Here is a 144,179-nt window from a genome sequence, read left to right as displayed (position 1 = left end):
AATCAGAGACAGAAAAGTTCATGAAGGTCCCACACATAGGGGGTCGGACATACATATTTCATGGAATTGCCCTATTTGTTTTCATGATTTTTTTGTCAAGCATTTGTTCGGGAGGGAGAGCTTACCCTCAATTTGGAGAGGTTTCTGTCGCTTGGAGCACTGGCCATCAACTGGCTTGGTTTTACAACATCTAAAAGGGAAGACAAGAAACACAAAATTAACATAAATGATTGATATCCTCCCACTTAATTAATTCCCTGCTCGCATTCCGGTTTGTTTCACATCTAAACAGATATTACAACAGTCATTAACCTGAAACAATATGGACAGGACAACATCTTAGTTTACGTTGTAAGTTGAATTTTTTGCACTGTAGCTCCAAATCTATTTTAAAATGAGGCTGTTTTTAAAATACTTAATTCTCATTTATTTACATTTTGTTTTTAAATTGTTGTATACAAAATATATGTCTATTTTGCATAACTTCAATATCTATGTTTTATAGTCCACTACTTATAATGCCCTTTTTGGCCTTAGACTAGTACTCTTTTCTATTTTTTTCCCTCTCTGTTATTGGTCGATTGTTTAAAAACTCTGTTTCCCCCATTTGGTCATTGGCCACTTATCTCTTGCCTTTTCATGGGTTTACTTAATACAGGAACCCCCTGTATGGATTGTTTTGCACTCGAATGTGCACCAGTGCACTTCTCATGTTTTGAGCCAGGGAGAGTGTCCAGTGACTCATTATACTGGCGCTAGCAGGGGCGTTCGTGACACTAGAGAAGATGCCTGCAGAAGAAGTTTGAATCTGAGATGTAGAAGTATTGACCCTCACGCCACCTTGAACGTATGTGTATACACACAAGAGGACTGAAGATGCCTTGAAGTCAACCTGATTTCGGTCCACCTCTGGAGGTGGTTTGAGGTCGCCTTTGAGGCGGCGTGACGCCGCCTTCTCGTATGTGTAAACACAAAGTGGACTAATGGCGGCTTTCGGAAGTCACATGATCATTGGCTTGCGCAATAGTTGGGATACGTCGCTTTAAATTGCATTGACCTCAGTATCTGCTTGTAAGTTGTATTTTCGCCAGGAATTTGAACATCGAAAACAAACTTCCCGTACAAATAATCAAAATTATTTTGTTTGTTTTGTGATCGATTTTGCTTCAATTGAGTCCTGGAGTGATTTGGTTTAATGAGCTTCTAGACATCATCAAACTTCATGATGATATGGATCTTAGGAGTACCAATCACTGCAGCCGATGAAATTGTCTATCTTCTCACAGACTTGATTCCAGTGTCTGCTCAGATTGAACTGGACAGACTCCTCCTCCTTGGGTTAGTTCTATCAATTGATCGCTGTCGGTTTGAGTTTAGAATCTTCCTTCATGCCTCGGAGTAATCAACTCCAACCATCCGGATGTTTGCTGACACTCTGTCCAAATATCATCTCCCGCCACTTGTAGATCTAATTACAGATCCACCACAATACAACAAGTGGAAGCGCATCATCAACATAGCAGTGAGGAGAAATGTTGATAAGGATTTAGAGCAAACCATCCTTTTGAAATCCAGTCTTTCAGTCTGGGTAGGTAATCTACCTATGGATGTCAAGGACCACTACCCAAGAAACCCTCCATCCTCCTTGATAAGAAAGGCCCTGACAGTGAGAGCACAGCTTCTTTCTTCCACCTACCTTCTTCAAACTAGACTTAACAAGATTGCAAAGACCACTGACTCAACTTGCCAGCACTGTCATAGTGCAGACGAAACACTAGAACACTTTACAGACACATGTCCCCATTCCAACTCGATTCACTTTGAGTTATAATCTCCTTACTCAAGGAATCTCTGAAAGACTGCCCAGATGTGATCTCTTCTTATAACGCAGCAAACCCTACTCTGTTCACTTGTGTTGTGCTTCTTCCTCCTGTATCTGATCCACCAGTTTCTATCAAAGACTGCCTGCTCCTTAAGACCTTATTTTTTATCTATAAACTTCATGTGTCGATTGAAATCTAGTGATACATGCTAAGAACGTGCATATAGCCACGATTAAACTACAAGAACCACGTCTTTACAATGATAATCGACTTGTCCTGTCTTAACCCTTGGATGATTATTAACATTGGATGCTATTGCCTTCGTAGGGCTGATCTCTGAAAGCAGCGGAGGGAGAAAACCAGGAGGAGGGAGAAAACCAGGAAGAGGAAGATGAAGTAGATCTAATGAAAATCACCGAATTTGAAATTGAACACCGCGCAAAAAGAAATAATCATTGTTGATATGAACTGATGAGGCGTGCCCCAACGTCAAACTCATGAAAGTCTCTCCGCAGACAGGCCCTGCCGCAGGCGCCAGTACCGTATGTGTACAAGGGGGTTGTCGGGCCGCCTTGAAGGCGGCGTCAAGCTGACTTTCTGCTATGTGTAAACACACTTTTGATTTTTTTTTTGGCGGCTTGATGCCGACGTGAGGCCGACTCAATGAAACGGGCCCGTTTGTAAATAGGGTCTAAATTGATTTATATATACCAGTACTCATTATGTAAAGCGTGATTAACGATCTGCTTGAAGAGCGTCAGTTAATTCTTTGCGCTTTGTTGAGGAGAAGATTTGTTGAATGTCCATGGTCACTTGAACTCACTTCAGTTTCTCAACTTTAGGAATGAGATTTGGAAGGCCAGAAAAGCTGACCTGATAGTAATACAAGTTCATATGTTACTAGAGTTTAATAGAAGACTTTGATTGCTTTGTTATATTTACAACTTTATTGATTGCTGTAATGTGAACAAAATAATTTGCTATGATTTCAATTTAATTGTGTATTTCTTGTGTAACCTTAAATGAATAATTAAAAATCAGTGCAAACAAACTTTATTTTGTTCTCATATTTATGTATATTGCTCATATTTGTGTACATTTGTAATAATAATAATAACAATATGCTCCATTTGTATAACGCAGCTACTATAATTGCATAGTATCATATTATTACCACGGCTGTAGCTGAGCCGCCATATAGGCGCTAAAGCATTCAAGGAATGAATCCTGCCGGGTACCCATGCACCTCACCTGAGTCGAGTGCAACACAATGTGAATAAATTTCTTGCTGAAGGAAAACATGCCATGGCTGGGATTCGAACCCACGTCCCTCTGATTGAAAGACGAGTCATAACCACTAGACCACTGTCAGGGAAGAAATTTATTTAATTTAATTCCTTTGATTAGACTCATGTTCTGAGTTTATAAAGATAGTTCATGTGTTGTGAATATTTAAACCTAGGTAAAAATGTACATATGTTTTGAATATTTCAAAAGCAAGCGTTGGCAACGTTTGATACCCCCCCCCCCTTAGAGTACAAGATTAGGTGGATGCCATATTTTGTTCAAGTGTTAGAAATATTTTGTATTATGTAAGCATTTTCATACAGGTGTCATAAATAGTTAATACTGTGCTTTAGCATTGATGAATATAGGTGTACAGATGCACAGGAAGTCTTTTGTTATAAAGAATGTATTGCTTTATGCACTCAAATTCTTTGAATTACTTTATAGAAATTTTAGTTAGTCCTAGTAACGGTAGGGTATATTAGGAGGTTAATTTCAGTGATTCAGAAAGAACCACCAAGCTAGAATAGACTACAGATGTTACTCTAGGCAGTCGAAGTTAGAACTGAGGGACTACGTGGGTGACGAGATAACGACCCCAGCTGCCGCCAGTTCTCCACCGACATGATTCGTCAACACTCATGTCATTATTGGGGGCTCGATCTCGTCCACTAATTCATTGAAGCCACATCTCTGATCTGGGGACTACTCATCGAGGGGCAACAGTCTGCGGAGGCAGAGTGGAAGAGACATCGCAAGCTGCGGAGGCCAGGAACTGGACCGACCACCAGGGCCAAGTGGGGCATGTCAGGCCAGATGAGATGATGGGGGCTCACATCAACTATTATCATTAAGTTCAGTTATGTTTTGTTATCCATATCCATGTATATTTTCATGTGAATCATTGTAAAAGAAATAAAAGGAGACCACAGAATGATTTAAGAGCTTTGATTAAATCTTTTACTAACTGTAATCCTCAGTTTTACGTATTCCTTATTTGGCGTCAAGCAGCGGTAGATAAATAATTTAAAAAAGTCACTTCTCACGTGACAACCACGACGCCCCCACATCTACGTTATAGGACTTCTGCAAGGACATCCGATCACACATATTGTATAATAATAATAGGCATTTATATAGCGCCATCAATCTAGAAATAATCTATTCCGAGGTGCATTGTTTATCATTATTATTACCCCGGCTTTAGCTTTAGTATACTGAAGGAAAAATCTTGGGAATAATTAATTAGCGTTGTACTGACCAGTGAGTAGTCTAGGAAGTGTACTGATTTCATTACTATCACATATAAGCCTATCTAATATATCATTGAGTTTTTTACTATTATAAGAATGGGCTGAAATTAACAAGAATAAATGATGAAAGGAATTTATCATATTTATTTGTCCTCTTGCTTAGTACTAAAGGAAGAGACAAAGTGTATTTATGTCATGATTTGTGCAACATCCATTCTTCAGCCACCATGGATTCTGTTGCTCTTGATTTTGATAGCAACAGTGTATTATGTAATGATTCTTTTAACTGTGTGATTGTATAGATTCTATAGATTTTGTAATTACCATATACTGTTAATAACATTAAAGGTCAAGTCCACCCCAGAAAAATGTTGATTTGAATCAATGGAGAAAAATCAGACAAGCACAATGCTGAAAATTTCATCAAAATCGGATGTAAAATAAGAAAGTTATGACATTTCAAAGTTTCGCTTATTTTTCACAAAATAGTTATATGAACGAGTCAGTTACATCCAAATGAGAGTCGATGATGTCACTCAATCACTATTTCTTTTGTTTTTTATTGTTTGAATTATACAATATTTCAATTTTAACGAATTTGACAATTAGGACCTCCTTGCCTGAACCACAAAATGTTAAAATAATGGAATTCCACGTATTCAGGGAGGAATGAAACTTCATTTCACATGACAATGACGAGAAAATCAAAATATTTCATATAATAAAATACAAAAGAAATAGTGAGTGATGTCATCAGTTCCCTCATTATGCATACCGACCGAGATGTGCATATAACTGTCTTGTGAAATGAAGGGAAACTTTAAAATGTCATAACTTTCTTATTTTACATCCGATTTTGATGAAATTTTCAGCGTTATGCTTGTTGGATTTTTCTCTTTTTATTCAAATCAAGTTTTTGTTGGGGTGGACTTGTCCTTTAATTACTTCTAATATGAAGCGCATTTTCAAAAGTTACAAAGCAATGTTGTTTTTGGATGACGTCAAATATTAAAAGAAACCAAGCACCCCAGCCCTGGTGTCTTAATTTATTCATGTATCCACGTAATAGCTCCCGGTACCTATCTGCATGCTCGAGTACCCACCTTAGACTACATTGTTCCACTGTGGGTGACACTTTGTTTCATACAGTGGGTCAGTGGTTGGTGTCGTGTTGTGGGTGCTAAAGCATGTAGACAGGGTATATTTATTTATTGATATACTTATATTACATGTATGTATTATTTTGAGGTATTTATACTAGTTTGTGATTATTTTCTGTTTCAATGCACTTTTTGTTAAGAAGAGTCCGAGGACAATTTTTGTGTTTTCAATCATTGAACATGACAATACAATAATTGAATTGTGTTGTCATCACCATGAACCCTTTCATTATAACAAACCAGTGAGTAGAGGCCAACCTCAAGGTCAAATTTTGCTTATCTTGGCTTGAGTATGTACAACTTCTTTGGTGGCCTCTAGACTCCTTGCCTTGACTACATCTCTGCCTGGATAAATAAACAAATGAATGCACTAACGTGTGCGTCGACCCACAACATATGCAAACTGGCCTATCCCCCATTCCATGCAGCTCAAAAAAGTTTGATGATTAGGTCTTAGCATTATTTTAAATTGGCCCGGCCGTCCGGAGTTTCCCAGTTGCCGCAGTACCATTTCACTCAGTGTGTGATTTCAAGTTCGGTGTTGGTGTTGAGAGCGTAAAAAGGCCGCTGAACCAAGCTCCAACACCGAGCTGGGTTCAGAGGAATGATACCGATTGCGTTATCGATAGCACATGACGTCACGCTCCTGCGCTGCTAAATCTTCTCAACTTCACGCGAGAAGTCTCGACGACGAAAATGAAATCGGAGAGAAATGCATTAAATTCTCATCGTACAGAATACCAATGTTTTAATTAATTCAAGAATTCGAAAGAGTGAGCATTATTCTTCATCAAAATATAAACAGCTTAAATGATTTGTACTCATCTTAACTGTAAAAGCTAATTTTACGGGGATGTTTTATCGTGTTCGCCGCCTGTTCTCGAGCTTGAGATTGCCAACACCAACACCAACACCGAACTTGAAATCATGATTTTCCCAATCCCTGGGGGTTGGTGTTGGTGAATGGGGAAATTGCACGTAGATCGTCAACACCAGCCGCTGTGCTGGGTTCAGCAGACGACATTCAACACCAGCATTCAACACAAACTGCCGGAAATACGTCATATTTTCCGAGGTCAATCCCAACACCAGCCTGATTTCAAGTACGGTGTTGTGGCTGGTGTTGGTGTTGTCACAACACCAACACCAGATTTCAACACCGTACTTGAAATCACCCAGTATGTTTGCCAATGCCAATGGCAATCGCAATGCCAATGCTGCATGCTGATTGTTGTTTAGACAGGTGGCAACCGTCTATTTCGAGGAGTTTTTTAACATTTTTTTAAAAATTTCTCTGTATTTGGTGAATGGACCCAACGGAGTTCAGCGGAACAACCAACATAAAAAATAAAAGAGACCGAAGCTTTTAAAGTTTTTTTTGTCTAGTTGTTGTTGAAATTTGATCCGGAAATTTGAGTCTAGACTAGGTCTAGGGCCTATAATAAAGCTATACTGAATACTCACTTGCACGAATCCATCCTTCGATCATTCCTTGCGCCATCGATCCAGCCCCAATGAAACCGATCTTGAGATTTGCTAACGCCATGGTAAAGTTGTGTCGAATTAGCTGTCTTGTCAACGTCGTCGTGTCCTTTCTCGGAGTTCAGCTCAGCTCATCAGCAGCTAGTCATGTGTCAACATACTTTACAAGCCTTGTGTCCCCCGCCCCGGCTCTGGCGGCGCCGGCCCCAGACTTGATGGGCTTGGCGATCGCCCGTCGTGCGCCCGACTTGCATAGTCGCATACTGTGCACACGTGGTTGGCCGGCAAGGGGGCGTGTCAAACATGCAGATACTTTCTCGAGTCACAGAGATACGATCTTACGTATACGTAAGCGCGCTCCCGAAGGGAGCTAGAGAGGGAACTCTTTCCGCGCGTTTTTATTTCCCATAGGTTTTGTACATAGCCAACATGGCTGCCGGCGGACAATTTGAAGGTTGATTTTGGAGGGTCAATGTTTTATTCATGAGAATGACGTCAAAATACGCATAATGCACTTGTATGATTGGCTTAAACGCTAATGTTTTATTCATGTACTCATGCATTAAACATTTTTTCCCGTCCCACAATTCCCTACGATATCTGTGCGAAGTGTCGTTCTTTTGGACTCTGCGAATTTGAAGTTTCTGAAACGAAATACCTAGACTAGTTATCTGTTTATAGAATTGATGTTCGAAATCATGGTTTCTGAGTGAACTTCATTGGAGCAGAAAATCTTGGAGGGAACATCAGTACTATTCTAATGACATTCCATAGGAATAAAAGTAAGTTACGCTCATTTTCATGTTTTGATCTCACTAATGTGTTTGCCGGGGTTCGGGGCTCATCCTGTATTACGTACCGGTACTACCGGTATGTAAACCTCAATTTCAATATTTCTTTTGCCTGACTTCCAAATAAGTGTGATCATTGAGTTTCAAAAAATATTATATCTAGGGGTCTATAGTTTGTCGTAGATCTAGACATTCATCGGAATGCTTCATGTAGGTCCAAAGTAAACCTGTATTTCAGTTTTATTGTGATTAGACAATTATCAGGGGTAGATGTGGACTTGTTTCCGACCTCCTGTTTTTTAGTAACGAAAAACTGTCGATTTTAGGCCTATTCAGAGCTGGATCCGGCCTTTGATATCGCCGGTGCTAGCCGGCTTGCGAGATTGTCGATGTAGTTATGGGGTATGAAAATAGCGGGGACGGACTAGGCCCAAACTTCAAGCTTGAAAGTTGAAGTTTAGGCCTAGTCCGTCCCCGCTATTTCATCTTCATATGAATAAGTATAATTCTCAGCAGTTTCTTTTATTCAGGAACGTTTTACTTCAGAATAATCAGTGTTGAAATACGATTGACTTAGCATTAGTGTCTGTTATTAGTGTTATTAAGTGTTACACTTAGTCTTAGATTTGAATGAAATGGCGTAGCCTACCCTAGACCTAAATCAAGTCTATTTGAACAGGATACCCTGGGCCTGGCCTGGGATGGTAATTTGAAAACGTTCTTAGTGTTTACTTCATTCAAATGTGATGTGATTCTTAAGTTATACAGGCCCAGCATAGACCAGATTCAGCTATATTATACAGCTGTAGAAATATGTGGTTGGAATCATTTTACTTTTATAAATAGTGAGGTAGGCCTATGCCTCTATGCGATAGAGAATAAAGTTTCGGGTCCAGATAACTTTTTTGTTCAAGTTTGGAATATTCATACATAGACCTGGGATATGGACAGCTGGAAATTTCAAAAATATTGATTAAGAAGAGTAATTTTCTTTATCTCTAAAACTCTCAAATTTAAATTGTCAATTGCAGATCCAATTGGACCAAGTTCTTAGCAGTTCACACCTAGTCAGAAGTACAAAATTGAGAACCATGCCGATCAGCTATAATTACAATCTAATGAGGAACAGGATATCTGAATGGAAAAATTGCAAGGTATGCTTACTGTTTTGATAATATACAGGCTGTATCTAAGCTCATCACCCCCCCCCCCCAAAAAAAAAAAAAAAAAAAAAAAATATTCCCCCCTTTTTGGGAGGGGGTGGGCTATGGCCAATTGTGCTGAAACATGATGCGATATCTGTTTGAATTCAGATTCACCAGTATTTCCATTTTAACACTGCATACTGCATCCTGTCTATACATGCATTCGCATAAAAAAAACAAAATATTAATAGTTATTACAAAATTCTGATAAATATTTGAATTAATTTGCACTCTTTATTTTCAAAACATACTGTAGATAGTTATATTGATATATGAATTTATCTGGATGTGGGATGAAAGTGACTGCATGTGCTAAGCTTGTTTTATCACTGAAGAGTATAAAATAGAGTTTACATCTTTTTTTTAATAAACTGGACTAGATGAGTAAGAATAATTTACAGCTTATTTTGTTCTTTTCTCTTTTTACCATGCAGGTTTCCCACTTCCCAAGCTGTTTAAGTACTGGTATCGCAACATAAGTGCCAAGAAGAGATATGAAGGCCAAGTTAATAAAAAGTATTTACTTCATTGCAATAGCACATTAAAAATGAATTAATTTGAAATATTAATAAAGCATTGAATGTTACTTAAACTACACATCTGTAGAAAAGAGTGCGGTACAAGTTCAGGTTCATCACAGGGGCCTCGGAACGGTTATCAAAGTTGGGGGCTGACCATGCAAAAAATCACAATCGTATGGTCAATTTTACGTTTTTGTACATGGTTTTGGAAAAAAGTGGGGGGCTTCCACGGCCCCTGCATCACCGGGCAATGACATTGAAGTATAGAAGTTTTGGTACAAAATTTCACACAAAATACAAGTAAGAAATATTTTTCCAACTGGCAAATGTATCACCTTTTAATGATATTTTGTACTTCTACTAGTTCTTAGTAGTTTTCATGAAAATGAATATTATTTTCCAGTTTAAAAGCCTATTCAATATTAGAATAGGTCTTCTTTTAGTGACATACTTAGGGTTGTAAGACCAAAAATATTGTATTTTGAAATAAAAATCATGCATAGCTAAATGATAATAAAGGTGATCAGAAGATTAAGAAATAATGTTAGTATCACTCCTGGGGCCCATTTCATAAACAAGTTATTACTATTGCAATCTTGTCATTATGACAATTATGGTAAAAGGGCTGAGCAAGAAATTAAGGTTTTTATGTTACCTAAAACAGGCTGGGGGCAAAGTTTCCATGATTACAAGTCTTCAGTGGCATAACTATGGGGGGGGGGGGAGGGGCACTTGCCCCCCCCCCCCAATTAGCTGACAAAAAAACGAGGAAAAGGAGAGAGGAAGAGAAACGTAGTGGGAAAGAAAAAATAATTGTTCATTATAATGTTATATTATATTATAATTATGTTATGTTATATTACATAGAAACATTTTTTCATAACTTTATGAAACATAATTTGCTCATGGCCTATGTCTTCATTGTTCCTGGTGCGCGCACTGTCTGTTTAACAAGATATATAATCATGTTGTACTAAAACCTCCCGTTTTCAAGTCAATATATACCAAATATATTTCGTCGCACTTCTAGTTATTATTGTTTCATGTAAAATAGTATGCTTCTTTTTCATGACTACTTAAAGTGATTGCCCCATTTTAAGGTCGTAATATAAAATATTTCCTGTCCGTGCTTATGTTCGCATTAGTGGATTGGTGAGATATGTCTTGGCTTCAGTTCTTAAAATGTCCCCTTTTCTGACATTTTCAGCTCGCGCTTCACGCTCGCATCATTTGGTTAGTGAAATACGTATGATCTTCGTGAATTCCTACAAACAAGCCTTAAAATGCCCCTCTTCAGGTCTGAATTTCCTAAATTTTCAGCTCGCACATTGCGCTCGCAATATTTAATTAGTGAGATGCGTATGTTAATAATCATGATTAAAATGACTACAAGTGCTTCATATGTGTTTAAATGTAATTCTAACAAAATCAGCAAGCGCTTGGCACTCGCATCGGATGACTATGGTGAAATATGTATACGGATTCCTAAAATATAGTCCTTAAAATCTCCCTCTTTGGGCTCAAATGCTCAATATATACAAAAATATCAGCTCGCGCTTCGCGCTCGCATTGTTTAGCAAGGCAGGTACGTATCATGATTAAAAATTTGATTAGAATGTCCCTTTTTAGGTCTGAATATCAAAAATTTTGAGCTCGCGCTTCGCGCTCGCATTATTTGACCAGTGAGATACATCCGTTTAATGGCACTGTCCTTAAAAATGTCTATTAGGTCAATATACCTGGCAACTGAGCGCGCTTCGCGCACTCACTAAGTGACTCAAAATTGTTGCTGGTGACCCACGGTAGGCCACTGCAAGTCTTCATAAATTATGTAGGGTTATTAAGTTGCATTTATTGTTATCTTCATTTTCAAAAAATGTGAAATGGGTTACCACTGCAACAATAATATATAAATAGACTATATTTAAAAAATAGATTGAATTCTAACCACAGTGACAGTAGACAAATCAAATTTTGTTAATGATTCGCTAATGTATTGATTGAGGAAGGAAGGCACTCTTTAGGTAGATTCTGGCATTGTGCCCCCCCCCCTTATGAGGAGTGCTCTCACATCGGTAGACTATTTCTTGTCAGCAAATTTGAAAGGAATTCACCAATTTTTTTGAGTGACAAACTTTTGTGGAAAAAAAAAAACAAATATCAAAGATTTTTATGCACTTTTGTGGAATATTAACTATAAGGCTCATCGAGATCCTTTGAATGAAAAATTAACAAACATTGTACAATGTAGAAAAATGTACTTAATCCTGTTTTTGTACGTTTATATACCCACCCCATACTATACCCCTACCCAGTAACAGCCCTTTTTAGCTATGCATTGCCTTCATTTTTTAAAATACAATTTAATGCTTGGTAGACGCTTATTATTATTTTTATGTTAATGTCAATGTTTGAGAAAATAGATTCCTTAATAAACATGTTAATTTTGAATTGAATTTTTTGATCTTGGTAATTTTCATTTATCAATTAAGTGTGATGATATATTGCTTCTGAGCTGTTATGCACAAATGGCACAAGATGTTGCACTGTACTGAAATGTGATGATGCCACTGTTACATGAGATCAAACAGCAGTCAATTAAAATATTATTCAAGAGAAATAAGGATAAGAGTTGGAAAGAAAGTAAAATGACAGGATAATTATTTGCTTGTATGCATATAGTTATGTCAGTTTCTGAGAGAGAGAGACAGAAAGAGATGGGGGGGGGGGGGGCGAAAGTTCAGTTTGTTTTGAAAGAAGCAATTATAAGACCTTACTGTTCATAACGGGGGGGGGGGGGGCTAATTATTTCTCAACATTTTTTAAACCTGCATATAAAATGTATTTTTTCTTTCCACATGAAAATTACACCAGATTCATTTTCAGTTAAAAATAAAAAAGAAATACCCTATAGCCTACGATCGGTTTGCTCTCTTGCCTATTTAATTTTGAGAACCCCCTCCCCCCTAAAATATGGTATATACCTAGGTCATGATTATTGATGTTTGACATAGAAGTCGCCATTTAAAATTAAGTGCTCCGAGGACTGCTATTCATAATAGGACTTATATTGGAGACTACAATTATGGAAAAGAATTTGATTTGTTATTATCTTTGTTTATATTATGAAAAGAGGTTCATTTCGTTTTCTGCAATAAAAAGAAAAAAGGGTTCCAGAAACTTAAAGAGATGTCATCGTATATGGCAACATTTTCTTTGGGAACCTCCTCTGTAATACTTTTTAGCAAAGATCCTGGCCATTTGCAGCTAAAACAAAGCAAAGATACAGTAATAATCGTAACAAGCAATAACAAATAGATCATTAAAATAGATGAATAATAAAACTCTGAGGAGGAAAAAAACGAATGATCTGACATGATGTAATCACTTACAGACACCATAAACGATATTAATCAGGTCGCGCATTATGCTAATTAGTGACAAAATACTAATTTACATATTTTTACGCTATGCGCGAAGAACGTTCCGTGACCACGCCTTCATTTCGCTGGTGTACCAAAACAGTGGCGGTGTCCATAGGCTTGTATACGAAAAATGGGAGCAGTGTGCACTTTTGACCCTCCGAAATTTTCTTCAATTCTGACCGGATGCAGAAGCGGAGTTTCACCCCCCTGTCTCGAGTCGTTTATAGCGCCCCCTATCATCAAGGCCTATAATAATGTACCAAAATGGGGAGCGTTTCATCAGCATTTTTGTCTGCATGCAAGTTGTATAGGATCTAACAACTAATGATGACAACTATCATTGATTTTGATCAGCTGAGAACTTAAGCACTGTTACTATGGTAACTATCGGATATTATGGGACTTTTTGGATAAAACTAGTCCTTTCATGAAACGCTCCCCAGATTTATGAATAATCTAATTTAGTAGTTTCGAAAAACGCAATTAACTCTTTAAAAAAATATTTTTTTTCTTCTCTTTTTAGGTGATAAACTCTTTCTTTAGAGTTAATTGCTTCCTGTTAAGACAAGATTATATTTTATTCCCTCTGTCGACCCCCTCTCGTGGTATGAGAGAACAGCAAACAAAAGTTATAAAACAAAATTATATGTAGGCCGTATGCGTACAATCTTCACAATAAAACGAACTGGTCGTTTCAATACCACTTCACTTGGAGTACGAACTGAACTAATAAAAGTATATAGGCCTACCACACGAATTAAGAAAATATTCTTCTGTTATCAGAGGACGGTAGTCGGCAGTGTGAAGGCGGGTTTTTTATACATATATATTTTATATATATCAGCCAGTTCCTATATAGTTCCATTTGGCGCATGTTCCGAAGAAGGTAATTTGAACTCAAAATGGCATGGTGGTTTAATTTTCAATGAGATAAGCACAAACTTTGATGTCTTGATTATCAATTATATTCTTTTGGATTGTACTTTTCATTAGATCCACTGGAAAACAACAATATTCACAAAGCACAATTTAAAATGTTACCTTTTACATATCGGTACTCTGTATTCTCATTTTGCAATATTGTGATCTTTTATCTTCTTGTTATTCTTCTTCAACTTTTTTTTTTTTTTTTTTTTTTTTTTCTTTTTCATTGTTTTCTTCTTCTCCATCTTCTTTTTCTTCTCCTTCTCCTCCTCCTTCTTCTCCCCTTCTCCTTCTTCCATCTTCTTCTCCTCCTCCTTCTTCTTCTTCTTGCCCCCTGCGGGTTCGGGGATTAAAGAATAGACCCGCTGTATTCTCTGCATGTCGTAAGAGGCGACTAAAAGAGACGGTCTCTTTGCCGTGGACTGCGACCCGTGTTGGGGGAGAAAGGGATCCTGATGATTGAGTGGATGGTGTGACTGCGGTCCTCCTGAAACAACACGTCATTTTGGCCCTGGATTCTCCTAGTCGGGAGGTTTTATAGGCCTGGTTAAAATCAATCGGCTGGTGGTGTTCAGCCCTAAGATGCTATTTTAACTGGTTTATTTCTTGTTGTCTCTCGATGTGTATTTTTGGGTTCTGTGTTGTTTGATCTCAAGCGATGTGATAGTTTGAACTTGGATTCTTTTGACACTACTTTCAATTTACTTTGGTATAGTATCTTAGAAGGCAACTGCTTAAACAGGTCAATCAGGGTGGATTTTGGTTTGCTCTGAGTATAGCACTGCTGTATCTCTGGCGTCAGTATAAGTGATTATCCTTATATATATATATGACGTCCCCTTGTTGGACTCCGATGGTGGGTGGGGAGCAATGGTGCTGAATTAAAAAAAGAATAGTATGGCTAATTTCAACAAACAATCCAATAAGCGGAGTAGAAGTAATTCCAATGATGGTACTGAGCCAGTTAACTTCCCACGTTTTCTGGTCATTCAGGGTAGTGATCCAAATAAACCACTCAAACTATCGCCATTTGCTATAAATAAAGGTGTCGAGTCATTAGCTGGACCTGTGAAATCAATCAAAAGGTTAAGATCAGGTGATATTCTGGTGGAAGTCGAGAGAGCTGGTCAGGCGAGTAATTTACTCAAGACCGACAAATTTGTCAATATTCCTATTAAAGTCTCACCACATAAGACCTTAAACTCGTGTAAAGGGGTAGTTCGCTGCCCTGAACTTAGAGACTGCGACGATGATGAAATTCTTGAGGAACTTGCTGATCAGCAAGTAATCGATGTCCATAGAATAACAGTCAATCAGAATGGAATTAAGAAACCAACCAATACCTTGTTTCTAACCTTTAACAGATCTACCATTCCTCCATATATCAAGGTTGGCTATTTGCGAGTAAAGGTGGATATTTACATCCCAAACCCCATTCGATGCTTCAAGTGCCAAAAATTTGGCCATTTCAGAAGCTATTGTCAACTGAATGAGTGTTGTGAGAATTGTGGCAAGGATGATCATACTGGCTCTTCCTGCCAAGTTCCATCAAAGTGTACTAACTGTGGTGGCAGTCATCCTGCTAATTCTCGGTCGTGTCCAAAGTGGATCGAGGAGAAAAGAATCCAAGAATTGAAAGCTTTGGGTAACCTATCCTATCCTGAAGCACGGAAGCTGTATCAAACACAACATACTCAAAGTTGTTCATACGCAGATAAGGCCAAACAAAGCACTGGAGGAACTAATCAACAATCTAAAGTAACTCAACAGCCTAAGGCTACAGCTACTACCCAAACTGACATAACTTGGTTAAATGGTGATTTCCCTGTGACTCTTGAAAATAATAAAGCAACAAATACAGAGAAACCTAAATCTCTAACTAAAAAACAAGATCAACAGAAGAAGGGGCAGACTAAGACTAAGGATGGTCGCCGAAGTCGAAGTCTCTCACGGGATCCTCCCACTAGAAATACTTCAAGTAATCAAGAAACTAAAAAACCATCAACTAAAGTGAAAAGTAAACCTCAGATAAATGTATCAAAACCAAAGTTAACTGACTCAGTAGTAACTAAAAATAAATATGATGTATTATCAATTGAGAGAGATGATGATATGGATATTTCTCCAATTCATCAACCCTCCTCTAAAATTAAATTGGTTCAAAAATTAGATAATACGTAAATGTATTATCATGGGAAGGAAAAAGCCGTTGTTCAATGGAACTGTCGAGGAGTAAAACCTAATTATGAGGAAATCAAATGTCTTTTAATTAATCATAATCCATATGTTATGTGTTTACAAGAAACATTTTTGAGAGATTCAGATAATATTTCATTTAGGGGTTATGATATGTTTAATAAAACTAGTACTTCTTTGATAGATGGTAGACCTATTGGAGGTTCATCAATATTGATTAAGAAAGGAGTTCCACATGAAGCTCTTGAACTTCATACTAATCTACAAGCTGTTGCAGCTAAGATAACCCTCCACTGCACTTTTACAATATGTTCCATATATATTCCACCTAGACATGAGCTTTCAGAAGCTGAATTAGTTAGACTAGTTAACCAGCTTCCTGTACCTTTTTTGTTAGTAGGGGATTTTAATGCTCACAGTTCCCTTTGGGGCTGTCAGAACTCAAATAGATTAGGTAATATTGTTGAGCTAATGCTTGAACATTTTGATTTATGTCTTTTAAATGATGATTCTCCTACATATCTTCATCCAGCTTCTGGTTCCATGACGGCTATCGATATATCTATTTGTTCACCTAATATTTTTATGGATTTCCAATGGAAAGTCCATAGTGAACAATGTGGTAGCGATCACTTCCCTATTCTTATTGAAATTGTAAGACCTTTGCCAGAGGAAAAAGTTCCTAAATGGCAACTTCACAAAGCAAATTGGGATGCTTTCTCAAATCAGTGTTCATTAAATATTAACAATGATAATTTTCAGGATACAGAGGATCCTCTTGCTTTGTTTTCTCATACATTACTTGATATAGCTACCAATACGATACCAAAATCTGGTTCTTCTCATCGTAAACATAATCCTTGGTTTAATGCTGAATGTAAAGAAGCTGTTAAATGTCGTAAAAAGGCCTTAAGGAAATTTAAAAAATACCCAAATAATAACAATTTGCGAAAATATCGAGAAACAAGAGCAAAGACACGCAATATTATCAAGAAAAATAAACGTCAATCTTGGAAAAATTATGTTTCTAAACTGAATATTCATACTCCCATTAATAAAGTGTGGGAAATGGTGAGGAAAATATGTGGAAAACATCTGAGTAATTCTGTATCGTATTTAACTAAATCGGATGGTGATAAATGTACAGAAAGGACAGATATTGTTAATTTACTGGCAGAGGAATTCGAACATAACTCATCATCTAATCATTACTCTCCTACATTTCAGATTTATAAAAATCAAGCAGAAAGTCAGGAACTCAATTTTTTATCAAATAATGTAAAGGATTATAATATCCCATTTACTATCTCTGAGTTGAAAAACTCACTCGGTAAATGTCATGATACTGCAACTGGTCCAGATGAAATTCATTATCAATTTTTAAAACATCTACCAGAAGCATCTCTTTTAGTTCTATTAGATATATTTAACAAAATTTGGAGAACAGGTGACTTCCCAGATTCGTGGCGGGAAGCTATCATTATTCCTATTCCGAAACCTGGTAAGGACACATCTAAGCCTACAAATTATCGTCCCATCTCTTTGACTAGTTGTCTTTGTAAAACCATGGAAAGAATGATTAATGCCCGATTAGTTTGGTTCTTGGAGAAGCGTGGTTTGATTTCAAAGTTTCAAAGTGGTTTTCGTCATAATCGAAGCACTGTTGATCAACTTATTCGACTTGAATCTTTCATTCGTGATGGCATTATTCGAGGTCACCATGTGGTATCTGTCTTTTTTGATCTTGAAAAGGCCTATGATACTACTTGGAAGTATGGAATTATGAGAGACCTTTTCAATCTTGGGTTGAGGGGCAGGTTGCCCATTTTCATTCAGAATTTTCTTTCGAATCGTGTGTTTCGAGTCCGCCTTGGGTCAACTTTTTCAGAATTACACAATCAGGAAATGGGTGTTCCTCAAGGTAGCATACTTTCTGTTACTTTGTTCTTATTGAAGATCAATAGCATTGTTGACGTTGTAAACCCTAGGTTTGATAAGTCCTTGTTTGTGGACGACTTTTGTATTTCTTGTTCGTCACAAAGTATGTCGACCATTGAAACAGTATTACAAAATTGTCTAAATAGAATTGAAAGGTGGGCAGATGAGAATGGTTTCCGCTTTTCAAAAACCAAGACAGTTTGTGTACATTTTTGTACTAAACGATCAGTACATCCAGATCCTAAAGTTAGAATAAATGGCTCTATCATTCCTGTAGTTCAACAAACTAAATACCTAGGCTTAATCTTTGATAATAAATTCAATTTTAAAGCTCATATTGATTATGTAAGACAAAAGTGTCATAAAGCTTTAAATCTTTTGAAGGTTGTGTCCAAAATGGATTGGGGTGCTGATCGCATTGTCCTTCTCCGTTTATATAGATCTTTAGTTAGATCTAAGCTTGATTATGGCAGTGCAGTTTATAGTTCCGCCCGAAAGTCATATCTTGAAAAATTGAAACCCATACAGAATCAAGGACTTCGACTTTGTCTAGGAGCATTTCGTACATCTCCTATGGAGAGTCTTTATGTGGAGGCTAATGAACCCCCCTTACATCTAAGATACGAAAAACTCTCTTTACACTATGCGATAAAGTTAAAAAATAACTCCCATAATCCGACATATGATTGTACATTCACGCCACGATATATTAATTTTTATACTAGTAAACCATCAGCCATCAAAACTTTTGGTTTACGTACTAAAGAAGCTTTAACACATATACTGGATGCTACTAACGTAGCTCCTTCCTTGATATCTAATATTCCACCATGGATGATTGCTGAACCAGTAATTGATTTTACACTAAGAACATATAAAAAGGGTTTTACAAGTGATTTAGTTTTCCTAAATAAATTTGGAGAAATAAGACATAAATATCGTAATTATCGTGCAATCTATACAGATGGATCAAAACACCAGAATAAAGTAGGTGCGGCTTGTATCAGTGGTGCTATACAAAGACAAGTTAGATTGCCAGATAGTTCTTCCATATATACTGCTGAGTTATTAGCTTTGAAAATGGCTTTAGGTGTTGTAGAAAACTGTGTCGGTAGACTTTTTGTTATTTATACAGATTTTTTGTCTTCTTTAACGGCATTACAAAATAGAAATCATAAACATCCTTATATTGTTCAGTTATTGGAAATTCTGTATAAACTTAATACACTAGGTAAACGAATAATATTTGTTTGGATACCAAGCCATACAGGTATTCAAGGTAATGAAAAAGCTGATAAGTTAGCTAAAGAAGCTTTAGATCTGGATATAACAGAAATACAGATACCTTACACTGATCTAAAATCAAAGGTTAATACTTATATTAGAAATAAATGGCAAACATCATGGGATCTAAATCCTAATAATAAACTCCATCAACACCAACCAAGACTTGAATCACAAAATACTCTTCCATTAGCTAAACGAAGGGAAGACATTGTATTGACCCGTGCTCGTATTGGACATTCTCACTTAACACATGCATATTTATTTGCAGGAGAAAATCCACCTCAATGCATATCATGTAATTGTACACTTACAGTAAAACACATCCTCATTGAATGTGCTGATTTTGCACATATTCGTACTAACTTTTATGATGTTCCTGACCTTAAGATATTATTTAGAGATATTTCACGATTATGTATTGTAAATTTCCTAAAGGAGATCAATCTGTTTATTAGATTTTAGGTGGGAAACTGTTCGATTCCCAATCACAACAGGTATACCCTTGGGCAAGGTATTTTATTCCAATTGTCTAGTCTTTCGGAGGAGACTCTAAGCCGTCGGTCCCGTGTAAGGGAGAGTCACACCATTTGCACGTTAAAAAACCTACTCCTCTTTTCGTAAAGAGTAGGGAAGTTATCCCGGGGAAGTAGTTAACATATTAATTTATTGCTGATAATCACTTATTTATAATTCTGTTCCTTTGTAAAGTTGCATTAGGGTAATTGTACTGTATTATAGTAACCTTTCCAGATTAACTGTCCGACACTTATATGACACGCATGTGTTGATAGTGTCGTTAAATTTTTATCAATCAATCAATCTTCTTCTTCTTCTTCCCCTTCTTCTTCAGTTCTTCTTTTCTTCTCCTTCTTCTTCATCTTCTCTTCTTCTTCTTTTTTTTTCTTCTTCTTCCTCTTCTTCTTCTTTTTTTTTTCTTTTTCTTCTTCTTCTTCTTCCTCCTCTTCCTCTTCTTCTTTTTCGTCTTCTTTTGTTTAAATTATGGGTGTGTTTTACATTACTCTTTATTTATCGTAAATAAATGTCTGGTTCAATACGCACGTAGTACCTTATTTATTGCATTCAGTCTGTGATAATTTGTGTACTTTAAATAATTCAACTGTTTTGAGACTGTACATTTTTAATAGTTGTATATCCATTATGTGCAATTGAGTCATTGTAACTGCGATGCATGATTTAATAAAATATCATACCATACCATACATGCCATATTAAACAGGCGTCCATTTACTTGGCGACTGGTATTTTACACAGACTTAGCCAAATAAGTGCAGCTGCATGCTATGCAGTAAAAGTAGACGTGGAACACATTGACATGCTATTCTAGTCACTGTCTTCGCAATTTCTGCGTCGTGATGAGAAATGCTTCCGTACAGAGAGGAAAGGTCATCACTTGCCCATGATCTAACTACAAACTATTAATTCTAATTTTTTATATCGGCAATAAACTACAGGGCAGGGGCGGCGCCTTGTTATAAATTTGATTTATTAATTTCCGTTACACATTGATTTTGCACATAATAATTATAAACATATTAAAGTCGATAATTACAAGACACAATAATTGTCAGTAGTTTGCAACACAATTATAAATGTAGTGAACACGATGCAAAAACAGAATTACTACAGTAAATTCTTGTATTTCAAAGTATTCCATCATAAATTATCATTTCACATAAAAGAAAGTAGTGGGTGGATCATTCATATGGGCGTACAGATGGGGGGGGGGGGCTCTTTCATGACCAAGAAAAAAAATGAAAGGGATAAGGGTAAAATATATCATTTTTGTGATAAAAATAGTTTTTTGCTCGCTCTCTTCACTAACTCGCAATTTCGTATCAATTTTACGCGATACGCCATATCGAGCCGCCTCAAAATTCATTACGCCACTGACGACGTCTTACGTATATTAATTCATTCAATTTGCTAATAGAATCACATATCTTAAAGCAAACTGGCAATTTTGATAGAAATTCAAATGAATAGGGGCACTACTAGTTTCTATATCCGATATTTTAACATATTCTATATAAATTTAGTACAAGAAATTAATCGAAATGATTGTGTAGGATCTTCACTTTAAGTAAAATCCATTCACCTTTGTAAATTGCATGTTTCACATACTTTTAAGCGTATATGCAAACATTCCCTGTTTTGTAAAAAAAAATACGAGGTACGCGCATTCCAAAGCTTGCACGCCTTATCGATTTTCTGAACAACCAATCATATTTGGTTTATAAACTACTAACAAATGACAGCTTTTGTTTGTGGTCAACAAACTTTCGTTCAACCAATCATTTTTATTATGAGGCGTGGCTTGATCGGAACCTTTTCTGTGGAAACCACAGAGATATACTTTTTATATATCTATGGTTGTAACGTGTTTTGCCTCACTTCTTCTTGTCATCTTGAAGAGTGCATTTCGTGATATCAGACGTGGATATAGTCACCTATACTAAACCACGTGGTTCATGTCTTGAACCCCGGTCTTGAACCACTATTGGATTTACTTAACTCTAATTGTTTGAGTTCTAACGTCACTTCTGCATTGACTTTGGATTTTATATTATCTCTAGATTACTTTATTCGTTTTCTGATCTTCGCTTGCTATTTTCGCTGACAATATAGCGCTACGAGTTTCATATGATTTGTGCACTAACTTTGGACTTAACTTTTGCAGTGATTTTGAGATCATCCGCGAGTTAACAAGAGCTAGCTCGAAGTTATTCGCGTTGCGATCTGGTATAGTGACCTCAACGACTACTTAAGTCGATCAGTTACTGGTTACCATGGTTACTATATAGTATAGTTCTACTGGATATCCTGACTTTTTAAGTCGAGTTTTTGATGGCGGATCTCATTCTGGACAAATTGAAGGCACGGGTGTTGGTGAGTACATCAAGTAGAGAAATAATTTTCCTCCGAGAACACAACAATATTATTCACATCCTATAAAAATTTTATTGAATTTTGATATATAGAAATCTCGTAGATAGTTACAATTGGGAAATTTGTCAAACGAATTTTGTTAGTTTTTTTTTTATTGAAAAATATGTAAACTTGGGGTAGAGATCCTGTAGTAATTTAAAAGAAATTAATTCAAATGACTGTTGAAAATTGATTTTTTTAAAATTCGCAAGTCCCGTAAAAGTTTGGACTTTCATACCGAATTTTTTGTGTCTGTTTTTTAAGTGAAGTTAGGTAAACTCGTAGTTCCAACGTCAAGAATATAAATGCACAAACCCCAAACCATCACAAATACGACAACAAAATAATTTCAATGGGGAGGCGAGCTGATCAACACTGTCATTATCTTTGTGTTATAAATAGCTAGTCTTAAAATACAGGCCTACCTTTTGGGATAATTTTTTAAACAGAATGAATAAGCTAATATATTTTATTTTTAAGGAGGGAAGAGGAATGGGGAAAAATACTTATTTTGGTAGATGACGCGATATGAATGTATTGAGTAGTGAACTGGTGTGTTATCATCATAAAGATATATTACTAGTTTGCATTAGTATATATATCTATGGTTATCATTCAAGTGGACCTATATTCTAGGGCCCCGTCTTACAAAGAGTTTCGATTTTTCTTATCAACCTCAACTGTATGGAAATCCATCAAAGTCATTATTTTTTTTTGTTCAGAAAATTTGCACAAAGTCCATTGCATACAAAAAGAAGCACACTAAATTTTCGAGAAAACAATGTATGAATATACAGCATAATCTATATTTTGAACAAACATGCATTTTCATATGTTGACGTTGCTGGCTTTCCATAGTTGCGATTGATCCGATTAATCATAACTCTTTGTAAGACGGTGCCCCGGGACTATACATTGCTTAGAATAGATAGATAGATAGATAAATGATATTTATTGTGATAAAATTCAATTAGCAGCCAAGGGCTGTATTACATGAATTTGTACAGAGTAAAATTTCATTAAACAAACAAGCAAAACAGTAAAAAAACAACAACAACAAAGTATACCAATGTACAATATTGGAAAGGGGATATACACATGCTGCATTATGGATGTTATGGGTTATAGGAACCTGCATGGTCAGATACAATGGCGTACCTAGCATATTTCGTAGTAGGCATGGACGTATAGGCACATTTTTTTCAAGGGGGGGGGGGCTGATAATCATTGCCCGAATATCAACTTCAGTTTTTAATTTTCGAGCGAGCGAAAAGAGCGAACATTTTTAAGAAAAAAAATTATCATTTAGCCTTTTTACATGATGTGAAACGTGCAGAAATTATACACTAGGTCATAAAATTACCAATACACGAGGATAGTTGGGCACCTCGCAGTCCTCGTTGACCTGCATTTTGCAGCCCACCCCCCCATACACATTTGGATGTGTAGGTCTGGAAGTGGCACTGAAGGTGGGAAAGGTTACCCAGGGGCTGCCTAATAAAACAGTTGGGATCTTGCGACTACTGATATTTGCTATCGGGCGATAGCACTTTATTGTCGAAATTAATTCTTTTTTTGGTATACAGCGCGTCCCCAAAAAAATGTCCCTCTTATATGGGGCTAAATTACTTCAAAAAATAAAAATTATTCTCAATGAAATGTATTTAACTAGGATGCTCATCTCATGTTCTAACTTCTATAAAAATGTCATTGGTCTCGCTTCAGTGGTTTTGAATACACAGTCTATTATGTAAAAGTGGTGCTTTTCAGCCCATTCCAAGTTTGCATGCATGCAGCACTACTGTGTGTTCTGCACTTTCTAGCATATCAACCCCCTTTGACCATACTGACCAAGGAATTCCCTGATCTGACCAGGGAAATCTCCATGATCTAACCAGGCTCATCAAATCACAACTTTGAGCATGTTTAGAAGGGCAAAAACAATATTTGACAGCTCATTTCATGTTTGAAAATGGGAGATGCACAATGATTAAAGACAACGGGTCATGTCTGTTTCATGCCTAATTCATGCTTAAGACTGCATTTTTTTTATTAATGTTTTTTTTAGTTAATAAGCTACTGTGGTCAAGTTAATTCAATGTAACTTTTTAAATGAAAAAAAATCAAAATTTTCTCTGGTAAAGTTCCTTTTTCGTAAAGGGTGTTTAACTTGCGGATTCCCCTTTATTTTTGAGCTTATTTTACTCATCCATCATTCACATTTTCTTTCAAGTTGGTGCACTGATTCCCCTTATCAATCATCAAAAAACTTTATTTTTTTATATTTCTTGCTCTTCTGAACATGCCCAAGTTTATAATTTGATGAGCCTGGATATGATTAGGGAAATGTCCCTGCTCAGATGGATGTAAAAATGGGGGTTAACATGCCATAGACAATGCAGATATGCATCAATGCTGCAAACTTGGAATGGGCTAAAATGCACCACTGTTACGTAACAGAGTGTGTATTCAAAACCGCTGAAGCGAGACCAATGAAATTTTCATAGAAGTTAGATCATGAAATGAGCTTTCTACTCATGAACATTTATTTGAGAATACTACCACATTTTAGAATTGATTCAGTCCTATGTCAGAGGGACATTTTTTTTGGGACGCGCTGTATCATTCCAGAAATGAAATGTATTGGATCGTGATCGATATATTTCTAATCAAGAGGTAATTGCAATGTTTATATTAAAATACTTCTTTTATTCCTCTTTGAAGGTGTTACATTATGTTCCCAATTCTGCTCATTTGGAGACGTTATAAAAGAGGTATTTTACAATGAAATTAGTTGTATTCATGTGTTGATTTGCATTTGTTTTATTTCCATATACACCGTTAAAAACAAAAATAAATGCATCCATTCACTCATAAAAAATAAATATGAACGTGAAAATATATGCGACAGTAACATGATAATTATATTACTAGATATGGGGAAAATCACTCACTCACTGGCAGGAATGTCAGAAGGTTGAGGGAATTGAAATTGGAAAAAGATAGATAGGCGGACGAAGGGATCGGGTATATAGGATAGAAAGGGGGGGGGGGGGCGGTAATAACCAGAGGAATGTGTAAGCAGGGGTATAGCTAGGCCTTTTCCAGTGGGGGGGGGGGGGGGGTGGAGGACCTTGATTACCGACAGATATCAGTACCGATTACTGACGTCCGACGACCAGAACTCATCTATATCCAACCAAGGGGCAGATTCTGGATTTTCAAGGGGGACATTATTGTTTACAAAAAATTTGACAAGCCCCACCCCAAAAAATTATTCACTTTCACTGACACGTGCCTAACAATTTACACTAAAATAATACACATAAAAATAATAATTGCGAGCGCGAGCTGATTTTTTTCTGAAAATCTGGACCCAAAACGATACATTTTGTGCACTTAATTATGAAAAGGATGGGTATCTTTCTTAATAAATTATGCGAGCGCGAGCTAAAAATTTTGATATTCCTTACTGGACCCTAGGCATTCTAAGCAGTTTTACAGGATGGGTATCTAAACAGTCGTGCGGGCGCGAAGCGCGAGCTAAAACTTTTGATATTCCGACTTAAGAACTGGATATTCTAAGCACTTTTAGTAACCATGAGCAAATTGGTTTCTAAGAAAAATTAATTGATGCGAGCGCGAAGAGCGAGCTGAAAATTTGAGATATTTCCCCTGAAAACTGGACATTCTAAGCACCTTTTTTTTAAAAACTATGAACAAGATGGTAGTTAAAAACAATTAAAGGGGAATCCAACCCAAATAAAAACTTGTTTTTATAAGGAAAAGAAAAATCAGACAAGTTGATAGGTGAAAGTTTGAACAATATTGGACAAACAACAAGAAAGTTATGAATTTTTAAAAGTTATAAATTTTGGTAATCACTATACCCATGGAGACTTCAAATTGGCCGCATATGGGAAGTCATAGTGATGTAAGGCAAGGACTACTCTTCCATGTACTCCAATACATATTATGGCTAAAATGTCATTTTCCCCAAAAGTTTTATTTCAAATTATATTTTTCTTTCATGAGGACATAAAACAATATACTCCCTGGGTTATATTTAGATTACTGCCCAAGGGGAATGGGTACTTAGGAGAAAACCACAAAATCCTGATAATAAAGTACATGGCCTATGGGAAAGTTGTCCTTGCCCCTTGTCATAATTTACTTACTCAGTTGCCAATTTGAAATCTACATAGTATTAGTGATCTCAATTTTAAAGCAGCTATAACTTTCTTATAGCTTGTCCGATTTCTTTCAAACTTTCACCATTCTGTTTAATTTATTTTTCTCCTTCCCTACACAACATTTTATAGCCAAGGCTGGATTCCCCTTTAATTGGTGTGAGCGCGAAGCGCGAGCTGAAAATTTTTTATATTTCGACCTGAAAACTTTACATTCTAAGCACTTCATTTAATTATGAACAAGATGGAATTTTATGCGAGTGCGAAGCTCGAGTTGAAATTCCAACCTAAGAACTTGATATTCTAAGCAATTTCAGTAACCGTAAACAAATTGGTTTCTAATGATATATTTTTGATATTTTTTTTATATTCCGACCTAAAAACTGGAAATTCTAAGCACTTCTTTTAACTATGAACAGGATGGATATATACCTAAACAGTTATATGTGAGCACGAAGCGCCAGCTGAAATATTTGATGTTCAGGCCTAAGAACTGGATATTATAAGCACTTTTTGTAACTGTGAACAAATTGGTTTCTAACTAATTAATTGACGCGAAGTGCGAGCTGAAAATTTTTGATATTTCAACCTGAAAACTAGACATTTATCTTAGGTATCCAACTAAAAAAATTGATGCGAGCGCGTAGCGCGAGCGAATTTTTTATTGTTATAACTATATTACCTAAAAGTTGTTCTCTACATTTTTCCTGTCCCTGGTCAGCCCAGTCGGTCCTCACTATCGGTATACAGAGAGCTCTAAAAGTCGTATTGCGTAAAAATCACAATTTACCGATAAAAGTGTACAGTTTAATTGACATTTACCGACAAAGATGGTGGAAGTAAAAAACGAATCAGTTGGAACAGCCCCGTGTGCCCGACAGTTTATTTTTTTTTCCCGACAGTCTGCAGTCCAGTTTCTGTTCTCTTAAACTCTTTCTTCTTTTCCCCTTCCCCCTTTTTTCTCTCTTTCATTTTTCCTCTTTTCTTTCCATTTTTTCGCTTCCTCTTTTTTGTTGTTGCTTGTGACTCGTCAGGGGGGGGGGGGGCAGACTGCCCCTTGCCCCCTCTTAGGTACGCTAGTGGTCAGATATGAGAAATTGATGACTTGAGGAGGTGGAATACAAAGCTCAGGTTCCGTATTAGCTTTAATGCCAATTGTGTCTATCTTGTGTAGTTTTTGTCGCTGCATGATTTCAATTTACTTGCTCGGGAATCGATATAAGAATCTCCTGTTGCATCGATGAAGATCTCTTTCGCAGTATCTTCCACGGCCTATGAATAAAAAAGAAAGAAAATTAAGATCTTTATTCCTGTGATATTACATTCTTGCCTTTACTATATTAAAGGGGATACGTAGAAGAGACAAAAGTGACAACATTAACTACTTGTTTTGTACTGTTTCCAATGTAAACTAATAATGTGTATATGCTGCATGCTTTTTTATTTTCTGTTTCTTTTTTTCTTATTTATTTTTCAAAATTACATTGTTTATCTCTGATTTGTTACACTAAATCATAAAGACCCAATAAAAACATTTTTTTTAAGAAAAGAAAATTAGATTTAATGATAAATTAGTAAAATATGCAAGCCATACAAGGCATATTTATGTTTTTTAACGACAACCCCGGTTCATGTTAACAAACAACCCTGATCCGATGCTCGATGCTGTATGATAAACGCCTTGCTGAAGGACGCAAGTTTCAAGATGGGATCGAACCTCGGACCTTGAGGTTCAGAGTTCGAAGACTTATCCAATTCGTCTAATGCATATTCGTCCAATTGGCATTACTATCATTACTACTACATTACTACTATCATTATTTTGGTCTACCATCAGTTCGTCTACTCACCACATGGTCTACTTTCATTTAGTCTAATGCCAGTTGGTCCAATAACCATTTAGTCCATATACCATTTGGTCTAATTAAACTAAAGTGTTAATTGTGCAAAATAAGAAATGAGTATTAGACCAGCTGGTTTTTAGACGGAATGGTAATGACGAACTGGTGTATAGACGAAGTATTGATTGGACCAAATGGTTATTGGACCAAATAGTTTTTAGACGAAATATTGATAGACGGAATGGCATTAGACTAAATGAAGGTAGACAATGTGGTGAGTGGACGAGTTGGCAGTGGACAAATTGGCAATAAATATTTACCGACTTACCCACTGAGCCAGTACAATACATCTTGATTTTAAATAGATCATAATTTGAGGATGATATACTCAATATAATGACATGACGTTTTTGGTCACTATATACAAAGACGCTTAAATGGGCAGTTCATGCGTTACGGACATAACACATGGAACTCGTGAAATAGAATTCTGCCCAAAAGACCATAGTTTTTACATGCATTGCAAGGTTTGAAATTAGGGCGGATTTTATTCTTTACTGACCCCCCATAATGTCGTGTCCATAACACAATTTTTTTTTTTTTATCTTAATGGCTTTTTAAGTACACGTTATATCGGTTTATAGAGAGTACCGAAGCGATGGCGTCAATTGCCATGGTATCATGGCGGCCTGGTTCTAAACAAAATAATGAACCCGGAGTGAAAGCGTGTGTTTCTAAGAGGACAAAATGGCTGCTATCGGAATTTGATCGCGTGCAACCTATTTTTTCATACGAGCCAAAGTCATTTGCAAATACAAATTTGTACAGACGATCGTCAGCTGCGACTCTGTTTAGAACCAGGGGGGCGTTTCATGAAAGGACTTGTCGGACGTTTTATCCGACAAGTCCCATTTTATCCGACAGTTACCATAGTAACAGTACCTCTCAGCCAATCAACATCAGAGAAAGATGTCAGATCTGACCACTTGTCGGATGAAAATGTTGATGAAACACTCCCCAGGCCGCCATGATACATTCATATTGTCTATTATGAAAGAGATTTTGTGTGCAATGCTCTACAGCAATAATTGAAATGATATATTTCAACAAACAAGAAACCTAAAAATCAGAAAGAAGAACCTTGTAAGAAAAAAAATCGAATTCTGGAAAAAAAACAAAAAAAAAACAAGAAGACGTATTGATAATTGTCCCGTTTTAGTTACGGAAATCTAAAAAACGTATTGTCTTTCTTAAGAGTTGCAAGCATTATCAATGAACGTAAAACGCAAAGAAAGATTATAAAGACACATCCTATCGGAAAAAAGGAAAGAAAAGATGTTAAAAAAAGAAAGAAAGAATGAATGAAAAGAATACGGAGCCCGAGAGGGGACATGCATGAACATTTTTTTTTAATAAGTCGTTCCCACCACTTATAAGTCGTTCCCACCACTTATAAGTCGTTCCCACCACTTATAAGTCGTTCCCACCACTTATAAGTCGTTCCCACCACTTATAAGTCGTTACCACCACTTATAAGTCGTTCCCACCACTTATAAGTCGTTCCCACCACTTATAAGTCGTTCCCACCACTTATAAGTCGTTCCCACCACTTATAAGTCGTTCCCACCACTTATAAGTCGTTCCCACCACTTATAAGTCGTTACCACCACTTATAAGTCGTTCCCACCACTTATAAGTCGTTCCCACCACTTATAAGTCGTTCCCACCACTTATTTATAACTACCACGTGATGGCATATAATTATGAAGAAGGGAGCAGTACGCCGCGCCCGCTAACTCCAGGAAGCTCCGACGCCGACGCCGAAGCTCTCAAACCAAGCCTGGCGAAAATCATCGAAATCGATGGATATAGCGCCAACGTCAACAGACCCGGGTACCCAACATTATAACAACAACAAGAAGAAGACCGGCATTCGATATTCGATATTCAAACTGTGAAGTTGGTTTGATATTCAGGTTCGATATTCAAACGCGTGTGAAGTTGGACCAATATTCGATATTCGATATTCAAAAATTAGGGGTCTTGAAAGCTAACTAGGGGGTTAAACAGGTGCAGCACGTCTCGGGCAACCATAACAACACTGTCACTGGCCTGCCCTAGTAAGAGGACATTCAGGGGACAAACGTCAGTGAATAAAAGGGCAGAAAATTGTTATTTTTTTTCTTTTCGAGGGGCCCCCACATCCCGACGGCCTACCCAGGGCAACCATGTATCCTATCTTGTAGAACTGGACTCGGGCAATAAGATAAGCACTAGCTTGACCCGGCGCATGCACATTTAGGGGGCTCAAATTAACAAAATTAAGGGGAATAAAGGGCTATTTATCGCATTTTTTCAATAAAAAAAAACATTTTTTTCTAGGGGCCCCCAGGGATATCCCGACGGCCTAGCTAGGGTAACCACATATACTATCTTGTAGAACTTGACTCGGGCAAAAAGATAAGCACTAACTTGACCCAGCGCATGCACATTTAGGGGGCTCAAATTAACAAAATTAAAGGAATAAAGGGCAATTTATTGCATTTTTTCAATTTAAAAAGTATTTTTTGCAAGGGGCCCCCAGGGATATCCCGACGGGCTAGCAAGGGTAACCACGTATCCTATCTTGTAGAACTGAACTCGGGCAACAAGATAAGCACTAGTTTAACCCGGCGCATGCACATTTAGGGGGCTCAAATTAACAAAATTAAAGGAATAAAGGGCTTTTTATCGCATTTTTTCAATTAAAATAAACTATTTTTTCAAGAAGCCCCGAGGGATATCCCGACGGTCTAGCCAGGGTTACCACGTATCCTAACATTTAGAACTGGACTCGGGCAACCAGATACACACTAGCTTGACCCAGCGCATGCACATTTGGGGGGGGGTAAATTAACAAGGAATACGGGCTATTTCAAGCATGGGGAACCACGGTCCCCCCCATCCGTTAGGGTTGCCGCCAATGGGTAGAGTAAAAAACAACAAAGAAAGAGAGAAGACAAAAATAAAAGAGAGAGAAGCGAAAGGGAGAGATAGGAAAGAATAGGAGGGGGAAAGGGAGAGAAAGAGAATGGAGGGGTCATATTATTGTATGACCAGGATATTTTATGATTATGCCCTGAACATTAGGGCGAAGCTCAATGCGAGATTAGAACAAAAAAGAGGGGGCACACCATGGCGCACGCAGCAAATATTTGCTTAATAATAAGTCTCGAGCGAGCGAAGTGAGCGAAAAAAAATCACCTGTAATTTTGAGATTGATTTTGACATGGAATGCAGAAAATGACATCATATCTTTCATCTTCCTTTTCTTTCTTTCCTTTTATTATTTCTTTTTTGTTCTCGGTTGTAGAACTTTTTTTGGGGGGGGGGGGGCAGTGCTATGCGGTTCGGGTCCGGGGCAATGACGGCACCAGGGTTTTTAACCTAGGATGAGGCAAACAAACATTTTGGGGCCGGGGGGATGACACACATTTTTAAAAAAAATCGAGCGAGAGTTGCGAGTTAATTTTATTTTATATGCAGTCCCTACTGAATGAAAAAGGGACCTGTTAAGGATCAGCTGTTTCCATTAATTGGGTTATGAAGATGATATCTCACCAAATAAATAGTGCGAGCGCGAAGCGCGAGCCGAAAATTTTTGATATCCGGGATGATACCTGGCCGTTCTAAGCTTTTTTTTAAATTATGAACTGAATGGCTATCTAATTCGCTGAAAATATATCATTTATGAAAATTATGAATTCGCAGGATTCAAATTCAAATTCAAATTCAAATTCATTTATTTCACTTCCATCAAACAAAAACAAATTGTATACCATATATAAAACATAAATATTTGTATCCGTTGCAAACAAAATTAATTATACATATGTAGTGAAAAAAAAAACACTTAGACGATTTGGGCAACACATTGTAGGTTTTAAATATATATACTATTTTTCAATAGAAATTAAATTAAGATGGAAATGGAGGGACCCACTAAAAAGCAATGCTTGTACAATGTGGGCCCCTCAAGAAATAGATAACACAACAAATAACAAAATAACAAAGTATAAATACAGATAATCAAATGAGAAAAGAATGAATAAATGAGAGGGAAATACTCACAAAATAAATACAAAGTAATAAAAAATATACAGTTTGGTGAAGGACAAAACAACCCGTCCTAAAAATATCTACCCTTCCCACCCCCCCCCCCCCAGAAAAACTTGAGAAGAAAAAAAAGGGGGAGAATGCCCTGAGAAGATGGATGGGTGCTGCTGTACGTAGATAGAACACATGCCGTCGTGGACTCAAGCAAACTGGATTCAATGATGTGTATAAGAGGAGAAAAAATATATAAAATAACCTGGAAAGAATATAATGCACGAAAAATGTGATTGATGCCGTTAAACAAATAACCGGTAGGAAGGCGGATAAGCGGACTGGAGAGGAGAAAATAGAGGAGAGGATAGACACAATAATGAGCACATCTGAGAAGGACTTGTGTCAGATTTTTTTAATAAAAAAAAGGATAATAATTTTATGTTTTAATTTTAGTTTAAAGTAATAATGATGATGACTTGACATAATAATGATGATGACTTGACAGAAATGATGAATTAAAATTAATTTGGGAGTATATTATAAGGTTTTAATAGAGATAATTTGAATTTAGTCTTAAAAGAGTTCAAAGATTTTGCATTTGTTATATCATTATGAAGTGAGTTCCATAACTTCGGTCCATCGTATATAAATGTGTTCTGAGCCCGCAAGGTTCTTAAAAGTGGTAAATGAAATTCACCCAATCGCCTTGTTGGATAGTTGTGAATGGATTGATTTTTTGGAAACATTGAATTGAATACATTTGGGAGGTTGTTGTTGTTATAGTTATACATAAACTGACCGAGATTAAACAAATATAAGTCCTTAATTTTCAATATTCTATGTTAAAAAAATAATGGGTCAGTATGAGACAAATATGCCGTGTGACATATAATACGTAGAGACTTCTTTTGTAATAGGAGTAATTTGTCTAAGAGTGTTTGTTGTGTGTTACCCCACGCTAAAATTCCATAATTTAAATAAGGCAATATAAGGGATGAATATAATGTAAGCAGGGACGATAATGGTAAACAAAATTTAAGCTTGTTAATTATACCAATGTTGCGTGAAATAGTTTTACATATGTTATCTATGTGAAATTTCCATGAGAGCTTATTATCGACTGTTATTCCAAGAAACTTAATATGGGATACATTTTCCAAGGGAGTTCCATCCAAAATAATATCAACAGGAAGTGTATTTATGGAGTTGCTAAACAACATGTATTTTGTTTTTTGAAGATTTAGTGACAATTTATTTGCTCTTATCCATTCGGTAACATTTTCTAGTTCAGAGTTGATTATATTAGCAAGGTGAAGAGGATTTTTATGTGAAAAAAATAAGTTAGAGTCGTCCGCAAAGAGAATGAAAGAAAGAACGTCTGATGATCTACAAAAATCATTAATATAAACTATAAACAAAATCGGGCCTAAAATACTACCCTGGGGAACTCCACAATTATTTTTTTTCATTTGAGAATTGCAACCGCGTTTAAAAAGACATATTGCTTCCTATTCAAGAGGTAGCTCCTGAACCACTCCAAGGCCTTCCCACGCACTCCATAATGATGTAATTTGTTAAGTAAAATATCATGATTAATGGTGTCGAAGGCCTTGGAGAAGTCCAGGAACAAACCAATTAAATGAGAAGATTTATCGATTGAATGTGCCGCTTTTTCAATGAAACTTAATAAAGCATGTGTGGTGCTATGCTTTTCCCTAAATCCAAATTGGGAATTTGAAAGAATATTATTTGATTTGAAAAAATTTACAGTTCTTTTATAAATAATCTTTTCAAGTATTTTCGACAATGTAGATAACAAAGAAATAGGGCGATAATTATTAACATCTAATTTATCACCCTTTTTAAACAAGGGAATGACTTTTGCAATTTTCATGCTCTCGGGGACAATGCCGTTAAGAAGTGACAGATTGAAAATATGAGTTAGGGGATCCGCAATTGACGATATTACCCCCTTAAGAAGAAAATTATTGATGTCATCATGTCCTGTACTTTTTTTAGAACTAAAATCAGAGACAATATTAATTATCTCCTGATTATAAGTTGGAGCGAGAAACATTGAACTAGAATTTGGTGGGCCTAAAAATTCAGAAAAGTGTTTTGTTGCGGGAGGAATATTACTTGCAAGATTTTCCCCAATTGAAGAAAAGTGATTATTCAGGATACTACAAATTTGGTGGGAATCTTCAAAAATAACATCGCCAGATCTAATTTTTGTAATATTAGATTTGTTATTTGATATATTCATTGCTTGTTTTAAAACTTTCCAAGTATTTTGCATATCACGCTTGTAAAGTTGTAACTGGTTTGTAAAATATCTTTTCTTTTCTAAACGTATAATTTTTGTCAATGTATTTTTGTAAGAAGTATATTTAAGTTTGGATTGCTCAGAGCGTTTCATTTTATGTTTATAATACAAATTATTCTTCCTATTTATCGAACGCAAGAGCGATTTGGAAATCCATGGGAGCTTCGGTGATTTTTTTGTAGTTAGATGTCTTATCTCTAAGTTTTGGAATATGAGTGTCAAAGTGTAAATTAAAAATGTTCATAAAATTTTCAAAGGACAAGTTTACGTCATTATTATCAAAGACACAAGACCAATCAACATCGTCTAAACTAGCACCCAGACGAGCTATATTTTCGTGTGTTATTCTTCGTTTTAATGGACGGCTATATATGTTATTGAATCTGTCTTTTAAAGAGAAATTAGTCGAGACAGGGAAGTGATCAGTGATATCAGAGAGTAATATGAAGGAATCGGGTGGGGGAAGAACGTTACAGAAAATATTATCAATAAGAGAAGCGGATTCATTGACTATGCGTGTGGGTTTAGATATTAAAGGTAAGTAAGAAGCGGATAAAAATGTTTCCAAAAAATCTTGTGTGACATTATTTTGTTTTAATAAATCAATATTAAAATCGCCCATTATAAAGCAATTTTTATTATCAAAAATTGGATTTTTAACTAAGTCTGAGAGATGATCTAAAAATGATTTAATATTCGAACTCGGAGGCCTGTATATAACACCTATGATAATGTTTTTGCTGTTAGGGATAGTAATTTCAATAAAAAGAGATTCAATTGTATCAGTCATGCTGTTAAGTTCGTCTCGAACTACATAATCATAGGATTGTGAAACATATAACGCAACGCCCCCACCCATCCTATTTTGTCTGTTGTTAACTAAAAGATCATATCCATCGAGAGCGAATGGAAGGCTTGAATCATGAGAAAGCCATGTTTCGGTTAGACCTACTACTGAAAATGTTTGCATGGTGGGATTATTCAAAAGTAACCGTAATTCATCAAAGTGTTTATTAATGCTCCTAATATTAAGGTGTATAAGAGAAAAAGAGGAGTTATCAAATTCCTTAACAACATTATTAAACTGGTTGTGGGTGACGTATTCAGAACATGGACTTTGAAATTGGTTATCAGTGTCAAAATCATAATTCAACTCTTGTGACGATGAATTAAATTTGTCTGTAACATGATTTTCAAAGGAAGTAACATAGGGATTTATGTTTGATTCACCTTCTACTAATGGTGGTCTAAACAGGTCAAGAAAGTCATCATCGTTAATTGAATTGAATGGTGTATCTACCGAATTTGCCATATTAAAGAAAAATCAGAAAACGCATTTTTTTGTTTAGATGACATTAAAATGTCTATAACAGGAACAGTGAAATCTGAAATACAAGTCCCGGTCAGGAACAGATACAATGAGAAGAGGTACTGAAGCAAAAACGAACAGAAAGGGAACTTACAACATACAAAGCACGATACACAAAGGCGGTTCAAGGAACCTACGAGCGTGATGAGAGAAGAGGCAAAGGAAGTCCGCTTATTGTGTATTGAAGGGTGAGCAAGCCGCAGTTTTGAGCATGTGCATTGTCCGTTGCTTGAGCCCACGAAGGCACCTGTAGAGGGCAGTAGAGAGCAAAATAATGGTAAATTAAAATGACGTATCATGTATAAGGGATGTTCAAGCGAGAACCCGATTTCACAAAACGAAAATATATACTTTTTTGAAATTACACCCTGTTATAAGTATGGAGCAGAAATGAATTAATATGAATCATACGCATTCAATAGCAAAGTGTTTATTCATATCTTAAGACAATGGAAAAATAAGAACTCTGACTTTGAAAACAAAGTTAATTAAGGTCAGATGTAAATGGATAAAGTGGAAAAAAAAATTGCATTTAATGATGGCAAAATATGTGGAAGGAGAGAAAAGTTAATACAAAATAATGTGAATACAACAATGATACTGACTGCATAAAGGCCCTGGTTCATAATGGTCATGGTGTGAACGCACTGATCTGTTTAGCGTTAATTGAGTTATTTGGGTTATTTGGGAGGAAGAGAGTCCCTCCTTTATCATGTAGACAAATGACAAATGACTTATCTAACCAAATGGCGACAGTTTGAGGCGTGAATCGAAGCAAATTCTTCATAGTAATATCGGGACAGTGTATTTGCATAAAAAGAAAGGAAAAGATCGAGGCTTTAGGTTAATTACGAGAAAATATTTGTATCGTAAGTAATCGGTGCAAGGTGGTACCATTATTGACACAATAATACACTTCTGAACTATGCAGTGACTGTTTTAAATCAGGTCGTGCAGGCGTGAAGGGAGACTGACGCCTATAAGGAGATTAATTCGGCTTAATTAATTCGATTAATTTTCGCGCGGGAAATCCTCCGGTATTGATACCCATACCGGAGAGGGCAGTGGCGTCTGCAATACACAACATAATCACGTGTGACGTAGTCTCCAGTCCCGTACCTGTTCGGCCTGGGTAGCTAGAAGAGATGTTGAATTGAATGTAAAAACAAATTAGGAGCGTTGAACTATCTGTGCCATTCAGGACTCACAGCAATGGAATTTCCTTTATTGTTGTATTTATCTAACAAGGCATGAAACAGATAGGCGACCAAAATCACAAAGAGATTACTTATTAAAAAAAAGAAATTGAATTAACTTTGGTGAGCGAGACTTTATAATGATCAAAAATATTATAAAATAGCCCAGAAGATGAATGAACCATGCTATACCAAATAATCAATATAGAAACAATGAATTTTTACTAAACATAAGTTGAATTTTATGTAAAAGGGGAGAAAAGAAAGAAAAATCATTTATCATGTACATTTAAGATTTACGACGAGGTTCAGGTGTTTCCACTATATTGAAGTGGAAAGAATAATGTCTATTAAAGCCAAAATTTATGTTCAAGGCTTACCAAACCAATGTGTTGTCATATAGATAAAAGTCATGAGCACAATTAGGATAATGTATCTTGCTAAAACGAATAATGAAAACTCTAATAATATTGGATTTTTAAGCCCCATGTGAAAAGATAATCATTAATAACTGCGAGCGCGTAGCGCGAGCTACATTTTGAATTTTATATAATGGCCTGAAAGATTTATGTTAGTGACTAAAATTGTTGGGAGCTAAATGCTGTGACGGTGAATGGATGAGAAAATTGTGAAAATTTAAAGAACTAAAAACATTTTTGGAGAATTATATACATTTTTTTTCCTTCAAATTTCGGGGGGGGGGGGGGGGGGGGCTCAATGGGGCATCCCCATTCGGTGGCGCCATGCACTGGTCTGGGGCGGAGCCCCCGGAACCTCGTGATATTTTTAAACATTGCAGATGGCCATTTTTTATCAAATCGCGGGTACATACACCACATATTATATTAAGTTCAACGCAGTTGAGGATAATAAACAAAATATGTTGAGGCAGCACACCAAAGCAAATGTGGAATAATTAATTTTGAAAAAGTAGCCAGCGAGCGAAGCAAGCCAGAAAATTTTGGCCTTTAAAATTATTTTGAAATTAAATTCTAATTATGTGATAGTAGCTTTGGAAATTTAGTCGATCAATCAATCAATAGATTTGGAATTAGTCACGCGATATCGTCTAAAAGAGACATTTTAGTTCATTAAAATTTATTGGAGGGGTATAACTCCTTGCTAACTAAATAAATTGAAGGCTAAACATGCAAAATAAAATGTCTCATGAGAATCATTCGAAGATCATAGGAGCTTTATACTCATATTTTATATCATGACAATACGTTTTGTATCGATATACGCCCCCATCTTTTCTCCAAGAATTGACGATCTACAACAGAAAGCTAAAGATATTCATTCGACCCAACCCATTCTCATTTTTTTTTTGGTAAGTTGATTACAAAAAAGAGTATGTATATTGATTAGACTGATTATATAAACAAAGAATGAGCAACCACTGAACAAATTTTGTGCAAATGAAAGAAAAATACAGGTGTCACTAAGATTTCGGAACTATTTTATTGGCGGAGGAATTAGGACTTAGTATAATACTAGTAGATGAATAAGATCTGCTCATGAGATGCTTTAACGAGTTGCCCCCTAAATGTGCATGCGCCGGGTCAAGCTAGTGTTTATCTGGTTGCCCGAGTCGAGTTCTACAAGTTAGGATACGTGGTTACCCTTGCTAGGCCGTCGGGATATCCCTGGGGGCCCCTTGAAAAAATACTTTTTAAATTAAAAAAATGCAATAAATAGCCCTTTATTCCTTTAATTTTGTTAATTTGAGCCCCCTAAATGTGCATGCGCCGGGTCAAGCTAGTGTTTATCTGGTTGCCCGAGTCCAGTTCTACAAGATAGGATACATGGTTGCCCTGGGTAGGCCGTCGGGATGTGGGGGCCCCTCGAAAAGAAAAATAACAATTTTCTGCCCTTTTATTCACTGACGTTTGTCCCCTGAATGTCCTCTTACTAGGGCAGGCCAGTGACAGTGTTGTTATGGTTGCCCGAGACGTGCTGCACCTGTTTAACCCCCTAGTTAGCTTTCAAGACCCCTAATTTTTGAATATCGAATATCGAATATTGGTCCAACTTCACACGCGTTTGAATATCGAACCTGAATATCAAACCAACTTCACAGTTTGAATATCGAATATCGAATGCCGGTCTTCTTCTTGTTGTTGTTATAATGTTGGGTACCCGGGTCTGTTGACGTTGGCGCTATATCCATCGATTTCGATGATTTTCGCCAGGCTTGGTTTGAGAGCTTCGGCGTCGGCGTCGGAGCTTCCTGGAGTTAGCGGGCGCGGCGTACTGCTCCCTTCTTCATAATTATATGCCATCACGTGGTAGTTATAAATAAGTGGTGGGAACGACTTATAAGTGGTGGGAACGACTTATAAGTGGTGGGAACGACTTATAAGTGGTGGGAACGACTTATTAAAAAAAAATGTTCATGCATGTCCCCTCTCGGGCTCCGTAAAAGAATAAAAGAAAAGAAAAATAATAATAATATAGGGTATTTATATTGCGCACATATCTACCTTGTTAGGTGGATATAAAAAAGAAAGAAGGAAGGAAGGAATGAATGAAGGATAGAAAGAAGGACGGAAAAAAGAAAGAAGGAAAAGTAAGAAGGACGAAAGGAGAGAGGTAAAAAGAAACAGAAAGTAACAAAGAAAAGAAAAAAAAAGAAATAATTAAAGAAAGCAACAACAAAAAAGGAAAGAAAGAATGAAAGAAAGAATCGAAGAAACATATAAAGAATGAAAGAGAGAAATATAAAAAAATATGGAAATAAAAGAAGGAATGCAGGAAGGAAGGAATGAAGTAATTACCTTTGATGACTGGTATCTAAAATGGGGTTTCTCTGCGGTGGCCGCTTCGATGACGATCTCAGCGATTTCCTCAGGCTGTTGCATCGGATGACCGTGGTACTCGCTCTCGACTTCGAAGTACCTGACTAGGCGTTTATCGAGGTCATCGATGTCTGGAGTCTGCAAGATATGTTCTACACCTCCCATCCCACTGGATATTATCGTCTCTCGGATAGGGGTGTCAACGGGACCAGGCTCAATAACACTTACCCTTTGTATAATAATAATAATAATAAAAAGAGGATCGGAAAGATCAAAATAAATTATCCTAAAAATGCATAATCGGAAAGATTGGAAAGATTAAATGAAATCATTATATAAAATGCACAATCGAGTAAAGAATATAATTAATCTAACCGCATTTATTAAGATCAATAAGATGTATGTATTTCTATATTGCTTTATTGTATACCCACCCACAGTCACGTTTCCAAATTGTAATGAGTTATAAGACAGATGACAGGGGCCGCGGCACGTAAGGGGGATGGGCATATGCATATCATTAATTAAAATCACAAGTTGATGTTAATTTTCACGTTTTGTACAGTTGTGGTTACTGAAAGGGTGTGTGTGTGTGTGTGTGGGGGGGGGGTCTTAAAGGGATGGTCCGGGCTGAAAGTATTTATAGCGTAATAAATGGAGTAGAATTCACTGAGCAAAATGCTGAAAATTTCATCAAAATCGGATAACAAATAACAAAGTTATTGAATTTTAAAGTTTAGCAATATTTTGTGAAAATAGTCGTCATGAATATTCATTAGGTGGACTGATGATGTAACATCCCCACTTGTTCTTTTGTATTTTATTATATGAAATTAGGTTCATTCAAATTTTTTCTTCCAAGAACTAGAAAAATTGGATTGACAAATGATTTAGTGCGTTAGATATTTTTTGCTGCAACTTATTTCATTATAAGGGAGACATATTATTCACACAAGTATGAAATAATGAAAAAAATATGGTTTTATGTAATTACATAAGAAAACGGAAAGTGGAGATGTGACATCATCAGCCAACCTAATGAATATTCATGACTACTGTTTTCCCAGAATATTGCTAAACTTTAAACTTCAATAACTTTATTATTTTTTATCCGATTTTGATGAAATTTTCGGCATTTCGCTCAGTGAATTCTACTCTACGTATTAGGATATAAATATTTTCAGCCCGGACCATCCCTTTAAGCCCCAATCCGCCCACAACCTTCCCCGTTCCGTTGGCTCATCAGCTTCAAAGTAATCGTGGTACCCTATTCTCAAAACTGAGGTGCTAGATCACAATATAAAAAGGATCGATCAGTAAGCGCTTAAAAATTAGTTAAATACTCATTTGTGAAACTAGAATACTGGGAATACTATTATTATTATTATTCATTACTAGACTAATATTTATTTTTATGTTTATTTATTCTTAAACCTACCATATGTCGAAGAAGCGACCGATAATAGCTGTCTCCTGACTGAAAGCTTCAATAGCTTGCTTAGTTGCTGCATATAATCCCAAATAAGGGTTACCTTTATGTAAGAATTAGGAATGATAGGAAAGATAAAACATTTTATATTTTCTTGTGCATTTTGGCCGATGCGCACAGGCTAAGGCTCACACCCACAGTTTTAGAGTTGTGTGTCAAGGCCTGTGCGATTTTAAAGGGATACTCCGGGCTGAAAATAATTATAAATTATCTAAGTAGAGTAAAATTAACCTAGCAAAACGCTTAAAATTTCATCAAAATCTGTTCATAAATAGCGAAGTTATTTAATTATAAAGTTGAGCATTGTTTTGTGAAAACGATTATGGACGTGATCATGAATTTGGTGGGCTGATTATGTCACATCCCCACTTTGCATTTTCTTATGTTATCACATGAAATCGTGGGTATATGACATCAGTTTGCTCATTGAATATCTATGAACACCCAATTCTATGCATGTGTTATTTCGGTGAAACAGTTCAGAACTGTTTCACCGAAATAATGCACATCAATCAAATGTCATAACTTTGTTATTCCTTGTCAGATTTTGATAAAATGTTCATTGTTTTGTTTTTATCTGTTCAAATCATATTGTTTTCAGCCTGGAGTTCCCCCTTTAACAGAGACTTGGAAGTGATAATAGCCACCTTTCGCAATCATCACGGACGCTAATATTAGGGTCCCCTAACACAAAAGTTAACGCTTGAGCATACACTTGATTTTTAAGATTGATTGTACATTATAGTCAATAGAATCAAACGTAGAACATTGCTAAGCTTTGTGTTACAGGGGGGTTACAGGCCCTACAGATCTGCTTTTCGTGTGCAAAATTCTTTCCCGCGACACCCGCACCATACATGCAAGTCATGCATGTACATTACGACTGATGTCTGGAGATATTCGAAATGCAGGACCTACAATAGACTATGACATGGATAAGAAAGTGGTTTTTCAAACAAATCGAGTACATATTGAGTGAGGAAAAAGTTACTGAATTAAGGCTTAGATATAGATCATTACAGTCCATCGAATCGATATTGCATTTAATGTGGATTATTGGTGGATCTCTGGCAATTGATTCCATGGGTAAAATCACCTCTCCAGCCGAAACCATTTTGCATGCGTTGATTATGTACACAGCATGTATACGTCTGAACACGTGCCAGCCGAAATTGCGGGTTTTTTTCTTTTGTTTACTCCCACACAAAGATATGCCTCTAGCACACAATGTAATGGGCATTATGTTTTACTTTCCCCAGAAATGGGGGATTAGATTCGAATTCCCGGGGGACCACTTCCATTGATGAGTGGATACCAGGCACGACCATGCAGTTTCGAAAAGCACCCTAAACAAGGGAAGCAAGGCTTTTCCAGATTATGAAAATGCATCTCTTGACAAGTATTTAGCTTGTGAAACCCTACAAGTATTGAAAACATATCCTCCTTTTCAGTATTTTAAACATCGTTTTTGACACCCTTATAACATTACATAGGCCTATACGTAACGTACTTGCCCACTCTTTCCCTTTTTACGCGTAGTCGCGCCTGGTATCCACTCTTCAATGGAAGTGGGCCCCTCGGGCGGCCTCTCGAGCTCTGGGAGGAACCAAATGTGGCTTTGGAAAATCGTCCTAAATCGGATATATCGCTGTTACCATAGTAGCAACCAGAATTTTGCACACGAAACGCAGATTGAATGTTTCCGTTCCAGATGCGAAACGAAAAAAAAATCTCATGTCACACAATTTGCATTGCAGGACAGAGTTTTACGACCATAACGACGGGCCCAAAAGTCTCTTCCAAAATCAACTACCGTCGCAAATAAGCGTTCGCGTTCTCCAACGAAAGGTCGGGAATATAAAAGTAAGGCAACGCGATTGTTTAAGTGTGATGCTCTTTGAGAAGTGGATGTGTATTTCTTTGAATCATTTTCCTATCAATATATTTTAACGTTTTATTCATTTTATAAAAATATCTACTCGTTTAATGTGGAATGATATTTGCTATTTCGCTCAACTCCTTCTGGTGGAGAGAGTTAGGTGAGGAAGAATTATATTAGAGAATTCCCAACTTACAAAATATTCCATTGTTACTTGAAATGTTGATAATGCGACCGGACCTCTGTTTCTTCATCCCCGGAAGTATTTCCTTTGTGACACGGAAGTTACCGAAGAAATTGATGTCGAATAATTTCTTGGCTTGTTCAACCGAAGCCGTCTCTGAAACGTTTATCATCGCCACTCCTGCGTTGTTCACTTACGAACAAAGAAAAAGATAAATTAAAGGGGTTCTCCTGGCAGAAAAAAATATGATTTGAACAAATAAAGTAAAAACTAACAAAACACTGACAAAAACCGGACAAAGAATAGCAAAGTTATAATATTTCAAAGTTTTGCATTATTTCGGCAAAACAATTCTATGCATTTCTTCATGAATGTGCAGTTACCAAGATGCCTTGAGCACATAATCAATGTGGATTTGGCGCTTTATAAATACTCTGTATTATCATTATTATTATATTCCCACTTATTCTTTTGTATATCATGAAATTATATTTATTAAAATTTTGTAGTTCGAGAATGACAGAAATTTGATTGACTTCTGATTTCATGCAAACAGCATTAGACAAAGTAAAGTGGTGACATGACTCGATCAACACACCTGATAACGGTGTGCTTAATAACTGTTTTCAAAAATATTGTTTAACTATAAAATCCAATATCTTTGTTATTAAATAAGACAGTGATGATATGAGGGCTTTTCTCAGTAATTTTTTTTAACTCTATATATTTAGTTAGATATAGGCCTATTTATTTTCATTCCGGAGTCCCCCTTTGAAAAAAGGCTTACGTGGAACAAAAATTGACATGATCACTTTAGGGACCCGTTGTGGATAAAGTTGAGTTTAAACGAAAGTCCAATAATCAGTGGCAAGTCCCGAATGGTCGCTTTTGATTGGCTGAAAGTCAAGGAACGTATATTTTTTTTCAGAGTTGTTTGATTGCAACTTTTTGTGCAAAAGACAGAGACCATCAAGACTGACTGCGTCAGTGCCATACAATATCAATCATTAGAAATAATAATAATAACCATGATAGTAATGAATAGCTAGAATTATTAACGCTTTTTATCTGAGGATTACAAGCGCCGCTATTATTACCCCGGCTTTAGCTCGGGCTATCAGTTTTTCAACGGCGCTCGGTGCACTCAAGGAATCAATCCAGCCAGGTACCACTTCACCTCACGAGTGAAGCACAGTGAGGGTGAATTTGTTGCTGGAGTAAAATACGCCATGTCAGGGATTCGAACCCGCGACACTCTGTTTGAAAAGCGGGCGTCAAAACCACTAGACCACGACGAACTCACACTAATATCTTATTCGAAAGAGTTTTAAACATTAATGACTGAGTATAATGATTCGAGTCCAACGACATTGAATCTGAGTAAGAAAAAAAGTAGTCTCAATTTAGTGGTCACTCTTCACTCTTGGTTATACCAAGCCACTATGTCTCATACATAATTAAATGGGGGGGGGGGGGTGGGACGGCGAGGGCAGAGCGCCCCCGACACAAATTTGATAACCTATTTCTGGCTTGTGTACAAACATTTCGTGGTTTTGTTTTTGCTTCTGGAAATGGCGACAACGTTTGACTTTTCTTTCTTTCCTTTTTATTTTTTTACTGTCAGAAAATGTTGGCCCCCTCCCCTTACCCCCAACGAGGTTTTAAGGTATACGCCATTGGGCCTCGGTGCCTTCGGTATGTTTGAGGATTCAGAGAAAACAGCTGTTCATCTAAATCCGTTATCAATGGACTCACTGGTAACATTATAATTTGTACATGTATATACATGTGGTATTTAAAGTCGCACGTTCCTGGGATTCAAGAGGGCACTGTTCTACATACGTACGCGCTGCAGACGGCGCTAGCTACCAATTATGGACTCCAACTTTTAATATACGACGCTTACGTACAGTATATCATGTTCTGAATGCAATTCTCCTCTCGCGTATACGCTTCGGCTGCTGTACGAATATCTTTGTAGGTTTGCCCCTCCCCCTTTGATGCGTGAAGTGACGTCAACAGATGTTTGGGCCAACGAAAAGCAGCAGAAAGTATATTTGTACGGTGCATTATTGTGTACATGTGCGGCGCGACTGGCTGATGATTGACAGCTGCATGCACATTACGTCGATGATTCGTTATGAAGATGGCGGCGAGTACAGGATAGTCCAGCAGCGCACTCTTGAATCCCGGGAACGTGCACCTTTAAACCGCGAAAATCTTATTTTTACCGAGAATATCTATCCGTCCTTGTTGCTTCATCACCGTGGCAACTGCATCCCTTACTGACTCATCGTTGGTGATATCCATTTGGATCGGAAACAACGTCTGATCCAGAATCTGCTTTCCATCAACGGCTTCTTGAAATCGTGTTTCTTCTTCAAAGACCTTTAGTATTGTAGCATAAACTAGGAACCGTTTGGATGGATCTTTGGCGAGTGTTGCAGCTGTAGTCAGCCCGATGCCAGACGAGCATCCCGTTATGAAAACCACAAGCGGCATCCTTTTACTTTATATTTTGTCATAAGCAGTATAGGCTAATTGATATATAATCTTAAGGTTTTCTATGCAAGGCTGTGTTTGCTGAAAATATTCATTCTATACCGACACGGTATCGTGAACCCCATGCAAGTGACACTATATAGATAGGCGTCCCTTCTATTAATTTGCATAATATACACCAAGGCCCATATTATAGGCCTATAACGTTTTGAACTTTGCTCTTCTCAATTGCATGTGACTGGACTCGCGATAACGTCATACATGAATATGCGACTGATCTGAACTGCAATGTGAATCTACACAGTGTAAATAAATTCAATTCAATAAACCCGGGGGGTGGGGGGCAGTCAAATGTATTTCTGTACGCATGCGTAATCAAATTATTTCCAAACACCCCCTAAACGATTTTTTTTCTCTTTGTGCAAAATAACCCCCTAAACAAGTTTTTCGCGGGCTTCATTTACACATTTTGGCCCCTAAACAAGTTGTCGCCAGAATATGACCCCTAAAAAAAAGCTTTGGGGAAAAAAATACCCTAAAGACGTTTGACCCCGCGATTTACCATTGACCAGTTTTTTAAAACCACCTTTTTTTAAAATCGGTGTTTTTATACCCTTAACGAGTGCACGCGCGGCCCGCGTCCAAAACCGACCCCCCCCCCTTTATCATGTTTATACGCATTTTTCGGGCACGCATGTGTACAGCAATATATTTGACTGCCCCCCCCCCCCCCGGAATAAACTGTCATTTCATCCAATTTGGCTATATTGGTACATATAAATGTACATCCTTTTGTGAATTTTTTTTTTCATACTAAAAATCAAAATAATTGTTCTATATTAAAGCCAGACCCTCCGAAAAACCCTCACGTACATGTCGGTACCCGGCACATGTCGTGGTTATAATCCTGTCAGCTATGAATGCACGAAATGCTCTTCCATAGTAAGCCACAAGAGGACTGACGGCTTTTTTTTATCTTTGCAGTTTTTATTCGTCACAAAAACAATCAAAGTATACGAAACATATCGTTGCACTTCAATCAAACAGAACATTGATACAAACTGTGTATAAGTACATACAACATATCCTAAATAAATTGTGTACTCAGAATAAAAACTTGTACCCTAGTCCTGCCGACAGGACGATCCATTAACCGAAAAAGAAAAGGGGTACGGTAATATCCGTCGGTCCACTGTCTTCCTGGCGGCATCACCGGGGGTATAAGCGCAACCCAAAAAATATGCCATTTTCATGTATTGACATTGACCGAAAGTATGACAAAAAAACACCATCACTACAACATGAACAGAAGATAAAACAAACTCACTAAAAGAGGATTAACACAAAATACTAATCTGCAGTGGTTACAACTTATGCAATGGAAAAATACTTGTTTATATTTTGCCATTTTACATTGTGTTTATTGAGTTTGTTTTTCTTTTTTGCAATAATTTCCTCAGTAACTTTATAAGATAAAAGATAATAATTAAATTGTTTCAAACTAGGGAGAGTCTCTTGGTTTTTACATCGCAAAATGAATTGTTTACCAAGTAAAATTAGAAAATTAAATGCTAAGGTGGATTGACTTAATGGTTCTAGTAATCCAAATAAAATAGTATCTCGTGAAAGGAAATAATTAGGATTAAAATCAGTCACTCTCATACGCAACGCATTCCAAAAGGATGCTATTTTAGGGCATGCAAAAAACAAATGGTCCAATGTCTCGGGTGTCGCATTGCAAAAAGAGCATAATGCATTGGTTTTCTTTCCTATTTTTGTGAGCCATTCATTTGTAGGTATTAAGTTATTTAAAATTTCATAGTGTGTGATTCGAAATCTGGCGTCAATAGTGATTCGTAATGGAAAAGTGAACAATTTGGAAGTATGTTGCCTATCGATGTTGTAAAGTTGATTAAAGCGAGTAAACACCTTGGAGGTTTCGGAGTTATTAATATTTAAAAAAGTGCGATAAAATTGCTTGGTCGATATATTCTGACGGCTTTTACATTCTCTCCGGGTAGCCCGATAACGAAGATAGTGCCTTACCGAATTAAAATACCAGGCCACCGACTGGATTTCGAATTAGTTCGCACTACTCACTGATCACTTTCTCGTCCTTAGATTTACGGATACTGTAAAAACGTTGCTTTTTTAAATCCGTCACTCTAACAGAAAATTAAACCATTTTTTAAAAACAAACTTATTTTCAAGCTTTAAACAACTTGTTTAAAACTTAATAATTGTGAATGACGAGGTTTAACGACTTGCTTACACTCTTAAAGATGTTGGGCAAAAAAGGCCAAATTTTTAACCATCACTGGGCAATATACTGTCCACGCAACTATTTGTTAAAATCTGCCCAAATCGGGTTATAAAAACTAATCATTGGATAATAAATTTGCTCAATTGGATTGCCCAGAATATTATGTATTTTTACCAACATACATTACCCAATACAGTGGACAGTATGTTGCCCAGCATCTTAAGTGTGCACCGACTGGATTTTGAATTAGTTCGCCGGATGGTTAGTGTGACAGCATTCAAGGTACACGAATGAAACACAGACAAAGGCTTCTACGGGAGCTTCGAGACTTTATTCTTGACTCATCTCATTTCGATTAATCATCTTCAAACTTTGATATAGCTCCAAAAGCTCCGTGAAAACTGTATCAATGAAACATACAAAAAGGCATCATAAATACATTGTATACACTTATGTGTGATCATCTGATAATTCACTCTTTCTTCAAGCAACAAACTAAACAATTATTGTGAAATGTGCTTATAATCTGATAATAAAATGTGTATATTGACACATTGATTTACACAACAATTAGAGTTACCACTATACTATCAATAACTTCAGGTGTATCTTTGTGTTTTAAATATGAAGCTACCATATCTTGACTTTCTGCTGACCTACATATAGTGTAACCTTTCTGGTCATTAATTCCACAAAACAAATCCTGAATTATCTTATTTTCAGTAAACTAATATCAAATTCAGTGAACATACATGAATCTCCTATTCATCACTATGTCATCTTCAAATGTGAGGATCTAATGTATAAGCTATAGACTTGATCTTATTTCTTGCTTACACAATCTTATAACACACATGTGAATGTATAATTGTTATGTAATCTACATGCACAGTAGCTGGATTTAGAACCTAAAATAATTCAACTTATTTTCATCTTTAACATTTATCATTTCATAAAATAAAGACTTCCTATGAGACACTAACCTCTTTGCCTCCTTATTGTATCAAATCAATAACCAGGTTTCCAGAATTCACTGGAACTTGGATGATTGTGTCACCTCAAACCTGTCAGTTCTTCCATGTTTACATACAGTGATTGGTGCAATGGAAAACACTGTCCTAGAGAGAACACTAGCTGGCGCTATGTCAATAAATGCCTAGCACAAGCAATATTGATAATGACATATATGCACTGTGCTATATACATGACCAAAGGTTTTTATAAAACATAACCAGTGATAAATGTTATATCATCATGGAAATATGAAATATATAAAATAATGTTTCTGCAATATTTCACATCAATATCAAATGAGAAATCATATATTTTTCAATCAACTTTCACAACATGGCTCCTTTAAATTTCACAAATTTACCCAACAACTATGGGCTTGAAAAATGAATAGATTTATGCTACTTTCCGTTTAACGTATCCAACGCATAACATTTCTGGACACGACATCAATCTGCAAAAGTACCATAATGTTTGCTGGACAAATGCATACAAAGAAAATACCAATTTACCGAATTGACTAACAACGAACTCTTCATTTTACTGTTAATTGAAAAACATCCATTCACAATTGTGTTTACTTACACATGGCTGTAGCCCATAGATACTTAATCTTTTCTCCACATATCAGAAAATACTTAATGTAGATAAATCAACCTTAATAAAAAACGACATTTGTTTTTATCATTTTTCCACGTATCAAAAATGCATCAACTAGGCCTATGATTAATTTAATCAAATTTGATAAGACCTTTGAATTTAAAATAAAACAAATTTTGACTCAAATACTCTGCTTCATTTGCATAAATTCATTGTTCGATACCATATTTCTCGACAATGGGAATCAGATAAAAGTCTGATAAAAATTTATAAAATGAACTGTTTATATGAATTCTGTCTTTCAAACTCAAGTTACGTACAGTTTTTCAGGTCATAGATACATGTACTTGAATGGCATAAATGGTGAAAATATTTGCCCTGATAATAACAAATTGTAATATATATGTAACATACCAATATAGATACTTTATTTTACAATATTTTCTATACCTTGATTTCTTTGAAAAATTACCAAAAAAAAAAACAACAATATACATTCCTGTACTTTGGAAATACCAGTCTTGATTTTAGACTCTTGAGTGAAATAAACATATATAGTCTTTAAATTCAGACCTTTTGCTGTTTCAAATTGTATCCTTAGTCTTTAAATTCAGACCCTGTAAGTGGAATAGATAAAACATATAGTCTGGGTTTCAGACACATATCAAATTAATACTGTTCAGTCTGGTCCATTCAAATATTAGTCTATAGTTCAGACCCAATTCAGCGATTTTCTAATTCAAGCGTTCAAGGCTCCTTGGCTAGGAATCTACCTGGTCTTCATATGAAAGTAACAGTACTAGTTTGTGAATAGGGCGATATAAGTAATTCACTGAAGTAGTTCGCTTTCCTGATGCTGCTAGTTTTCGATCGCCTACTGCTACCTTCACTTTGCGAACGCGATTGTCTTCAGATTCATAACTTTCGACGATTCTCCCAAGTGGCCATAAGTTTCGAGGTAACTGATCATCTTTGATGATTACGACATCACCAACTTTCATATTACGACGAGTATGAGTCCATTTCTTTCGTGATTGCAGTTGGTTCAAGAACTCTTTTTTCCATCGGATCCAAAACTCATTACAAAGGTGCTGAACCCTCCTCCAGCGCTTCTTCAGGTAAACATCTTCACGAAGAAACCTCCCAGGTGGTGGCAGAATAACCTTCGTCTTTTGGGTCAGTAGATGGTTTGGAGTTAGTGGTTCTGGGTGGTTGGGCTCATTGAGGAATTCCACAGCCAAAGGACGACTGTTGACGATAGCAGCTGCTTCACAGAGCAAGGTACGAAGCGAGTCGTCATCAAGTTGGTGACCATTTCGATGCAGTAGTGCATCGAGTATGGTGCGTACTGAACGAATCTGTCTTTCCCATGCCCCTCCCATATGACTCGAGGCTGGGAAATTGAACTTGAAATCAAAGTAGTCACAGCCCTCTGTAAGCAGGATAGATGCCACTTTCGTTTGGTCCACTTCTTTCCATGCTTTTGAGAGTTCAGTCGCTGCACCAGTAAAGTTTGTCCCTCTGTCTGATCTCAACTGCCTGATAGGACCACGTATAGAAACGAAACGTCGTAATCCATTTATGAAGGCATCAGTAGTCATTGAATTTAGCGTTTCTATGTGAATTGCTCTTGATGCCATGCAAGTAAAGATGAGGCCATACCTTTTCAACTCTTTTCTGCCTTCTTTAATAGTCCACGGGCCAAAACAATCTACACCACAGTAAGTAAATGGAGGACTAGGTGTAAGCCGATCTTTGGGAAGATCAGCCATCTTCTGACTTTGGACTGGTTGACGGAGTTTACGGCAGGTCACACATCTGGAGATAAACTTGGACACAAAGTGACTGCAACCAAGGATCCAGTATCCCTTAGCTCGGACGTGGTTGATTGTCATACCTCTCCCCTGGTGAGCTATTTCTGCATGGCAATGGGCAACTAGGAGCTCTGTAATATGACACTGTGGGAGAATGGCAGGATGCTTAAGCTCGAATGGTCCCTCAACCCTTGTCAGTCTACCTCCAACTCTAAGAATTCCTTCAGTGTCTATGAAGGGATCCAACTGATGTAGACGGCTCTTAGACTTGACGAGACGTCTGCCCTTCCGAGTAGCTCCTTCTATGCCACCCAATGTCCGTAGCTCGTCTTCGAAAGCATCTTTCTGAATATGTCGTATGATTTCTGTCTCAGCATTGACAAGTAGTTCGGTGGACAGAGGTTGAATGGCGATCTTGGCTTTATGTGAATCCTTTTGCTTTTCCTGGCGGCATCTCTGGAGGTAAAGCTTGAGACGAAGACAGTTGGCTACTGCCCTCTTGACTTGATGCCAGGTAGAGAATCGTCTGAGTCTCTCAAGATCAAATTTCTCTGCATGCTTGATTGTAGCATGGGAGCGCTTCACCTCAGGGTCGTTCGGAAGAATTGTGCTTTCATCTTTATTCATCTCATCTTCGACGTCATCCTTCCACAAGAACCCTGGGCCAATCAGCCACTTCGTCATCTCTTGTTGGTCAACTCTAATCCCTCTAGATGCCTGGTCAGCTGGGTTATCTTTGGTTTCCACATAATTCCACTGAGATGGTGATGAAGCATCTCTGATTTGTTTCACCCTATTAGCAACGAATACGTGGAAACGTCTTGTCTCATTCTTAACGTAACCGAGCACAACTCTACTGTCCGTCCAAAAGACTTCTTTGTCGATTGTGAGACCCAGTTCCGTTTTAAGAAACAGGCTTGCTTTGACTGAGAGCAAGGCTGCAGTTAGCTCGAGTCTTGGAATTGTAGGTGTCTTTACAGGAGCAACTCTGGACTTTCCAATAACTAGAGCACAGTGTACATCACCCTTCTCATTTATCAGTCTCAAGTAGGTGCATTGACCATAGCCTATGCTGCTGGCATCTGAGAAATGATGGAGTTCCACCCTCTGGATCGCACCAAAGTTGTTAGGCTTGAAACATCGATTGATTGAGAGACTCTCCACCTTTACAATGTCGTTCTTCCATCTCTCCCATCTTGCTTGGAGGTCAGCACTCAGGAGATCATCCCATTCGGCACCACCTTTGCATAATTCTTGAAGAATTAATTTGCCGGGAAGAATAACTGGAGCTAGTAGACCTAGAGGGTCATACACCGACATCACAGTTGCTAAGATTCCACGTCTGGTCGAAGGCTTCGGGTCAAATGTTATCCGAAACTGAAATGTGTCTGATTCCACACACCACTGTACTCCTAACGCTTTCTGGATTGGTAAGTCATTGTGGAATAATTCTTTGGTTGTTAGATCTTTGGCTCTTTCTGCTTCAGGCACATCTTCAATCACCTTTCGAGAGTTGGAGATAAATTTGTGTAAGTGTATCCCACCTTTCTCACATAACTCTCTTGTTCTCACGATCAGGTCAGTAGCCTTCTCAGCTGTAGGGACCGACTTCAAACCATCATCGACGTAAAAGTCATGATGCACAAAGTCTTTTACGTCTTTTCCAAATTGCTGTTCATGATCTGTTGCTATCTGTTTGAGGCAGAAATTTGAACAGCCTGGCGATGATGAAGCTCCGAAAAGGTGTACTCTCATACGCAGATCACATACAGGTTGTCGATAGTCTCCGTCCTTCCACCATAAAAATCGAAGATAGTCACGGTGATCACTTCTGACTTGAAACTGATAGAACATCTCCTGTATGTCACAACTAAAGGCCACATAATCAGTACGGAATCTACATAATACTCCTACTAGATTATTTGTCAGATCTGGGCCGGTTAACAGATGATGGTTCAGTGCCTCACCGTTGCACTGTGCACTGCAATCAAAAACCACACGAAGCTTGTTGGGTTGCTGCACTCCGTGGTGAGGGATGTACCAAAATGTGTCAGCTTCCCTAGATGAGTTTGGAACATATTCTGCATAACCCTTCTCTATTAGTGATCGAATCTTTTGAGTATAAAGCTTGTGATACTCAGAGTCCTTTTCAAATTTTCTCTTTAAGCTGCCTAACCTCTTCAAAGCCATATTTCTGTTGTTCGGCAGCTTAGGATGTGTTTCCTTGAAAGGAAGGGGTGTTTCATAGTGTCCATCGTCTGTGACGCGAATCTGCTCCTCCATCAGTCTCAGAAACTTGGTATCATTCTGAGAGTAAGGCCGTTGTGCTCTTTCAGGAGCAAAATCTGCTTCTAAGAGCCTGATGACTTGATGCGGTGCTATCTCCTCTCTAACTGTGGATTGGCATGAGAACAAGACTTCGGTAGGATGACCGTCTAGCTGCACCTCCTCAGGAAGGACCTTCACCATGGTACGATGGCTTATACCTATTGGGTCATTTTCTTTACAGTCATGATCCACCATGCCTATGACACTCCATCCCAGGTCAGTCTGCATTGCGAAAGGTCCTCCATGTACCGGTGGGGGAATGACAGCTCGAGGAGCAAGTGCAGTAGGACAATCATAGCCTATAAGTAAGGCTATCTCACAATCCATCAATGGCGATAGGTGATCTTTAATGGACTCCAGATAGGTGAGATTCTCGACGACTTCAGGCGTGGGAATGTGAGTTCTATTTGCCGGCATGATATCACGGGTATAAGATGGTGGTAACATAATCTCCTTTTCACCATTTAAGGCCCTCACCTTGAGACCTTTAATCTTCTCGCTTGCAACTCTTTCCTCAGCCTTGGACATTGTTGAGAGGAGTAGGTTGACCTCTGTACCCGTAACTCCCATTTTTTCCTTCGTCCTTCGAAGGATAAACGTCGTGTCAGATTGGGTATCAAGCATTGCGTATACCAACAACTCCTTTGGCGTTGAAGTATGGGATAACCATACTGGAACAATAGAAGAGGTTTTTGAAGTATGGGAGCTACTCTTGTTGCTTGATGCATGGGACGAATGAGATTCCTCTGTCTCATGCAGAGAGTCATCTTCTTTAGATTGTCGCTTACTACTCCAATTATCATCATGAAGTGCTGTAGGATGTCTTTTCTTACACCTCGAACAAGTGCTCTTATAGCGACATTCCTTCGATCTATGACCAGGCTTAAGACATCCGAAGCACAGATTACACTTATGGACAAATTTTCTCTTCTCTTCCATAGGCTGCGATGCGAAAGAAGTACACTCTGCCAGACGGTGCTGTCCTTTGCAAAAAAGACAGGCAAATTTCTTCTTGCTTCCTTCATCTTTCTTCTGTACGCCAGTAGATAGAGTCCTAGCTTTAGACGATGGTTTCTTTTCCTGAACAGACATTACTGATACACTTGCTACCTCTGCTTCTTCTACGATAAAGTTCACAAAGACAGGGAATGGAGGGAATGAGTTCGTATCTCTTCTCCATTGAACAACCTTCCGACCCCATCTAAACGTGAGCCAGTCTGGAAGCTTCGACAGTAGCTTTCTGTTCTCCCTCTCATCGTCTAGGTGGTTCAAATGATGTACAACCTGAGATGCAGCAAGACATTGACGGAGAAAATCACCATATCTTCGGAGGCCATCTGAATCCCTTGCACCTATCTTAGGCCATGCATCTAGCTTGTCCCGAAATGCATTGGACAGGACAAACGTGTCTCCATAACGTTTGTCCAATTCCTGTCTTGCGATTGTGTAAGCATGGTCGTTACTAAGGAGTGAGTATCCCTGAACTAACTCAAAGGGACGGCCCTTTAGGTACTTCAACAAGTAGTAAAACTTGTCTTCTGGCAAAATTTCTTTCTTTTCAATGAGCATGTCATAAGCTCTCTTCCAAGCCGGATACTGTAGGGGGCTTCCATCAAAGACTGGTGGCTCTGGAATAGGGAGTCGATTGAGTCGCATCTGGTCAATCAGACATGATGTGAGGAATTCTGGGTCTTGATGAAGCTCTTGTACAGGATTTGCAGGCTCCTCAAATGTTTGTTGTTGTCTAGGTCTGAGATCTTCGTTTGGAATTGGTTTGTCGGCATTGACTTTCTTTTCAACCCCGTTTTCTTGACGTACTTTATCACTTTGAACGTCATCTGTATTGTTGGGTTGTAACTGTTGATCAAGCCATTGTTGACATCTACGTTTCGATGAAGAACTTGACGTAGACAATCTCAAACTTCCTTGGGCGGCTCTCACTCTATCGTACGTTTGTTTCATTAGAACTGAATGTTCTTCCTCTAGCTCATCAAGTTTTGCTTCACTGTTTTCCTCTTTAGAAAGCATCTTTGCAGCTGTAGAAAATTCTTCTTGAGCTGTTATAGCATCATCCGTAATTGCCTGCAGAGCATCTCTATGGGATTTTATGGCATTAACTTCTGCGTCTTCATCTGTAAGAAGAGCCCTTAATTTCGTTGATGATCTTCTCCATGAAGTAATGCAGCTTTTCCATTTCTTTTCTTTCACTTCTAACTGCCATTGCAATCCCTTATTGGTAGGTTGACGAATTCGCTTGTCACCTCCGACTGCTCCAGGTTCAGATAAGCTTTCCTCGCGATGAGTAGACATTTTCAGATGACTTCCGTTGATTATAATTGTGAAGACAGACTGACTCTTTAAAGGCGATAGAATTCAAACTTCAGCATGGCGAGAGATTTCATTCTTCAGAATGGGTAGACCTTTCACTCTTCAGAGTGGCAGAGTTTTCACTGTGACAGCATTCAAGGTACACGAATGAAACACAGACAAAGGCTTCTACGGGAGCTTCGAGACTTTATTCTTGACTCATCTCATTTCGATTAATCATCTTCAAACTTTGATATAGCTCCAAAAGCTCCGTGAAAACTGTATCAATGAAACATACAAAAAGGCATCATAAATACATTGTATACACTTATGTGTGATCATCTGATAATTCACTCTTTCTTCAAGCAACAAACTAAACAATTATTGTGAAATGTGCTTATAATCTGATAATAAAATGTGTATATTGACACATTGATTTACACAACAATTAGAGTTACCACTATACTATCAATAACTTCAGGTGTATCTTTGTGTTTTAAATATGAAGCTACCATATCTTGACTTTCTGCTGACCTACATATAGTGTAACCTTTCTGGTCATTAATTCCACAAAACAAATCCTGAATTATCTTATTTTCAGTAAACTAATATCAAATTCAGTGAACATACATGAATCTCCTATTCATCACTATGTCATCTTCAAATGTGAGGATCTAATGTATAAGCTATAGACTTGATCTTATTTCTTGCTTACACAATCTTATAACACACATGTGAATGTATAATTGTTATGTAATCTACATGCACAGTAGCTGGATTTAGAACCTAAAATAATTCAACTTATTTTCATCTTTAACATTTATCATTTCATAAAATAAAGACTTCCTATGAGACACTAACCTCTTTGCCTCCTTATTGTATCAAATCAATAACCAGGTTTCCAGAATTCACTGGAACTTGGATGATTGTGTCACCTCAAACCTGTCAGTTCTTCCATGTTTACATACAGTGATTGGTGCAATGGAAAACACTGTCCTAGAGAGAACACTAGCTGGCGCTATGTCAATAAATGCCTAGCACAAGCAATATTGATAATGACATATATGCACTGTGCTATATACATGACCAAAGGTTTTTATAAAACATAACCAGTGATAAATGTTATATCATCATGGAAATATGAAATATATAAAATAATGTTTCTGCAATATTTCACATCAATATCAAATGAGAAATCATATATTTTTCAATCAACTTTCACAACAGTTAGACCACCGCACTACTCACTGATCTATTTCTCATCTTTAGATTTACGGATACTGTAAAAACGTTGCTTAAAATAGCAAGTCTGTTACTCTGACAACAAGTTAAACCATTTTTTTAAACAACTTATTTTCAAGCTTTAATCAACGGGTTTAAAACTTATAAACAATAGTTGTGAGAAACGAGGTTGAACAACGTGCTTAAACTTTTAGATAGCGTTGGAACGATACATAAAACCATCATAGCTGAAAACCGGTACTAATTTGCTCCAGTGACAATTGCTCCGATGGAAAATCTGCAAGTTAACTAGCCAAACCCAACCTCCAAAACTCTATACCTTAATCCACATCTTGACATTATTCTGAACCAATAAAACTCTATTGCAATCCTATCTCTAACCCCTTCTAAGATATTGAGACCGGAGCAAATGGCGAAATGTCGCGTCACCAGGCATCCGATTACAACACATACGGGTTAATAACACATTTGGTGCTATGTCAGATACAGTGAAACCAGACGGGAAAGAAAGATCTTGAACAGGTATCGTGAAGATTTTAAATTTTCTTTGTATTTAAATGTCATTAGACAACTTAGTGACAATAAAGAGATGTGCTACTTTTCTGGAGGGTGTTTTGTTTTAATAAAATGTATGAAACGTATGCACTCTCAAATATTATCGGTCAAAATAGCCAATGTGTTGCGTGTCCGACCGACTAAAATGGTCAAAACCTTTCGTTTGTTTTTTAACAACTTGTTTAAAACGTTAAGTAACTTGTTAATGATTTTTAAAGAATAGTTGTTATGAATGGTTAAGGATATACCAGAATATTTATCGGTTGGACCCCTATTCACCCTCAAATTGGTTACTTTGACCAACACCTTTTCAAATAGTTTGGGATGCACGCCTATTCAACTCTATAATCTCTTATTCCCTTGTTAATATCAGAGAGAAAAGTTATTTTGGATGAATATGGCCATGACTGAATTTTCCTCCTCTGTCTACGTTATTCCCAATGCAGATGAAATATGTGCCATCCAAAGATGTAATTAATCATTATATGCCTGTCAATATTGCCATGTTCATGTTAAATCTAAAATCTAAATTAAATTCACAAAAAACATTCTGCGATGAATACAACAGGAATAAGCGCAAATCCCCTCAACAGTTTACTAAATGACGATTTCAAAGTTTAATCCTTTAATGATTGACTCAAAATATTACAGATCTTTACATTACTTACAGTATACACGAATTAATTGATAAATACATTGATGTTAAAATTTGCTCAATCAAATGTGATCTTGTTGTTTTATTACTAATATTAAATTTGCGTATAGTTTTCATGATAACTAATCAGAGTTATATGATATAGTAATCTAACATTATACATGTTATAATGTTAATCAAAATCTGCATATTTCAACATCTGTGCTTCAAACTGGCTGGCGCGAAAATATTTACAAGATCTTTCTCACACATCAGCTCATAGCATGCGACTATCATATACCTTAAAACCCCCAAAAAACGTTTCGACAACGACGGTGCAAAGAATTTCTCAGCGGCGACACTACGCTTTTGAATAATTTACCATTGAATATAAGAACTTCAACATTCTTGTATAGGATGGTGAACTTAAATGATAGTTCACCTTTTCTTAAGAACAATATCAGTTCTTGACACTATGATACTGATCCAGAATGTCTTATTATTTATTTTGTGTGTGCCACATGATAGAATATATTTTTGAATACAGCCATGTTTACGTTTATGAATGCATGAGCTGATCATTAAAAAAATATTACTGCAATATCTCTCTTACGAGCTATGGTACCAAGGCTACAATCTTGTGTAATAGAGGGCTTCCGATAGAGGTACTCCTACGTTTCTTAGCCATTCCCCACCATCATGTTCAGTTCCATGAAGCTCGTCTCGCCATCTACCTCCTGGTAGGTAGACATCGCGAGAAAGAGTACCATTTTCGACAATCGGTGCGACCAACATGTCGTCACCTACTAGGAACTGATCATCGCTGAGGAGGGCGTTTTCATCGGTCGGGGCGATCCACCAAAGAGGTCGGATCATAGGTTTTCCTTCAGGAATAGCTTCCGTTTCTGCCAAATCAACTAGTATCGGTGTAATGACGTTCTCGTGGAAACTTGTCCATCTGCGAGATATCTCGACCACTTCCGGGTCATCCTCGTATTGCCATGGTGATATTGAATACTGCATGGACGGCATGAATGCTGTGATCTGTAGCCATCGGATGAAAAGTTCTTTGTCAGGTAGATAGGTCTCCCGAAAGCCCCCCTCATATACATTACCTCCTATCATATCGGCCAAGACGTATGGATATCCTAAAACACTGAAGGACAAGGCAGATGTTATGAGAGTTTTTAGACCATTGTTCCAACCCCACTGGGAATCTTTGTCCATCATTCTAACAAAGATCGGTTGGTCTTGTGTCTCAAAGCCTACTCGCACTTCAATCTGTCTTCCCAGTTGAGCCGCAAGCTTTACCCATTCCGTGGTGTACTCACATGGATTGACGATTGGGACCATTGTCTTGTGGTACCCTAAATAGTTTGTTTCACCAGCATCAAACTTAAATGAGTCGATACCATAGACGGAACGGACTTCCTCAAGCCTGTTGACAAACCAGGTGACCGCTTCGGGATTCGTGACATCAAGCATTCCAGCTTGAATTCCTGCCCACCATCTGATCAAAGCCGTAGACCCATCTTCGTTTTTCACCCAGAACCCATTCTCGTCACCTTCGGTGTATGCGTCCGTGTTGGAATTCGCAAAAGGTGTAACCCAGAGCGTGACTCTGAAGTTCTTGTCATGGAGGTCCGTGATCATCTGGACGGGATCGGGAAACTGGTCTTCGTCGAAGAAAAAATCCCCGTAATTTCTTCCAGCATACCCGTCATCGATTTCTATCTGGCTGTTGTTGAATCCATTGGAGATGATTTCGTCTGCGAAACCTAAGACGAGCGACTGGTTGACAGTTGTCTTGTACCTTGCCCATGTTGACCAAATTGGCGAACGCATCATTCGGATGTCAGGTAAACCTGATGGTTTCTTCACGTACCTTTGCGTCATGTAGTCATGAATAACCCTGGTGTTCTCACCAGCGCAGATCGTGTAATCCAGAAACGGCTTCGGAGAATCTTCCGTACTTGGGTAGTAAGAGTTTTTGAATTCTCCTTTGAAACACACCAAGCCGTCATCGTCGTAGTTCAAGCTCACGTGAAGCGGCGAATTATGCGATGCCCGAATGGCCACTCCCTTTGACGACAGCCAGTACCTCTCGAGCACCGAACCATAGTCATTATAATTGGCGTACATATCACCGGAGACATACATGGTCATAGATTCGTTCCATTCGTTGATGGGCCAGTGTTGGAAGAACCTATTGGCGCTACCGAACCAATGGGCATCGCCGAGCTCGTAGCAGTCTTGGAGGACGACGTCGGGCGTCATGGCTTGCCAACTCACGCGGTTACATATAATGTCATCTGGTGTTTCTTGTCGGATCTCTAACCTTGCTTTATTCTCCCACTCGAAACACTGAATTACATTCTGGGAAAGAACAAAGAGGAAAAATAGATTAAGTTAAGATTGTTTGGTTGGTTTTATTCACGATTAAAAAAAATACATAAATATAAACTAAATAAGCATTACATGATCAAATAATTATATACAATATAACAATAATATAAAATAACAATACATGTAATACAAAATTATATATCGCAGGGATAGACTGGTTATCAACCTCTTCTTCCCGGGGTCCCTATAATGTTATCAAGGATAATAATAGCTGTCCTTTGTCGGAAGATTATAACAATTACAACTTTTGATCTAATTTAGAAAATTGAATTACATAAAGAATTAAGCGATGAACAAATGCTACAACGGCACTATATTTTTGTGATTGAAAGTTTAAGAATAATTGTCAAATGTGATTTATAATATTCATCCTTGCTTTGAATTTTAGACGGGCTATGCCGGTTTTCTCGTATGTAGATATTGCTGATCATAGGGGATGCATACAATCACCTCTTATTCTAGAGGTAATCCGCGAGAGCCATGTAAATTTCATCGAAGTACCATGGTAATATTGAATTATTTTGGCTGGTAGATGTTAATCTTTTCATAACAGAAAAGGAATTTTAGAGAAAGCGATCATATTAGCCTATACCTCCCCTTCGCTCGTGCACTCGTCACCGGAACCGTCTAGCGTTACCCCAACCTGCCCGACGAGTACGACGTCGTCCCCGTGTCTGATCTCCACATGACCATCGGTGACGGGGGTAAACACCGGTCCTTCCGAGGTGTCAATGAGCACCCCACACAGGATCGCCGCAATAAGACCTCCTGCACCCAACACCAATCCAATGACCAGCATCAACGTCCGATTCGATGCCATGATCGACGGGTGACGAGTCGTCTTTTGGATACACCCAAATGATAAAGAATGCTACTGTACCGTTGCTATAATCTGGGTGAAATAGTGACATAGAAATAGAACTTCAGAAGAGTTATGTTTGCTTCTGATTCAAATAGTTGTAAAACACGATGCCCAATTTTGAGGGAATATTTGCCCCTGTTGATCAAGTCCAGCAATGATTGTTGATAATAATTTTGGTATGTTTACATCGGATGGCCTACAATCTGATAGTGGTTCTTCCTTGGCATTGCGTTTGACAAAAGTATTAAATAACCCCAGTTGTTAAGATTTAAAAAATGGGTTCGTACAGAATCCAATAAAGTGACCACACAAGTGTATGTATGTATGAAGGACAAATGATGTGCCATGAAGGATTCTGTGATTGCTTAGACATGAGCAAACCAAGCATGAAATTTCAGCACGATGTCGGGTCTTTTCCAAGCAATAATAATAATATACTATCCCACATGTACTTATCTGTGCTGGTGATCGCTTATTCATAAAACTATAAACGGCGTATAATCAAATTGTAATATCAATTTTGCAGCCATACCATGAGGAAAGTTCTGCACAAATGAAGAATTGTGCTATATTATATCATCGGGTTTTGTGTCATTAAGTTTGAGCTAGATTAATTCTGAATTTAATTACGCTCGACTATCGAAGATGGTAAATATATTCGGGAGCAGTGATAATTAAAATCAAATGAACAACAAGCTAACCCCTTGCATAAACCAATATAAATAAGAATTTATCACATTAATGATTTTATTAACGAACTCGATGAAACCATCATCATATGTAATTAGCTCCATGACGACGGTGGCCTCGAGTAGGTAAGCTATGAATGAAATATGAAAAAAAGTTTAACAACCAAGGCTTACCTCCACGTGACATGTAATTAATGAAGCTCGTTAATCCTTCATAATTTCCTGAATAAACCGGCAAGCCTATAGTCACTCGACACTTAACCCAGGTGAAACAAAGTATATAGCATCTTTGCAATATAGAGTAGTATAGTTCATGTGAATGACCTTTGTTCGGGCAGTCTTATGAGTTTGTTATTTTACGGTTATGTGTGTACAAAGTTTGACAAATAGGTTTGTCAAACAAGGCAATTGTATGGAACGATAACGTTTTAAGATATATTTCGAAATGGATGAAGGGGAGTTGGTAAAAACGGATATATAGATAGCCAGATTAATATATTGATAGATATATAGATAGATGAATGAATATTGATGTTTGCATGCAGGCTCTGCCGCGATTTTCGTCACCCTTCCCCCGTCGGAAGCTGTACAAAGTTCAAAATTCCCGGGGATATGGGATAGTGGGCGTACGTTCCCCATCCTTCTGAAATTGGCGCCCATGGACGGATGAGTGACCAGATAAAAAAGAAGAATGGCATGAGAACGAGAATGAGGGAAGAGAGAGGGGGGAGGAGGCAAGGCGGGGCGGGCGGGGGGGGGGGGGGAAGGTGCAGCGTGCAGAAGCAACATGAATAGAAGAGGAGAAGGATGGTGTTTCAAAATTACTTTATTCCAGCTCAACCTCTCAAAATAATGAGAGAATTCCATGTTTAAATATAAACTTATTCAATAATGGAAAATATGAATTTGTTGACACAAAACATACTTGTTAATGGTAATGTATTTAACTGTTTAATGACTGTTTTGACAATGCAGACGGAGCGTATGATCATGATACATTTCCTTCATCTGTTGGATTTATTATGTGTCATGTGAAGCTTTTCATTTAGTGCATATATACATGAACTGACTGGGTAGGGTAAAGTCCAATTGACGATAATTAAATATTGCGTCTCATTATACAATGAATGCACAAGTTAAATAATTGTCTTAAACATGGCACCCTTTTTGTGTTACATGAAATATTAAATTTTTTTATTCGGAGGGAGGTGGATATTTGCTTTCATGTGACGTCAAAAAAATAACGTATGGGTAACTCTGTATGATTATTTTTTTCTATCTCATTAATCTCTTGCTTTATTAAAATCAGCTTGAAGTGAAAATGTACCTTAGCAATTCAGCTGTAATAATAATGGGTGGTCACGTGTCACTGACCACCAGGGTCCCGTTTCACAAATACTTGTTTTAATAGCAAATGCACAATTTCTATTTAAAAAATACTATCAGCCAATCAGATTGAAGGATTTCAGTAGCTTTTATGTGTTATTGCATTAAAAAAATATTATATCACATTTTGTGATAGTCGATTACAATCCACTAAAGCTTAAAAATTGCACATCTAAAATAACGTTGCCTGGTATACAGATTGCACATTATATTTGATTTACCTGTCGGGTTGTAGCAGTGTCCCGATATAAAAAAGAATTTACCCGACAAAAAAAAAGAAGTATAAAAATATGTAAAAAATAATAGGATAAGTCTAAAAAGTCTAGGTTTAAAGACAATTAATGAAAGGGGCGTGGCAGGGGTGTTTATATAAGCACACATCCAGTTGCGTAGTTAGATATCATTTGGAGTGGGCTTGTTATTAGGATTCGGTGCATTTTTTCGCGCAGTTTTCGAGAGAGCGAAGCGAGTGCGTAAAAAATTCCAAGAAGAAGAAGAAAAGTAAAAAGAATAAAAAAAACATCAATGATTAACTTTGCAATATATTCTGGGTGAAACAAATTTAGATCGGGCGTACAGTAAAGAACATTTGATTGAATGTATGATGTTAAATAAATAAATTGATTAAACGTAAAATGCAACTTTCGTGAAAATCTTCGAATGCCCCCAACCCCGCGGCATTATACGCAGCGATCATGACTAATATTAGCATGTTAACGGTTTGTATCATTCCAAGCCATGTCTTGCCTAGATTATGACATTTGTACTTCTTCTGTTTCATGTATTTAGAGTGTCAAATTGTTGAATTGACTTTGTTGTGTTGACTTTCAAAGATCACACTGATGCCAGGGTATGTAGAACGATCTTATTTGCGTTTCGTGCGTTCTCCGCTCTTCATACATGCATATTAGCTGTCTCCTGGTATTCACTTTTCAAGATATTTATTCTGTGTTGACGGCGCTACCTGGGATGCCCTATAAATGAAAATGAAATGAAAAATGAAAATCCATAATTTATTGTTCGAAATAGACATGAAATGAAATACTCCGAAAATTTGCTTTGCCCAATTGATCGTGGGCCCGGCAGCCGCTGTGCAGCGCCAGATCGACGAGGCTCTATCCCTTTGATCGTTGAACGCCAAACAGGGTAGCAGCAGGTAGCAGGGTAGCAGGTAAAAATGTTTGAAAAGAAAAAAAGGAGTATCAAAAGGAGTTCTGGGTAGTTTAACAGTAGTAGTAGTAGTAGTAGTAGTAGTAGTAATGAATGATGATGATGATGATGATAATAATAATAATAATAATGATAGTGCTAATAATATGACTTGCAAAGCGCAAGTCTAAAAAGTTAAAATGCAAAAGTTAAAAAATGCACCGAATCCTAATCCAAGCCCACTCCAAATGCTATCTAACTACGCCACTGGATGTGTGCTTATATAAACACCCCTGTCACGCCCCTTTCATTAATAGTCTTTGAACCTAGACTTTTTAGACCTAGACTTTTTAGACTTATCCTAATAATATGACTTGTTAATAATATGACTTGCAAAGCGCAACTGTAGCGACAGTTGATTGAAGAGTTGTCGACTGGAGTCGTGTGACTTGGACTTGACTAACGACTCAAGTCGCCATTTTGCTGATTTGCGACTTAAGTTGCTAATGCCAAAACGATTTGGGACTTGACTTGGACGTTCAACAAATGACTTGGGACTTGACTTTGACTTGGAGAAAATGACTTAATGATAATTAATATAAGTAATTACATAATACGGTACATTTTGTAGACAAATTATGGTACATAATTTCAATAGAAAAAAAGGGTCTGCGGAAATGAGATATTCACTCAAAAGCATAGATGGCGCATGAAACTGGCGCCATCATAGGTCGCCACCAAAGGCTACACAGTGCACCTCTGTATTCTGTTTGTACTTCTCTTTAGAAATTGGAAGCTATTTGCATATCGTTGTCTCTCCATTCTTTTTACCTCCATGGAAAAAAACACAATATTCAATTGAGAACATGGCGTTACCTTTAGTAAAGGTTTGTTTGTATTTATTTCCATATAAAATATATACATGCTCAATTTAACATAACGTACATATCATATGGAGGATGGCCCATTTCAGCGGTATAAATAAAATACCACTGTTCTTCCATGGGGGTAATCAACATATTTTGGAAAGTGTTGACGCCCTCTACATTTGTTGGCTTTTCTATCGAAATACACTGGCCCTTTCCCCTTTTATATCTATGAAAGTTCTCAATTATATAAAAGTTCGACCATCAAGTCAAATTTCGGCCTTATCTACTGTTTTTAGATAGACTTTAGATCAAGGCATTGTTTACAATCACAAAGTTATTATCAAAATATCCCGGGGAGCGTGTCATATCAGACGTTTTATCCGACAAGTCCGGACTTGTGTTTTTATGGATGAAAGAAAAGAAAAGAATCAAATTCATATGAACACTTTCAAGATATCTGTATCTGACAAAAAAGAAGATCTGCTGAGGAGACTAATAATAACACTCGAAGTATTAACTCTTTGAACGCTGAATTAATTTTGGGGATAATAATGACAATTGTTTCCATGTTATTTTCTTTAGTTTAAGATTTCCATATTGCACCATTGATACTTATCATTCCATAGATGTTATCTAAGAACTTCTGTCTTTTATTAGGTTATCTAATTTGCAGTTAGGGAAGAACATCAGCGTGCAAAGGGTTAACCGAAAAGAATGAGTTGGGCGAGGGTGGGGAAGTAAAGAAGAGGGGGGGGGGGGAGGAGGAGAGGGTGAAAGAGAAACACCCACTTAAACCCACTCCCACCCTCTCACACACCTCCACACACTCGTATATAGTTTAGTGATACATCACCAGCTTCTATACAAGCAAACAAAAATAGGAATACCGCCACGTATACAGAGCATATAATATTCTCATTAATATATCTCTTTTTTCATATCTAACATGCATATATTGCTCTTATTCACAACATTGCAGAAAGACATCAATTATTACGCAGAGAAAATGTCAAAATATGCACATTTCTTGAATCATTCCTTAGAACATTCCTCTCACTAGGATTCCCTACATAACGTGTGTTATGAGTTTCTAAGATCAAAATCATAAAGAAATATGTGTAATAAACTGTTAAAAACATGAGAATAAGTGATTTCGATCCTCTACGATAGCCAATCATTTATTTTTTTCCTGCTGGGGGAGGGGGCAAGGCATCATTAAAAAAAAGACACTCGAAAGCAATGGAGCGAAATGACCGAGCTTGCTTTAATTTTGCATATTTCAAAGCGTAATTGAAGAATTTTGTGGTATTTTGGGGGAAATGTTCAGCAAAACAAATATGTTTCAAAAGTTCGGTGAGGGGGGGGGGGAGGTCATATTTATCTTGATATCCCTTCCGTTTGACAGTCTGCTCTCCTTTCACTTTATCTTTAGAGTACTTTTCAGAGTATTTTTCATGTCTATTTCGAATAAAATATGGAAAAATCAGGATTTATCTCCACGCTTTCTCTCCACAATCCGCCTCTACATGAAACCCCTTTCGTTTTATTAACAGACGTGCATTTATTTGGAATTTCTAAAATTTAAAGACCCAGACCAGACCCAAAAGTGAAATTGACAAATCATATACCAATCGAAAGCTTATATATACTACTTAACCTTAAAAGGACTGGGGGCCATGATGACCCCCTCAACGCTTCGCGCGATATTTCCGAAACGCAAAAAGATAGCACCGCAAAATTTTATGCATTTTATTAAAGTCTCGCGCAACTTTTGAGACCAAATTCGCGACATACGGGTATAGCATCGTAACGCAACGTGACTTTTTACGAGACAAGATCATGCCGAAAATAAAAAGGCTCATTTTTACACTTTGTGTACAAAGTCTATGGGAGATGAAATTCATAAACGGGAGATTATTTTTCATTCTAATCGGTCTGCTTAATTAATTTAGGGTTTAATTTAGTTGGTAAATGGTCTATAATAATTTTCATTGAAAAAGCAATGAAAAACGAAGATGAAAAAACACAGAATTACATAAAACATTCTAAAAACAAAAAATACAAAAAATGACATCGGAAAAAAAAATTGAAGAGAAATTGGGTGTGAAATTTCCAATAATGTTTTTTTCACGAATAAATTTGCATATTTTATTCATAATAAATATTTTTAAAAAGATTTTTTATATACCGGCTTGTAGTTTACGTGGTAAAAAATGTGCGTGCCAAATTTCGGCGCGATCGCGCGAACGGCGGCCGAGATCAGAAGGGGGGGGGGGCATCATGGCCCCCTAATCCTCAATGCATCTCAAATAGCCCAGTCCTTTTTGGGGTTAACACAGATATGCAAGCTTTTCGCGGTTTCATCGCTTTCTTGCTGAGTATTTTGCTTCAGACGAGCTCCAATTGTCTGGTTTCGAAGGTAGGCATCTTAGACGTGCTACGGGCCTCGAGCCCGTGACGTCATGATGTGTTAGAAGCTTGCATTTCTGTGTTAAGTAATTAACAAGCTTTCGACCAATTTCCAGTAACTATCAATTATGACACAAAACTCCAAGCATCACATTTATTAAATCGCTTTATTACTTCAAGATGTGATTATCTTGATAATGAATGTTTAGAAAACTTTATTACTTCAAAGTTGTGAATATCTTGATAAGAATGTTTTGAAAACATAACATATAGTTTGGTGTTGAGAGGTAAAGTCTCCTTTGAGAACTATATATATATATTTGTTCTGAATGATAACAAACATTCAATGTACAATCTCACAATATAATATAAAGAGTAACTGAATTCTAAAATGAATACTTCTCACATCCGCTTATAGTCCACATCAACAATGCAGGAGCTTTAGATTTACGATGCAACTTCCATGACGAACGTGATTATTGGTCAAAGATTTACATGCGCGGGACAAGGAGTAGCTGATACGCATGCGCATGATTCTATTCTTGAGAAATAACCACGTCGAGGGTGCAGCGTCGCAGATCTAAAGCAACCTATACAAACAATGACGCTGAAATATATATATATTCTGGGTTATGATAGTTCTTCATACATCTCCAATGTCTTCTCGACGTCATCGGATTCAGTAATGTTGTGTCCGCACATATTCTACACAGACACAGAGATTCTCAGAACATTAAGTAATAGAAACGTTTTGCATATTTTCTCAACACGAGTACATTTCAAGAAAAGCACAAAATTAAGTTTTAAAGGAAACTAATCACTCGGTGTTCGTACTTGTTCATACATCATCTAGCTTTGATAATAGTATGCATATCGAGAAGCGTGTCGAAATGAATCTTGAAACATCGCACTTTTCAAACCCAAATTTTAAGAAACCTGTGCAAAGAGAATTCAGTACTTTGTTTGAGATTTGTAAATACAATCTAAGTAATCTTAACTTAAATACATGAAAAAAGATATATACATGGTAATGCTGTCATGTAAGCAAAAGAGATAATTAGAATTCGGCCCTGTATTTATTGTTTGGAGGATCTACAGTATAGTACTGAGTTGAATCAACATTTGCAAGGAAGTACAAGCAGTATAATCAATCTCGAACTGATTTTCATCTTTATGAATACCATCAGAATTTTAAATAGTAGGCACTGATTGAATATTAGGATGAATATGATAGTGTACAGATCAGTGATAGTAGGAAGCAGACTGACAAACTTTGTGGAAAGCCTTAATGAGAAATCCATACAAATGTAATCATGATATGCTTCGAAATATTAGTTCAATCAAAATAGTCTGTGATGTTTCGCACACAGGAATAAATCAATGCGCGCGTGGAACAAACCACGAAATGCATCACTCTTACTCGTATGACCTTGAAATGACGCATTTTCTGTCATTTTCGGAATTAAATGTCGTAAAAGAAAGCGTTGCACCCCTTGCACCAAACATGCCAAAGGCCCAATATTATCGGCACCTTCTTTCCCAATTCAAACTTAGTTGGCGCTATTTAAAAAGCTAAATGTACTTGAAGGCACTGTCATTATTTTGTGAATTGGTAAATAACGCGGTGTTATATAGTAAATAACGTAGCTATAACTCTCGGATTTATTATGATTTTTGTGATTTTTTCCCCCATTCAATTCATTTACAAAGAAAAAGTAAAATCAAATAATATATCACTTTCGAAGTACTGGGGAGCGCTTCATTAACATTTTCGTCCGACAAGTTGTCAGGTCTGACAACTTTCCTTGGTTATGATTGGCCGAGAGGCACTGTTACCATAGTAACTATCGGATAAAACAGGAATTTTCCGGCAAGTCCTATCATGAAACACTCCCCCGATATCAATATTTCTATCTCTACAAATTACAACAGACCAAGTCTGTAGTTGGTCCACTCTAGCGTATAAAATATTACTTGTTATAAATGGCAACTGCAAATACTGAAAACACTTCATCATGCCTTGTCATATATACAGAGTTTGATTTCATTTCATCGATTGCTTTACAATCCCCCAAAATCTGGAGCAAGTGAGAGTATTATCACAATTATTACATTCACTGTTTTACAAAGTAATTGAATGACGTGAAACATGAGGAACCTATTAAAAAGCTTAGCATATAGATTCCCAGAAGGAAAAAAATGAATGATTAAAAAAAACTCTTGACGCAATAAAATAAATGAATGAGATGAAGAAGAATAAATACACTATATAGAGGTGTGCACGATAGTCACTCGAGTAAAGCGTTTACACCTACATATTTTTTTTTCAGGCTACATTACAAGGATACAATGAAGGCCCAAATGTAGGTAAATGTTCTGAGAGTAACTATAGTACGAGTTTTCTATGTTAAAAACACATTAATTGATTATTTCTATGTTATTTTTCTTTCTTGAAATCTTACGATTATTCTTTTATTTACATCAGAGGTCGCTTGAACAAACGTCTTCTATATAAAATATGTCAGCTATATTTCATACACAGAAAACAGCGTTTATTAACAGTACTGCAAGACTTCTACACCAAATTATGTATAATTTAGTTCAGATGCCTGATGACATCTTATTATATAGGGAGAATAATTCAATCAATTCAAGTTCACACTCTTCTCAAAAGGAAATGACCCTATAGACCTATCTATTTTGAGGTCAAATGTAAAATACACATATTCAGGGGCCATGTTCCTTTCTGGTACCATTCTTAAACGAGTGTGATATCAATTAAATGTTATAATGTACATACAAAATGAACATAATCACATATAAATTGATGAACAGGATTAAGTGACCCTCTCAGTCTCTAGGTTTAGAGGCCTTTATAGAAGTATTGAATTTTATCACTGCTTATTTCAATCTTAACAATTAACTTCCCTGCACATTAACAACAACAAAATAACCTAGAAATTACTTTGGTATCTGATTAGCTTAGAAGTCAAAACTCCTCCCTTCCTTAAATCGTTATAAACTAAAAGCGACTGAAGAGCATATGAAGGGCAAGAGCTATCAAGAGCAGCGCCCTCATCGGTGAGATGGTAACTGCACCACCTCCATCTCCTGGACTGGGTGTCGTGTCGCCGCCGGCTGGAGCGCTCGGTCTGCTGTAATAGATTGTGCGGTCAAACAGAGGGTGAGTGAGGCGGTAGTTGTCGACGATAGGTAGGTCAGTGCCATTAACGTTCTTCTGGTCGCCATATACGGTGCGGAATTTGTCAAGCTAGACAAAAAAGATAGAAATATAAACCGGTCCATCATTAAATGAAGCAGTCATCATCAGTTATTAATAACATAAAGTTGAAGGTGATCTTCAGCTAACTGCTTAGAGTAGGCCTACCTCTGTAAAGAAACCTCTGTCATTTCGTATTCACTGAATGACAAAATGGACATTTTCAAGCTCGGTGATAACCTGTTGGTGTCTAATTGGCATTGGACTCATTCCAAATTAGCACAGTGCCGAACATAGCATGAATTTAGTCTTAGGAATCTTAGTGGAAGTCGAGCCAAAACACGATGTGGATCAAACCTACATCAGATAGAAGAGCAATAGAGAGGGCAATCTGAATTGTGCTTCAAGTACTTATGCTAAATTTCACTGATGAAACAGAAATTTAGTTTTTCACATTCTCCAATAACTTATGTGTAGGTTTTATGGTAAAATCAGCAAGATTTTTTTTCTCGCTCGGTCGTTATATTATAAGCTTGCATGTTTGTTGTAGTGTTGTGTCACACCCAGCTCAACCTTGATTCATTTCCCATTCCTGCAATCCTAGCCCTATCTTTAAGTTTAAATTTGCAGATCTATACTTTCAATTATATCAATTACTTAAAACACATCTATTCACCTTATAATTTAATTATCCACTTGTATTAACTGAATCATCATTATCAATATGTTGTATTTTTTCATTTTTGGCTTAGATCTTATATAGATGTTTATATAATATTAAGCAAACATTCTTAGTAATGTTTTTGTAAATCAAACAGTCATATCTGTCTAAAGTTTCCTCCAGTTTTTTTTGCTCCGTAACATTAAGTTTGTCAGTTTGTACTTAATAATAAAATAGAAAGTCAAAAGGGGCCTAAGCTTTAGATCCTAGCAGAATCTTTGTCGGAGGCAAAATAGGTTCGAAAGCTTAGGCCCCTTTTGACTTTCTAATTTACTCCATTGGCTCTCTTTTATTAGATAAGCAGTTTTCAGCAGCTTCTTTTTGCCATTAATAATAAAATGTAAGACAATTTGTATTTATGTCATTAATTTTTATGATTTTACATAGCGCCATGTGCGTCATGCCTGGTGGATATGTGGGCTTTAAAAGAATCCACCATTATTATCATTATTATTATTATTATTATTATTATTATCATTATTATTATTATTATCATTATTATCATTATCATTATTATTATTATCATTATCATTATTATCATTATTATTATTATCATTATTATTATCATTATCATTATCATTATTATTATTATCATTATCATTACCATTATTATCATTATTATCATTATTATTATTATCATAATTATCATTATTATTATCATTATTATTATTAATTCACCAATGTGCCGTGAAAAAAAGTCTCACAAAAAAAACCTCTCATCTCGCAATACTGCTTTACGCCTACGAGTTACCACCGTCCCCTCGATGAAATTATCTGGCCACGCGACAAACACCAAGTCCCTGTTCTTATACTAACCTGTTCTTGAGAAATTTTGATGGTATCTTCAAAAACAGTCCAGATGACGGATTCGTAGCAGTTTGGTATTGTCAAAGAGCCGTTGTATCGGTAGAACCTGGAGAGGTCGAAGGGAAAGACGGAACGGATCGGGAACGATGGAAGGTTTCCAATACCAAGAGATGTGTCGCCTGATGAGTAGTTAGAGATCTGGTCGAAGTAAGCTATGAAATTATCGAAGGCGGGATTATTGTCCTCTCCAATCTGGAAAAAGAGAAATCAAAGAGATATGATTACTCCTAATGATGCGAGGATTATGTTATTTTATGATCACGAATTTTTAAGCTGCTGTATTCATTATTTCTCACAACCAAATAAGAACAAACACAGTGATATTATCAAGATTCAGTGTAAATCAAAAGTGACAGGATATTTGCAAATCTAGTCATACATTATCGATGGTGAAGGAAAAAATAACTTGGGAAATCAGACCGGCTATCACAGAGCGAGCTTCAAGTGATAGCAGTAGGATAACAGAACGGGAAGGACTGGAGGGAGGTGGAAGAAAAGGAGAACGAGGAGGAGGAGGAGGATGAGATGAATATAGGAGAAGGAAACGGCAGAAAAAAAAACCATCTCACCTCAATGAACGCACCCAGGGCGGCGACGGCGTTCCATTCCAAGCTCGTCAAAGCGGCCACGACATCACTGTATCTGGACTTGTCGTAGTGAACCATGTGTAACTAAATGAATGAGAATATTGGCTTAGAAGCAATTACGATAGGTAGCTATAGGCCAATCTAGACACTTATCAACGAAACAAGCCAAGATATATATTTTGTTGCTTTAGTAGCCCCCCCCCCTCATCATGGGATTATTTCCAGATAATACCGCATAAAACATCATTATCGCTCAAAATATATTTTCTATTAAACTCCCATGTCAGAAATATATATATGTTTTCCGTAATTGTTGATTCAAAGAAAAGATTCACACATGTTAATCCTTGACAAAGACAAAAAAAAACCTCGGTAGAAAGGAACAGAGTGAGAGAAATTCTACAATTTTCCTTGGCCATAATATGCGTGGATCCCATCCAATGTGGCCCATGTAGTCACACCCATGATGGGATGGGGGAGGTGGCCATTATGATCTTGGATGGCCGCACCAATTAGTGGCCTGGGGAGCGTTTCATGAAAGGACTTGTCAGACGTTTTATCCGACAAGTCCTGTTTTATCCGACAGTTACCATAGTAACAGTGCCTCTCAGCCAATCAGAATCAAGGAAAGATGTCAGAACTGACAACTTGTCGGATAAAAATGTTGATGAAACACTCCCCAGGGGATGGATACACCCATTTCTGCCTTCGATGACCACACACATAGCAGCCTGGAGTGGCCACACCCAGGATTATGGCCTGGAGTGACCACACCCATTAAGGCCTGGGATTGGCCACACACATTATTACGCTCACCTCAGCAGGGTATGCTGTACCATCAACATTATGTTCAGAGCCTTGAGTGTTGACAGATCCCCAATGGAAATGGAACTGGGTAGCAGTGTAAGTAGTAGGGAGGCCTCCTCCAGAAAGATTGTATAAATGTTGAAGCTCATCGTGCAATCTGACCGTTACTACATGATAGGTAACAAATGAAGATTTTTGAACATTTCCTTATGAATGAAATGTTGCGGAGTTGGTACCTTTACATAAATACAGAATTAATGCTTGTCAATTTGACGAGACATTGTCATTCTACAAAAAACAATCACCGTAGGTTGCGCATCATGCGTAGGCCGCATTCAGCGTACAATCAGAAAAGAGACATATTCATAGGCTTAACCAAATTGAGTCTTTGAACCAAATTAAAGGAGCTTAGATTTGGAGCGATCAGTTTCCAAGAATGACGGTTAAGCCACAAGGGAGGGTGGATGAATTTATATCTTTCGTTAGCCTGGTTTCGTTTGAAAAGAGTAATAACTTTGGATATCATTGGCGCATGATTTTGTGATAATGAACATTGTAGATTCGTAGGATGTGTCCAAAACTAATCAGGTAAACCAAAAGTAAGGTGGGCCCGCAAACAGAGCCCTGTGGTAAACGGTAGTTAGAGGTATCTTTGGTTTGCCATATCATTCATGTAGATGACCACTAGCTTCGGACCAAAGGAACGAATAAACCTAAAACAAAAATTTATATTTCCATTTCCATTTTAAATGTAATGCTTTTGATTACGATTTAATTATAGGAATTGTTTATAATAATTATTTTAATGGTCAACATCATTTACATTATGGTAATCATTGCTATTATTCAAGTTAACTGGCTCCATGAAAGGCCAGCAGCAATATAATATTGCAGCTGAATATGACGGCCAGCCGTATGTTTTACGTTATCCTTACCATTTCTTACTCTTCAGTATTGCAACCTTGACCTTTATCATTTCATGTTATATGTATTTTGTATTTGTTATTTGATATACGGAAATAAACATACAAACAAAAAGTAATTTCATATACAAGTTCCCATCCGTCAAAATCAGTCCACGCATTTTTTCTTTGAATGAGAGCGCCGTTAAAAACCAAATTAAGAAAAAATACAACAGCAATAAGTGCAGTAAATGCATTTAATTCCTTACTTCCATGCCCGTTGTTGTCCATATCCAAGTTTGGGTTAGTAGCTGAGTAATCATCCAGTACGAAGGTACCAAGGTCAGTAGGGACGGCGATATTGGTGATGATATCGATGGGAGACTGATGAGTACCGTTGCAGTAGCTACCAGGAATGGTGTCCCATTCCGTGCGACCAAGAGTCCCAAGGTAGGACCAACCTAAAAAGAACAATCATAGAAATAAATGATTAGATTTTCATTTGAAACATGGATCCATTTACATCTGAAATTTGTCCACATGGTCCTGCACTAATCCCAGGTGAGATGAATTGGCACCTAGCTGGCACCGGTTTATTTCCAATTCGTCTAATGCAATTTCGTCCAATTGCCAACTCGTCTACTATCATTTGGTCTATCATCAGTTCGTCCACTATCCACATGGTCTAATTGCCAATGCGCCCACTCACCATTTCGTCTAATAACCGGTTGGTCCAATAGCCAATTAGTCCATATACCATTTTGTCTAAATGGACTAGGTGTTAATTTTGCAAAATGAATGATAATAAAATGGATATTAGACCAACTGGTTATGAGACGAAATGGTCATAGACGAAATGGTGATTAGACGAAGTGATGATTGGACCAAATAGTTATTGGACCTAATGGTTGTTAGACGAAATGTTGGACGGAATGGTATTAGACTAAATGAAAGTAGACCATGTGGCGAGTGGACAAGTTGGCAGTAGACAATTTACTGGCAATTTACCTCGGTACCTATAAATCAATTTGAATTCCTGAATGCACTGAGCGCTGCTAATGAAACGGTAGCTCGAGCTGTATGACGCCCTGGTAATGATACTTGCGCCTCGTACCCTTTGAAAAAAAAAGCGCTACGTAAGTCCAACTTCTATCATTTCTTGTGTATGTTACTGGTTGTGTCATTCAAAAAGTGTAATTTTTAAGATACCGTTCCGGTTCAGTGACAAGAAACAGCCACGTTGCTAAGTTTGAGAAAGCGCCTTAAAGACCGTCTGGATGATCTCTTTCGCCATCGGTCTTGCCACTTTTATTAACTGGATCGCTCTAGTAGGATCAATTTTTATGCTTATCGTTTGGGATACATTGCTTTGAAGAAGACCCTGACTGAGAAAGTAGTTTATCAGATTCTAGAAAGATGTAAGAGAATGTATATAAAATCCTGATCATCCTGGAAACTTTACATGGCCGAGTGAGATAACACGCATAGTACTACCATAGATCTATGGTACTACAAAAAAACGAATATTTTGAATGTTTATGCTGTATAGCAGTTACAGTAGCACTAAGATGTTCTACTCCTCCTCCTCCTAGTAGTAGTTGACGTGTAAATGTTGAAATATAGCAGAAACATGGGCATCGATGATATCTAATGGTAGTAGTAGAAAAGAGTTTTAGAAGAAGTGGTTGGTAGTGTCTGCAACAACAGCAGTGCTACAGTGGTGGTGGTGGTGATGGTGTATGAAGATGGTGGCGATTTCGGCAATGGTCTGATGGTGGTAGATGTGTTTTTTTTTCTATACGTGTGCATCTAGTTTAGATTATACTTCTAAGTACGATAATAACTATTCATTATAAAGGGGAGGGCAAATTACGTTTTTATAAAAATAAAAGTATATATCATATCTTAATTATAATCGTGATATCTGGAAGTCACAACTTGCAAATACTGCATTCGTAGAAAAAAAGATGGAAAGGTGCAAAGGGGTCCAAGTACGACAAACGGAGGTGAAAAATAGTTCAAAGCATTGGTCTCGAACCAGACAAAATGCTGCTTTAGTCATTAACGGTTCACCAAGAGTTTGCATTCCCAATTCGTCTTCCCTCTTTAATCATTTCCAAGAACTTCAAGGAATCCCATTCATTCATTCATTCAAACCCACTCATGACTGGCGAAAAGGTTAATTAGATATTAAAAGACGATTGGGTCTAGTGAATCTTCAATAGACCGAATACATCACAGGGACGCGGAATCGCATATGGTCTACTTGCCGATATGGAACATGTCACCGTATTGTGTCGTTTTAGTGTGTGTGATTGATAACTAAAAGACTTCCTGGGATGAACCCAAGCTCCTTGGACGAACTAATAAGTCACTAACCATGCCAACTGAATCGAGTTCAACGCCGTTCATTTTGGATCGGGCGTCGCGCGACCTGTCGGTCGGTAACTGAGTCAGGGGCGTGTCTCATCATCTGTACGTCGGGTGTGTGTGCGTCTGTGTGTGTAGGGCGGTTGTATGTGCGTGGTGGAATGAGTGTGTACATGTAAAGAAAGGAGTGTCGCGACTTGTTGGTCTGTAACTGGGTCAGGGGCATGTCTGTGCGTCAGGTGTGTGGGTGTGTAGGGGGTGTGTGTATACGTGGGTGAATGTGAGGGTGTGTGTTTATCGCCGTTCATTTCCATCGAGTGTCGCCACTTGTCAGTCTGTAACTGGATAGGGGTACTCTAACAGCTTTGCGTCGGGTGTGTGTGTGTGCGTTAGTGAATGTGTGGGACCATGGACCTACGTAATGAAAAAGAAGTATTGGTGTTTATGTAAATATGAGAATGTTTGCATGCCTGTGCGCGTGTGTGCGTTAAGGCTCATATTCATATTTCTTTACTCACTTTATGTCTTATTTTTATTACTTTATTCTTTACTGATCATGATTGTGCTCATCTGTTCATGGTCAACGTAAAATGTAATTCATAAGAAGATAAAGTCATCCTGGCTTTGCATGAGACGGGCGCGATTGTTATAATGTGTGATACCATTGCAAAGTAAACTTCTCACAAGTAGACTATTCATATTCATAACAAAGTGAATGGTAAGCTCTTTATGACGGAGAAGAGGGAAGGCGGGGGGGGGGGGGGGGGTGTCCAGGTAATCTTTCTTCTTTCAGACAATCATTTTTTTTTCATTTCTGTTTTGATTCATCAAATCTTGGCATTTCAGGGGCAAGCAAAATAAGCTCCATTGACAATAATCTGATGACCAGAACAGATGCACAGAGACCTATATTTTTGCTGGGTCATTTTAATAATTTATTTTTCTCAGCAACTCTCAATTGAACCGAGGATGAACTGTATGATATTCATTTATACAGTTGTGCTCAAATGTTAGTGAACCCCACCACGAAATGCACTCCTCCATGCTGAGTGTTGAATTTAGACAACAACACCACAATGTTCGGCGAGACCAGAAAAAAATACTTTATTTAATGTAATATTTTATCATCTGACTTCACAATTTAGTATCTAAAACATAGCGGAACTCGAACACTTTAAATATGTTAATTTTTGGAGGGATTTACTAACTTTCGAGCACAACTGTATATATTTTTTAATTTGAATTTCAAATTCCCATTAAGGGAATTTCTGCCAGCAAAATATCATTATAATAATTATCATGAAAAAGAAATTATATTCATATATACATTCATATGTGTAGAAATATACAGTGCGTCCCAGAAAAAACGAAACCGAGATTTAGCGATGATTTATCATAACTTAATCATAAATAAAATAGACAAATGACCTACCAATGTAAAGCTTAGAATCTCCTCTTTCATCTGGTATTATTTAGATTATTCCTCATTCACGCATGAGTGAGCAAAAACAATTCGAAGAAAGGACGCCAAAAACTCATTTGGCGGGGGGTATCTGAATTTCAAAAAGAAAATCACATGACAAAAATGTTCAATATCTGCTCTTTTCTTTGATACCTTAATCACAGAAAATGGTCAAGACGTAAACAAGTTATGATCCCTCGAAACAATGCTTGTTTTTCCATAATTTCATTAAATAAACGTGTTTTCACCGGTTTCCCACAGAAGCTATCACACGGTAACAAAAGACTTATATTAATGCATGGTTGATCGTCAACAAAACGGAGTGTGGAGTGAGTTTGGACGCTTGCCTGTAAAACCTTTTCATTTTATGAAATTATTGAAATTCAAGCCTTATTTCAAATAACCAGAACTTTATTATTTCTTGACCATTTTCTGTAATTGAGGTATCAAATTAAAGAGCAGATATTGAACTTTTTAAAAATATGGTTTTCATTTGAAAACCCAGATACGGCCCGCCAAGTGACTTTTTGGTATCCCCTTTTCAAATTGTTTTTGCTCACTCATGCGTGAATGAGAAATAAACTAAGTAATACCAGATAAAAGAGGAGATTCTAAGCTTTACATTGGTAGGTCATTTGTCTATTTTATTTATGATTAAGTTATGATAAATCATCGCTAAATCTCGGTTTCGTTTTTTCTGGGACGCACTGTATATACAAATCCGTGGATTCATTTTACTAGAGGTTTAAAAATGTGCGCGATGGACAGAGCATATGATTTTGCCATAACTTGGTCAATTCTGCTACCGTCAATTTCACGCAGATGGCGATCTTCCGGTCAGTTCAGTCTCTGCCTCAAGATCGCCAACAGCATGACCAGCGTGGGACTGACGGTAACACACGCACACACGTATCCAAACAAATACACCAGCACAAATACACCTCACAGCAAAGTATTGGAATTATCTGCATGTCAATTAATCAATCATAAATGTATTAAAGTCTTTATTGAAGCCTCGCCTCTCCGTCATGTTCACCTACGAGTAACATCATGAACATGTTTGACGAAGCTGTGCATCCTCAAATTTCGATGAATTTAGGGCATGATGGCCGCCCGAGTCAAAAGACACCAGGGCTCACAGGCCTAATTCATTTCCCATAGACTCGTGTGTTAAAGTGGCACTTAAAAATAATTCATAAAAAATAAGGAGGAAATTCGAGGGTTGAATGTTTACTACCAGTGGATAGGATAAATGTCTGACATTCCATATCTGACCAGAAAAGGGTACCTCGACCGGCTCATTTTAAAAATAAATCAGCATTTATGAAGACTACACCTGACGGGACCAAATTCATCACTTGAGAGAGTAAAATGACCCTAATTCTTCCGCCAGTAAAAATATAGTTCCGCAGTGGTGATATATCTTTCCAATTTGGAAAAAGTTCAGTAGGTACCCTTCCTAGAATCAGTGTTAGATTGTCAGTCATATTCATTCATTTTTGTCAATCAGCAATATCAAATTAAAAAATTGAGCAATGGGTTGGCTTGAATGAATATCTATGGCCTGCCAGTTGTGATTAGGCCCGTGCAACCACCAGAGAGACCGCCGCAGACAGACGACACAACAACTCCTAGACGGAGCTAACTCGACACATATCTATACTACATGTCGACAACACATCGACACTTAAAACGTCGCTGACACAAAATCCCAGTGTGTCGCCGACGCCATACCGGCACCATGCCCCCATGCCAACGCGTATGGACAACATTTCGGCAACAAATCGACATCACGCCATAACATAACAATAACACTACTTCTTGCGTTAAGCACATCAACATTGATTGGTAGGCAAATCAACACGTTGCCGACACCACAATGACACCCATCGAAAGCGTATCGACAACGCCAATCGCCAATGCTGTACAACAACATAATTGGTACCATGGGCCCGACTACATGTACATGTTGGTACCAAATGCACACCAAAGACGGCGAAATTATCGGTGTTCTATAGTGTATAGTGTTGATTACGCCTTGTGCTCGATATAAGGCAACAAATGGGAAATTTTTTGTTTTGTTTATTGGACTTAATTCAGTCTCCACATCGACCTTCCAGGAATCAACCAGCATTTGCCACAATTACGTGAGGTATTAATATTGGCAAGCTTTTCCTTTTGTTTTCACGTAAGTTCACCTTGGTATGTCAGTCATGGATGAACTACTGCATGTCTTTCATCAACCCTTTGGCTGGCTACACGAGAAAGCGTTTTGTTTGCCACTTAGCTAATCTGGAGAATATCAAAAGGATTGGGGGTGGCTGATATGAAGTGGACAGAAACTGTCGAACCCCTCCCATCACCTATTACATTTCCTTAACCAACAAAATTGAAATTTTATACGTGTTTTGTGTTTTATTGTAATTGATCAGACAAGAAGGCAAGTTTCATGAACTTACAATTATTGTGACTTAGCCATTTAGGTAACTGAGAGCATGAACGCCCAAGCATACCAGGGGCCCATTGCAGAAAGACTTGCGTTAAAACGCAAGTCAAAAAATCAATCGCAAGTCCAAAATGCGCGCTGTTGATTGGTTGAAAATCAAGTTGCGCGTGATTTTTGGAGTTGCGATTGATTGCAACTCTTTCTGCAACGGGCGCCATTTCTTTATTGGCTAGATGGTTTATTATTATGTTAACAAGGTTGAAGGGGGAGGGGTCCACTCATGATTCCAAAATTATTTTGTCATGATTATAATTCTTGACATAATGAATGATATGACTGTTCCCATTACTAAACATTTTTTAAGGACAAATGCGCAATCGTGCCAGGTCGACGGTCCGCGGTTCATCTTCATTTTAGAACTATTATCGAGAGAACAAAAGACAAAACGAGATGGGAAGGTCAGTATTATCTCATGATTTATTCAAATGTTGAAGAGCAAAGAGCGTGACAAGCTCTTCCATTTTCATGCTCCAGCCATACCAACGAAACCGACTCCAAACCGACCGATGGTACGTCACTGGACATAACATAATAGCTTTGATCGGTCTGGAGTCAATTGCATTTGTATGACTGGGGCATTGTTCATTTATCAGTATTTTATATCGCCTTATATCATTGCTGACATGTTCTAAGAGCATTGACAACCATGTTGGGAGTGGCATGTGTGTTTCATGAAGCTGTCCGGAATTTACGAGCGACTTAACGACTGGTGACCCTTTCTTATGAACTTAATCAACATCAGTGGAAATCTGGTGTGTAACATTAAGCACAAGAAAGGATCACCAGTCGTTCGTAAAGTCGCTCGTAACTTACGGACATCTTCTAGGAATCTAGGGGCTTTCACAATTGCCCGTGTGATCGTTTGGTCTCAATTATGTTGTACGCAATCCAAACGGTTGCAGTCAGTCGCACCGATTGTGATGGGGGCTTTCATGACACACCCACCAGCTATACAATAATTAGTCATTGTAATACGACGTTTACAATAATAGTTAGTTCGGGGCAATTAGAGAGCACAGTTCAAAGTGGGGTCATGGTAATGCACTGTGTATTTTAATGGTGCACATCAGTAGGTAATCGTAAGGACCGATTTGCTAAGGATTTGAAGGGGAAGATTATTATATAGATATTTGCGCATATCATGGATATAAAAATGGTACGACTCAACACTATTAGACGAGTAACCCACGCGCTCAAAATTCATCCCATCTCAAAAGAGTAAACGTAAGCAACACAGAAACCGTTCCGTCTATGTCATAAACACGGCAAAAAAAATTAATTAATTAAAAATCGACTCAATAAGGCACTGCATCTTGACGTATTACGCCGCACTTTCACCAGTGTACAATGAAAATGTATATCAAACTAGTAATCCGAATGTACGCCTATTTCATTTATGAAAATGTCATTTATTCTTTTTCCTCACAGATGATATTAACAATTGTGCCTCAGGAAAAAGACTCTGTTTTACTATCAGTTACACATAAAGTGGACCCACATAAAGAAAAATGAGTGTACGATGTGAACTTAACTACACGTAGCTTATTTCATGAACATTCATGTTTTGAAAATCTTTCAACACTAAAAAATATTAATTAGATTTCGATGCTTTAAAATTAATTCAAACGCTCCACAATATTTGCTTGTAATACTCAAAAGCTAACTCATATCACATTATTAGAGAAATATACAATTTTAAATTCAAATCACAGGTATTGAAAGTTAAATGTTAACAGCGCCATCAATCGAAGAACATGTGGCAGTTAATTTCTTTGCATGCAGATGGACGAATACGGGAAAGAAAGAGAAATGGCAGGAATAGGGCCTATATTTTCCGGGTAATCACCGGTGCACCTTTGGGAGCAGATTATCAAACTATCACGAAAGACAGGCAAGACAGCTGAAAAGTACTCCGCCCCGGCCAAAATAAAACCCCAAAATAATTGCTCTTCAACTTCAAGTAGCCGTTCGTGACTAACTAGGGTTACACTGTCGGAAAGGCACCTTGCGCGATCCATAATATTCATTTTCAATCAAGAATAAGTTTGCAGAACACTTGCAAACCTTCATCCAATTTGAACGAATTCCTTGATCTGTGGTAAACTGCCCGACCCTCTTTTAGAGGCCTCAGTGACACCCATCACCCCACCCATAATGATCGATACTGCGTAGCTAAATAGCGCGATCGAATTGTCTGGATCAGAGTCGCAGCTTCATAGGTGTGGCCGTGCCAGCAGATGAATCGAAAAGGGGGGGGGGGGGGGTGGAGTGTACCAAAGAAGGGTAAAAACACTTTCAATTGCTTATGCAATGAGCCCGCTGCTTTGTCAATGCAAACAATGTTTTTGACCCCCCCCCCCGTTCGAAATTACCAAAGAAAACAAGCCAAATCGGTCTATGTATATACCCACCATCGGATGTATGTCTCCGGGAGTCGATTCAAAGTGATAGATCTCTTGGAGAAATATCGACCAACTGCTTTTTGAGTCTGTATTCATAAAAAGAGGTCATACAATTCTGGATGGGACTCAAGGTATTTTCTTTCTATTCAAGAGTTTTGCACACGGGGTTATTTATTGGTTTTGACCATTCATACCTTATCGTGGAAAACATGCTTCAGATAATTATGGTCGTTCCCGAATCTACCGTTCGTTGTACAGACGAAAAAAAGAAAAGGTAGAAATAGAAAGATATTGTGAGAGAGAGACAGAGAATGGGGGGGGGGGGTGGTGGAAAGATAGAGAGAGGTATATAACGGGGTGCATTTTCGACCAAGTGAATTATTCACTACTCATTACTTGAATATCGCAATAATCATGTTACTGCTACCAGCAAAGCAAGTTTTTTCCTCTCAAAATTATAGTTTCTAAAAAGGGTTAATTCATTATCTGTATCATTCATTAATATTCATTGTAAAACTTTATTTCAAGAGTAGCTGTTTAGAACGTACAATCAACGAGAAACCATATTTATGACATTCACCATTAATCAGTTCGACCCCCTTTGAAGGGGAAAGTTCACCCTGACGAAAAGTTTAATGTAAAAATAGCAGAAAAAATATTGAATATTGGTAAAGGTCTGAGGAAAATCCATTAAAGATTAAGAAAGTTATTTGAATTTCAATTTGGCGATCTGTGACTTCATAGACGAGCAGCTGAACCCCATGTTATGTACTATAAAATGCATAAATTTCAATCTTAAATGGTTCATGATGACGGCTTGTTTAAGAGCAGGTGTGAAATAATTTGTTGATGTACTAAAAGTACAATAAAGCCCATTTTCCCTTTTTTTTTGGGGGGGGGGGGGGACGACGACATTTCACTGATTTTTAAAATCAACGATACATAATAAGCTGCTAGCATGTGACGTCACAAATCAAATAATTGAAATTCTAATAGCTTTCAAAATCGTTGATATGGACTTCCGCAAATATTTTGGTAACATTATTTTCTGCTAATTTTACAATAAACTTTTTGTCAGGGTGAACTTCCCCTTTAAAAGCCCCACATACTTATAATTCCCGCTAAATATTCAACGCAGAGCGGGGCATTTTGAAAACATTAGAAAGACGGGTGTGACATGTCACTCCGATTGCAGAAAGAGATACTATTCCGTACACAACACTACCCCCATTACGTAACGTCTTGTCGTTGGGAAAGAATAAACCATTGACATGATTGAGAAGATTACATAAAGAGGTAAATCTTCTTATTCTTCCTGCGCTCGATATAAGTATAGAGCTAGCTCTATGATATAAGGAACCATTATGCAATCATATTACACAGTCCATACACTCTAAAATATCACGCTTTCAAGAACGAGGTTGCAAAAGGTTAAAGGACAAGTCCACCCCAACAAAAAGTTGATTTGAATAAAAAGAGAAAAACCCAACATGCATAACACTGAAAATTTCATCAAAATCGGATGTAAAATAAGAAAGTTATGACATTTTAAAGTTTCGCTTTAATTTCACAAAACAGTTATATGCACATCCTGGTCGATATGCAAATGAGGAGACTGATGACGTCATCCACTCACTATTTCTTTTGTATTTTATTATATGAAATATGAAATATTCGAATTTTCTCATCATTGTCAAGTGAAACAACGATTAATTCCTCCCTGAACACGTGGAATTAGCATTGTTTAATATTATATGGTTAAGTCAAGTTGGTCCTTATTGTCAAATTTGTAAAAAATGAAATATTGTATAATTCAAACAATAAAAAACAAAAGAAATAGTGAGTGATAGACATCATCGACTGACTCATTTGCATGTCACTAAGTTGTAAAAAATAAGCGAAGCTTTAAAATTCCATAACTTTCTTATTTTACATCCGATTTGATGAAATTTTCAGCGTTATGCTAGTTTGATTTTTCTCTATTTATTCAAATCAACATCTTTTAGGGGTGGGCTTGTCCTTTAAGATGGACAATATTGAAATTTTGACAATTGTATTTCTGGAAAAAAGGGTCTTACAATGCAGAGTGTAGGTGTAAGTCTAGGTTCGGAAATGCGGCCAATCATTGGGACCTTGTAACTGAACTGTATCTCACATACACGCCGTGTTCAGATTATCCCCCGCTTACCGGGACATCCCCCCAGAGTGTGTGTGTGTGGCGCTGTGATTGTTCCAGGTGCCATGAGCCTAATTACATCAGGAGGGCTTAAGATATTCGTTCGACCCAACCCATTCGATTTTTTTCAATTTGATATTGCTGATTGACAAAAGTGTATGAATATGATTCAAAATCTAACACTGATTCTAGAAATGGTAACTACTGAACTTCCTTTGCCCAAATTGGGAAGATATATCAATGATTTGGAACTATTTTTTGACTGGCGGAAGAATTGGGGCTATTATACTGTTTCAGGTGATGAATTTGATCCCATCATAGTTATCTTCATAAATGGCGATTTATTTTTGAAATGAGCTGGCTACGATACCCTTCTCTGGTCAGATATGGAATGTCAGATATATATCCTATCCAAAGGTAGTAAAGATTCGACCCTCTAATTTCACTTTTATTTTTCATGAATTTTTCTTAAAGGGGAATCCAGCCTTGGCCATAAAATGTTGTGTTGGGAAGGAGAAAAATAAATTAAACAGAATGGTGAAAGTTTGAAAGAAATCGGACAAGCAATAAGAAAGTTATAGCTGCTTTAAAATTGAGATCTCTAATACTATGTAGATTTCAAATTGGCAACTGGGTAAGTAAATTATGACAAGGGGCAAGGACATCTTTCCCATAGGCCATGTACTTTATTATCAGGGATTTGTGGTTTTATCCTAAGTACCCATTCCCCTGGGGCAGTAATCTATATATAACCCAGGTAGTATAATGTTTTATGTCCTCATGAAAGAAAAATATAATTTGAAATAAAACTTTTGGGAAAAATGACATTTTAGCCATAATATGTATTGGAGTACATGGAAGAGTAGTCCTTGCCTTACATCACTATGACATCCCATATGTGGCCAATTTGAAGTCTCCATGGGTATAGTGATTACCAATATATACAACTTAAAAAAAACATAACTTTCTTGTTGTTTGTCCAATATTGTTCAAACTTTCACCTATCATCTTGTCTCATTTTTCTTTTCCTTTACGCGCGTGACACATCCAGTCATTTAATTTTTTCAACATCCTGTAGTTTCTTTGTGATTTGAGTCAATCTTTTAAACATGCCCATGAACAACATGTGTAAATAAACTGGGAAGTTTGTCCCATCACAATGGCATATTGGTCTCCATTTTGTGACTTTCTGTTTCTGTTTGGATTCAGAAACTATTAACGTGAGGGGTTGTTTAGCCTCTCCGTGATTGAACCAATTCTTAATTATTGACATGTGCTATAATAGCGACTATCAAGGAAGCTAGTCTGTGTAAAAATATTGTTCATTTTGACAGAGAGCAATTCGTGCAGTGCCCTCGTAAAAGTTTGATCAGTTTCTTTCCGAACGGGGGTTTATGTTTATGAGTGAATGGAACACGGACGCTTCTCTTGTGCCGCCAAAGGATGCGATTTCCCCCCGTTTTTTGTTCATATTCTTTTTGTGTTTTTGTATGTTTGCGAGAATTAAAAAGGAGTGGTTTTGATCATTGGCCTTATTTGCAATTTCCTGTTTTTTCACTGAAAAAAAATACTTATACTAAATTAATGTACAGTGTAAACTTAGCGTATGTGTAATGGAAAAAAAATTGATGCTTTTTTAAAGGCCAATTCTTATACTTTATTGGGGGGGGGTCCCAAATTGGGGTGATAATGGCTGGAGGATTAGTTCAAAACGCAGCTAAATGAGGCCGATTTCTTGGTTGTAGAATAATCAGGGTCATACAGAGTGAGAAAAAAACCATGGCCGTACTAGCCGAGTTCATGGCTTCGGGCATATGGGAGTTGAACCGTGGTTTCGACAGAGGCCGAACAAAAAGATCATCTGCTTTCACGATGAAAATACAAAAGATGGTGTACGTGTCCAACATCAATCATGTTCAGTGACGAAGTTCAAAGGTTTAAGAGTTTAAACCATATGAATCAGACGGACAATCGCCATTCCGTTACTGTCTAACGAGTCTTGACGATGACGATTATGCTTCAACGGCAATATGGCTATTATTAAAAACAAATCTTTTAAAGTATTTAATTTCTTTGCCATGGGAGCATTCTTCCATTTGATACCCGCATTTGAATAGGTTGTTTGTTTGTATTTTTGCGAAACGCTGCATGAGATCCTTTTGATCTTAGTTTTCCAAAGGAAATGAAAAAATGTAGTTTGTCCTCCCAAATTGACGATCATAAACAAAAACAAAACAAGTTCACCAGACGTTATCTTTTGCCCTTTCTTTTTGCGTCGCCCTACTTTTCTTAATCGGCCGAAAATTCAGAGATTCCTTAAACTGAAATCACATCAACCTCGCAATTCTTGTACGGTGAGTCGAAAACGAAGGTTCTTGATTTTGTGAATGTTACGTACTTTTGAGATTATAACAACACACTGACTGTGCCTATGATACGCAAGTAAAAAAAAAGAGATATTTTATAAAATGTTTAATTAACAGCTACTGAAGTTAATTATCCTAAGCTTTTATAGTAAATGTATCTGTATCTAAGCCTATATTATCTTAACTCAAAGTTTTACGAATTTGGACAGGGGGGGGGGGGGCGGGGGTGTTCACACACTGATGCAGGCAGATCAGCTCCTAGCCTATACTATAGGCGAAGGCTGCAGTTATTGTCTTTGCTGTTATGCTGAACGTAAGCGATACGTCTGCTATGGCGAAGAATACGCATTGTGGCAGCGTTATATATTTATTCATTTATTTGTATATTCATTTATTTATCTATTCAATTATTCAACATATGTATACAGGAATAAAAGAAACATTCGATTCAGCTAGGCTGTTTTTCATCGATGTCCTGTTAAAGCACAAAATATACATACCTACATACATAAAAATAATTTCCAGTTATAACAATAGAGATCTCAAAAATAAGTAAATTACAGTATAGAGTAAAAGCTGAAGTAGATTTAAAAATGATTATGTCAGACCAGTATTGGATTAAAAAGAAAGAAAGAACAGCACACTAATCACAGACAAAGCACGCACTCTGTATAACTTTGGAGATCTCTTGGGTATAACACACACCGTCACGCAACATTAAAGGAAAATGAAACGATTGAAACGAGATTGCTTGTGTGAAAACAGACGAATTAAAGAAACAGATGAACGAGATTTTGAGAAAAATTGCATAAAAATAAGTAGATTATGAGCATTTGAACCTTAGATCATTAATATAATAATGTAGATCCTCCAGTTGGCAATGCGACAAAGATGTGTGATGTCACATGTGAACTACTTTCCCATTACTTTTCTATATATTTCATCTAAACTGCCTCTTATCATATCTATTGTATTCATGTATTCTTTCTATAGGAGGGCATGTAATCCAGATTTTTAAAGAATACATTATGGATAAAAAGTTTGTATCACCATAAGATTGAGCATAAAACATACATTTTGGGGGTATTTTATAGTCTATCACAGAGAAAGATGTTCACATGTGGCATCTAAAATATTTGTCGCATTGCCAATAGGAAGATCTCCATAGCATTTGTGATCGCAATATTCAAATGCTCATAACTTTCTCATTATTTGTCCGATATTTCTAAAACTTTCTTTCATCTTATTCTTTGATTTGTCTCTTTCCGCAGAAGCCCACTTGTTCCAAAGGTTTAATTCCCCTTTAAAGCACAACCTCTCTTGATCCCCCTCTCTATCTGCGCCCCCTCATTCTATATCCCATTCTCGTCCCAACTCTACCTTATATTTGGTCACACGTAAGACACTCCCACACGCAATCAATGGATTCTCAATAAAAACATGCAAATCAGCCACACACATGAATCCTCAACGGTGAATTTTTTTTTTTTAATGTATGAAAAAACAGGTGTGGAGAAAAACCGGGGGAGTGGTCTGGCTACCATTCGAATCTTGAGGAGTTATCAAATAATTTTAAACAAGGCAAAAGCAATTTTGTGTCTCGCCCACTTATGAAAATGACCAGAAATATCGTGATTTGCGAGGGCACGCAAGATAATTATATCGAAACTGCATTGTGAAATGACTGGGATGGAATAACACTTGTCATAAGAGCCTTACACGTAAACTTTAATGTTGACCTGAAAATGACCTTACCATGTGACCTCCGACTGCAGCATAACATGCAGGTCCCCCAAGTCCATCTACCATCCAAGTTTGGTTGAAAAGCGACTTACGGATGCGGAGTTAGGTGTCATAAGAGAGTCTTGCATGTAAACTATAACGTTGACCTAAAATGACCTTTGACCTTACCATGTGACCTCTGACTGCAGCATAACATGCAGGTCCCCCAAGTCCATCTACCATCCAAGTTTGGTTGAAAAGTGACTTATGGTTGGGTAGTTAGGTGTCATAAGAGAGTCTTGCATGTAAACTTTAACGTTGACCTGAAAATGACCTTTGACCTTACCATGTGACCTCTGACTGCAGCATAACATGCAGGTCCCCCAAGTCCATCTACCATCCAAGTTTGGTTAAAATGCGACTTACGGTTGCGGAGTTAGGTATCATAAGAGAGTCTTGCATGTAAACTTTAACGTTGACCTGAAAATGACCTTTGACCTTACCATGTGACCTCTGACTGCAGCATAACATGCAGGTCCCCCAAGTCCATCTACCATCCAAGTTTGGTTAAAATGCGACTTACGGTTGCGGAGTTAGGTATCATAAGAGAGTCTTGCATGTAAACTTTAACGTTGACCTGAAAATGACCTTTGACCTTACCATGTGACCTATGACTGCAGCATAACATGCAGGTCCCCCAAGTCCATCTACCATCCAAGTTGGTTGAAAAGCGACTTACGGTTGCGGAGTTAGGTGTCATAAGAGAGTCTTGCATGTAAACTTTAACGTTGACCTGAAAATGACCTTTGACCTTACCATGTGACCTATGACTGCAGCATAACATGCAGGTCCCCCAAGTCCATCTACCATCCAAGTTTGGTTGAAAATCGACTTACGGTTGTGGAGTTATGTGTCATTAAGTTTGTGACGGACGGACGACAGACGACGGACGACGGACGGACGACATTTTGATCCCTAAGTCTCGCCTTCACCTCCGGTGGGCGAGACAAAAAATGTATGTAATGGAAAAAAGGAGATGAAAAAAAAACTTCATTCGAATTATTAGGGTTAAGATCTCTATTGTTAGAATTGGATCCCTAAGTTGTTTAACTAAAATAATAATTAAATAATTAATAAATAGCCATACCCCTGTACAAAAAAGGGAACATAACAGATATGACTGACTAAAGATGCTAAAAGAGCATCTTGAGTCAGTTAACCATGCAACCGATGATGGTGGGGGGGGGGGGGGGGGGTTAAGGAGGAGAAAGACGGAGGGAGATAAAAAAATTATGGAGAGCAGAGACAGATCTTGGAATTTCAATAAGGGGCGGCAGCGGCGAGGGAGTGGATGAACCAAGCGAGAGAGGGTTTGTGATTAGAAGGACTGAAGGAGAAGGGGCCGGGGTGATCTCCCTTCCACGACAGGGTCGTTTGAAGACATCATGCAGGAGTGGCATCTCAAAAAGAATATTTTTAAAGGAAGACCTTTCCCCAAAACCAATGGACTTTTAAACAAATTCATGCACAGGTCACATTTTTGAGAACATGTTAAAATTCAAGCTGTCAGTTTGATATCATTTGGTATGATTGAACCAGTTATGGATTACTGCTGTAAAACTTAAAAATGTACCATCTCTTTGTATTAGATATATATCATTGTTCGCAGTCATCTTTGTTATTGAGGCTTCTTGAGTGATCAGGAAACAATATGAAAGGCAAATATGGAATATCCAAACTTTGGTTCAAATAAAAAGAGTAGTAAACTCTTTGAAGTATTCATTCTTAAGTTTATGAGAATTGAAGATGTGGGAAACTAGACATATTTATCATGACCATACCTTAGCAAGATTCATTCTCAGGGAAGTGAGAAGGGCACCGCATGCCTGTTGCTGTCTGAGCGCAGCCCATACACGTCTTGATATGATGTCATTCGGATACGATTGGCGGCCCTGCTATAGCGGCGCCGCGCTCGGCTAATGGTAGCCACGCACGTGCTGCACAAAGAAAACGTGGGGGAAGAAGAGAAAGTATACGTATATAGTAAGTACCTGAAAATACTAAAAGCGTGCAAGCAAGTCTAAGTCTACTGATGATTAAAGTTGCAAGGGTGGGCGTCTACCATTGGAGAGAAAGGGAGAAGGGTAGGGAGGGGGAGAAAGAGAAAGAGAGGGGGCATTTACATAACAATTCATGTGCGTGTTTTTACATAAAAATTAACGGAAAGGAAACATTGGAGTGTCACTGTTATTATCTATTTTAAGGTGCTCCCTTTGAGTTTCAGGCTCCATTATATTCTTGAACTATTTAAAAGACGATGGAGTACGAAGTACTTCTTGATGCACGAACAGAAATCACAAGTTCGGTCACGGTGGTCTTTCAATAGAAAGTCTCGTAAATACTCATGAAATTCGCCATCGTGGTGATAGGGGATTATCATAGAACACAAAAAATAGAAAATAAAGAAGTCCTAAATTACCACATTTACGATTACTTCTGGTGGCTCTTTGCGGCATTATTATCTATATTCTCCTTGAAGAAGTGGATAATGAGCAAAACACCGCACGCGTAATGACTGTCACGTGTTATTTTCTGAAGAATCCAGAAAGTGGGTAAAATGGACAGAGATTGTTAAGGGGTGCTAGGTAGTGTGTTTGTGGCTGGCATAAAGGGCATAAAGAGTAATTGCAGTAGTAACCAGGGATTTGTTATGCGGCAACCGTCTAGACTTTTAAGCAGTATGAAGATGGCGTTTAATGCATGGGGAGATAGGTGGAAGTGGTAACTGGTTAGTTAACAGAAGAAAAAAAGGGCGTAGACCGAAGAAGAAAGAGAGAGAAAATATAGAGAAATATCATAGGTCAGAGCATGGACCTATTACGAAATAGGTCCATGGTCAGAGCAAGGACTCCTTGGTCAGAGCATGGAGCCTTTAAACACAGGAGATCCTTCTTCCAATTCCTCTGTTAATCATCTGTAATAGCTCCATGGTCAGAGAGAGACATTGCGTTACGTAAAATAAAAGTAGTGAAGGCGAGTGAGGGAAAGAGAGAAAGAGAGTTTGGGAGAGAGATCTACACATACATGACATAGGGGTTGCGAGTGGAGACAAGGAGTAAAAATAATGATGTGTGTGTGTGTGGGTGCGTGAGTATGTGTGTGAGAGAGAGCGTGTGTTTATGTGAGGATTCATGTGTGCGTGGGTGTGTGTGTGTTCGTATTGGCTGGTGTTGGTGAGATATGCATATGCTCTTTGCCAAGATAGCCCCTTCTAAACTTACCCCCCACACACACACACACACAGACACGCACACGCACACCCTTCACACAACACCCTCTCACCATCTCCTACGAACGCATGCTCCCTATTCACAAATACACACACTCACACCACATCACACGAACCCTCATCCACACACTCACCACCCCCACAATATTCACACAAACACAATATAAAATACAAACAAACGCTTCAAAATCCACCATGAATACAATACATATCTTCAAAGTGTATCAATATTTGTTAGCATTTCCAAAGAAAACTCAAGTTGTTATTGGAGAAGAGCTGTTGCATTACAAAAAAGTGGAAATAGTGTAAAGTATTGTGTTACAAGAGACACTTATCACGCTACATTAAAGTAAAGTGTGTATTGATGTGTCAATATTCACTTCTCTGTGACTTTCCGCTAAATTCCCTAATGAATGAGCACATAGCTTTTATCACTACCTTGACCTATTAATCGCAACTTAAAGGTAAAGTCCATCCCAGAAAAATATTGATTTGAATAAATAGAGAAAAATCAAACTGGCATAATGCTGAAAATTTCATCAAAATCGGATGTAAAATGAGAAAGTTATGACATTTTTAAGTCTCGCTTATTTTATTTTATTTTTATTTTTTTTACAAAACAGTGATATGCACAACTCAGTGACATGCAAATGAGACAGTCGACGATGTCCCCCACTCATTAATTATTTTGTTTATTGTTTGAATTATACAATATTTCTTTTTTTTTACAGATTTGACAATAAGGACCAACTTGACTGATTGACTTGACTGTATAGTATTAAACAATGTTAATTTCACATGTTCAGGGAGGAATTAATAATTTATTTAAATTGACAGTGAGAAAATTCATATTTCATTTAATAAAATACAAAAGATATATGAGTGGATGACGCCATCAGTCTCCTCATTTGCATACCGGCCAAGATGTGCATATAACTGTTTTGTGAAATTAAGAGAAAGTAAAAAAATATCACAACTTTCTTATTTCACATTCGATTTATATCAAATTTTCTGTTTTATGCTTGTTTTGATTTTTCTCTTTTTATTCAAATCTACTTTATATTGGGGTGGACTTGTCCTTTAAAGAGGTTTCTCACGCTCGGCTGAAAACTGATTCCACCAAACATGACGAATACAGAAAGAATTGATACCTCTTTTGGGAGATTTACGAAAATCGCATCCCACGATGGTAATCGTACACATTTAAAGTTGTGAACTTTGGACATTTATATATTAATGTTAAGGAGTTTGGAGCAAAAGTCAAGTAATAAGATTTCAGATGAAAAGAGCCATAAAAATATAGAGGTTTTCGGAAGTAAAGACCACATGATAGAATAAACATCGTCATCTCTCTTAACTACATTGAAAAGGAATAGGGCCTATTAGTTTCTTGACCATTTGGCATCTACCAAAATCTCGACGCCATTCGACCCCTTGCGTATATATACAGAGTGAGTCAGAAAAAATGTCCCACTTTTGTAAAGTTGAATTGTTTAAAATATAAATATTTAATCATTAGTTTCATGTTATGTCTTCATAGAGGTATCCTCCCAGTACATTCAGGTACCTTTTTCATTTGATCCCCTGCACGCATGACTGAACAGCGGAGAATCTTTAGAAGACTGTCAGATCTCACTTGCGCCAAGTTACAGGGTGGGGAATAAAACACTCTTTTGAACCAAGACAGTCCGACAGACTGAAACACACACACACAAACACACACACGTACGCACACACAAACACACATGCACACACACTGGCAGGCCCACTCAAACATGCACACGCACGCACACACACACAGACACACAAGCACATAATTACTGCAAACGTCGGTGAATAAAAACACAAACAATTAAAAGGGAATTTTTGCTACTGTAAAAAGAGGCTCAAGTGACTGCCGCCAAATGAGGCAAGCCCTTTTATAGGCAAGTGCAACAAAAGCACAGACATCCATTGTAAATTTTCATTGTTAACCAACAAAGGACATAACCAGCATATTGGATTTATGTGCACTTGATGATGATGATGATCAAGATCAAGATCAAGAGGATGACAATGAGGATGATGATGATGACATGATGGTGGTAGTGAATGTGTTTTAAGGGGAAAGATTGTCGGAAATTGCCACTTAAACATTCAGCGATCTTGCTAAAAATCAATGCTTAATCAGAAAAGAGAAAATTATGAACCAGTTATTACCATGTGTGTTGTGTGTGTTCGTGTGTGTGTGTGTGTGTGAGCATGCCAGTCTGTCTGTCTTTGTCTAAAGCACTGTTTTATTCATCACCCAGTAACCTGGCGCAAGTGAGATCTGACAGTCTTCTAAAGATTGTCCGATTTCAGTCATGCGTGCACGGGATCAAATGAAAATGGTACCTGAATGTACTTGGAGGATACCTCTATCAAGACATATCATGAAACTAATGATTAAATATTCATATTTTAAACAATTCAACTTTACAAAAGTGGGACATTTTTTCTGACTCACTCTGTAGTTTACGATTTTTGAAATGATAGTCATTTTTAATAAAGCCTATATCTTAAAGGAAAGTAGTAAACTTAAAAAAATAGTTGTAAGTTTCAGAATAAGTGTATAGGAACACTAATAAAGCTTCCATTTTGGTAATCTGAGCGAATCTGAGCGAATCCGAGACACAGTCATGATCCCCTGGAGGGTAATTTATAATACTTAAAGCCAAGGACCTGTTGCGTTAGTAGGAATTTGGTCTACCAAGGATCATTTCAATTTTACAACCGAGGACGAGTCTGGGGATTTTTAAGCTGTATCGCTACTATTCACAAGCAAATGGAATTTGAGACCGTTTGCAAGGCTCTTTGAACCGAGGACGCCATTGGTTCGCTGTGTGTGAAGTTTGTGTATGAGTCCTCGGTTGTAGTGTGTGTAAGTGCGTAGGCCTCCACGTATACACATATACCATAGAGCTCTATGCATATACTGAACCTGTACAATTTAATCGACAAACTAGTACATCATTGCATATAAAACCTCATGCACTGTCGAAAGTTCAGTCACCAGTAGCAAATCTGGTTTTTCTTCTTAATGCATATAATGATATACTGGGTACATACAGAATTCCGCCTCTACAACATTCTCAAACAAATCCTCTTCGACCTGAACATTCGACTGAGTTAACCTCTTTGTAATGTGAAGCGTGTTACGCTCAACTCTGTGTTTGGAAAGGTTGCATAGCATGTAATTCGAGAGACACGTTTTGCTGTCACGTACTTAATTTTTATTTTTTTATCTACGCGTGTGGGCGAGCTCTGAGTACGAGTGTTTGGGGCTCTGCGTATACATAAAAAAAAACATAATTCAAAATATAAGAGAACCAAAACATTTCGTTATAAGATTCATCACAACAAAATAAACGAAAAGTGCTGCGGAGGGATTTGAACCCCGGACCTAGTGGTTCAAAGTCCGGAGAATTATCCACTGAGCCACAACACCTCTACAGTGTTGATAATGTGTTATTTGACTTGTGTATTAACAGCTGCAATTGATTAGATTGTTTTTTTAAATAATATTTTCTAGATTATGTATGTATAAATTTTATTTGAAGTTAACGAATAATAAAGATTACTACATAAATATCAGCATTTTAATGATTACGTTATATATCGTCGTTATTATGTAAGCTTTCGTGATAATATTTATCACTGCAATTAAGTAAGCTTTTGTGATAACGTCTTTTCTCAGGATCAGACCGACTATTATCTGTATCCTAAGCTTCCTACAACCAATCAAATTTGGAACAAATTATGCGCATTGCCCAACATACCAATGATCATTCAATCAGAATCGTTGTTAGGAATTGAGTGAAAAAGTGAATATGTATTACTCAAATGGCAGTCCCAACCTTTCGGAAATTAGCGGGGGGGGGGGGGGGGCTCTATCCACGAAAGTTTGGATTACGCGATTCCTCGACGGTTTGGAGTAAGTCTTACTAGAGAAATTTCAATCACATTTTTTATTGTGACATAATAAAAAAAGTTTATTTAATAAGGTCATTGGAATCATAGATTTTTAGCGCCTTTTTTTCGGGGGGGGGGGTTGAATTTCTTGCCTTATCGATTAGTTGTGGGTTTTTTCAGGAATACCAAATCGCTTACCATGTTGATGATAATCCTTGATGAGCTTGAAAACATTTGAATATTTAACTTTGGTAAAAAATTAAACACAGTTAAGGACTGATTGCACATACGATTTAAATATGAATTGTATCTTATCTTCTGATATGACAATGGCCTCCACCCTTCAAAAGTAATTTCCGCTCGGGCTGACAGCGGCTGATTCATGTGAATGTTCTTATGAAAAGTTTACTGTTGTACGATATGTCATCTGCGAATTGATATTATGGTGTTTCAATAGGCGCCTAAATCGAAAAGAAAATTGTCACGTTTGGTATTAAACCCTCAGGAGATGCTCTTTTTCTCCAAAGTTTTTTTTCTGAGTCAAATGGAGGTCATAACTTTGCTAAGTTGAAAGGTCAAAGGTCAGACGTCGGGTCCGACTCTCGTCAGTCCCATCGGGATAGACTTGGCAGTACAAAATGAAAATGGCCTTTTAATGGGTAATACACAAGTATTTTAATGCCACCTGTGGGACGAGTTTCTGATAAAAGCTGAATATCAAAACCATATTGCCTAGTCTGTATTCGCAGACAGCATGTTTCCGTGGTCATCTTGCAAACAGAGTGACATCGAGGTCTGATCCTCCTGTTTGAGTAGTACTATCAAGAAGAGTAAATACATTGGCCCGTATTCTGAACTCGGGTTTGAATTAAACTCCGGTTTAAAGTTGTAGAACTATGGAGAGCCTATTAGAGCACAAATCCCTAACAGTACACTTTCAATATATTAACACATATGACACCCAAATTGTTCATAATTGTCTGGAAATGATAACTGAAGTATTTTCCTTCATTATGAAAGCAAAAGTAAACAAAATAGTAAACATAAGATATATACAATATAAACAGAATTTTTGAACTTTTGGCTCCCCATAATTTTAACACAGAGTTAGACCATGGTCTAAGCAAGACCTGACTTTAGAATACGGGCCATCGATTTTACATTGACTGTTTTGCATACACCCGTAAATCAAAGATATTTCAAGCTTATGTCAATTAGGTCCACATTACATAATGGAAGGTAAGCGAAATAATAGCCTTATTTTGTTCCAGAGTTAAACTTTTTCAAGTTTTAAGAAATAAGAGTTAGTTCTAATAAAGCCCTCATTTAACACGAGCTGTGCAAAAATTGATTCATTCGATGGCATAACACATTATTCTCTCTGTATGGAATAAAAATTAAATAATTAATTATTTTCATCTCATTTCAGTTTCATTTCATTTTGTTGTAAAAGAAACCTCATGATAAAGACGGGCGGTTCCTTCAAAACTGAAAAGAATGGAATTGACGAAAGCGGGAACTCCCGCGCGAGACCACGCCTTATAGTCTTTTATTTAGGGCACAAGAGAAGAATGCTGCATACTATTTCAGAACACGGTGGTATTAAACGTCACGTGACTAAAGTCTGGAATTTATTCTCTAAAACACGGTTCATGATGGGGACAGGTTGATGATACGATCAGCAGATAACTTCTGTACAAATTGAGGGAGGGTGTCTCTGTAAAGACGGGGTTACGCATGGACCTATATGGTTTACGTGTGCAAACTTTAGCATTTGAATAAAAGGGAGAAAGAGAGAGGGGAAGAATGAAAGAGAACGTGAGAGAAGAGTATGGAGGGTTGGGATGGGGTCTGGGGGAGGTGGTGAGAGGGGGGGGGGGTGTGGAGGCGAATGACACTATACACAAGTACAGGTTGTTTAGACAAAAGTTCAAATTTTCCTATACAATATGAGTTCTTACATGTCATCAAAGCCGTTTTCGACAAGCACAATCAAAATCCCTTTGACAGTTTGAAGGTAATATTCGTACAGCAGTTTAAATCCTTGTTTGTTTAGAACTATCCATTTTGACACGGTTATGAGGCCACGAAATCTGATGGAACCATCATTGACCGGTCAAATAGAATAGAGAAGATCTATTGTGACTTACAATGAATGGCAGTATCATAATATTATGAGAATGGGGAATGCCATGAAATAGGCCTAAACCGTTCCCCCAATGAAGTTTGTCAACCGCTCCTAGAACTTACATGAAGTTTAAAGCAAATACGAACCAGCAGGGCTATAGCAGCCTTGTAGTTGTGTATAAGCATCTCACTATTGGTCCTCAGATACATATATCTTTGTGGCTAACACAGGAAGCGACATGTGGTACCACACAATAAATAATGGACCTAGCGTCCATGAATAAACAGACTATTTTTTTAACTAATTTTCTTAACTTCATAATGATAACACCAACATACAATCTTATTTTATTGTTTGACAGATATTATTCAAATTCTGTGAACATTTTATTTTCTGTTAACAGTACCATGGACCTATAATAGGTCCATGCCAGCACCAACGTTTATCTTTTATCGGTATGATTTCTAAACAGGTACATCATTTATCCGCATACATGCATGCTCGGAGACGAGGACCGTCCTGTCACTGCTAAACATTCTCATAAATACGTCGGTACTAAAAACGAGAATAGCTGGTGGAGACTCTATCGCATACATCATCTTGTCATTTATCTTTCAACCTTTAAGGATAAAAAGTCAAGTGGTTATATTGACTGCAAATTTATTATATACAAAACTGACATCGGCGATACTATGAACAGTTCAGGCAACACTTTCTATACTTTGCTTGTTAAGAATATTACGTTCGGACAATAAACATTGTATGACCGGTGAATTGTTATTGTGATTGTTATTACCTTAAGTAAATAAAATAATAATATGAATTGCAGACGCATGAAGGCATCACAAAACATCAAAAATAAAAAATTTATTTCCCCGTAACTCAGCAGGTACCGTCATTGAAATAAGTAATGGGTGTCGTCTTTATATAGGATCTAGTTGATGCAGGAGGCTCAAATTATGTGTGGAAATAGAGCTATATTGCAGCTCGTAGAAGGTTGTTATAGGATTTGATTTTGCCTTGCTACGTATAATTTGTTTTTCTTAAAGGTTTACTTTTCATTAAATCAATGACCAGTGCATCTTGTTTATTACGGTTTTTCATCGAGGATAGGTCGGACCTGGTCGGCTCTAAAGTCTGTTCCCGACCCCCGACCCAAATACTGCTATCAAATCTACAAGAAATAGAAATAATAATGAGCAACAATGATTATAACAATAGTATTCATTCTAATAACAACGATAGTAGATAACGTGAGAAACCAAACCAAAAGATTACGATCTCCAACGAAAAGAATTTATATTGCAATAATCCTCATCGACATAAACATGATAAAATAATGTTTACAGATTTGCCACTTAACTGTGATTTCACTAAAGGATTACATACATTGTGTTTCTATAAAACGAAATGACAATGGATTCTTCTTTTTCGATTGATTAAGTTCTGCATTAACAGAATGTCAGACTTTGGCCTAGCTCTATGGAAAGACTCTGTCAAAAGCAGAGATTAAAGAATTACCGACCATGTCGTTCTCTATTATTTGAGCATTAACAATCTTACTTAAACAAAGAGGAAAACGTGTATTTTGAATTTACAGACGAATCTTCAACGTCGTATAGTTCATTGACTTGAATTGAATATGGAGTGAAATAAATATTTTGTTTCTCAGTTGTGTGTGTGCGCGTGAGACACGTGTCGGTATGTGTTCGGCGTGTGTGCGTTAGGTATGAGAGTGAGGATGATGGACTGAGAGGGTGTGTGTGTGTGTGTGTGTGTGTGGAAAGAAACCCAACATGCATGAATTCCACACCCTTCCCAAGCAATACATTTCAATTTCAATGCAACTCATTCGGTTTGAAGCCTCATTGTTTTCTTTATTTACACTTCCAATCAACCAAGTTATTCCTGTTTTTAATAATAGCAGGTTTTGCTTTCATGGTCCCAAGACGGCAAGGCCATCATAATCATATCGAATATTACATGAGTATACAAAGGCAGTTGTTTTGCTGACATCATGAAACGTGAGCTATTCCCTGTTTACAAATTTTTTGGTTGCAGTCTTGCAACTCCTAACAAAAGGTATCGTTATTTTTTTCTTTTGAGTTTTTAAAAAGAACAAAATTCATCCAATCATTGAAAAGGAAAACAATAAATACAGATCCCGAGATTTCCGCAAACATGAATCCACTAAAAACACTGTCTGCCTTTTGTTATGAAATTCCAGCGGTACAAAAGGAACCTGAGGAAAGGTGGTGATACTATATGTCGTCTACTATCGTTTTAGTAACTATAGGCTACATCTGTCCCAACCGCTTAGTAGTTTTGGTTTATGGTTGATGAGCCTTGTTTCTTTGAAATACAATTTGTGCGTATACTGTGTTATCATTCAATTAGCATTATTTGTTCAGTTGATAATGGTTAGGCCTTGACATGTTATACTCAATGTCAGTCAAATGAAATTATATAATCGAAAATGACGCGCTGTTTTCAATGCCGACCTTTACCCCATGCAGTCTCCGTCTGTCTCTCTTTCTGTTTCTCTCTCTCTCTTGTTCACCCTACTCGAAAGTCTGATCTAATTTTAAGACATGCATGCTATTGTCTGATAGTGATACACATGATACACGTGGTTGGCTAATTAAGGCCAAGAAAACTGTAATTAAGTTTGAAGGTTCAAATGATATTCAGGAAGGGCTACACAACAAAGGCATCGTAACCATTGAAGAAAGTCAGAAAGAGAGATAAATTCAAGTGAAAATTAGACACAAAGAGGACTGAAATATTCACGGTCTTATCCAATGATAGTAAGATATATTATATATAAACCTTACACATTCAAGACATTTTTACTGTGTTATAACAAAAAAAAAAAGTTCGATGTTTCTTTGCACGTTAGTTGGTCTCGACCCGACCGGGAATACAAAACGCACGGGCCAAAATGTCGAAGAATATGATGAGTGAATGGGGGAGGAGAGATAAGAGGTTTCATTTCAACCAATTGTTACCTTGTAAGAAATTGGATTCCAACGCCCGAAGAGAAAGGGATTTAAGCACCCCCCGCCCAAAACCTTGTGTAAAATAAATATGCATCGGCATGATAGGTATCGGTGAAAGTATGAATTTCCTAGGTTCCACGTTGCGGCAGTGTGTTTTGTTCAACTTCTGCGTGGGATAGTTCCCCATCCCCCATACTCTCAAACATTTTCTTTTCTTACAAACTTAAATCTCATATCGTATTATTCATCACAAGTAGACCATAAAGGAAAAAGAATTGCATTCAATAAAATCACATAGAGAAAGAATGCAAATATTTCGTCTTTGACAAGGTAAACACAAATGAAATATTGTCAGAAGAAAACCCCGTCAAAGTTATGGTGGGAAACAATAGAAAATCCCGTCAAAAACATTATTTCCCACCATAACATTGACGGGACTTTTTCTTCTGACAATACCGTATGGGCACCAGTATTCAACCTAGCATAATTCAAAGATTTTGACATATTCCCCCAAATATTTAGAAATAGGGAATTTATCTTAATTTCATACCTTTGTTATTTCCAGGGTAACCTGTTGTCGGTACTTTCTTTATCAATCTGTCGACTGAGCGCGCGGAGGATCGAATTATGTGGCGATGGCCTTTTGCACTGAATGGCACTTGTATTCAACCTAGTGAGGATAGATAGCGAATCTTATAATGGTTTAGATCGCTAAATTAGATCTAGATCGTAAGTCTCTGGCTTTGATTAATTCCCTGTTTGGTCTCATCTCAAATGGTCTAGTCCATAGTCGGATGGGACGAGGGCAGATTGAGAGACAGGGCCATCTTTCATTGCTAGGTTGAATACTAGTGCCGACGGGTTGAATACTAGTGCCAAAAACCATCGCCGTATAATTCGATCGCCCGCGCACACAGTCGACGGGTTGAAGAAAAAAATAACGGAAAAAGAATAACCAGCATTTGCTCTTGAAAATAAGACGGGTCTGAAATTCAGGTAAATTTTATATTTCTATATATTTGAGGAAACTCTCCAAACGGGTTGAATACTAGTGCCCTTACGGTATATAAAACAAAAAAAATACTACTTTTTCACCGTAGGTCTTTATTCTTGAAAGAACCCAGAACATAATCCACGGTACCCTATATATGTAGGTATTAAAGCAAAACTAACTGAATTTTATCCATTTTACGCAAATGAAAGGCCTACTGCATGGGAAATCCTTTACCAGCTTTTTATGCCATGCAGCACAGACTTGGCGTGATGTTGCATTGATTGTTGTTGCAAATGCTCACCAGACGGTTGAAAATTAGACATGTGAGAGTCTAGTCTGACATTTCACTTGACAGCAGCGTCCGCATGCCTGTATTTGTTTCTACAACTGCTTCTGTAAAAGCCCAAGACATCACGTGAACAGGGAGATAGGATGGATGGAGGGAGTCGAGATAAGAGGCAGTGAGAAGGAGAAGGAATTAGGAGCGAGAATGATAGAGAAGATGTTGGGGGTGATAGGGGCTGCGTTTGATATGAATAGAGTGAATAATAGGGAATAGACAAGAGGGAAAACAGGAGAAAAATGGAGTAAGAAAGCGTGGGAGGAGGCAGTATAGAATAGTAAAATACAATGAGAAAGAGGGTGCAATAAAAGAGTTGCAATAAGCACCTCTAAAGATTGTGCTTTATCATAGAGAGGGGGTTAAGGGAGGGGTGTTTGTAAAGGAAGAGAGAGAAAGAGGGTGGGAGGAATTGAATGGAATAAGCAATAAGTATCTATAGAGAATAATTGCGCTTTTTATCATAGAGAGGGGAAATAGACGAAGAGGGGGTGTTTGGAGAGAGGAAGGGGGAGGGGGGGGGGTCTAGACCGGGATACACGAGGGGGGTGGGGTGTTTATAGAGAAAGTGAGAGAGGAGACATGGGAGCATGCCAGAGATTCCGTTTGTTATGTGATAAAAATCGGTCAAAGTCTCCCGCCAGGACTGGCCCTGCGACCAACAGATAAAGTTAATTATTTTTTTTTCTTATTTCAGTATCATGATTTATCAAATCTGACCAGAGGGCCGCGCCTTGTAGATCGACACAAAAAACAAAAACATAAACATATCAGCCTTTCACAGACCCCAAACTGATTTCAACCTTTTGAATGACTGGGAAATTAAAAGTAGTACATTCCAATATCAAATAAAGGCAGCCTAACTATGTAACTCGCTGAAAAAAGTGCAACACATTTCCTATCGATTTCGGGGTGCATTCTCGTACGTATTGTCAGGATTGTTACGTGACGAGGTAATTCGCTGTTTCCACATCTAATGTAGATACAAGGGTCAATAGTATACAGCACCGATATGCATCATTTTATAAGGGACCATCGAAATACTTACTACACACAAAAAACGAGAACTATTTTCCATGAGTAAAATTGTTTTTTACATAAAGAATTAAGTGCAAAAATTCGTAACGTATGTGTTTTTACTCGAGAATCTGGGTTTCTGTTACACCTGATCTTTTTTTCAAGGACATTACTTATTAACTACTTTTCTTGAGTATCCCTGTCAGTGAAAGTATGTAAAACAATCCGTACAAATGAGTTTTTCTTCAAGTTTGTAAGGTATGATAGCAGAACGGGTGAAAAAACTCACAGCCAGGTAAAGCGATAATCTGACGATTAACTGCGCTGAGAAAATGAGTAGTATATGACTCTTGTATGTGAGTTTTGGGGTGTTGAGATCATGCATCCAAGTAATTTTACTCGGATCTCGCGTTAATTGCTTGCGCGCACACGTGATACCGGCCAAATGTGCAGAGCATGAAGACTTTTCTGGTAAGTTCTACATGTCTTTTTATTTATTTTCCCCCTTTTCTTCTATAATTACTTTTCTTGACAATAATAGCTTAGACCTACATGTATGGGGCAAACATAAATGCTATTTATGGTGACAACAGGGTGCATTGATCTACATTCTCATCCATCCGAGGCTCACGCCTCTCGGTTTGGGTCAGTAACTCAACTGATTAGTTTTCATGAGGTGTTTTCCAACACCTCATAAAAACTAATCAAGTGTGTAATATGCTCACATACTCAAAAAGTCAGTAAATATACTTTAAACATACTCATTACACTGGGTTAAGTTACTCATTAGATTGAGTTATTCAAATTTACTCACTTGATGTGTCACTATAGTGTCAAATGAAATATACTCGACAAGATGAGTTTTCAAAGTACCTTCATTGAGTGAAAGTACTCATCAAAGTATGTCGCTATAGTGTCAAAATTATTTTGACATTTGAGTACGATTACTAACACATGCAAGTTTCTGTTTTTTGTGTGTAGTACTTTACTAACCGGGATGTCATCGCCTGATAGGACATGTAAATGCATGCGGATTTGACCGACTGTACTTTTTATTATGTAATTAAAATAAGGTCAACGGAATCTGATACGTGTTTGCCTATATTTCGACGTGTACTGCTTCGGGGGAATAGAGGCGTTATGACTAAAATAGTGTTTATGACTAAAATAAATCTACTTTATTTGCATTTTACAGGCCTATATTGGTTTAATCACAGATGTATAATGCGAAATGGAACAATGCTCTCATCGTTTTAATCGCGAGCTATCTCATCCTAAAATCAATTATCTGATATAATACTCCCACTTTTTCTTGAGGTTGAATTCGAATATATTCGATCGTTCGTCGTATTTGGCCTGAATACAAGCAGATTCAGATTCATTTTAGTATATACAAGAACCTAAACCCAGAAACGAATGGACCTTGTTAAGGAAATGTCGAGTCTATGATGGTTGTAAAGAGAATTCTTGGGACTAGGAAGTGTCTTTCGTTCGTGGACCCGTTATTAGGGAAAAGGTGTATCTTGACTATCTTCACACTGTAATTCTTGAAGACTCCCATCATCACATAGTCCACTATAACACTGTAAACACACTGTGAATACACTGCGAATACACTGTCAATACACTATGAGCACACTGTGAATACACTGAGCACACTCTAAATACACCGAATTCATTGTGAACACACTGTAAAAACACTGAATTCATTGTGAACACACTGTGAATACACTGAATTCATTGTGAACACACTGTGAACACACCGTGAACACACTGAACACATACACTATGAGCACACTGTGAATACACTGAGCACACTATAAATACACTGAATTCATTGTGAACACACCGTGAACACATACACTATGAGCACACTGAGCACACTGTAAATCCACTGAATTCATTGTGAACGCACTGTGAATACACCATGAACACACTGAACACATACACTATGAGCACACTGGGAACAGACTGTAAATGCACTATTAGCACACGGTGAACACATTATGAAAACACAATGAACACACTGTGAACATTTTATGAATACACTGTGTGGCACAGCGATCTTTCCGGTAGGGTGCATGGGCAGCCATAATGTTCTAAGCATCTTTTATACGGGAGTCATGGGAATCGTATCCGAGGAGTTGCCCTATTTACGACAGTAAAGATCTATGGATTTCTGACTGCATTCAACAACCCGTCAAACATTCCTGACAATCCCAGTGGCATGTGTTTCAAAGAGAATTTTCTGTTGAGTTCACGATTTTTGAAAGATTATCATATATCCCATCATCAAAATCAACAACAACAAAATAATATGCAGAACAAGCACAATACATTGGATATTGTCGATTGTCAAAAATACAGAAGAAACATGACATAAGCAGGCTATAGTTACACCACTGACTTACCAAAATGTCTACTATTTATAAACAACACAAAATTGGATGTTTGCCAATTCGTACTTCAAACGTTAATAAAGTTTTTTCATGAATAATAAATACATGACAGTTCTAATATGAAACATGAGTCCAAACTATGTTTATGAAACGTAAACATTAAACATAACAGAATGTTGGATAACTGTTGGATAATAACAAGCTGAAGGTGGGTGTGGCTCGCGCTTTATTCCTCTTAAAATAATACCTCGGTCACATTTGCTCTACGGCGGCCGTACGGCGAGTCGAAAAATAGCCGTTTTATTAATTTTCATCCAAACCACCTTTATGTAGCTGGTACAAAAAAAATGTTAAAACGGCTGTTTTCGACTCGCCGTACGGCCGCCGTAGAGCAAATGTGACCGAGGTATTACTAAAACCTAAAACACAAAAAGGCTGAATAGGAAAAGAAATGTGTCAAATATGTGAGAATTATGCGTCATCTTTTGTAATTTTGCCCACGTTTTTTAATTATCATTAGTATTATGCACACATTAATATTGGCTAACTATTCTTGCATATGAATTCTTTCATAAATTCTATTCCTTTTCAGCAACATTAATTTCATGTACGATAAGCATGGCTCCTTAATTTATGTTTGAGTATACATGTAGCTGGATTATGTCACGGGGTTCTGGTCAAATACAGAAAACTGTGCAATCCAATTTCACACTGTGAATACCTTCAAAGGGGACGTTTCGGGCTGAAAATAATTTATCGCGCAAAACGCTGAAATTTCCATCAAAATCTGATAACAAATAAGGGAGTTATTGAAGTTTAGCATTATTTTGTCGAAATAGTTATCTGCACGCCGTCATGAAAATTCATTAAGTGGCCCGATGAGTCCATGTCTCCAATATCCATTTTCCACGTTATTACATGAAATCCTAATAATTTCATTTTTTCATACATATTTGTATGGTATATCTCCCTTGAACATGTTGAAACAAAGTTGCAGCAATGATTGTATTACACGTTACATAAGTAGTCAATCCAATTTTTTTATTTCTGGAGGACAAAATTTGAATAAATTTTATATAATGAAATACATAGGGATAATTTGGGGTTTAGGACAGTCATAATCAGCTTGTTCATTGCATTATAATGAAGACATGCTAGATCTGTGTCACCGAAATAATGCAAAACTGCAAAAGGCCATAACTTTGTTAATCCTTGTCCAACTTTGATTAATTTTCAGTGTATTCTTTGTCTGATTTTACTTTATCGTTCAAATCATATTATTTTTCGGCCTACATGGCCTAGAGTACCTCTTTACAGTGTACAACTTTAATGTTACACATCATGTACCAATGCGGTGACAATCTCAGTGAATTCTCTCATGATTTGTCTATAGTGGCCTGTGGCCTCACAGTTGTCGCGTGAAAGGGTTAAACAACTTACCGTTACAATATAATATCGATTTTAGAGTTGGATCAATAATTATGTTACGGGGATAATCAATTTTAAAGCGCTAAGAGCCGTTGTACAGACCTATTGAACGCTATATTCGAAGGGATTGTTAGCTGTATTCGCACACCTGCGATTTTATAATGGAAATCTGATCTGGCCTGTAGAAAAAGCCATAAAACCGGAGCCAAATAACATAAATGGCTATAAATGATAATCTGACCCCAAGCACTGTTTCACATTTCATCACCTTCATCTATTCCCGCCCTCACATTCCGCACCTCGTAATATTCCAGATAGAAAAAGTTTGGTTGCCACTGACAACTACTGCATCGCGTCCCTCACGCCTGACATGTTCTTGTACGTTATCGCGAATTTACATTTAAAATGAGGTTTTAGAAGGAGAAATGTTCTCAGCTGAACTGGATGAGAAAAGACAAATCGAGGTGAAATGATCACGGCTATGATGGATTTTCTTGTTAAATTCTGAAATGATTTATGTTATGTTAAATCGGGGGTTTCGAATAAGGGTTGAATTGAAAGTTTTTAACCAATAAGAATGCAAAGTCATCACAATACTATTTTATTTAGAGTAAAATTTCATGTTATTATATTGCAATATGATGGTGGCGTGACAACATTTTACGGAAACCATAAAAACCTTATAAAAACCTGAAATATTGATAATAGAGGCTACTTATTAAATGCATGATAACTGGACCAAAATTACGATAGTGTTAATCACAAGGTCATGAACTTTCTTTAACATGTTTAATATCCGGTAAAGTTTACGACCGTTGCGCTATTTGAGCTTCAACAATAGCATTGGAATCTTTTGAATCTTCATTCAAAATTCATTTATAAAGCTGTTTGATTTGATTCTTTTATTTACCATAATTAACTATCATTCTCAAAGCTCAGTCACTGAAAAATATATTATTTTTTTAATAATGCCAGTTTTGTTTAAGAACCAGTCTTCTGGTTCATCATTCTAATGAATTAGTTGGCTTTATGGTTTTTTATATATCAGTTATATTCTTTGGAGTGAACTAGTAACCCTGTCATGCCCGTGAAAAATGCACGAGCACATTTTATAGAGATTCATGCTTTGTTAATTCTTAATTTGATTCCATTGTAAATAATTATAGCTATAGCACGTTATTACAGTCTTCTACATTCTTTTGGTGTTTTGAAAGCAGAAAAATACCCGCAAAAACCATGAACAAACAATAACGAAGGACGAGATGAGCTTTGTGACAATCGTTTTGATAAAAAAATACAGAGAAAAGTTTCATTTTCATTGATCCGAATAAAAAGGTGGAATTCACTCAGGTTTCAGGGTTTTTGTCTACTTCTTCCAATTTTTAAGTTCAGTTTAATTTAGTGAAAGGCAAGCTGTATGTAAGGAGTTGTTTGTACAAACGTGAAAACTAAGTTGTACAGATCATTTCGCGAGTAGGCTCATTAGCAACAAATACAGACAATCGGGAATTCATTATCACTTGTCTCAAACATCTCAATCAATTAATAAGTTAATCAATAATGCTCGCATGTGGTGCCATGAACACGATGAAGGTAAATTGTTGAAAACTGCCTATTATTTCCACCATATACCGTACATTGATTGAATTGGGGGGGGGGGGGGGGGGGTTAAACCTTTATGAAAAGTTGTTCCCATTTTTCTGCTACTAACCCGATATGTCTTTAAGGCAGAGCCCCCCCCCCCCCTCTAATAGTATACTGGTAAAACCAATGTTTGACTGCAAATGTTGCTTTTTATTTACACTGTTATGAGTGATACTGCATCGTGGAGGGGGAAGGGAATGGGTGGAGGGTCAAGCAATGAAATGTGAAAGGCAGCTTGGAGCTTGCCGTAGTCACTCTCATCCAAACATATACGATGCAGGATCGGTCAGGGCCCTGGGAACGATTTTTTTTTTTCACTGAGGGTGCCGATGCAAAATGTTCAAAATGGAGATCATATTGGTCCCAAGGAATTTGGAAAGCAAAAAAAAAAAAATTCAATACAAAACTAGTGATGGAGATCAAATTCACATTTTTCAATTTTTACACATCGTCCTACACACCAGAGGGTGCTGCCTATGGAGAATGATACACGCAGCACCCTCAAGGAATTTTGAGGGCCAATTCCTAGGGCCATGGGATCGGTCCAGCAAGTGCCTAGTCGGAAAAGGGTTTCATCGATGTAACACCAAATCTGCTATCACATCTCAGCCAAAATCATATGGCAACGTGTCGAGTACGGATAAGCCTTGTCAACTGCATTTTCACACTACGAGCAGAAACCGACTCCAGGCCGACCAAAGATAACTCACTTATTGCCTAATTAAAGATAAGCAGTGGTCTGTTTGGAGTTGGTTTCGTCGGTGTGACTAACTCCGTAGCATATTCCACTGTGTATTGCACCGTTAGAATTCCGTATGGTTCACATCTAGGACACGTTGGTGAACTTGTCAAAGACTATTTTCAACAAAGTTTTGGCACCACGTTGAATTTATTCTTGGCATCAACTCCCCGAAGATTACAAAATGAAAGTAAAAGAACGAAATTCAAGTGAAATGTAACGAACAAAACGACTTCATATGACTGATATTTGATTACTTATGTCATCCAATTTTTTATGTGTATGATTTATACCGCAACACAGTTGTCCGAATGGAGCCATATTCGGCAGATATAGGACATTGAGAGACGAAAAGTCTGTCGGCATGTCATGAATAGAAATAGCTCCTTTTGCCACACAGCGCGAATATTCCTTGTTTCAATTTGAAGTTGAATGTTATGTAATGTCGGATTCAATTACGTTCAACACAAATACAAGAAAATGGCTGAAAGTATTCAAGTTATAAAACGCTTTTTTAGGCACACCTGTGGGATCATTATAAACACACAACAGGTGACATACTGGCAAGGCATGGGGAAATGAGTAGATGGAGAATCTTAACAATCACTGACCATGTATGTCGTCATTATAAATGAGAGAGAAGGAGAGAGAGAAAAAAGAGTACGCTATTCAAAGAGTACTTTTGAGTATATCAATCAACTGAGTATGACTTGTAGATGATTTTAAGGGTCAAGTCCACCCCAGAAAAAAAATTGATTTAAATAAATAGAGAAAAATCAAACATGAATAACGCTGAAAACTTCATCAAAATCGGATGTAAAATAAGAAAGTTATGACAATTTAAAGTTTCGCTTATTTTTCACAAAACAGTTCTATGCTCAACTCAGTGAAATGTAAATGAGAGAGTGATGATGTCACTCACTATTTCTTTTGTTTTTTATTGTTTGAATTATACAATATTTCAATTTTTACAATTTTGACAATCAGGATCTCCTTGCTTGAACCACAAAATGTTAAAATGATGGAATTCCACGTGTTCAGGGAGGAACGAAACTTTGTTTCACATGACAATGATGAGAAAATCAAAATATTTCATATTTTATATAATAGAATTCAAAAGAAATAGTGAGTGGGTGATGTCATCGGTTCCCTCATTTGCATACCGAACAGAATGTGCATTTAACTGTTTTGTTAAATTAAGCGAAACTTCAAAATGCCATAACTTTCTTATTTTAAATCCGATTTTGATGAAATTTTCAGTGTTAAGCTTGTTTGAATTTTCTCTTTCTATTCAAATCAGCTTTTAGTTGGGGTGGACTTGTCCTTTAAAGAAGAAAAGATAAATAATGGAAGTCTGTTTACCTCGGTCTGATCTGTTTTTGTTCTTCCTCTTTTCGTTTTATATATACGCATGTAGGCCTATAATATTGATTTTATATTTCCATAATGTTCTATTTTAAATTGTTTTCTTTTAGATGTAAAGCCGTTAATTTGTACCTGAATTATATATTACTGAAATAAAGAATAAAATGGAAAATTATTTAACTGCTGTTGAATGTATTTAAGATATCTTCAGCTCAAAAGGCCCAATAGACATTACGTTAAATTACATTACACCCCCCCCCCCGGGACTACAATAATTATTGAAATTCAAATTGCTGAGTACAGAGTTGGCAAGCATTCAATACATTACATGAAGATAGTTGGTAAACTCATGAACTGTTGTAGGTCCATGGTAAACTAGAAAAAAAAAAGTTCATCAAAACCATCTTTGAAAACATTAAAATCAAAGTATCTATAACCAAACCTGATACTAACTAATGATGGACCGTTCACTGAGGAGGGGATGGGGGGGGGGGGGGGGGTGAACGCAATCCATAAGCAACAGATATTTGATTTATAATTGTTATTTTCAAATTCCTGTCTCGAATTCAATCGCAAATGTTGTTTTAAGGCTTTGTCCCTGCACGGAACCATAGCAACAACGATTCGTGGTTGGTTTGAACATGGACCCTAGTTTCACCAAAAAAAAAAAAACTTGCACACGACCCTTTTCCGATGACTATACGTGCCCTCACGAATAGAGTGAAAAGGAAGTTGGGAACACTTGGGAGGGAAAATGGAATGTCAGAATGTTTCTGGGTTTACGACATAACTGTTCATGACCCCTAACCAGGTAGGGTAAATAAACTGATTTTTTACCCCTTTTTCTCGCATGAAAGGTGAAGCACAACACCGCTTAGTACTACCGGGAGGCATTATCACATGGATCGAAAGATGACAGAAAAGGAACGAACGAAAATGGAGCTGGAGGTGGAATACAAGACAACAAAGAGGAAAAGAAAACAAGGAGAACTGAAATTGGACAATAGTTTTTTTTTTAGGTGAAGCATTGAAATGCTTTCTTCTCCGTTTTAAGAGGGTCATAAGGTCAAATCAATAACAGTCTTTATAGTAAAGCTAAATATTTTGGCACCCCACCACGTTAAGATGTTTTTTTAGGGGGGCACCACACTCCCTTTACCGGTGGAGGTACCTCAATGCTATGAACGTGAGTACGGAAGTCAGAACGAAATAAATGTCGTGGTATAATCATGGAACTCTGTAATAGCTCCATGGTATAAGCATGTCCATGTTGTAAGTAAGTGTCCATGAAGATATTCTTCCTTCAAACAATCGGAAATACAATTACTCTTTTTAAAAAATAAGAATGAAGGCAATACGATGCTCAATAAAAGTAGACGAATGCTTGGAATCATAATACTGAAGACTTCCTGGCAAATATTTGTGCTATGAACATTATAAAGATTAGAAGGAAATTATTCATCATTGCAATGAGTATTTATATCAAATATAATAACACATCACAATGTTGCATCCTGGATAAGGATGCTGAGATTTGATGGGATAGTTAAGATGGTGTTCTTCAAAGTGGTTTTGGAATAGTAGCTTTAACATTGCTTTTTTGAGTTTTGCTCTAAAATGACATATTTTTAAAAATATATATGTATCTTGGGTAAGAACGTAAACGTTATTGATGCTGACTAAACAAGAAATATGATGTATTAATAAAAATACTGAGAAATACCAACCACTTTAGGAGCGATGTGGATCCAGTCGGTTCGAAACATAGACGAGGGTATACTGATATTTTAATTGATTCTTATACGCAAAAAAGGACACGTCATTATATGACATGTCAATTGAAATGAAAAGGCGATCATCTACTTTCACACTCCATTTATGTTTACGAACATTATGTTTTATCTTAACATAATTATTTGCAAACAGCTATTTTACCTTTTTTCCTCCTTCTCCCCCCCCCCCCCAATTTTTTTTGTAGCAAATGTCACAAAATACAGGTTGCCACTAGCCTTGAGTATGTCAGACCGTCACGCGTGAACACACCCTTATACACTCAACGCAAAACACATGCACCCCTCCTAGCACCTTGCACGCACCGAGCACTCCCAATCGTACTGCAAACCAAAATGTACCTCATTTGGATGACATATTTAATGATGAAGTATTTGCCCCCCAGAGCAAATATTACACTGCTAAAGAATTTATTTCAGCTTTTAATACTAAAAATCGAAACGATAAACCAAATCACTTGAGCTTAATGCACATAAACATTCGAAGCTTACAAAAGAACTTTGAAACTTTCAGTGAATTCTTAAATATATTGAATAAATTTCCATTCTCTATTATAGGTATGACCGAGACGTGGTTACACTCAACAACCCCTCCCATATTCGAAATTGATAATTATACATTTAACCATATAGATCGTAAACAAGGTAAGGGAGGTGGGGTCGCTTTTTATATTCACAATGATATGCATTATAAAATAAGGGACGATATTCAACTTGACGGGTTAGAAACTTTATTCATAGAAATTATCGATGATAAACATAAAAATAAAATAGTCGGTGTAATATATAGGCCACCAAACAGCGTTGTTGATATATTCCTAGATAGATTAGAATTATGTCTCGAAACTGTATCTCGTGAAAATAAGGACATCTACATCATGGGCGATTTTAATATAGATCTCTCAATACCTTATACTGCCCTCGGCCAACACATGATCACTTTGATGTCATCATTTTCTTTTAAACCTCTCATTGATAAACCTACGAGGATAACAAATGCGACACATACAATTATTGACAATATTTTTACAAATGTATTTAATACCAATAATAATGGAATAATATATTATGATATCTCTGATCATTTACCTATTTTCACGATATGTTCAAGCACCTATCGCTTACATAAACAATGCAACACAGAACACACTACTCGACGAAAAGAGACCAAGCGCAACATAGATTCCCTAAAAACAGATCTGTTTACAGAAACATGGCAAGATGTTTATCAAGAGCAGGATGTTAACAATTCATATGAAATATTCATAAACAAACTTCTTCATTATTACAACAAAAACGTACCTTTGACAAAAATAACTTCAAACAAAAAGAAGAATAAACAACCATGGATCACTCAAGGAATAATTAAATCTATATTTACTCGCAATAGATTGTATAAGATATCACTTAAATCACCTACAATAGAACATCAAAATAAATACAAAAAATATCGTAATAAATTAACATCTGTAATCCGTTTAGCACGAAAATCTTACTTCTCAGACAAAATTGAAAACAATAAAGACAATAACAAAACTTTATGGCATACAATAAATGACATTCTAGGTAAGAAAAAAGATGATCGAGACAATGATGAATTTTTAGAAAATGGTGACCACATCAGAGACCCCAGTGTTATTGCAAACGCATTCAATTCATTTTTTACTAATGTTGGTCCAAACCTAGCTTCGAAAATTGTTACCAATGACCATGATTTTTCACAATATTTAGATAACCATAACGAACACTCCTTATTTTTCAACCCTACAAATATTCAGGAAATGTTAGAAATTGTTCGATCCTTAAAACCCAGCAAATCCAGTGGCCATGATGGGATAAGTGTATATCTACTTAAACAAATAATTTTTTTCCTGGCTTCTCCACTTGTACATATTTTCAATCTGTCTCTCTCTCAAGGTGTTTTTCCTGAATCGCTAAAACTTGCCAAAATTATTCCAATATATAAAAAAGATGACCCATGTCGGATTGTAAACTACCGCCCTATTTCACTGTTACCAAGCATTTCCAAAATACTTGAAAAAATTGTTTACAATCGTTTATACTCATTTTTGGACACTAACAAATTATTAATCCCCAATCAATATGGTTTCAGAAAAAACCATTCAACCGATTATGCAATTTTACAATTATATGATAAAATAACTGATTCACTTTCAAAAAAGGAGCACACTATTGGGGTTTTTATGGATTTATCGAAGGCGTTCGATACAATGGACCATCGCATATTACTGAGTAAACTAAAGACATATGGAATCAGAGGGATCGTACTATCTTGGTTTAAAGATTATTTAGCTAATAGACGCCAATATGTTAATTTTAAATCCAAATCATCTAATATATGCCCCGTAATATGTGGAGTACCACAGGGTTCAATCCTGGGACCTTTATTATTTTTAATATATATGAACGACATTGTGAACACATCACCCTTACTTACATATGTTTTATTCGCAGATGACACCAACATATTTTATTCACACCACAACTTAAACATACTTGTTGCAACTCTCAATCAAGAATTAAAGAAATTATCAATATGGTTTAAATCAAACAAACTTTCACTTAACATAGATAAAACAAATTTCATGTACTTCAAACACATTAATTCTAAACATATATTTCGCGATAATATTTATATCAATGATATACCCATTAATGAAAAACAAGAAACTAAATTTTTAGGTGTAGTGATCGATGCTAACATAACTTGGAGTAGTCACATTCGTAATATAAGCATGATGGCAGGAAGAGGCATAGGCATTTTGTATAAATTAAAATATTATATCTCTCAAAGATCGTTACTTATGCTCTATAACTCATTTATCTTATCGTATATATCTTATTGTAATATTGTATGGGGAAATAGTAACAAAATCAAAATCGATTCAATATTGCGCCTTCAAAAGAAAGCACTTCGCATTTGTCATCACTCCCATTATCTCGCTCATACTGATCCTATATTTCATGATTTTAAAACATTGAAGATCTACGATATTCACACTTATCAAACTGCTATTTTTATGTACAAATTTTCCACCAACACTATACCAACACCCTTTCGAAATATTTTTGTCTATAATAGAGACATTCATTCATACCCTACTCGACATTCATCTGACTTTCATTTAACAAACCCAAAACTAATAATTGCTCACAAAACAATACGGCATCACGGCCCGGATGTTTGGAACAACCTTCCGAATGATATCAAACAAGCTGCATCTCTTATATCATTTAAAGCTTCACTAAAGAGGTACCTTTTATCTAAATACTTATAAATTCTCACCTGCACTCGCACTCACTTGCACACACTTCATCTTGCCCCTTCCCCCCCTTCCTTTTATTATATTTTAAGCAATATAAGTGACATCACTTTTAAATAATAAAGACTCGGTATTTTTATTATGGTTTCCATGTAGCCTCTTTTCCCCTGGCTGCTATTATTTCAAGCTTTCAGCTTACGATAGCTGGCCTCTGCATTTACATTCATTTGTTATTGTTTACATGAATATTATGTCTATTATATCTACTTAACTACTATACAATTGTCACCTTTGTAACTTGATCAGTATGTATGTTTCATTTTATATCATTGTTATAAATTTGTAATTTTGATTTATTAATAAATGCAGAAATACTGCTTTAAAAAAAAATATAGGCCAATATTTAATATATTGTAGCTGCCCCATCTATCACCTCAAGTTCATATAACTCTGATCGATGGACTCCCAACAAACACGTGTTATCAACGTCACCTTGCACCGCGTCCTACCTTGGATAAAAGTTCGTTCATTGTGGATGATAGGATAATACTAATACTATCTTTATTCTTATCTGTAGGCCTAAACATGATAAACGCATCAAAGTGAGCGATACCCAAAGTAAATGGTGGAGTTGCATAAGATGAACGTCTCTGGCTACTTCTTTAATGGACTCGAGCCTTGCTTTTTTTTTGTAGAAAGCCAAACTTAAGTTTTCTTCTACGTTTAAATCAGAAATGTGAATTATGAAAAGAAACGTTATATACTAATCACAGAGGCGTCGATCCTGGGGGGGGGGGGGGGGCAGGGGGGGGCGATCGCCCCACCAATGAAAATATTGGGGGGGGGCAAACATATCGTTTTGCCCCCCCAATAATTCCGCATGTGTAAAAAACAAAATAAGATTGCAATGTTACACAGAAATCAGCAAGCGAGATCGAAATACACACCTCGTTCTTTATTTAAAATCATGCATAAAATGTCCGCTTTTCAGATTGGAATATAAAAATTTTCAGCTCGCGCTTCGCGCTCGCATCATTTCTGTAGCAAATACCCATACTTTTCATGATTATTAAGAGAATAGAATGTCCCGTTTTCAGTTCTAAACCTCAAAATAACTCGCGGTTCGATTTGCAATAATCTTTTGTTGGATATATGCTTGTTCTTAATTAAAAACGTCCATTAAACCCCATTTTTTTCTGATCGAAATATCAAAATTTTCAGCTCGCACTTCGTGCTTGCATTTATTGTTTTTCAGATACCCATCTTCATCATTGGTACCAAATATGCTTAGAATATCAACCTTACAGGTCAGAATATAAAGAAATTTCACCTCGCTCTCGGCACTCGCATTATATCTGTGAGATATGTATCCTCCTCATGAGTTACTACAAACAGTCCTAAACAGGCACCTTTTTCCTGTTATCAGATCATTATACAAAAAATTTCAGCTCGCGCTTCGCGCTCGCATTAATTTGTTGGTGAGATATGTGTCTCAATCTCATGGGTCATATATATATATATATGTGTGTGTGTTTGTGTGTGTATATATGCCTATATATATATAGGCATATATGTGTGTGTGTTTGTTATGTGCGATCGAGCGCCTTTGGAAAGTTGATTCAGGATTTTGCCCCCCCAATCTGAAAAATGGATCGACGCCCCTGACTAATCACCTCTGATGCTTTAGGTTTAACCCTAAAAGGACTGGGCTATTTGCAAACGGTATTTAGAACTGAAGGGGGCATGATGCCCCCCCCCCCCCTCCTGATTTCGTACGACCGCGTTGAAATTTGACACACACATTCTTTACCCCATAAACTACAAGCCAGTATAACAAATCCGAAAATGATTTCCTTTATTATGAATGAAATATACAAATTTATTCGTGAAAAACATTATTTGAATATTTAATTTCCTAATTTCTCTTCTAGTTTACAATCTTTTTCTCAGATGTCATCTTTGTAATCTTATTTAAAGGTTTCCACAAAGAAAAATTGCGAAACCAAATTTTTCCTAATGTATTTCTTTGTTTTTAGAATTTCTTATGTATTTCTGTGTTTTTCTTTTTCATTGTTTTTTCAATGGAAACTCAACAACTAAATTTAACAACTAAATCAAACCCTAACTTAACTAAGCAGACCAATTAGAATGAAAAATAATCACCCTTTTATTAATTTCTTCTCCCATAGACTTTGTACACAAAGTATAAAAGTTAGCAATTTTCGGCATGACATTGTTTCAAGAAAATTCACATGGCGTCGCGACAAAATATCCGTACATCACGAAATTGAACTCAAAAGTTGGGCGAGACTTCAAAGAAAAAAAGTCATGAAATTTTGCAGCTCTATCTTTTTGCGTTTCGGAAATATCCCCACTTCCAAAATTTGGTGCGAATCGGTCCATGGGGGCCTGGGATATGACCTCATGAATACATAATTAGTCCCATTGAAGTCAATGTTCTATTGGCCTGGTTCTAAAAGTTAGGAACCAGGCCAATAATACATTTACTTCAGTGGGGCTAATAATTTTTATAGAGGGGGTATACCATCATGCTCTATCAAAAATGCTGAAATGCAAAAAAAAAAGTTTTTGGGGACGTCATCACTTCAGTACTCTTATTACCAAATCCTATGTTATCATCGTTTAACGTGTGGACGCTGTGAAGTTTGAATTCACTTGCCTTTTTATACATGGCTTTAAGCCTCAAACTTAAGCACAAAGTCCTATTATTCGGCCACCTTAAACTTTAAGGTGGCCGAATAATAGGGCTTTGTGCTTAAGTTTGAATTTGCTGGTTTTGTAAGACCAAAGAACTTGCCATCACTTGCTTGATACCTGTATACTGCCACCGTGGTTATTTCGTCGAATATTTAAAAAAAAGGAATTCACAAATTTTGAATTTTGACACATTTCATACAAGTATCTTTTATAAAGTACTCAACTGCATTGGGTAAACATGCGCACCTTTCACGCCCAGGTGATCCAGCATCGGATCTTACAATGCATTTCATGGGCCCAATTGTCTGGGGACAATAGTGACTCTACTATGCTTGTACATGGGCCCATGCATTTCTTTGTCATGGCTGATGCTGGATACGCTAGTGATACCACTAGTCACAAGGGGATTATCAAATGTTTTCCGCTCTTCCGAACACATTTCATTTCATGATTTGTATACTTCAATGAAATCACACAAATCTGAAATATAGATTTAAAAAATGCATGTATTTGGATCTACATGTACATAAGTACCCCCGCCGGCCCCAGCCACTAAACGTTGAGCCATCCTTACTTTATATCGCGCACAAACATGATAAATGGAAGTTGATCGCCCCAAGGGCTATGCCTTTTCACATGTAAAATTGTTGGACAGGTATAGGGCTATACAGTCAGCAATATCAGCATTCAATCCTCTAATAATAAAAAAAAACACCTAATAATAGCAGCATGCAGCACAACTCGTGGTAAAATGGGAATTCAACTTTTTAAAATCTCGTGTTTTATGTTTTGTCACGTTGAGACGTTCCTCAGCTTGGGGTCGGCATGCTTAAGTGATTTTGTGTCTCGTATTGATTTTTCATTACAATAAAGGTTGAATACAGTACATATTTATATGTATTGCTCTGAAGCATTGTCTAACGGTATACCGCACAAAATTCTGATCTAAATATGCACTAACAAGCGATGATATGCACAACTTATCAGCCAAGAAATCTGATCAACATAAAAATAATATATAGAAAACATCAGTTGCCAAAATATTTTGATGGATTTGACAAAATCTTGCTTGAAGCAAATTCGGTTCGAATGTTGTTTCATGGTAATTACTAACTGGGGGCTTCAAGTATACCTCACAAAAATAATATGCATTATCATTGCAACGCACATAGCTCATTACGTAACCATTAAAAGTGCTTTTACCTTTCTTTGGAAGCATTAGCCCCCCCCCCCCCGTTAAGGCCGCCAGAAGTTGCCGTGATCTGAAATCTGATCGATGAGACAGCAAACAGCAAACTAATTCCCTCAAGTCCAAAAAGTTGGAATCCGCCACCAGACACTATGTCAGGCATGTACTTTTCTAAATCTTCCTTGCATGACGAGGTCCTACTTACCAACAGGTCATTTGGGAAATATGCCTTTGTGATGATAATAACTTTTAGCTGCATCACGGTTTGAAGACGCGAGCAGTACATTCTTACCTTTTCAAAGTCATGTGAATTATGACTCAGATTTACTCGACTGTGTATGTATGTGCAATTAAGCACTAATTAGACATATTCAAACAACCGCATATTTATATTTTTTATTTGTTGGGGGCGATCGGATAAGTGTCAAAATTTGGTTTCTCTACAGGTCAAATTCTTACTTTCTTCAAAAATTAAAGTCTATTCAATACAATATGGCTACATTTCTTAGCGCAATATGGCTTTGCAATTCATGTTTACAATGTGCCGAGATTCCAGTCTATTTGATGATATCAAAGATAAAATATTAATACAAATGACTAGTTCCAAAAATCACTTTTCGGTAATACCACTAAAAGTGGCGGAACGACGGATATAAAAGGCAACATAAGTGACGTACTTTCTTTTGTGCTTCTTTAGGAATGAACAGCCGTTTGAATGAATTTGGTCCCCGTTGGTAAACTAGTCAAAAAAAACATTCTTGGTTGGATTAATCTAAACATCGAGCCGGCTAACATTAACATGTCTTTCAAGGCTAACAATGGAGCTAAAATACAATAAGAGTAAAATTTTCAATTAACAGAATAACAATTTTTTTTTCTTTTAAATGAATTGACATCGAATGTAAGGAGTGTCAAACCATTGATCAAACCTATTTAATATTTAGAAATCAACTACAAAACAATAAACAACGGGGTTGAAAAACAGGATCGGATGAAGGTATTGGTTCATTTCATAAGCGCTACCTTCAAGCTCCCAAGGAGTAACCTTACGAATCGTCGGAAATGGCGGGAAAACAAAATTTATCATCAGGTCGAGGAGCTGATGGAGTCGGCCAAATGACTTGCAGACGAAAAAGAAGAAAGAAAACCCCGACTCTTTAGCTACCGGTGAAGAGGGGACATACGAGGAGTGTATGCGTTTGAAGTGAGAGGGAGAAAAGAGAGGGGAAAGTGAGAGAGTGTGTGTGTGTGTGTATGTGTGTGAGAGAGAGAGAGAGTGAGAGGGATCCAGAGAGAGAGATGGGGGGGGGTATCATATCCGTGTTTTGTATGCAGAAGGGGGGTCCAAATATGATCGTTGGAAGGATATCTCGATGTTCGAATCAGGGGACAGGGGTCGTGTGGATAAATAACTAGGTCTACTGGAAGCATACATGCAATGTTCGCAAATTAAGTTTTGTTAAACTCTATTGAAACAATATTTGTAATTATTCGGTACTTACTTGCCGCAAAAACGGAAGGCACCACAGCCAACAGGGCAACGCACACAAGAAACTTCATCTTCAAACGTTGTTTTCCAATGCGCAAGGAGAAAACGTTTCCAAACTTAAATTTTGTTCCAAAGTGGCGGAAAACAGAATTACACAGCTGTTTATAACCTTGGAGCAAGATGAAGAATGATTTCAGAGTGGATGATATTGGATACCTTCCCTCCCACGATTCAAAGAGAATGATTGATGAGAAAGAGAAAATGGAAGAAACAGGGGTCTCTTGGCCTGGTCTAGCTACGAATGGACCAGAGTTGATCTCGGCCAAACTTTATATGGCGTATGTGACCTACGTTGTTGCAATTCTTACAAGGCGCCGCACGTTACGGTCCAGTAGGGGTATTGATCTCGTCTGATTATTATCGGGTCATCACTGTACTACATAATTGAAGAACACTCACTTCAACTGCGCATGCGTGTGACAGGTTTTCCTTACCTGCCCCTCCCCCACCCCGCTACACTCTCATCTTGTATTCTTCATCAGGTAGTCCTTTCTTTTGCACGCGGTACTTTTTAAGCGTTTATCAAGATGCTCGATCTCGCACTGTTAAAGGCATATTTAAAGGGGAATCCAGCCTTGGCCATAAAATGTTGCGTTGGGAAGGAGAAAAATAAATTAAACAGAATGGTGAAAGTTTGAAAGAAATCGGACCAGTAATAAGAAAGTTATAGCTGCTTTAAAATTGAAATCACTAATACTATGTAGACTTCAAATTGGCAACTGGGTAAGTAAATTATGACAAGGGGCAAGGACAACTTTCCCATAGGCCATGTACTTTATTATCAGGGATTTGTGGTTTTCTCCTAAGTACCCATTCCCCTGGGGCATTAATCTAAATATAACCCAGGTAGTATATTGCTTTATGTCCTCATGAAAGAAAATTATAATTTGAAATAAAACTTTTGGGAAAAATGACATTTTAGCCAAAATATGTATTGGAGTACATGGAACAGTTGTCCTTGCCTTACATCACTATGACATCCCATATGCGGCCAATTTGAAGTCTCCATGGGTATAGTGATTACCAATATTTACAACTTTCAAAAATTTCATAACTTTCTTGTTGTTTGTCCAATATTGATCAAACTTTCACCTATCAACTTGTCTGATTTTTCTTTTCCTTATAAAAACAAGTTTTTATTTGGGTTGGATTCCCCTTTAACGACAACGTTCTGTGGCTTTGACGTCCATGATGATACATAGGTTTTAACGACAGAGTATACTATACGAAAGTTGAATTCAAGATTCAAGAAAATCAAGGAATTTATTTCCATTAGAAATACAGAAATTTATCCTCTATCGGTATTGACCTAAACGATATATCTTTTTTTTAATGTTATGAATGCATGCAATCAAACATGCAACACTTAACGATAATGGCCCGTATTCCGAAGACCGGTTTAAGTTAGGCCATGGTACTTCCTCATTGCTAAAATTATGGAAAGCCAAAAAGCTCAAAATTATGTTCTTTCTATTTATTTTGTTCACATTTCTCTTTCACCATGCTATAATGAAGATGAAAACTAATTCCTTTATTATTCTCAGACAGTTATGGATGGTTTGAGCGACAGATGAGCTGATAATATAAGTCGATTTCTGTCACAATATTTTCATTGGCTGTCCATAGTTAAACCACAACTTTATACCAGAGTTTAAATCAACCCGAGTTAAGATGCGCGTCATGGTTCACTATTATTTAGGTCAACGAAACGTCACGCCACAGAAGTAGAGCAGACGTTATGAATTCTGGAAAATAAATTCACTCCGGAGAATTGATGTCAACCTTGGCGAAAAAAAGTTACTATGGACATAATTGTCCATCATTATTATGATCACAGCTATAATCCATTTATTTTATGGCATATTGTTAAAGAAATACAAATATGCCATAAATTCTACGGGTTCTATTGTGCAACCGGCGTTGGTCAGCATGGTCAGATGAAGGCCCAGGTTGTCCGTGGTAAGATCATCAAGGTAATGAGCTGTCAACTGGTCTGGATAAGTAGTATCATGCCTGTGCTATCTTTATTTCTCCTCGTCTGGAACCAGACGGCTTTGACCCCTACCATAACCATGGAAAAATAGGCATCAGCCTTCTCATGAATGTCATGAATATCGTTTTGCGTATTTTGTCCCTATACACATGATACAATTTAGCCTGTTATATTGCATGATTTTAAGACCCATTCTTGTGTTCGTAATTGATGGTAAACAGTATATGAATCTCCACATTGTTACAAATAAGGACTAGGCAGTATGATTCAAGACTGTCACAATGAATTAAAGAGATTTGGAAAGAAAGGGAGGGGGGGTCGGAAATGTGGTGTGTTGATTATGGTGTCGCACAAATTTTTACTTTATACTTTTGATACCAATAATCACCGTTGATAAAAATGATAGAAGAAAGTCTCTCACTATCAAGGAAGATTTGAAGAAAAAAAACAATCATCCGAAGCGGAACGGACATCCGTAATTTTATTCATTTATTTACTTATTCATTTCTTTTTTATTTGGGAGAATGGAACAAAAAAAGGAGGAAAAGCACAATCGAAGGGCAACGCACTTTCATTTCAAGTTACAGCTATAGGGCATTTTTGAACATCTTGTGAGTCTTATGTGCTTCAGAAATTCAGCAAAAAGAATAAATAAAAAAAAAAAATTCACTTAATATTACCAAAGGCAGTGATTGAGGGGGAAATTACGTGATCAACTTTTTAACCAATCATAAAGCAAGATTGCCAGAATGTGGTGGTGGTGTGTGTGTGTAGTTGCTTGCGTATAAGTGGTGCGGGTTTGGGTGTATGTGTATGGGTGCGAGGGTGTGTGTGTGAGTACCTTGTCGAGTAATCTAAAGGCGCCAGACTAGACACATGAATGTCTGGGGTACGATTCTGAAACAATTCCTTCGGTCATGTTGATCAAGGCATTTTTAACGACAAATATATTTTATAAACTAATTAATTGAAATAGTAGAAAAAAGAATTTGTTCAACAATAGCGGTTTTTAACTTTGAGAATTACCTCGAATTTTTCGGCTACCGACTGCAGCCTGCCGACATTTCAAGGTAACTCTTTGTGTTTCCTTAGTGTGTTGTAAGCAAACGTTTAACATTTGCTATTTTCCACCGAACCAGGCGCACTTACATGATCGATTCACAATGTTTGGATGTGAAAAAAAATTGTCCTCGGGTGTCACAACAGTTTAAACTATAGATTAATTGGCTTTAATCCCATTATCTATTGCAAAAAAAAACCGGAGATCAGGGAAATTAATTTTTTAAAGTTTTCGGGTGTCAAGAAGTGTGTGCCACAGTACAATACATGAAGGTAACGATTTTCGGGGGGGGGGGGTGAAAACTTTATTTTCAAGAACATGCAGGCTAATGGTAAATTGAATTGACCTTAATGAATAAACATGAACATAATGAGGGAGAGAATTATCGTCGCATGAATGATTGTGAAATAGAATATGGTCGTTAGACTCGTCACCTGATAAAAGTCTGCCATTGACAAATTTCCCCACGCGTGACGAAGAATGTCGAGGTATATCTTGTGAGTTTAGCGAATCAATCAGGCATTTCGTTATTTCATTTGTTCTTTTTCAACATGTTCAAAGTTGACTTAGAGGTTGTCTGGAAACCTGAGGCACAAATCACTTTTGCAATTTATAATGTCTTCATGTTTGTTTATATGGTGTTACACTGCTGACAGTTAAGCCCGTTTCACAATTGGTGGTGCGACTGCTTACAACCGTTGCGATTGTGTACAACATATATTGTGACCAAATGATCGCAAACGATGGCAAGAGCGATTGTGAAAGCCCTTTTAGTTCAGATAATTTTTGTTTACCTTTCTTGGAACATGTGGAAGGATTTGTTAAAAAATGATTCCTTTTTATTCAGGTCTTAACTTAAAAGTGATATTATATTAGTTTACTCTTCTTGAAAATGATACTTAAACAGGTATACATTCTTTTTCTTACCATTGAGAGCCGGTGGGTGTTTCATAAAGCTGTCCGTAAGTTAGGAACGACTGGTGATCCTTTCTTGTGGTAAATGGTTTACACCAAAATGTTCATTGGCGATCGTGAAGCTTAAGCGCAAAGATTCACCAGTCGTTCTTAAAGTCGCTATTAACAAACGAACAGCTAAATGGATCATCAACCTCTTGTATATTGTTCATACCAACATTTGCGTCAAACATCGCATTCTTACTTTGTGTACCACCCATAGGATTTCAAGGTAAAATACAGGAATTATGTAAATCATACACAACGTGGAGCGTTGTGGCCCAGTGGATTAGTCTTCGGACTTTGAACCAGAGGGTCGTGGGTTCGAATCCCAGCCATGGCGTAATTTCCTTCAGCAAGAAACTAATCCACAGTGTGCTGCACTCAACCCAGGTGAGGTAAATGGGTACCGGTAGGAAGTAATTCCTTAAAAAGCTGTGTGCGCTATGAACGCCTAGCTTAGCCGGGTAATATAGGAGCGCCTTGAGCACCTAACAAGGTGGATATGTGCGCAATATAAATATCCTATATTATTATTATTATTATTACACAGAATTGAAACCAATGCAATTCAAAGAAATGTGATCCAATTCGCCAGGCTCAGAATCGGGCATTCGAGACTTGGGTCTATGGTTGCCTTAAACGGAATCACCAAAAATTATAAAAGAATGTATACATTATATTGCTTTGCCGTTATGTAATATTTTTAAATTGTCCCTGAGTACTGGTTCGGTGCCTGAAAAACTAAAAATAACAAAGGTTATGCCATTGTTTAAAAAACAAAATCCAGATTTTATTGAAAATTATAGACCTGTTGCACTCCATCAAATTTTTGCCAAATTACTTGAGAGTATAATGTTTAACAGTATAACTGATTTTTTTTTATACTAAAAAGGACATTTTAATACAGGAACAGTTCGGTCTTTGGAAGAATTATTCCACTTCTTTAAGTGTGATATGTTTTTCTGATTATATTTTAAATGAAATAGAGAAAGGCAACTTTTGTCGTGGAGTTTTTATGGATCTGTCGAAGGCATTTGACACCATCGATCATCACATTCTCTTTAAAAAAAGAAGTTTATGTGGAATCAGTGGCTTATCTGTACAGTGGTTTGAATGTTACTTATTAAATAGAAAACAATTTGTGGTCGATGGTGTTGAATCTGTGAAATTTGATGTTAATTGAGGTATACCACAAGGTTCCATGCTCGGGCCCCTCCTATTTCTAATATATGTTATAATGAAATCTTCTTTTTATAGAAATTTTCACTTTTTGCTGATGATACTGTTGTTTTTGGTTCACATAAAAATATTTCGCTCTCACAGCTATAATGAACGAAGAATTGAACATGCTGGTTTGTATGTAACAAACTTGTCTTAAATTTTAAGAAGACAGAGTATATTATTTTTCATTCTAAACGTTAAAAAAATCCATTGAATACCGAGCCAATAAAATTGATAATAATGTTATTTCTAGAAATGAATCATTAAGTTTTTTAGGTGTATTGGTACATGAGTCACTTGACTGGAAGTATCATATTTTTAATATTTGTTCTAAGCTTTCAAGAAGTATTGGTGTTTTATCAAAACTTAGGTACTGTTTACCCGGCAAAATATTAGTTAACATTTATAATGCCATAATCTTGCCACACCTTAATTATTGGAATGAGATATGGGGTAAAACGTACAAGACTAATATAGAGAAACTTTATATTTTACAAAAAATGAGCACTAAGATTGATAACACAGAGTGACTTTCGTAGTCCCAGTCTACCATTATTTCTTAATCTAAAAATCATTCCTATATATGATCTTGTAAAACAGGAATTCTACCCAAAATATTTAATAACATATTTAGAACCAATTGTTTCTTCCATAGTTACCACACACGTATGCGAAATAATCTTTGTGTCCCTTTTACTCATTTAACAATGCAAGCTCATTCTATTCGGTACACAAGTGTTCATGAATGGAACTCACTGAGCAACAATCTGAAGTCATGTTCAACACTCTCTTGTCTCAGACTATTAATGAAACGATTAATTTTCGGGAAACTGTCATCCTTGGCTGAGTAGACTCCTCTTTCATTTTTTTATTTTCTCCTCTTTCTTCATTTCATTTCATTTTCTTTTCTCACTCTCACTATGATTCTCTTATTCTTCTCTTATCTGATTTTCCTTCTCTCTCACTTTCCTTATTCTTCTGTTGCAATGTGGGATTGTGGGTGTGTGGGTGTATGTAATTTTTATAGGTATGGTGTGTAGGCCGTTAGCTGATACTAATGTTTTTAAACAAAGTTAATTTAATGTCATTTTTTGTTGTTGTTGCATTTCTTAATTGTCATTTAGGGCCTCAAATATAAGCACAGGTTGCTTTTTCAGAGGTCCTGGCTCATTCATATGTATTTGTTTACTTTGTAATTTCTTGATTGTTTTATTTTGCCAAATAAATTGCATTGAATAAGGGGTCCGTTTCATAAATACTTACAAATATTGCCCCTTTGCCATTGTTTAACTTCCATTGAATCTCTGATTGCGACTGACTGCAACCTGGTGCCATAGCAGGTACAATAATGGCAAAGTTCAAAGTTACATACAATCATGACAGTAGTTGTAATTTTGTTATGAATCGGGCCCTAGTTACGTATAGTCTCCCTGTTTGGGTGTTATGTATGAGTGCATTACAATATAATATGTCTTTTGTCTTGTTGCACTTGTTAACTTTGTTCTATATGGGTCTCTGCGAAGACTGCGATGTTCATTTGAGTCTGAAACCAACGTGGAAATTGAATTTGAATTGCAATGCTATTTGGTTGAATAAAACACAATTTTATTATGAAAGATAAAGAAGAATAATTTCACGGTTTTTACTTATATAATCTGAATACAAAAAGGGTGACATTCGTATTCAAAACTTTTCTTTTGATAGTGGATTATATCTGAGCGGGGAGTGACCGACGAGATGCTTTGAAATATAGAAACAAACTGTACAATCTGTAAGCCAAAAATAGTTATAAAATAATGCAAATATAAAAATTCTACAGATATGATTATATTTTTTTCTCCCTTTTCCTTTCAGACCTCCGGATAGGATGCAAAATGGAGGCCCGACGTGCAGTGAGAATCACAATTCTGGTGTAGATTGAGAATCAGTCATTCTTTTTTATTCTGTTCTTCTTTTTGTTTATAACTTTTCCCCCTTTCTTCAGATCCCCGGATAGGACGTAAAACGGAGGCCCAGCGTAAAGTAGAATAACAATTTTCAGGTGTCCCTTTTACTCCAAAGAAGAAAAGGCGCATACGTGAGTGGCCATACAGACAATAACTGACAATGTGAATAATACCAACGCTGTTTGCCCTTCTTTCACCGTTCCCTCTCTAGATATAGCAAACACAATGACAAAAGATTTTTTTTTGCTTTTTTTTTAAATGACTAGATTTCCCTAAAATTATACGAGCGGGTGCAGATATACAATCACTCCCCGAATCACTCATATCATAATTTGACCACAATGCATCTTTGATTATTTCACGACGACAAGGGTTTCAACCACAACATGCACAATGCATATTTAGTCGTCGTATAACACTTTTCTATTCATGATACAATTTCATAACTATTATTAAGGTCTACGTGAAAGGTGGGTCCGAACGTACCGTGTGTTGTGGCGCCATGGGGATTCGGTTTTAAACAATGCTTTTGTCACATTTGGCATTCGCATTCAGGAATGATTCAGTGTTCGCAGATTCTAAAGAATGCATTTCAGTGTGCCGCCGAAAACGCGAAGAGATAAACCAAGGATAATACGTTACAAATATGTGTATTCGCTTATGAGCGATTGCACTCTGGAATGTTTGGACTAATTGTTCATTATGATTGATTATCCTGGGGAGCGTTTCAGCAATATTTTCATCCGACAAGTTGTCAGATCTGACATCTTTCCATGATTTTGATTGGCTGAGAGGCACTGTTCCTATGGTAACTGTCGGATAAAATGGGACTTGTCGGATAAAACGTCCGACAAGTCCTTTCATGAAACGCCCCCCAGATCACTGCTTGCAATGACACTTAAAAATCAATCAGAGTTTTGTCTTCCGGGGCCCTAATTGATAATCGAAGGCGAGATTTGGGGAGATCTCGTATAGGCTCGACTAAGTGATTTTCTATAGCGTCACAACTATATATTTCCATAAATACATGTTGTTTTTGTGCGAAAATGAAATCACACCATTTTGTTTCCCTCCCACGTGCCACATTAGCACAAGATTGTCAATTTGAGACTTACATATGTTTTTGATTATCTCATTCTTTTTTTCAAACAATCACGACTTCCTTATTCCTTATCCGATTTTGTTCAAAATATCAATTTTGTAATTATCATTTTCTCTTGACACAAAAAAATACCAGTAGATTATATTGTGCTTTTTGTGCCAGACTATGGGAAATGTGAAGCTTCGTGCTTGAATTTTCTACGTGAGGAATAACGATCACTTCATTAATCAGCTTTCGCATCTGTAAGAAGAAAAAAATGAGATCCAAAATTTGTCCAACTTCTCAGAGTTTGTCAACACCATCTGTAAAGGGGAATGAAACCATTGGAACAAGTGGGCTTGTGTGCAAAGAGAAAAATCCAAGAATCAGATCTAAGAAAGGTTGACGTAGATCGGACAAATAGTGAGAAAGTTCTGAGCATTTTGATATTGCGATCACTAATGATATGGAGATCCTCCCATTGGCAATGTGACAGATATGCGTGATGTCCCATGTGAACAAATTTCCCTTCGATGACTTTGAAATACCCGCAAAATGTCTCTTTTTGCTCTTTGTTATGGTGATACAAACTCTTTATCCAAAATATATTCTTTTGAAATCTCTATTACAAGCCCTCCTATAGAGAGAATTCATGATCTACTGATAGATGTGATAAAAGAGGCATTTTAAGTGAAATATATACAAAAGCAATAGGAAAGTTGTTCACATGTGACTTCCCACATCTTTGTCACATTGCCTAGGAGGATCTACATGACAATAATGATCTAAACTTCAAATGCTCATAACTTTCTTATTATTCATTAAATTTTTCTCAAACTTTCGTTGATCCGTTTCTTTGATTTTTCCCGTTTTCACACAAGCTATCTTGTTCCAAAGGTTTCATTTTCGTTTAATGTTAGAATGTTCTGTATTAGTCGCGTTACTGGTGAAAGTGTGTAAGGGACATATGGTTGGTCATCTTCTTCGACAGTTCCTTTAAAAATGAGTCTCAGTCAAAAAAAAAAATCGGTGAGTAAGCGATTGATATTATATGTAATCTTTGTTTTATTGACAAAAACTTTTGTTTATTCTTTTAAATTCCATTTGTTTATCTACTGAAGTAGCGAAAATAAAAGAAAAAAAAACCCCCAAAGTTTTAGGTCATGTTTCTGTATATAACACCTGGTATTAATTGGGGATGGTGTAATTTCATTGTGTCGACTTTCTTGCCCTTAAATTTCCCCGGTGTCGCCCCAAAAGACAGTTTAAAGCCATCCTTACCATGCTCACAGAGATCTCAAAATAAAAAGCGAAAAAAGATTAAGATAATCTTAAGCTATCCGTTGTTTGTCATGTACAATTGTGTCTCACTGTGTGTCTCTATTTGCAGACAGATAATTCGCGTGATCATCTTAAAATTTCAGGGAAAATGATAGCGTCTTAACTCGTTACGTAATTTTATCTTATTACTTGAAGAATGTCGCGCCGCGGCTGAAAAAAAAAATTGTCCTTGTCAAGCAAATGGCAGAAAATAGGGATAGGGCATTGTGTGTCATTTCGGTAACAATAAGGGAAATTTTGATGATTCCACTGACAATTTGTTCATTATGTAGATTGGTTATAGTGCTTTTCAGTTTCACCAGACAGTTCTGCGAGCATGAGTGGGGCATTTTCGCAATCACTACTCAGACGTTTTCCATAACGCAGAGAATATATTGTCAAAAGCCCTTCCATGAATAAATAGACACTGACAAAGCTTAGTCTTTTGTGCAAACCCTTCGCTCGAGTAAAGGGTCTGAATTGCAGCCTACTCATGCCTTGTGTACCGAAGGCCCCTGAATTAAAACAGCAAGTTTTGTATGTGCTAGTCTTTACGTGGAGACACACTTGTTGATCAAAGTTTCAATCAGGGTCTGTGCCTGCAGCCTAGACGAAGCTCGGTGAATCAAGACAGCAATATCGACTCTAACTGGACAAACGACATATTTGCAATTTTTCGTCCGGTCCGAAATTTCGGACGATCTTTTCCGATCCACCATCTTTCGACAAAAACCTCTCAGGTCTCCATTGTGATTTTACTTGCATTTTGAAAGGAATTGGTGTGTTGTAGAAAGCGTCTGCGTAGCGATTGCGAAAATGCCCTATGGATATTAGAGCTTGGACCTTGTCAGGGTGGTGACACACTCGCCAAAAGTGGACTGTAGCTGGTGTAGGCGGCTCGAATATGTGCAACACCTTCCTTTTTGAAAGCCGGACTGACGCCGGCTCGGACTGAGTCCATTTTTGGATGTGGATTGAAGGCGGCTTCACGCCGGCTTCATGTGTAGCGGGATGTGTAGGCCTACATCACCACCCAACTCGCAGGCTTGAAAGCGGTTTCAAAGCTGGCGTCGGAGGCGGCTTCAAACCCGACGTCACCAGAGGCCAAAGTAAATATCGTAGGTTCGACTCCGCCCAAGGCTGAGCGTATATGACTGAAGCCGACATTGTGTGTTAACGTGTCACTCCCTTGTTTGATAGAGACAATCAGACAATGTTACCATGGAAAAACATTCTGTCCTTCGAGTAGGCCGTGAAATGAAGAGAGTCACCCACGCAGGGCGTGATGGGAGAACAGTCCATTTAAGCTTATTTAAGCCTATTTTGAGAGATAGTTCGTCGCTCATACACCGTGGACCGAGTGAGAATTTTAATTTCCCGCGCAATAGCTTAATCGGCCGGTATTACTCATGATATTGCCTAAATGATGTACGCACAGAGCAACTTACAAACTCTTTAGACAATGTTAGACCAGGGTTTGATAATCTCCCGGGAAATTTAGGTATTTCCCGCTCAGGTGGGAAATACTGGGGGAAAAACTTGGATTAACGTTTAGCATTACACTGTTTCTGTGCTGCAGGAGCAGGTATATAAACCAGAATCTTTTCAAAATAGAACATCACGCCACATATTGTTCATTTTTGTTTGTTATCGTCTGAAGGGGCCAACGCTGGTAAATCCCTTTAAAAAAGGAAATCTGGGTGAATTGGGGTATTTAGCTCATTGTAGTTTTGACACTCAATTGCATGCAGGTCAAAAGTGATAATTTCGGTACAAGCTCAAAAGACGTTTTGTTCTTTCTATCACGGCTGTTTTGTAAACGCAAGATGTACAAAATGTATCAGTCAGTATAGTCCAGGATAGAAGTGACATAACCTTGTTTTTTCATATATACAATATTTTTTGATGTTTTTTGTCAATTCGAGGGTGCTGATTACGAATCTGAATGATGCCACTCGTGTTACCTTGAGCATTTTCCGCAGATTGGCAAAATCCAATATGGCCGCCAAAATATGCATATTACCCATGAAAATCATAAAATTGCCAGCAAATTGGCTATAAAATGTATGTAATTGTGATGCAGGAGTGAAATACTCTCTGAAAAAACATTTTTTGACAAAATATTTATTTCTTGATATTCAAAATGGCCGCCACGGACCTCTGTATACCCTATTATGTACAATATGAATTGGGAGAATTAATTTTTCACAAAAATGATCACTACTCCTGCAAGCTATGGACGAAGTAATATATAAAAATCATCAATGCTAACATGATATCAGTTACTATGTCATGTATGGAAAAATTGTTGTATTTAATATTCAAAATAGCTGCCACTGGCCCAATAGTATCATGTTCTTCGGCAAAGGGGCCAACTAAAATCGCAAGAGTGAGCACTAAAATGCATATTATTAAGAGAAACGAGTGGAATACTGACTAAAAACACAATTGCTAACGAAATATATTATTCAATATGCCATGCATATGATAAATGCTGTATTTTGATATTCAAAGTGGCCACCAAAGGCTTAACAGTATTACGTACAATGAAAAAGAGGACCAAAGAAATTAAAGAGTGCATATGAGCACTGAAATGCATTTATTTGTGATGAATAAATGGGATACTGTCTAAAAAAAACATAATTTTTAACGAAATATATCATTCAGGTTTAAAGTTTGTGTTTAATACTGTATTTTGACTTTCAAAATGGCCGCCATAGACATTGATTGTATTACGTACAATGCGAACTAGGAAATACATTTTCACACGAGTGAGCACCATAAATGCACGTAATTGTGATCTATGAGTAAAATATTGTCTGAAAGCATAATTTCTAACAAGAAATATCACTTCTTCTGCCAAGTAGGTGATAAATACTGTATTTTGAAAGTAAAATGGCCGCTACAGGCCCCAACAGTATTATGTACAATGTGAATGGGGACAAATGATTTTAACAAATTTTGGCTTTGCTTGACTAAATGGCGTTGTATGATTAAAGTATTGTTTGAAAACATGATTACTAACGAAATATATCATATCATCTAAAATTTAGGTCGTAAATGTTATATTTCAAAATTCAAAATGGCCGCCATATGCCCTTTTGTGAAAATTATCTGTCCTCATTCAATTGTACATATTATAATAAGGGTCCATGGCGGCCATTTTTCCATTTCAGAATGCAGCATTTATCCAGATATGATATACCTCGTTAGGAACCATGGTTTTGGTAATATTTAACTTTTACATCACAATTATATGCAATACTTTTAGTCAAGCAAAGCCAAATTCTGTCAAAATTATATGTCCCAAATTACAATGTACATAATACTTTTAGGACCTATGGCAGCCATTTTGAATTTCAAAGTACAGCATTTATTACCTCCATGACCAATATTTATTTAGAAATCATGTTTAAGACAATATTTTTACTCATACATCACAGTTACATGCATTTTATGATTCTCACTCTTGTAAAAAGTAGATTCCCTATACGCATGTATTATAACATAATTTAGTTAGGGCTTGTATCAGCTATTTTGAATGTCAAAATACAGTATTTATCACTAACATGGCAGAAGAAATGCTATATTTCATTAAAATCATGTTTTCAAATAATGTTTTATCATACAACATGATTTTATGGATTTCATAGTCAAGTAAATCCAAATTTTTACAAAATTACATGTCCCCATTTACATTTTAGATAATACTGTTATGGCCTATATGGGCCATTTTGAATTTACGATACACCATTTATCTCATGCATGGCAAGAAATGATATGTTTCGATAGAAAACATGTTTTCAGACATTATTTTACTCGGTGATCACAGTTACATGCATTTTCATTTCGTTTATTTCCATTTTCAACAATTACAGTTTATTTTGTACATTTTAACATATAAATAACAAAACATATTTCAAGTATTCCTGTACAAAAATTATATTCAAGATTATTACATATCAGGTTGGAAATGGAGGAGGCTGCTAAAAAGCGGAGCTTGTAGAGTGCAGCCTCCTAATAAATATTCTTGTAGTTGCATAACATATAAAATATTTTATAGTTTTTACTCTTGTGAAAATTAATTTCTCCAAGAGCATTGTACATAATGTATAATGGGCCTATGGCGGCCATTTTGAATGTCAAAATACAGCATTTATCACATTAATTGCATTTATATTTCGTAAAAATTTTTGTTATTAGCCAGTATTCCACTCGCTTATCTAAAAACTACAGTAATATGCATTTTAGTACTCACTCTATTTCTTTTGTCCCCATCAACAATTTTCTATGGGGCCTATCCTGGACTAGTAGGAGAGTGTTTCATGAAGCAAAAAGTCAGTTATTCTCACTGCCTAAACTATTCTGAGCCAATCAGATGCGATTATTTCAGTGGCTTATAACTGTCGTCGGTGAAAATCACTGACATTTTGTTTTTATGAAATGCTCCTTAAAGGCCTGCGTTGGCAATTAGAAGACATGGAAGAGGAATTAGTATGACCTCCGTCGCGTCTGGTCAACTATGTATCGTGCTAATCGTTTGTCCAGGTCAAATTCTACTTCATATATATACATGTATATATATATATATATATATATTCACGAATTCACGAATCTTCCCCGAAGAAGGTAGATGACTACCGAAAATTTGGAAAGTGAATAAAGAACTTGTTGGCATTGCAAACTTGCATTACTCGTGAATATCATTTGTTTCGCATTTCTGATATATGTATATTTAAATGTATAAACACATATAGTATATATACATGTTGTACATGTATATATAATATATGTGTGTGTGTGTGTGGATTCAAATGTGATATGTGTGTGCGGGTGCGTAGTATATATACTGGTTAGATTCATTTGCACTTTTAGTTTTGTTTTTTTTCTTCAGGAATATGCCCCTCCCATTCCTGAGAAAACAAACTAAAAGTGAAAATGTATAATGCTAGCAAATATATAAGAACTATTTGCGACCAAGCTATACATTGTAAGGTGTTCTCCTACATTGTTTTATTTTCCAAATTGATATTGAAAGGGGCAGTCCACACTTTGGTTGTGTGGATTCGCGAAAAAATGTTGGTTTTTCACAATTCAAGGCAAATACCCCCTTCCCCAATCCCGCTGCCTTCTTGGATGTGATGATTATTGACTTGAACATTGATGTTCTTTTTTTTTGTTAAATAGAATTATATTTTCTCCTATCCTCAGACTCCTGACCCTCCTCTGACCCTTTCAAAGCTTTTGATCTTTACACACCATTGAACAAGAGAAGCCTGAGAATAGCATTCACGTCTGTCTCAATCACGAAGATGATACATGACAAGATGATCCATAGTGTAGCTTGCACATATAGCCTTTTTTGATGGCCCACGCAAACGTTTAAACGGTCTTTTATCACAAAAATCCCTTTCTCCCTAAAGCCCCAATTACATGTAGACGCCGGACCACCCCGGATCAGATCCGGAGTTGGACCAGGGAGAGGTCCGTGTAGATGGTTTAGGCATCCTTGGAGGTCCGTGGAGGTTCGGAAGGCCAACACGGCAATTTTTGGGAGTAAAAAAACGTTCGTCGTCATTCGATGACTGCCGTTTTGGCAGAGTAATCCGGGGTACGTAGTCCATGTAGCTGCTCTGTTGGTCCATGTAGCTGCCGTGTCAACTGATCCATGTAGACGACGTGCTCGAGATCTGCCGGCATGATCCGTGTAGATACGTGTGTAGATGCGTAGTACTGACGTCATCAACGTTCGTCGATACTCGATCCGGGGCAAAACTATCCCGGACCTCCCCGGATCATGCCGGCATTGCCGTGTGGATCTTTGATGATCCGTGTTTACATTGTGACTGGGGTTTAACCCTATCTAGGTCGGGGGGGGGGCTAGGAGGCCCCCACCCCCTCAACGATTTGCGCAATATTTCCGCCGCGCGAATTTTTTTGACCGCGTCGCTCGCTGACTTTTGTCTTGCGCATATTTTTTTAGACCAAAATTTGTGAAACCTGGGTACGCACGGTTCCTAATTTACGCAACGTTTCGTAAGTGCATGTCAGACCGAAACTCACTAAAAAAACACACCGTTATTTCGTGTACAACGTCAATGTAAATTGTGTTTTCAAACAAAAAATCTTAAATGTATGATTATTTTTAGTTTTGCTGGTCTAAATGGATTTATTTTATGCTTGACGAGTGGATACCATGCGCGACCATGAGGTCTCAAAAAGCACCCTAAACACGTATTTTCCATACTCTAAAAATGCACCCCCTTTACAAGTATTGGCGTGTGAAACCCTACCCTTAACAAGTATTGGAAACAAAACGATACTATTGGCAAGTATTCCCTGTAATGAACCCCTAAACAAGTATAGCGATATTTCAATTGTTATGTCACGGACGTCGGTCGTCGGTTTTACCTTTACCTCCATCATTGGGTTTAGTACAGCCCCACTCGCTCAAATCGTACTCTAAACACGTAGTGTTGACTCTTGGGGCAAAAAGTACATCCTTTATAAGACATTTTAGTCTTGATTTTTTTTATACCCTCGCAAATTTTACCCTAAACACGTAGCTTTCCTATAAAAAATAGATACCCGTTATTATATTATTACATTATTTTAGTGTTTTTGACACCCTTATTACGTTACGTACGTAACGTGCCCTATCTTGAAAAAGACATGATTTTACGTGTTTTTTGGTCGCACATGGTATCAACTCGCCAATGTAAGTGGCCCCCGGGTCATCTCTAAAGAGTCCCCGACAAAGTTCATCGAAAAAACAATGAAAAACAAAACGTCCCAAAGACATATGAACCATATGAACTCCCAAACTATCCCGGCCTAGATAGGGTTAACCCTGTCATTTGAGAATTACATATTAAGAGAGGGTTGCGGATGGGCACCCTTATTTCTTCTCAGGTGGGCGTCTTGGATGGTATGTTCAACAAATCTAAAGAGAGGATCGGAAACTCATGCAGGGGTGAACATTTTTCACTCAGTTTCATATTTCAATGTGTGGATCCCTTATTAAACATAATTTCTATCTGATTTTTTTTCTTCGAGTTAGGGGGTGGTGGCATATACATCCCGTCAACGACGATTTTCACCACGAGCAATATGAAAAGAAAAAAAATAATAAATTGGCCAACAAGACATTCTGTTTGACCCTGTTTCCAGAAATATACCGCTTTTGACTTGGACTTGAAGAGTTTAAGCCCTATTGAAGTATTGCAATTTATATTGATAGTAACTACGTGGAAACTTATGGTTATTTGGCAGCGGAACAGATATATATAGCCATACATCATAGTTACATGCGATGGGGCCTTTGAAGGTGTTTTATAAACCTGTTGGGTGTTTCGTAAAAACTTCGTGCTTAACGAACGACTGGTGATCCTTCTTGCGCCAACTGATCTATCTGTAGCTGACTTAGCCGTGAAAACGGGTTCCTGTTGTGCGTAATACCTCGGTCACATTATACGGCGGCCGTACGGCGAGTCGAAAACAGCCGTTTTATTAGTTTTATTTCAAACCACCTATGTGTAGCTGGTTGGTACAAAAATGCTAAACGGCTGTTTTCGACTCGCCGTACGGCCGCCGTAGAGCAAATGTGACCGAGGTATAATAGACGGGTCAATATACGACAAAAAATAGCCTTACCCGGAACAAATTGCAACAAATGATTTTTCAACGGTATTTTGTACTATTTGACCTCAGGAATAACATACTAAAAATCTACCAAAATCCGCATCCGGGAAAGTGGTTATTTTCAAGATGGCGTCCAAGATGGCCGCCATTCACTGAAAATGGATACAACTGACACATTATCCACCCTAGAATCCTATTTCGGTTCATATTCCATGGTCTGGGGGTCCAAAAATTAATTTAGGCTAGAATGCATTATAAGTCCTCCAGTGTACCAGGCAAATCCAAGATGGCGCCCAAAATGGCTGCCGTAGGCTGAAAATCCACAATTCATCTAAATTTGTTTTTTTATTCAATGGTTTTGAGGGTGAAATAGTACATTGAAACAAGTTACAAGGACAGCCAGTGGTCTGGTGTGTCCAAAAATCCAAGATAGCTTCCAAAAATGGAGTTTAAAATTGCTGTTGATAATTAAAATGGACATAGTTCATTTCATATCCGCCTGGGACATAATGATTTTGGTGTCTAGACCATGATTTCCATGGTCAAATAAGACATTGGGACAAGTTACAAGGACAGTCAATGGTCCAGTATGTTCAAAAATCCAAGATGGCTTCCAAAAATGGAGTCGAAAATTGCTGTTGCTCCTTAAAAAAAAACCCATAGTTTGCTCAATGTCCAGAAATATGATTTTTGTGTCTATACCATGGTTAAATGGTTCAAATAATACATTGGGACAAGTTACAAGGAAAGTCAGTTGTCTGGGTATGTGCAAAAATCCTCGATGGATTCTAAATATTGATTCTGAAATGGCTGCTAATACTTAGAGCGGACAAAGCTCATTTCATTTTGGCCTGGGATATGTGATTTTGATGTCTAAACCACTGGTTTCAAGGGTCAAATAATATATTAGGATAAGTTACTAGGACAGTCAATGGTCTGGTATGTCCAAAAATCGAAGATGGCGTCCATAAATTGGTCTTAGAATATGCTGCTGATACTTAAAGCGGACAAAGCTCCTTTCATATCGGCCTGGAAATGTGATTTTGGTGTCTAAACCACTAGTTTCAAGGATCAATTAATACATTTGGGCAAGTTATAAGGACAGTCAGTGGCCTGGTCGGTCAAAAAAATCTAAGTTGGCTCCCAAAAATTGATTCTAAATTGACTGCTGCTACTTAAAGCGGACATAGCTTATTTCATATCAGCATGGGAGATGCGATTTTGGTGTCTAAACTACTGGTTTAAGGGCCAAAATAATACTTTAGGACAGGTTTTAAGGCCAGTCAGTGGTCTGGTATGACCAAAAATCTAATATGTCTTCCAAAACTTGATTCTAAAATGGCTGTTGATACATAAAAGTGGCATAGCTCATTTAAATCCGCCTGTGAGATATGATTTCGGTGTCTTAACTATGGTTTCAATGGTCAAATTATATATTAGGACAAGACAATGGCAGTCAGTGGTCTAGTATGTCCAAAATTACAAGATGGCTTCCAAAAATGGAGTAAAAAAAATGTCTGATGTGTTAAAAGCATGGTTTAAAAGGGTCAAGTAATACACTAGGGTAAGTTACAAGACCCGTCAGTTGTCTGTATGTTAAAACAATCCAATATTACTTCAAAAAAATGGGGTGTAAATTGACTGTTGCTACTTAAAAGTATGCATAGTTTATTATAAATACACCTTGGAGGTATGATTTTGCTGTCTATACTAGAGTTGACAGGGTCAAGCAATACATTGGGTTAAATTGAAAGGACAGTCAGGTGTCAGGTATGTCCAAAAATCAAAGATGGCTTTAAGAATGGGGTCTTAAATGACTGCTGTTACTTAAAAGTGGATGTAGAACATTATGAATACACCTTGAGGATATTATTTTGGTGTCTACACTAGGGTTTCAAGGGCCAAACAATACTTCGGGACTGGTTAACATGATATGCAGCTATCCATTTTGCCTTAAAATCCAAGTTGGCTTAAAAATGGGTTCTAAAGTGACTACTGTTACATAAAATATCTACCTGTTAGAAATAATCTTGGTGCCTACACTTAAATGCATGGGGACAAGTAATCATATTGTTTCATGAGTTGGTAACAGCACCCATTTTGATGAAATTTTAGAATCCATCATGGATTCTTTGACAAAATGGAGTACTAACCGTCCTTGTTACTTGTCCGAATGTATTATTTGACCCTTCATACCACAATTTGGACACCAACATTATTTCTTGCAGATGAATATTGTAGAACTCTGACCACTATTGAATGATATGAATCGTTTTAAATTCCTTTTTAAAAAACCCTCTTGTGTTTAAGGCGAATTGAACAACTGCATATCAATGTAACCAGTCCAAACGTATTATTTTAACCATGAAACCATAGTGTGGACACCGAAATCATATCTCCTAGGTGGATTTTAAATGAACTATGTCCATTTTTAAAGTAACAGCAGTCATTTTAGACTCCGATTTTTGGAAGCTTTCTTAGATGTTCGACATACTGGACCACTGACTGTCCTTGTAACTAATTTTCTGCTTTTGAAACCATGATATAGGCAAAAAAATCATATGCCCTTGACGAATAAAACATGAACTATGTCCATTTTTAAATACCATCGCGGCTAATTGATACTATTTTTTAAGCCACCGTGGACTTTTGGACATACTTGACCACCAATCGTCCTTGTAATTTATCCCAATTTATTATTTGACCCATTTAACCATGGTATAGACACAAAAAATCATATTCCCGCGAATATTGAACAAACTATGTTGGGTTTTTTTTAAGTAGCAACAGCATTTTTTTACTCCATTTTTTGAAGCCATCTTGGATTTTTTAACATACCGGACCACTGACTGTCCTTGTAACTTGTCCCAATGTATTATTTGACCATTGAAACCATGGACTAGACCCCAAAATCATATCTCTCAGGTGGATTTGATATGAGCTATGTCCATTTTAAGGATTAACAGCCATTTTAAACTCAATTTTTGGAAGCCATCTTGTATTTTTGGACACACCAGACCACTGGCTGTCCTTGTAACTTGTCCCGACGTTCTACTTCATCATTAAAACAATCGAATGGAAACCAAATTAAAGCCACTTAAGTGATAGATGAATTGAAGATTTTTTAGATTACGGCAGCCATTTTGGGCGCCATCTTGGATTTTCCTGGTACCCTGGAGTGCTAATATTCACTCTAACTTGTATAAATAAATTATTTTACCCATTGGACCATGGATTATGAACCCAAATAGGATTCTAGGGTGGATAATGAGTGAGTTATATCCATTATTAGTGAATGGCGGCCATCTTGGACGCCATCTTGAAAATAACCACTTTCCCGGATGCGGATTTTGGTAGATTTTTAGTATGTTATTCCTGAGGTCAAATAGTACAAAATACAGCTGAAAAATCATTTGTTGCAA

At 37.1% G+C, this 144,179-nt stretch overlaps 5 protein-coding genes across 6 annotated transcripts in view; all 5 read right to left on the bottom strand.

Moving 5' to 3' along the window:
- LOC129262709 (pyrroline-5-carboxylate reductase 3-like) overlaps positions 1-7,446 on the bottom strand; it is a 16,600-nt gene extending 9,154 nt beyond the window's left edge. The window contains exons 1-2 of the mRNA XM_054900764.2: positions 6,988-7,446; positions 126-190 (exon numbers count right to left, since the gene is read on the bottom strand). Coding sequence (XP_054756739.2) covers positions 126-190; positions 6,988-7,069 — 147 coding nt within the window. The 5' untranslated portion in view covers positions 7,070-7,446. The remainder of the gene's footprint in view (positions 1-125; positions 191-6,987) is intronic.
- Positions 7,447-26,794: 19,348 nt separating this feature from the next.
- LOC129267095 (retinol dehydrogenase 8-like) lies at positions 26,795-46,262 on the bottom strand. Of its 2 annotated transcripts, XM_064102743.1 has the most exons (6): positions 45,831-46,262; positions 43,612-43,791; positions 41,486-41,579; positions 40,027-40,276; positions 36,148-36,300; positions 26,795-27,700 (listed from the first exon to the last, which is right to left on the bottom strand). In XM_064102743.1, the coding sequence occupies exons 1-5, from the start codon at positions 46,099-46,101 to the stop codon at positions 36,187-36,189; spliced, it is 909 nt and encodes a 302-aa protein (XP_063958813.1). In that variant the 5' UTR covers positions 46,102-46,262; the 3' UTR covers positions 26,795-27,700; positions 36,148-36,186. The 2 variants fall into 2 exon arrangements, with proteins under 2 accessions (XP_063958813.1, XP_063958807.1); XM_064102737.1 differs by lacking the exon at positions 26,795-27,700 and having other exon boundaries at positions 32,042-36,300; positions 45,831-46,232.
- A 2,411-nt stretch (positions 46,263-48,673) lies between these two features.
- On the bottom strand, positions 48,674-56,427 carry LOC129283739 (uncharacterized). The gene is made up of 2 exons (XM_064102724.1): positions 49,348-56,427; positions 48,674-48,765 (listed from the first exon to the last, which is right to left on the bottom strand). Exon 1 carries the CDS (start codon positions 56,425-56,427, stop codon positions 50,737-50,739), a length of 5,691 nt encoding a protein of 1,896 aa, XP_063958794.1. The 3' UTR covers positions 48,674-48,765; positions 49,348-50,736.
- A 184-nt stretch (positions 56,428-56,611) lies between these two features.
- Positions 56,612-63,263, bottom strand: LOC129253583 (myogenesis-regulating glycosidase-like). Its single transcript, XM_054892017.2, has 3 exons — positions 62,987-63,263; positions 61,854-62,153; positions 56,612-61,231 (listed from the first exon to the last, which is right to left on the bottom strand). The coding sequence occupies exons 2-3, from the start codon at positions 62,079-62,081 to the stop codon at positions 59,486-59,488; spliced, it is 1,974 nt and encodes a 657-aa protein (XP_054747992.2). The 5' UTR covers positions 62,082-62,153; positions 62,987-63,263; the 3' UTR covers positions 56,612-59,485.
- A 5,510-nt stretch (positions 63,264-68,773) lies between these two features.
- LOC135154789 (carbonic anhydrase 14-like) lies at positions 68,774-76,186 on the bottom strand. Its single transcript, XM_064102715.1, has 5 exons — positions 75,999-76,186; positions 74,837-74,994; positions 74,003-74,104; positions 73,383-73,625; positions 68,774-71,896 (listed from the first exon to the last, which is right to left on the bottom strand). Exons 1-5 carry the CDS (start codon positions 76,018-76,020, stop codon positions 71,648-71,650), a joined length of 774 nt encoding a protein of 257 aa, XP_063958785.1. The 5' UTR covers positions 76,021-76,186; the 3' UTR covers positions 68,774-71,647.
- Between the last annotated feature and the right edge of the window lie 67,993 nt (positions 76,187-144,179).

Source organism: Lytechinus pictus, chromosome 1 (genome assembly GCF_037042905.1).
Source record: "Lytechinus pictus isolate F3 Inbred chromosome 1, Lp3.0, whole genome shotgun sequence".
NCBI lineage: Eukaryota > Metazoa > Echinodermata > Echinoidea > Temnopleuroida > Toxopneustidae > Lytechinus > Lytechinus pictus.
The sequence above is the reverse complement of the archived record's forward strand: the minus strand, read 5'-3'. Positions and strand labels throughout refer to the sequence as shown.

Bases quoted from the DNA above. Each gene is read 5' to 3' on its own strand.
- LOC129283739 (XM_064102724.1), bottom strand. From the start codon at position 56,427: ATGTCTACTCATCGCGAGGAAAGCTTATCTGAACCTGGAGCAGTCGGA.
- LOC129267095 (XM_064102743.1), bottom strand. From the start codon at position 46,101: ATGCCGCTTGTGGTTTTCATAACGGGATGCTCGTCTGGCATCGGGCTG. The intron at 43,792-45,830 runs GTAAAAATAAGA...TTTGTTCGTAAG, and splicing joins AGGACGGATAGATATTCTCG to TGAACAACGCAGGAGTGGCG. The intron at 41,580-43,611 runs GTAAGTTGGGAA...TCTTACATAAAG, and splicing joins AAGTAACAATGGAATATTTT to GTAACCCTTATTTGGGATTA.
- LOC129253583 (XM_054892017.2), bottom strand. From the start codon at position 62,081: ATGGCATCGAATCGGACGTTGATGCTGGTCATTGGATTGGTGTTGGGT. The intron at 61,232-61,853 runs GTATAGGCTAAT...GTTCTTTCCCAG, and splicing joins AGTGCACGAGCGAAGGGGAG to AATGTAATTCAGTGTTTCGA.
- LOC135154789 (XM_064102715.1), bottom strand. From the start codon at position 76,020: ATGGACAACAACGGGCATGGAA. The intron at 74,995-75,998 runs GTAAGGAATTAA...CCTATCATGTAG, and splicing joins GGACAACAACGGGCATGGAA to TAACGGTCAGATTGCACGAT. The intron at 74,105-74,836 runs GTGAGCGTAATA...TCATTCATTTAG, and splicing joins GTACAGCATACCCTGCTGAG to TTACACATGGTTCACTACGA.